Here is a 121,966-nt window from a genome sequence, read left to right as displayed (position 1 = left end):
ACTCAATGCTGGAGTTGGTAGTTGCTACTTTATCTGTGCATGATTCCAAAAATCACTCATGTGGAATGTGTGTGTTCTTATATTTTGTTTTCTTACCTCAGTAAAAAAAGGGGATGAAGAAAAATCAGAATACAGATGTTAATTTAGGAATGAAGCTGAAAAAAAAAACCCAATAAATCTTACTAAGGAAAGACATGTCAGCGTGGAACAGTGATTATAAACTTTAAATTTAAAAAAAGCATACCACAGGGAACTACTGAAAATGTCTTTCCTGTAAAGATGCTAAAAGCTGAACACCATGCTACTGTGGGATGCGATCTACCACTTGAGCAGACAAATGCAGTTGAATAAAAATCTAGAAAGCTAAATAGCAGAAACTTTGATTGCTCAGTAAGCAGTTGTGGGAACTGTATACACTGCTTAGTAAAACATGCTGAATTGATACTTTAGCAGCAGAAGTTAAAAACATCATAATTGTTCCTTCTGATTTCAAACCATATTTGTAAAGGGGGAGGTAAAAAAACCTTCTTGTTCATGAAGATGTTTTCCCTTGTCCTCCCATCCCATCCTCATTTTACATTATTCCAGATGCTCCTGTGTTCACCTTTTTGCTGAAGATGTATAGCCAACTGACACATCTCTGTTATAGAACTAAATTTTGACACAGAAGAAAAAAGACTTAGCTAAAGGTGGTAGGCCTTTGACTTTCTGGACTATAATGACGCACCACATAAATGCAAGTTGCTGAATGGATAGATTGATTAAAAATGGAATTAACTATGGCATTTTAAAATGCCTAACTTCTGGCTGTGGCTCAGCCTCTTCTCAAAGAGCTGCACCATGTGGAGAATTGAGGCTGTTGCAGATTATAAATGTCATCCTCCCAAATAAAGCTATAAAGAAGTGGGGTTTTATATCTGCAAGTTTTGGCTTCAGGTGACAGTCACCTATAGACAGTTGTACTCAGGTCATAAGGTCAGCTTTCCTTCTGATTCCAAGATTGCTAAACTTGGCTAAGTGTTGCTCTCTTCTACTGCTGCAGTTCTGCCTTTCAATAGGCTATAATAGAAGGGACAAGCTTGATTGTTATTTTCTTTTTCTCCTAAAATATTTTTATTTTTAAAATAAGGAACTGGATAGATGAATAATTAAATGGTGGGATAATATCTGACTTGAATTCCTTTTGCATACTGCTGTGATTCATATGTAAAACCCAGTTATTACAGTTTAAGCAGTTTTCTCTCTTGAAGGGAGGAGGTGTTAAGGAACAGTGGAATGTGGGAACTCAGTACATCACTCCGGATGTCCAGAGCTACCGAGACAACCCTTGGGGGGCTCGGAGGCCCTGGAATGTTGCCAAAAGTACCTGGTGGCTTGACTTTGATCCTTTTAAAGAAATGACACCTGAAGATGAGGAGATGAGAGAATTTCATGTCTGAATGGTGAGGGGATGTTATTCACTTGTTAGAACTTAAGTTAGAATGCACTGTACAGGGGGGTTTTATGTATTGTACAGGGGGGTCTAGAATTCTGTACATGGATCAGGAGTCCCAAGATGGAGGAATTTGGGCGTGCCCTGTCCTTCTTCTTTCTTCTCCTTGGCATCCATGTTCAGGATGATGTTGGCATGTGTGGATTGGTTCATAGAAAGAGTACACTTGCCAACAAGGGTAGAAAGTATTGGGAAGTAAAGGTAAATATCGAATACGTAATTTTCATTATAAAAGAGACAACCGCCTCGTGGGCGGGGGAGAGTGCCTTTGGCTGTCTTGCTGGTCAGACCTCGGCTGGACAGACAGAAAATCTTTGTAGATAAGAAATAATAAACTCGACTGAAGACCGAAAGCAAGAGTCCAGACTCCTTCCTCGAGAGCGCGGCCTACCCAGAACCACTTTTTCCCGTGCTGGGGCAGAGACAAGCAACAGCCGACCCCGGCAGAACAGCTCTATCTCAGTGATTCAGCAAGGAAAAATGATGTAATGCCTCTTGTGCTGCTGGTGGCTGTGCCTCCTCAAAAGATATGTAAAGATGGTGAAAAATTTAAATATGAAGCAACCCTATAGCAATTTTATCCAAATTTGGCATATTTCCAATGTATGGGCTAAGAAATTACTAAATGTCTTCCTAATTTTTCCTTATGTTTTACATTTGGTAACATAGTCACTGAGGTGATTTAAAATCTGGAGTAATCCACCTGCTTGGTCTTTTAGGAGCAGGAGTGTCTGGAATTCCTGCTATAAACCTCTGGGTAAGTTTAGATGCAACACTAATTGCTGCATTGGCTTCTCCATGTGATGGATACAGTCTTTAGAGGGAAACAATACATCTTTCGGGTCCTTCAAAAATGCTTCAAGAAATGATAGCACAGTACAAAGAAGCCCTGGTTGGAATTACAGGTAATATGGTATTTTATTGTCTAGATCATTAATTCCGCTACTCTAAGTTACACAAAACTATCCTAGAAAATTGCTGAGAGTGCAGTTTTTTAAGGGCTTGCATAGGGCACATGTCTAGGAGTCAGGATGTGCTGGCGAGCCTGCACTTGGGAGTTTATCTCCTCTGGGAGAGGTATTTATTTATCTATTAGATACATGGTAAAAACACTCTGCTACTTAGGGCCATTTATAATGTCCATGTTCCAACACTGAGACTAAATGCTGAATATACTAAATGCTTACTAACTCAGTGGCTCTCTCCATCTACCCAGCCCTCACGGGATTGCTATTCTAGGCTCTGGGGTGAGGTCACCACACAGTATTGCTGATGTGGTACAGTCCTGTGCCTTCAGCTGAAACTTAGTAGATGGAGCTTTCCTTAGGAATTCTTAACTTGTGATGATGATCCACATCTGGTGGATGTGGTTTTGCTACCTCTCCTACCACTAAAAGTAAAGAGGAGTCTGACATCCTTCATGGAAGGGCCATTCCTCTTTTTTTTAAATGGGCCCAAGTTGCCATGGAACTGAGTGAAACACCTCATGTTCTTGCTCCCTGCCTGAAAAACCCGGGGAAGACTGCAGAGGATCGTTTCATTCACAGAGCAGAAAAGTAATCTTCTTTTCCCCTGAAAGATTAGACCTGTTGTGAGTCATTAAATTCAGAACTACAGAACCCACACAGAAAACATAGGAAGTGTCAGGCAGCTGTGTTAGAAGCAGCTCTCAGCCTGCTCTACCCATGCAATAACCATGTTTTTTTTCAATATTGCTATGCTATATTCACCATGGCATCAAAGATGGTGTGGCAGGCCCTACAATAAATCCCCCCATTCTTACCCATATGCTATACCTGAGAGCCAGATGACTGTGAGCTGCTCAGACCCAACAAGCTGTTTATCCAGTCATTTGAGAGAGAAGGGAAAGCAATGCCAATGCTGAACTCTAGAGAATCCACCTAAAATTTTAAGTTAACTGCCTATCATTGTTCCCTACTGATGCACAGCTTTTCCTGGGCTCCCAAAGCCACACTGCTCACAATACGTAAGTTGAGAGAACCTATTTTTATTGTACAGAACAGGGAGGTAGAAGCTTTGCACTAATTGCAAACCAGGACTTAGAATCATCAGAGGAGCTATGACCAGCTCCTGCATAAGGCTTACATAAGTGGTGAGTCATGCAGTCTTACAAAAGAATAGGGAGAGAGGCTTTCATTATGTTGTTTGCCTAATCAGAAATATGAAAATAAAAGAACACAGCACTCAGTGGGTTACGTTTGGCTAACTGTAGGCTGAAATTTCTGCAGTTGCACTACGATAGAGACATTTCATTGTTTGTAGTCCCAGCTTATATTAAACAGAGAGGATTTTTTTCATAAATCTTTGCCTCTGGGGCAGAGTTAAGATTCTTTGGGAACCCTAGCTATGTGTTCCCAGACATTAATGTCTGGAAGCAGCACCATGAGAGTAAAAATGAAGGTATATGCCTAGAGAGGATACTGGGAGTAAATGAAGAGACCCAAGGGCAGGGTAGGGTTTGTGAGGATAAGAATGTGAAGAAGCAGTGAAGTGGAAGCAAAGATTTTTTCATTGACTGAAGAAGAGTGTAGTGATGATTTCTGCTGTCTTACTGGTCTTTTTCCAAGCTCTTAGGCAGGTAGCTGAATGGGTAGTATTTTATCCAGCACTGTTGTTAGACATGAGCTCAGATATCTGCAGCTCTTTCAAGACAACTGGAGAATTTTGAGGATCAAAGTTGGCTGAAGCTTTTTGTGCAGCAACAGTGCTCTTTACACTGGTCTGATTAACCCATCACTGCTTCTCATTTTCCTTCACTAGTCTTTTGCACTCCATGGGGCAAAAATTCGGGACTGTGTGGAGCTGTGGCCTCTTTCTCCCCACCTTATTCTCCCATAGATCCACCTGGTTGCTCAGTGCAAACCCTGTCTAACGTCGTGTGGCTAAGCAGAGGAGTCAGTAGACATTTTATCTGCCCCACAAAATACCTCCCAATACTTTCCTGCCTGGAAAGAGAACACAGCGCAATGTGGCACAAGAAGAACAGGCGCTGCTGCAGGAAACATCAGGAAGGTCTATTCGCTCCTCTGTAAATTGTCTTGAAAAGACTGCCTTGAAAAGGAGACTGTGCAGGATCCTTAGGGCTGCGGTTGGTTCGTTTGGGTTGCTTTTCCGTTTTAGTATTTAGTATAGGGTGTGGAATCCCTTTCATCAACCAGTGGATGGGAAAAAAAGCAAATTATTGAAAGCTAGTTGACTCTGGGAAATAAGCCTTAAAATAGCTCGTCAGAATGTGTATTCCTGCCCCGGTCCCTGAATACTTCGAAGCCGGGCTGTTCTTGCCGCACTGCACTAGCAGAACCCCGGACTCTGTCCTTAAAGCCTCCTCTCCTTGGGCAGCTGTAGGGCCGGAGTTTGAGCCTGGGGAACGGCAGCGTCCGTCCTGCAGCCCGGCCAAGCCTCGGCACCGGGGCCGCACCAGCGGCGATGCCGTGGGACGGGAAAGGGCCGGGGATCCCGGGCATTCCGGAGCCTGTGGGACGGGAAAGGGCCGGGGATCCCGGGCATTCCGGAGCCTGTGGGACGGGAAAGGGCCGGGGATCCCGGGCATTCCGGAGCCTGTGGGACGCAATGTGCCGGGGATCCCGGGCTTGCCGGAGGCAGGGAAGTACAGAAGCTCACGCCCAGGTCCCGGTATACTTTTTATGGCTGCGGCAACGACGGGAAATATCACCTGGGCTCAACAATCTCCAAATCAGCCTTTTTCGGCTGAAAAAAAAAAAAAAAAGCCGGTCGGTTGAAAGGACAGGTGTTTCGCAAGTGCCGTGTTCTCCGCTGACACCTGGCCCTTTCCCCGGCAGCCCGAGCCCCGAGGCCGCTCCGATGCCAACGAGCGCACGGCGATGCCCCATTGAGCCCTTAAGCGCCGCTGATGGCCCGGGCGCGGCGCGGCCTCCCCTGCCCGGGGCCTTTGGCCCTCGGGGCCGCTCGCCCTGAGCGGGGCTCGGCGCTCCCGCCCGGCCGCGCCCAGCCGGGCCGGGCCGGGCCCGCGGAAGGGCCGCTGCCGCCTCACGCAGCGCGGTCACGGCCGCGGGGCGCCCGAGGCGGCCCGGCCGAGCCCGCGCCGCCGTCCATGGCGACCCGCCCGCCGTGGCTGTGGCCGTGGCTGTGGCTGTGCCTGGCCGGGCTGCTGAGCCTGCGGGCGGCCCACGCCCTGCCCCTGCTCCCCGACCCGCAGGACGCGGTGCTGGCCGCGGCCTTGCAGCGCCTGCGGGAGGTCTTCGACATCGAGGAGCTGCCGCCCGACGTGCTGCCCCGCAAGAAGCCGCCCCAGTTCATGGTGGATCTCTTCAACAAGGTGGCCGACGCCAACGGCATCACCCGCGCCCCGGGGCTGCTGCAGGGAGACGTGGTGCGCAGCTTCGAGGACCGAGGTGGGCGCGGGCGGCGGGGCCGAGCCCGCGGGGAGTCCCCGCGCGGGCGGGTCAGGCCCGGCGGGGCCCGGCCGTGCTCCTAAAGAAGGGTCTTTTACAGTTCACGTGGACCACCACCACTTCTACTTCGACATCAGCGCGGTGGAGAAGGGCGAGCAGATGCTGAAAGCCGAGTTCAGGGTCTTCAAGCTTAAGGGGACGCATCGGTCCAGAAGGTCCGACACAAAACACTTCTGCAAAGTAAGTGGGGAAATAGTTAAACACTTAATTCTGCTGTCTTTGTTATTAATACTGAAAACAAGGAGTGCAACTACGTGTCACACAAACCTGCTTTGTTGTTATTTTTGTTTTGTCATCCTCACTTTTTCTTTGCCTCCATCATGCAAAGAAGTAATGTGAAGTTTTGACTTTGGCTTTACACTGACCTGTGTGCTATGACAGTGAGCTTTCCCTAAAAATACTAATGTCACACCTATCCCAAATATACTTTTCTGGGACTTGAGAAGTTTCGAAATTCGAATTGAAATTGGTCTGCTGGAGCTGTTCCGAAAAATAGTACTAGCAGTCAGGGATTCATGGGAAAACAAGGCGGGTAAGGAGATTGAGTGTATGTATTCCTCTGGCAAAGGGCAGAATTGGACTTTTTGCAGACCTGAAGCAAAATATGTGGAGGAACTGAAGACTTTGACGGTATCAGGTGTTCAAAACAGGATAGGGATGGTTAGGATAATTTTCTATAGCATCTGTATCTGGTATCCTGCCTCTGAACACATCTAGAAGTAGATGTGTGTAGCAATAACTGTTTTTCTGTTAAACTGTCCCAAATCTACTTTTTACCTCTTTTAGAATGACGGTAGTTATACAGCTGTGAAGTAGCAGAAACCTGCATAACCTTCATCCTCCTAGTTTTCTGTAAGAACAATCAAATAAATTTCTTCTTGGTTTTGTTGTACATTGCTGTTATTTAGGTGGAAGTGTATGAGCTTTTGGAGAGTGAAAATAAGCCACAGAAAAAACATCTCATTGCATCAAGACTGTTGTCCCTCCACACGGAAGGCTGGGAAGTCTTCAATGTCACACAGACAGTAAGCAAAGTCTGACTGAATTTTTTTCTTAAACTTTTGAGATTACACCTTACAACTCCAGCATTGCCATTAAGCTGGGTTTTGAGGTCAGTTCAAACAGAAGGACAGCAGCAGAGGGAGAAGCTTTCTCTCTACCCTTAAAAGTACACCTGGTGCTACCTGAATTAAAGAAGTGTTTATGAGCTGCTCGGAGCACAAAGCATGGTGAGAACTGAGTAACCCAAACCTAGTCGATTAAGAGACGTCAGACCAAGTACTGATTAAAACCTGGTGTTAGTCGTTGGACTGCCAAAGCAATTGGCATTGGTTTCCTACTAAGAGTAGGTTTTAGTTTCTCCTTTTTATTCTGGTAGCATTTCTGCAGAGCAGTATTGTTTCAACGTTGTGTTTCCGGAGTTTATCTTGGTTGGATTGCCGGTCATTCAACTTCCCCCACAGACTTCTGTGTTTGTGAGCTTCAAGATCGGTTTTGTGACAGTAGGTGAATGCCTTTCCGTAGCAAAAGAACCCACACGTGCTTTAAAGCTGTTCTCTGGGACAGTGTTTTTCCTTGCCTAAGCTTTATGAGCAGACTGAACAGCGTGCTTGGATGATTGGTTGAGTTCCATCTTAAGTCATGATATTCTTGCTAGAGAATGACCTGGCCTAATCGATCAGTGTGCAATTACAACAATTAGATAAGTAAATTTGTTTGATTGTGAATTTCTTCAAATGCCATGTTTTTTAGATTTACATAAATCTTAACGGTATGAAAAGTCTGGAGAGTTAATATTACTGTGTTCAGATTGCTATGAAAAATAAATTTCTGCTGAAAGTCAGAGAGAGCTTATTTTAATATTAAAAGGTGTTGAGTGTACACTCAAGTGTTCACTGGTAAATTCTCTGAAATTAATTATCTTTCTGTAAATGTAGCTTTGGGGAATGCATATGCTATTTTGTATTTTTAAGTGTTGAATTACTGGTTTAAATATTCAAGTCAATGGAGTCTCAGCTATGCAGTTATCTCACTTCTGTTATAATATATGTCCTTATGCTCTCATAGCTTGTTGCCTATTCTCTTTTCCTAATAGAAACATTGCTTAATTATAATGCTGTAATTAGAATATTGCAACAATATTTTTTTCTTTTCCCTATCGTCACCAGGTTTCCAAGTGGGTTGGAAACAAGAGCTCCAACCATGGCTTTTGGATAACTGCAACACATGTTTCCAAGAATGGAATGGAACACGACATGGTTACATTTGCCAAGAGCCAGGGCACTTTGCAGGAGAGCAGAAATGCTCTCCTTGTTCTCTTCACGAACAGCAACAAGCGGAGGTCTCACAGCTTTGTACCCTTTGCTACAAGTAAGTGCACTTTTAGAATATGAATTGCCCGTTCATCTTCTGTCACCTCCTGCTACCTCATGTAGACCTAACCTCATTTATTTACTTGCAGTAATGAAGAGGTTTGAAGTTCAGCTTTGTCAGTGATCGAAATTAGATTGGATAGTTCTAGTAGGTCACCAGCATCCTAAATTTCCCCTCCCCTCACAAAAGCTATGTGTACCATATTAATCCTAAGGAGAATCTGGTTTATTTAGCTTGTAAAGGAGTGGGAGTTATGTTGTTTAAGTACTGCTTGTATTATTTTTGTGGTGGTGAAATTTGCATTAAAATTGTATGTTAGGTTTATACTGAAAAAAATCTCAGTCACCTGGAATGCTGTGTCAAAATTCTGGTAAAGTATCTGTAAGTAGAGTCATTACATGTGATTTTAACAGTGAAAGAGATTGTTAAACAAGCAATTTGAACTTCTCTGTCCTTGGCTTGGTTTTTAAGCACCTACTTAACTTCAGTGGCTAATTAGCATTGTGACTAAAGGCTGCTTTCATCAAAGACAACGCCCTCGTGCCTTAAAATACAAAACAGTGTCTTACATCTCCCACTGGCCTTAGTGTAAAATCAGCTAAGGCTGGATTTTAGGGCCTGATAAATGCAAAGAGCTTGAAGGAGGGGCAAAATCATGCTGTTCTGGCTTTCCAGGCTTTTCTGGTCAACGGTTGTATATTTGCATATTAGAAGCTAGGTGCGACAATATTAAGAAGTAGGTGATGAAATTGATTAGAAATAAAATTTTAAAATTAAAAATTAGACCGGTCTGTTTATTTTTGTTTTCCAAATAAAAATGAATAGTGAAATCCTAGATCTAGTTTAATGAGCATCAAGCTCTGCATGGGATACTGCGTCAGGATTGAGAAATTTCTTAACAAAGTAACTCTCTAGACCTGCCCGTTGTTAGTGGTCAGAGACCACAGATTGTTCTACATATCAGGAAGCTCCAGCTTGTGTATATGGATCTCCATGGATCCCAGGGCTTCTCAGAAGGTACTTTAAGAAAGCATCCTATTGTCAGTACACTTCACTTCTTAGCAGTGTTCTGTAAACCTGGTGGTGGTTTTTTCTCGGATCAAAAATTTGAAAAAAAAATATTTTTTACAATGTTACTTTGCACATTACCAGGTTTCTGCACATTCTGCTTTGCAAGTGTATGGGTATAGTCCCTGGGAGAATACTGGAGAGAAAAAGACTGTGATCTCCACCCTCTGTTAGCACTGCCCAGAATAATGTGTGTTGTAGGAGTGGCTGTATGGAGACGGTAAATACCATTCTGGCTAGATTCAGCCCTGAAGAGGAATTGTGGAGTTCAGAATATGTGGCAGATCATTGCGGTTTTTTTTCTATTTCTGCTGGATTGGGGCTTTTCCAGGATACAAGATTTGACAGATTTGGAAGCATGGCTGAAATAGCAATTGAATACACACCCCTTCTGGTACATTCACAGGTTAGGTGCTGTTTTGAAATCTGCTCTGAAGACTTCAATGTAGATTTACTTAATAGACTATCACATAGAATACTGTACTTTGTAAATGAACTTTGTTTGTGAAATATTAACATACAGCTTCCTTTCAGAATCAGAAACAAACCTCCCTGCCAAATCTGATGCTTCACGTGTTTCTCATGATGCTGCTGTCATGGAGAGCAGCAGTGCCAGCATGAGCAGGAGACCCCGAGCTGCCGCAGCCGCTGCTGCCAGAAGCCCCCTAGCAGCATGTCACCGAAGGGAGCTCTATGTAGACTTCCATGCCATTGGCTGGTCAGGATGGATTATTCACCCAGATGGATACAATGCATATTATTGCAGAGGATCCTGCATCTTCCCTTTGGGGGGAAGTCTAAACGCAACAAACCATGCTACAGTTCAGTCCATTGTTTATACAATGAAATTGTCTCAGGATGTCAGCATGCCCTGCTGTGTGCCAGATGAATTGCAGTCCCTCAATCTTCTCTACTTTGATGACAAACTGAATGCTGTCCTTAAACATTATAAAGACATGGTGGCAACAAGCTGTGGTTGTCATTAGCAAGACTTTCTTTCTCTGCAGCTGTGTGCACCTGGATTCAGTTCCTCATTTGACACTGGAAATACCAAAGGAGATGGCATTTCAATTTACAGGGCAGGAGAGACAGAAACTGGTCTGTGCTTCAAATCCTTCTCCTCTCACCATGACTGTGGAAAGGTGGCTGGCTTATGAAGAGCTGCGGACTTCAAGACCTCCATGGAGAGCTCTTTGAGTGCCTGTACACCAAGGAAAGTATTAAAATCAGGACCTTGCTTTGTGAAGGAATTGAAACACCTTAAGTTGGCTGTTCAAATTAAGGTCTTGTTCTGTGTACCAAGGCTTAGACTTTCTAGTGATTTAACAAGCATGGCATCCTGCCTCAATCCAGGATGGGATGCAGGTGTCAGTAGCACAGCCCTAATCAGTTCTGGATGCATGATCCAGTGGGGATGTGCAGTCCTACTTTGAGCTTTCAGGGTAAGTATTTGCCCAGAGCTAATTTCAGAGGTTTCTAACACTTGCAGATCATGCATTACCAGGAAATGGACTTCTTCCCCTGAGCTTTATGCAGCTCTACCAAATACAGAAAACTCCTCATAAGTCCCCATGGGACTTGCTAGCCAGTCTGAAGGAGCCCATGGATCAGTATTCATCTGGGAATCAGCATACTTGACTTGTAACTCAGGGCTGCAACTCTATGGTGAGGCAGTGCCTGTCCCTGTAATGGCTGTCAGGGTGTGTGGCACCAGAGACTGCCTCTGTGTATTTGCTCTGCTGTGGGACCCTAAGCTTGGGTCAGAATCCTCATGGTTTAGCAAGAAGAAAAAAAACCATGAAGCTTTGGAGGTCCATGAGGATGTGCTAGATGCTGGCCTGGTCTGGTGTCTGAGGCGAGTTTTGAATGTATGTGCTGATTCCCTTCCCTTCTTTAAAGAACAGGTTTGGATGGGGCCCCTTGAGATCGTTCAGTCTTGCTACATTTTCATGCAGGTAACCAGCCCATTGTCCTTGCTCAGTCAATTCATGGAGGTGTATCTTAAGCCTGGTGGTTTCTTGTTTCCATTAACTCTTGAAGGAGGCTGACCTCTCACAGAATGTGGCATCTCCCATGGCCAAAAAACTTCATGGAGAATTTTTTTACTCCAAAGAGACTAAAAAAAAAGTTATATTTTTCTTTCTGTAAATACTGATGTCTATAATAAATGTATTTTATTTAAAACCCAAACGCTTGGGGTATATTAAATTAATCTGTAATATAAAATGCTAATTTTAAAATAAATGTAATGTAACTGTAAAATAAATGTAATTGGTATGGTTTGTGTGTTGTATTTGAATCTTTCCTAGAGTCGTGAATCAAATAATTTTCCAGAAGAGAGGGCATTCCCAACAGCTTCAGCGGGTACTGTATCAAGTCCTCTGTGTCAAGGAGTATAACAGATAAAGAGGATAGACATGTTTCCCTTCAGGGAAGTTATTCCAGTAGTTATTCCTCAAGTGAAAGTGTTTTGATCTTGATATATGATCTTGGTATGTGCTTGCCCCGCTAAAATGGAATGTAATTCTGGTAGCAGGGTGGTTCTAACTGCTGCATCAGCCACACCCAGCCATGGGATTCAGTGCCATTGCCAAAGGGACCTTAGGGAAGGGAAGCATAGAGGGCCATAAAGGCTCTCCCTTTAACTGTTTTATTTTCCAGGCTGCTCTTATGCACTTTTCCCTTTTCACTGCAGAAGTACCTGCAGTGTTTTAACGCTGTAGGAACCACACCTTGGGAGTGGCAAGATGCATCTACAGTGAGAGTCTGGGCCAGGTTGTTTCTGAATGGTGACTTCAGCAGATGTTTTATCTTTGCTTCTTGTGGTAGAGGCCCTAAGAACTGAAGCCAGAAGTTTTTACTGGCAGCATTTGGAGTGGATTGGCAGAGCCAGGATCTGTGTCCAGCATTGCATCTTCTGTCCATGCACAACAAATGCTTCCAGCACCATCAGCTGTATATCAGCTTCATCCTTCTCTGCTCAACCCAGAGAACTGCCCACTGTTTTTCTAGGACATCTTAATGTGTTTCTTCTTGTTTCAGATGCCAGGAAAAAAAATCTACTAAAAAGCAAGTCTCATTAATAAATAAATGATGGGCACATTGAATATTATCTAACATAGTGCTGCCCTACAATAGGTGAAATATGCACAGGCAAGCTAGGAGCACTAGGTAGTTTTGCACACATTAAATTATTTTTTTTCTGCACCACTCAACTTAGTCTTATTATGCCCCATTAAACCCTGATAATTAAAACAAAATATATTGGAATTGTTTATCCTGGACTTTGTAAGGAAATGAGGTTCATAATAATGCCAAGGGAAAGAATTTACACTACACCACAACTTGTAATTAGAATAACAATTAAGCACAAGTAGGCTCTTTCTTTTTGATGCATTTTTTTGTTTTGTTTTGCTTTAAAATAAAGATGCATTTTCTTCTCATTCATTAACTGAAGCATGTATAAATTCCAAAATAAGAAGAAAATCTTACTCATTGGTAGAACTGAAGGGTTATGCTCAGCCCCATGACAAAACATTTGGTCCAGATTTGGAACTAGAGTGGTCCAGGCATGTGAGATATGTGCAGTCACACTCTGCTCCTTAAGGTGGGGAGAGCACTAAGCCTTGTCCTGACAAGTTGGCAGTGGGGTCTCAGTATGTCCTGGGGGAGAGCCAACCCTAAAGAGCACAAATTCACAGGAGTTGTCTGTTTGTAGGAATGCTTGTTTTAAGGGATTTCTGTGGTCCTCCTTTCACAAGGTATAGGTGATGGGCAGGTGCTTCTTGGCACTGAAGCAGGGGAAAGGATATCCTGGGGGTGTCTGGGACAGTTAAGGCAGAAGGGATGGGCTTGAGGAATTGATCGGAGGTGGTTTCCTTTTTTGGGGGGGGTGGTGGGCACAGGGAGGGGGTGAGCTGGGGAGGAAGAGAAGAGAAAATATCTATGTGCCTGCTCTGAGGAAGCTGGAGCACAGCGGTGCTGTAAACTCTTTTTCCATCCACTCTGCAGGCTTGAAAATGCTCTTTGGTATGAGGCAATCTTTTAGGAATGCTCGGTGTTTCTTCCAGACTGCCAAGGGTAATTGCTACGGTTCCTGTTCTTCGTGTAGGAAATGGGGCAATTATTTGAAAGAGGTATGGAGGATAGTATTTATTCATAGTCCTGGAGCTTGTTTCCGGGAAAGAGGAGTGACTGAGTGTCTATGGTAAATTCCAGGGCTTTCCCACAGATACCAAACCCTCCAGACTATTACCAATCCCTTTCAGATTGCACATGCAAATGCGTGTATACATGTGGATTCATTCTTATGTACACCCACGTGTACTTGCATTCACGTTCAGAGGCAGCTTCGCTCCTGGTTCATCCCAAAGGATGGTGCAATTTACCCAGAATTGGGATGGAGAGCTTGGGCTAATGTGAGAACATTGCCACATCCAGACCGTGCATTTCAATGGCTTTGTGTAAAAATATGTCACACCTGGGCCACTTCTCTGCTGGCCTGGAGTGCAGCTCACCTCCAAGGAGAGTAGTTAGTGGGTGTGAATTTGCCTTACCTTCGGTGAATGAGACAATTGTACATTAAAGCAACTAGTAAAATGTTTTCTTTCTTCCTATTGGGTTTATTGCTAGAAGCTATTCACAGAATAAGGAGGACTGCTAACTTTCTGTTGTCACAGAGCCTGTGCAGTTTTAGATTCTTGCATATACTAACTGCCCTTATTCAGAGCTAGATCATGGCCTGCCTTATCGTGGAAAACAAAAGTTGCGGATTTTCCCTGAGAAAATGACCTGATCTAAACTTCAACTGAAATCAGGATTTGGTGATGCTGTAAATTCAGGCCTTGTGACACAATGCCATATTATGGCATAAACCCCACTATGCTGGTTCAGATCTGCTCACAGAAACCTTGCTTGATTAACCATCAGGTTATATGGTATTGTCAGGCAGCACAAAACTGGTATGTATATTTAAAAATCTGTGCAGGCTTTCTACTGTGATTCACATTGTAATCAACTCTTCATCTGCATCATATTTTCTGCTAAATGCACTGAGCCAGTGTTTGTGACCAAACAACTGTGTCCTAAAAAGCCATAGACTCAAAGACCTTCCCTTGGAATTCTTTATTCACAACTCTTAGTTAGAAGACTTGTTTTATCTGTGAAGGAGCACCTTTGTATGATATCTTCACTAAAAACCCAGATAATCCCCCTGAAAACATGTGTTGTTTTGCCTCATCCTGGCACAGACCCCACCTGTGCTAAGCATAGGTTTGGTAAAGGCAAAGTTCCAGGCAGAGAGTGGCTGATACTGAGGAAGTCTGGCAGACTAATCTTGTGTGCCACTAGAGGTGTCACAAGGTACCTTCTTGTTTTCCATTTAGAGGGAAGGCAAGAGTGAATTATGGGCTGTTCACAGGCCAGCTCTGAAGGGAAACATACAGCACTAAGAGAACTATATAGAGGGCAGTGGTGAAGGTCTGTGTGTACCTACATGAAGCTTTTTGCGACCTGGGCTGAATGAGTATAACACTTGCCAGGACATAAACAAGAAAAGAAATAATGGGATCAGGCCTGGCATACTGAATGACTTCTCAGTGGTATGTAATTTAAGCTAATATCCCTTTCTGTCTCTTGCACTTCCTTTGCTATGTCATGATATTTCTACCCAATTCAATTGATTGCTTAGCCCTTGTCTAGGTTCTGATGAGAGACTTTCCTTTCTGATGTTCCTTTATCCAATGGTCATGTAATTTCTGTTAACAGCAGCTCTCAAATTAGAAGAAAATATATACCAGTATATGCACACCAATATATGAAGTCTCCATTAAAGGCAGAGGGAAGAGAGAGAAGGAAAGCTTACTATAAATGGGACCAGGAATGTAGAAGTTCAATTACCAGAATTCATTTTCTTTGTACACATTAAACCTGTTGTAGCTGCTGTAACAAGCACATGAAGTTGGGTCTAATTGCTGCTTTCCAGCTTGACCTAATTGATGTTCTGATTTGCAGTCACCTTACCTCTATGAGTCCATGTTTCATTACATTTTACCCTTGCTCCTGAAATTCTAAAATTCCCATGGGGAAAAACAGACTACAGCAATCCAGAGCTTTTGTGTATGAACTGACAATCCTTTCTCCCCTGTAAATTTCTTCATCTACCCAAGAACAGTGGAAATACAGTAGGTTGACAAAGAGGTTTATTAGTTACCCCCAAATACTCCTTATTTAGGCAGGCATAACTACCTATAACTCACTGGGATTTTAAGTAAAACTCTGTATGAAACTGCAGTGATATAAAAGCTTAGAGATAATTTCATAACCTAATTGGAGTGTTTATATTACAGGACTGTGCAAGTCTCAGTCCCTGCCCATAATTGCAAAGAAAGAGTTCTCTGATGAAGAATGTGTCAGTATTTTCCATGGAAAATTATTTAAAGAAAAGCTTTTGAAATATGAAAACCTCATGGTTTTAGCTTTAAATAAGCATTTCAGTCATCATTAAAAAAAAAAACAAAAAACTCTCATGTCTCCTGCAGCTTTGATTTCAAACACGTCACATTCTTCATTAAAGCAATCATTGTTAAAACAGAGGGACATAAAGCAACATAGGATTTATTCCTTCATTAAACTGATGATCCGTATATGAAGCCAATTAACATTATGAGTCTGGTGAACATCAAGTGTAAAGAGGTTACAGAAAATTAAAAGCAGTCACCTTGGTCTTTAGATAAAGAAAGAACACTTTTACATTATAAATTATAAGAGTGTCCAAGCGGGACAAATCGGCAAATTTGGTTAATTGGAAAATACATTTTACTGCACATGAATTAGGGTAAAATAACCTTTTAGCTGCTAGCCTTTTTCTGTGGTCAGGTATTGAGAATCACGGGAAAAGAAGCATTCGGACATGGAGAAGCAGGAGAGCCATTTAATCAGACTGAGCTGTTCTTTGAGTTTTACGAATGATCCCCTCAAAGCTGAGTGTTTCCAAGGAAAGCATCCATTCAGTGATTTTGCTCAGCAGTTCAGCCCTAGGCTTTGTTTTCATGGGTGAAATGTAAGAAGAGGTGTGTTTGTGTGTGCAGCACAGGAACAGTTCAGCTCTTAGACAGACACAATCAGCAAAGTGTCTATCCTGAATTATACTTATTTGGACTTTTTCTTGCAGACCTAATAACTAATATTGATGTCACAGTAGTCACAGTAATAATAATAGTAATGAAAATTAAGTTTACGAAGGAGACTTTAAGAACTTTACATTAAAAGGTAATTTTTTCCCCTGAGATATTGTAGCTCTGTATGCTATTTCATTCTTGGTTTTAGTGCTTGCCTTTGGTAGCTAGATCAGAGGAACTAGACATGATCCCAAACAACCTACTGCATATTTTTTCCACTGTAGTCCCAGATTGGCAGGAAAGCGGCTGCAGCAGGGGGACAGGAGGGACGGATGAGCAGCTCCGCGGGCAGCCCTTCCCCGGGCGGGCCGGGGCGCGGAGCTGCGGGCGCTCTCCGTGGTGCTGAAGCGCCGCCGCCCCGGGGCTCCGTCCGCCCGAGAGCAGCACCCAGGACTCCCCAGCGCTAACTTTTAATTATGTCAGCCCCGCGCTTCGAGCATTAAAATTAAACAGACACCGAGCTGGCGAGGGGTGGGGGATTATATATTGCTTAGTTATCTCCTTGTTTTGCAGCTGCTGGTCCTTGGGAGAAAGTTGAGTCTCGACCGGCTCAGGGTTCTTTTGCTTCTATTTAAAAAGCAGCGACTTGGAGCACTTCCCCGCGCTCCATTCCGCCTTCTCCCCCTCCTGCAATACGCTGAACTTGCAGGCTTCAAACTGCTGGGGAGAGTGAGTCTTGGAGCCAAAACAGCAATGCAGCCCCCTGACTAGAGCAAGGCCTGAGAGCATCATAATGAAGTTATTATTATTTTATTAGGGGTTCTTATGATAAAACACTATCTCACTCATCTCTTCCCGACGTCAGAGAAAAAGGAAAAGGCACATCTGTCTCTGTGCAAAGGGATTCTACAGTACCGGCCCTGTGCGGATTTTAAAGCTCAAGAGGGGGAGACAGGCAGGAGAGATGCAGGCAGCACCTCTGGGTTATGGCCTTTTTCTTAATGTTACTTGACCTAAAGCTTGTGCTACTATTTTATCGAGTGCAGTCAAATTCGGAGCATTGGTCTTTGATCTTGCATGGTGCTGTAAAAGCCATCTCAATTCATAGTATACTTTACTGCTCAGAGACTTGCCTGGATGGTGTGCAAACGACTGTTGTCAAACAAAGATATTCCTAAAAGTGTGTGTATAGACATGTAAACATATATAAAACACCTGAAGACAGCCTTCTGTATCTGTTACTACTGTTCTAAAATTATAAGTGAATGGATAAGATAGAATCAGATCAAATCAATTTGTATCTCAAGTAAAATTAATTTTTGCCTTGCTTTGCTAAAATAATGTTTCACAGAATGGAAACATAACTCCAACTAGAATATACATTAGGGGAATTTCCACATCTATGCCTAATGTAAAAGACAGAACAGGTGATATTTCTAAGGCTTATTAGTGTTTATTTAATGAGATCATATGTACAGAATCAACTTTCCAAAGGCATCATCTCTTCAATATCACTATTTCTGCACCTGTATTGCCTGTATCCATCTCCTTTGCTCTGGTATGAATGTTCTGTCTTTAAACTCCCATCAGATCTAAGAGAGCCTGTGTAGATTTGCTCGCCCTTCCTGCACAGAACATTACAATCTTTATAAAATATTAAATTTGTGTAGTCTGCCGGAGAAGCAATTGTTCCAAAATAAAATCAGCAGTCTAGACGAAACATAGACACCAGAACTTATCAACAGTTGTCTGACTTACATCTTCTGATGCATCTTGAGTGGGTCATAATACCAACTTTATTTTCAGTGGTGCATAAATTAATTACACGCATTTAATAACCAAAATATCATTATATTCCCCCTTTAATATCATAAAGGCTTTACGCCAGGGAAGCACTTAATGTGCAGGGGGCCATAACAGGCTATTATCCTTGTGTAATGCTATTACAGAACCAATTATGCGCCATTATACTTGCTTTTTTTGCAGTTTATGTGATTTGATCCAATCCCGCGTCCCTGACTTGAAAATTTCATCTGGGTACTTTAAAGTCTAATTTTCACCCGGGCTGAGGCAAGGGCCATCTCTCTCCGCTGAGCCTATGTCTCGGATGCATTTTAAAAGTAATTGCGAAGGGTCCCGCCGCATATCATTTGCAGACGGGAAGCGAGCATAAATCCAGAGACCCCTCGCTGCGAACAAAATCAAACTTTGCCGTGGTACGATCGCTTGGAAAGGCGAGGCGTGTGCAGAGCGGCCCCCCAAAACCCATCCGGCGGCAATTAGGCGGCGCTCCGGCAGCGCGGGGCGGCGGGGCCCCCCCGGCCCGCACCCCGGGGCACCCCGGGACGGGGGGGACGCGCGGGGGGCTGCGAGCCCCGGAGCGCCAGCGCTCGGAAAATAATGGGATTGTGTCGCTGCCGTTCACATTCCTGGCGTTTGCTGAGAAATTACGGTTTTTTCTTTTCATCCTCTCCACCCCCCCCGCTCTGCGCACCACGTGGGCCATTTGTAGGGCCCAATAGACCTATCCAAGTTACTCACTGTAGACAGCGCTGGAAATAATCAGATTAAGGCCAATTATGCGTGAGATTATAAAGGCAAGTGCTGAGAGGCAGAGCATGCTGTAGACAGATATAAAGACATCTGGCCACTTCCAGAACTCCACAGAGCCCTTCTGTCTCTGCAGCCAACAACTCACAGCGCCTTATTCTAAAGCAAAACACCCCCAAATCTTACCGGTGATTTTTACTTCTGTACGGTTTAGGTATGGATTACTATACTTATTTACCTTCTGGATTTTTTGTTTGTTTGTTTGTTTGTTTTTAGTACGACTGCATATAAATTTGAGTTGCTGCTTGGGGTTTTTTTCTTTGCTGAGGACATTGGCTCCCAGCGTGTTGGATGCTTTAAAAAGAAGGCAGCTTTTAGGCTTTATTGCTGTTTAATTTAGGCAGAATAATTTAGCTTTTCTTTTAAGCAGTTCAATCTTACGTAGAAACATTTTTTTTTCTTTATGTAACTATTTGGCTCCATAATGGAATATTTGAGATAGATAGATCGATAGATATAGAGATAGATAGATAGATAGATAGATAGATAGATAGATATAGAGATGGATGGACAGATATAGAGATGGATGGATGAATAAATAGAAGAAAAAGAGAGGCACAATCTGCTACTCCGGGCAGGAAAAAAAAACCGCAAACAAACAAAGTTTTGCTGATTCTGATTACTGTACGCCAAGCACGGAGTTTTCTGCCTTTGGCTTTTTTAATTCGTTGCACAGGTTCAGACGCTACTTTCTCTTCTTCCTCTGGGATGGGCTTGAGTGTTATCAACGGGTTTCTTCAGGTGTTTTCTTCTGGCTCTTCACCTATTCTGTTCTTTCCCTCAGTGTCTGCAGGAGCAGCCCGGCGGTGGGTCGCGGTGCCCGAGCCGGGGGCTGGTGCCGGTCCGGCGGAGCGGGGGCTGCGCGGGAGCCCCGCGCCCCGCGGGCTGGCCCCGGGCCCGGCCGCCGTCGGGCTCGCAGCTGCGGGCAGCGGGAGCGCACCCGGCCGCAGGGCCATGTTCTACTTCCACTGCCCCCCGCAGCTAGAAGGTGAGTGCTGTCGCACGGAGGTGTGTAAGTGCAGGAGCTGAACTCCGAGGTGTCTGGGGGCGGGGGGTGCGCTGGGGACGGAAGGAGAAACTGCGACCGAACTTGCGCCACGACTGTCGCGGACAAATGCGTGCTGGGATAAGATGCAAATTTATAGAAAGACAACTAAACAGCATCCTTTTCCTTAAGAAAATACAACTCTCTCCCCCTCCCCCTCCTAGCTTTCCCCTCTTGTCACTGGAAGGAAAGAAGGATTGCATGACTTTTTTTTTTTTTTTTTTTTAATTTGATTCCTGCTGGAAAGGACTTGGTTTTACACCCCCACCCCCGTCATTTTGCCACCTGCCTCCCCTCTGTGGATAGCGATCCCGCAGTTGAGCCTCAGGCTAAGAGAGAGATGCTTTTCTCCCCTCCCAGCACAGATGTTGGTGTCATGGCTGTAATCGGGACACTTTCAGGACGTGGTCACGCCTCCTCCCTCCAGCCAAAGGGACCGCATAAATCTTTAATGCTATTTTGCAAACATTCTGTGAGAGGATGGGGAAAAATGAGGTACAACAGAAGGGAAAAAAAAAAGGGTGAAAATAAACACTTGGGAGGATGCTTTTCTTTGTGTTATTGGTTAGAGACTTTTTAATTTTTATTATTATTATGGTTGTTGTTGATTTCCTTTCTAAAAATGGACAGTCTTTAAGATTTCCCCGTGTCACCTCCTCAGATGCTCAGGGCCCTCTGCCCCGCTCCCTCCGGCCGCTGCTCGTGGAGCGCGGAGCATCCCCGGGGCCGCGGCCGCGCCGGGGCTGTCCCGCCGTGCCGAGCTCTGCCGGCGCCCCGCGGCTGCACGGCGGGGAAAGCCACCCTGCCCCGTGAAATCCCCCGGCCCGGCCAGCCCGCTCCTGGCACGGGCATCCCCGGCGGGAAGGGGCTTTCCCTGCGGCGGCGCTGGCAGGAAGAAGTGGTCCAGCGGTTTTATTCCACTTCGGGGAGGGTCAGCCCCTCTTTAAGCACGGCTTCCCAGGATCTGCGGACCCAAGCCGGTCTGGGCATCCCGGCTGGAATATTCACTCCCCGAAGTTTTCTCCAGGCAGGACAGGGCAGGCGGATTGGGCAGGACAGTGCGAGGGTCCCTCCCGCCAGGGCCACCGAACTGTGAGGCGGCTTTGTTCGCTTGTTTTTGGCAGAGAGCTTTGGAAACGTGTTCTTGTTTTTGCTTGTTTGTTTGTCTGTTTGCTGTATGTTTGTTTCTCCGGAGGCAGCGTGGGGCCGGTGCCTGTGTTTGGCGGCCCGAGACGGGAGCGGCCCCGCAGGCTGCAGCCTCCCCCGGCGCTGTCCGGGCCGGCCCCTCGCTCTCCCGGCTTGGGCAGCGGCGGGGCCGGGGGAACGGGCGATCTGTCCTGCCAAAGGGTGAAAACAGCGCTGGGCATCACCAGCAAAAAATTAAAAAATTATATGTAACTCCGTCCAAACCCCTCCACCCACCCATCACCAAATCAAAGAAGCAAAACCCAAAATCTGTTTGGCCAGCGCTTGGGCAGCCGGGAGGCCTGGTGCCACAGGGAAGAGACAGCTTTCTGGGGGTCACTGGGACAGTATTCTGTTCATTTTGTTCTCTGATGAGCCTCTCCCAGGCCCATGCGGTGTGAGGTCTGTTCGAGGAGAGGGCTTGGGGCTGTGTTTATCCTCCAAATGATGGTGCAAGATGAGCAGGGAGCTCCAGCCCACGTACCCCAGAGCACTCCAGGGGCAGGTCTGCAAGTGGGGTCACGGGGACACTCAGCAACACTTCTGGGGGTTCGGGTATTTTTCTGTTCTGTGAGAGTTTATTTTGATTTGGTTTTGTTTGCTCATTTGTGGGTTTTGGTTTGGAGTTATTTTAGTTTTCTTTTCTTTTTTTTTTTTTTTGTTTGGGGTTGATTTTTTTTTTGTTGTTGTTGTTTTAGTTTTTGCTTTGGTTCAAGTTTTTTGGTCTGTTTTGTTTTGTTTGTGGTTTTTTTAGCCTGTTTTGTCAGCAAACAGAAAGGGAGTGACACGTTTCAAGATGGGCTCGCAGGGATGATGTGTGACTGGGGGGAGCCACAAGGCCGGGATCCGCTCCATGGGACGTCGTTCGCATCCCGGTGGCCCAAATGCTCTCTCCAGACCTGGGTCTGGGGACAAACCCCCGGTGCCCCAGCCGGGCCCTCAGGGAAGGTCAGGGTGGCCTCCACCAGCCCCGCTGCCGACTCCCGGTGCTCAGCCGTGGCCGAGCGCCCGTGCTGGGCTGACCGAGCGCCGCGCCCGCGCTCTCCTCCAGAAGCCAGGGCGAGCGGTTCTGCCGCCCCTCCGGGGTGCCTGGAGAGCAGGAACCTGCCAGCGGCCCCCTGCCCCTCGTCCGGGCAGGGGCCTCTGCGGGCTCCCTCGGCAGATGGGCAGGGCTTCTGCCAGCTCCGTCCAGCCTATGTCAAAGCTTCGTCTCCACGTCCTTTTAAAACACAAACGGCCCGAAAAATGCTCTTTCGCGGGCCGGGGGGCGCAGAAGCCCCCGGTGCCCGCACCATCCCCGGCCCCCGGAGCTGGGGCAGCGCTGCTGCCCGAGCGGCTCCGTGCCCGGCCCGGTGCCCCGGGCACAGCGGCCCCTAACGCGGCTCTCGGCCCGCAGGCGCTGCCCCCTTCGGAGGTCACTCCGCCGGCGACTTCGACGACGGGTTCCTGCGAAGGAAGCAGCGCCGCAACCGCACCACCTTCACTTTGCAGCAGGTAGGAGCCGCTTCTCTCTGCCCCTGGCCTCTGCACGCCCTACTTGCCTGCACCACGCTTGCTCCCTGCCTGCCCCATGCCTGCTCCCTGCCAGCTCCCAGCCTCCTTCCCGCACGCCCCGCACCGTGCCAGCCCATCCTGCCTGCCCCGCTGCCTCGGTGGCCCCGTTTTCCTCATCCATGCCTGGCAGACACCCCCGTGGGGCAGCCAGATCCCTCACAGATCTCTGCTCTCCTTCCCTCCATCAGCTCGAGGCCCTGGAAGCCGTTTTTGCTCAAACCCACTACCCCGATGTGTTCACTCGGGAAGAGCTGGCTCTGAAAATCAACCTCACGGAGGCCAGGGTGCAGGTAAACATCCTGGGGAATTACTTAACTTGGATATTCAAGCTAGCGAACTTTTTTTTAAATCTTTTTTTTTTTATTTGACATCATGACTGCAGAGTGCACATTTGGCCAAAGAACGCAAATGAAGACGATCTGTCATTTTCATGATGCACTTTAATAACATCAACATAATGTGGAATATTAGATTAGGTTGATTAATCGGTCATTCATAATTAACTAGTGATAATGTTCTACACTAATTTGTCCGCGTCTCCAAGGTACTAAATTACATCAATGCACATCCATTTCCTTGCTTTTGGAGGGGGGGCGTGGTGCAGAGAAAAGAGCTGAGACGTGATTCTCCAAAGCAACTATGACCACTGTTGAGCAGTGGGGTTAGCCAACTGCAGGGAGTCCAGCTGCCAGGAAGACAGTTTCTGCACCTCTTCAACTTTTCTCCCTTTTGCCTTCCTTCTAAACACTTAATTTAGGCAGATAAAGAGCCTGCAGAGCAACTCCCACACCTTTAATATGATCCAATAAATACCATTGGCCTTGATTACTCTTTCCACACCTACACTTTTCCAGCCCTAACTTTCTTCCTTCTCCTTACCTTTTTCCTTTCCTTTTATTTTTTTTTCTTTTTCCATGTGTTTGTTTTTCCATATCCAGTCCATATGTATGTGTACATGCTCTGCTAAGAGAAGCAGTCCTGCAGTCATCAGGGATGGATCCCTGTAACTGTTCAGGCATCCACCACAGAGTTGCAAACCATTTTTTGAACACGATTATGCATTCATTTTTATTTATGGGGCTTTTCTGCGTGCTGTTCTTCTATTTTTTTTTATTTAGGTGCTTGGGGTTAAGACTATGCAAAGATCTAATTGTAAGAAATATAATAGCTTGCCTTTTGTTCCCTAGGGTCATGTTAGTATCTCTTAAAACCCAATGGCTGAAGAGAGATAATGGAATTCACCACAGTAAATTGGGGATTGTAAACAAATTATTTCTCCTATAATCAGATTATGTGATCCTGATTATTAAATCTGAACATGAATCATTGGTCATATGCGGGCAAATTAAACTGATTATTATTTGGAAATGAAAATCTTCTTTTACCACTGCATTGTAGGTACTGGCTTAAAAAAATAATAAAAAATGCCATTTTGGCTATTGGTGCCTAAAGACTGAACTGCAAATTGAGATAAATGGGACAATTATTGAGCATTCAGAAGTGGAAGATCATAACTTCTTCCTGAAAGGTGCAAGGGTGAGATAGGGGTGGTGACAATTAGATTGCTGAGGACTGGTGTTTAGCCTTGTTGTTGGCTATTATGCAAACAGACAATAGATGCAAGCATTTGTTTAGCCTGCTTTCATGCAGGGACATGGGGAAACACAGAGGATGGGAGATATGTTTACATTATACCCCTTGCTCATTCAAATATGATTAATGCGCTATAAAGCAGAGTCTTAATCGAAGATGATGTTGTCAAACAATAACTAAATAGGGAAATAAACGACTTCATCATGCTCTTTCCTCAGAAGCAGGCGAACTGTCAGTGCAAAGTCATTAAAATATGATAATGAAAAATAGCTCAATTAAATATTGTTATAGCTGTGACCTTCATTCAATTAAGACACAAGAAAGTGTCTGCATTTTGCTTTGCATTTAACTGCTCTAAATTTAGAATATAGATAAAATCATTATTCAATGTTTGCTGATACATGCAATTAAAAGGCAGCTAACTAAAATGGAATTGGAGAAGGAGAAGAATAATAATAACAACAATCTCGCCTATACTTGAATTCATGTATTAAAATGTGGATTTCCTGACCTCAAGAGAGGCTTGGCATTTGCCACCTCAAACATTGTGCTTTCAGCATATTAGCTCCAAGGTTAATAGAAAAAAAAGTTTTTAGACTAATAGCTAAAAAAATCAAGAATATGAATATTTGCTTTGCATATGGGGAAATAAAAGGTTTGCAAAGTGGTGCTCTATTCTGAATTCATAGCGTGGCCTGAGGTGGGGGCAGTTGCACAACAACATTATTAAACTGCACAATGATGTTCCAAAATCAGTACCTATCTGCTTTTGAGTCCTCTGAAAGCAGACTGGCCATGAGAGGAAGGGCAGTCAGTGTCAGCCCTCTCCAGAAAATGGGCTGGATTAGATGGCCAAATCCACACCTTTTCACTTCTGACCTCTCTGATTCTAGCAGCAGCTGATTTAAAAACTTACATATGTTTTCATCAGAGTGCTTAGATATGTATTTAACCCTATTTTTTTTTTTTGTTGTGACATGCCTTTTGAATGTCTTTAGACATTTCTGGTTCATTTTCCAGATGCAGAAATATTACAGATACAGATGTCATCTCAAGACTCAACTAGAATAGCAATGGGGATATAAAATGAGAGGAAGATTTAGCCAAGCTAGTAAATGACAAATTTCACTAGAGTAACAATTTACAATCTCCTTGCTTCACATTTGGCTAAACATGGATTTCACCTACGCTTCCTCTCCTTCTCCAGGTGTGGTTCCAAAATCGAAGGGCCAAATGGAGAAAAACAGAGAGGGGTGCTTCTGACCAAGAGGGCTCTAAGGAAACCATGGCTGAGGTGGCACCTCCTGCGAGGAATTTAAATTCGCCTTCTCCAACAGACCAAACCAGGAATAAAAAAGAGGGTCTGGAGATCCAGCAGAGGTAAGAGTAGTACCTGATATCAGCTGCCTACCTGTCTGTGGGGCAAGAATGCCTCGTATGTGTGTATGTGCATACGGATTTGCTGCTATGCCTTGACCTACAGGTATAATCTTAAGAAAATGAAGTATTTCTTGTGCAATCCACTGTTCCCTGTATAGATGCTGAGGAGCTGGTGGCTGTGGGAGACTGATGTTGTCCAGCCTGGGTCACATTTATTTGTGTGCTGAGACACCAATGTGTTTGAGTGCATGCACAAATGGAATCAGCTGGTTCTGGTTTTGTAAGGAATTTGTCTTCTTTTCTCCACCAGCCTGAGCCGAGCAGTGGGTCCTACAGGACCTTTCTTCCCTTCCTGCCTGCCGGGGTCTCTTCTCAACACAGCCACCTATGCACAAGCTTTATCCCATGTCGCCTCTCTAAAAGGTAAATTACTTTACTTGGGAGTCAGCTCAAAGAGAATCCCTTTCAACCTAAGTGGCATGGTTCCACTGGCCTCTGTGAGGAAAACTTTGGGAAATGGCAGACCCCTCTTTCTCGTTAGATGGGTACTATTTGCACTGATTGATGATGCACATACCAAAGTGAGTCTCCCGTTGTATCTTGTAGCATCATTTGTGGCAAAACTCCTTCATTTTACTCTGACAGCTACTTTTTGTGAGGTCAGGCTTTCTCTGAAGGAATAAGACAGGTAGGGTTTGCTCCTTTAGAGTTTTTGTTGCATATGCTTTTTTTTAAGAGTTAAATTTATTCTAATAAATTAGTTATATACATCCTTTTGCATTATGTAGTACCTGGCACCATTACTGATGCCTCATCCGCTCTTTGCATGTGGTTTCCATTGCAGAGCATCTCTGCACAATCCAGACCTTTCTCTTCTTGGACAGTAGGTCCCCTTTGAGAACTTGAATAAAGCATGTTCCTGGGGACAGGGGAGGGTACAAAGTAATTCCTCATTACCTGGGACCCTGGCTTCAGGAAGGGTACATCCCGTGTCTATATACTTTTGGTTTCCAGCAGCAGTATGCAACTTTTAAAAATAAATCACCTACTCATCCATTAGCTGTTCTTAGTCTAACAATTTATAAGACTAAGAGTGTAAGCAGGATGAATTCAATTTATAGATTTATAGGATGCAAAGCCTCATAGCAGTGCCAAGCAGAAAGAGGCACATGCATTTACTCTGTGTCCCAATGTGCTGCAAGAACTTGTGAGGAAAGTTTCTCAGTTAAAGACATCCCACTATAAAGAAAAATGTCCTAATACATCTCACTGTATTCTCTGGCATACCTCATGCTCCTTGTATTTCCAGTTAAATCAGCCAAGGTACATTCCTGGAGCAAATGTTTGGAACTCCTGAGTTGTGTGTTAAGTGCAGTGTCCTGCTCCCTGCACCCCCTTCCCTCCTGTCCTTCAAAAAAAGCTGAAGCCAGAAACACCACACAGTTACTGCTCTTTTGGTAGGTGTGAGACCTGGAATTTTGAATCAAGAAAGAATACATGGACGTGACCTGTACCCTAAAACTTATGGGCTTTTTGTCATCTGTAGGTGGGCAGCAGCTGTTGATCTCTGCCCTATGAAGTCTTGGGGTTGTGAATTTTGACTTTTTCCATTGGGTAGGAACAGCCTCTCTAGAGTAGTTAAGCTGAAATTTTTCAGGTAAAAAAAATTGTTAATTGATAACTGTAGTCCCAGACAGATTGAAAAGTGTGGAAATAGGGCTGTGTTCAGTGAATAATTTATATGAAAGTAAAGGAGGTTTTTTCCTTAAAGTTTATGACGAAACACTTAAAATTAAATGCATCAATATTTGTTCTCACTTGTTTAATGATTAAACATAGTTAAATTGTAAGAAAAAAATTACCCAAATAAACAAAGCTAAGCAAAATTTAAAAAAATTAAACACTTTTTTTTGTGAGGGGTTGGTATTTTTAGCTGGTTGGTTTTTTTTTCTTTGTTTGGGATTGGATTTTTTTATCATTGCTTTTGTTTGTTTATTTTTAGTTTTATTTATTTGGAAGACTTCCTGATACTCTTTTCTTTGATTGTACAGCTTAGGCAATAAATTGAGAAACTAATAATTTGCTCTTTTTTGCTTGATTGAAGTTTTACAACCTAGGGGCAGAAAAAGTTACATTCCTGAATCTTTTGTAGATATTAAATAGTTGGTTGCCAGACTAAGAGACAGTATCTCTGAAAAAACTGGCCCAAATGTGAATGGAGATTTTTTTATTTATACAATTTGTATAGGAATGGTCGGCTATCAGATGCCTGCATATTATCTTGGTGAATGTTGTCAGTTATACATGCAGTTCATTCCTGAAATGTCTGCTTTATATTTCTTGCCCGGCACTAGAAATCTCCAGGTACATGCAAGAGAACTGGGATAAAGTATCGTATTTGATTTTATGTAATGCAGTTACAGATTTGTGCATCGTGTAGCCACCTACCAGGAGCTGTGTGTGCCTGTCAGGGGATTGTTACCCTGGCAAGGGACTGATAGTCTGAGCTGCTGCTTTGAGGGGAGCTCTTTTCCTTCTGCTGCCAGCTCTGCTGCTAGGTCTTAGTAATGTCAAAATCTGCCTTTGGTGTTAAGGGGGAAGAACTTATCATTATATAAGGGACCAAATCTAATATATATACAAGCAGAGAATTATTGTAACATCTTTCTTGTGGCATTGATCTATGGAATAGTGTGTCCTCCTTCCGTGGCTCATCTCCGCAGGTTCCTCTTTCCCCATTTCTTCAAGAGTAATTCACTTGGGCTGGGGTAGGGCTGTGCACAGCAGTCACTGAGTTTTGGTCCTGTTAAGTGGTGACCAGGGCAATCTCTAGATCTTCTGAGTGGACCAAAGGTATCACATGCCTAATGCACAGTTTGCTTTTCTTTGGCATGGAAACTCCAGGTAAATGAAATTTTGTTTCATCCAAACCAGTGCATTTGAGAGCACAACCAAACTCATGTGTCAGTATGGAGGAAAAGATAATGGTTGGGAGAAGGAAGGAAAGGACAGGGAGAGACACAGTGTTCACAGAACCTTAATGTGACTGTCTTTGTCATATGCTCGTTCAGTTTGTTTGACTCTCCCTTTTCATTTCTGTCTGAGACAGGACCTGTGTGCATGTGGGCAATAGTATATGTCCTTTTACATCTTAACTAAGGGACCTAAGCCTCTCACTTGAAAATCTAGTTGCATTTTGCTGCAGAAATGATGCCAGAACCCTGCCGCAGTCAGTCTGGAGGCATAGAACTTTATGTCACACAAATCCATAAAACTCAGGACAAGGCATAAAATTATGAGCTGCTTGTTTTGTTGGATTGTTTAAATAAGGGAAAACTCAGCAAGTAGAAAGGTTTGCCAAAATTTTGCAAGTTTTATTGAAGAGTGAAATGACTGAGAGGTCTTCCCAGTATTTGTCTTGTGCCAGCTTGAAACTCTGTGCTTTTGAAAGAAAAATAATTGCTCCAGAATCAAAGCATTATTTCACTATGGAAGGATGTATGACCCTGCTTTCTTCTATGCAAATGTCGAACTAAATGCAGCTCCTCTATGTGGATCTTGTAAACAGATATACATTCCCACCACTGGGAGAACAATCCTGGCCAGTAAAGGGATTCACATTCTTCAGTACAGCCATAAGAGCTGCCTGCAAAAAAAATGAGCACTCTCAGCACATCAGGTTCTACTAGGAAGTGTAGGTTGTTTTCCTATTCTTTTGAGGAGACAAGATATGTTTTGTTGGACTTGTGAGACAACACTTTGCTGGTGTCAGTGAATAATATTTGACTGATGCTTTAGGAGACAAAATCAATACAGTGAATAGAAGTAATGATGGTGATGTAAGTAATTAATAATTATTTTATGCTCTCAGGGACCATTTTCATTTTGTCATCTGAGAGTTCTTCATCTTTAGTAAAATATCCCAATACTTCTCTTTCTCTGACATTGCTTGTCTTGAGACCCAGGTTTCCAAAGCACGTAAAGCGCTTAGGCCACAAGGTTCTGGGATCTAATTTGTAGTGTGAGGATGTAATAGCTGAGGGTGAAGTTGGTCTACAAGAGATAGGAAATCTTGAGACAGTCTGGGGCAGGGACTAAGACTGCAACTTTGCTTTTAGAAAGACTGTGAAGTGCTTGTTAGGCACTCTGGACTCCCCATGTGCCATTTCTAGGATATGGGGATGTTGTTGGAGCATGAGACCAGGTCTGCTCTGATGAATGAGAATAAAGCTATTTTCTCTAAGCACTATGCCCCATGAACTCTGCTGTCTCTGAAACTGAGATTTTTTTCCATTAAAGTGAGGATATTGGCATCACAGGATGTTCTGTTAATAAAATGGGCTGGCTATACTATGCAAAGAAAACTGTTATTCAGAATATAGGCTTTTCCAGAGAAGAGTATATTATCACTGGACAGTTTTTCTCTGTTTCTATCAAATATTTGCTGTTCAGTAATATAACAGACCCTTTCCTGTCTCCTGTCTCTCTGAAGTTTAGCACATTGGAGGCTGTACTCAATAGCAAACATCTGTTAACTACTGTATCATCTGCCTATGTACTATTCTGTCAGGAAATACAATTCCTCATTTGAAAAATTAGCACAACATCATAATTTCTGGGGTATACAGTGTTTCCTACTTCAGGGGTTTAGTACTTCACCACTGGCCATAATGAGGAAAAAAGTTGACTCACAGAGATGAAATTTGTGATGTTCATTACTCTGAAATTGCCCTGATTTGACAACTGTGCTACTTCATTGCGGTGACTTCGACAGCTCCATGATCTTCTAAGATGAAACACTTACTGTAAGCCAGGCATCTGCAGTCCATTTAGTAGATTTAATTGCAGACCTCAAAGATGAAGGGAAAATACTTGTTTTATTTATGGGCTGTATAACTATAGAGTCATCTGGAGAAGCTAGTGTTCTGTGCAGAGAGAGACCTCAAAGTACCTTCTTAATGGATGACAGCATGAATGCAATTCATTAATGCAGAAGATGTTATTAATGGGTGTAAACAAGAATCTCCGTTTTTCAGCGGATATGTTCCACCATTCTGGTGGCTGAGGCCAAGAGTGTGTCTGTTACGTTCCGCTGAAATTTCCCCAGACCCATGATGAGTGAAGTGTATGAGGAGGGAAATCATTACGCTAGCCAGGGAATTACTTTCATAATTCACCCACAGCTCTTCTCTGTGCAAGTTATAGCTCGGTTGGTTTTCACGGCACCCCCACACCACTGAGGGAGAAGCACGATTGTATTACGCACATCCAAATGGGCATTGCAGGCCACTGTTGATTAGGCTCTTTTATGGTTTGCTGCTGCTGTGGTTGCTGTTCATAATAGGGAGGCTTAATTGCAGTATCCAGGAAAAAACCCTAAAACATAACTAGAACTGCCAGTCCATTACATTTCAATTTCTATTACGGAAAGATGGAGGGAATTTGCTCAGTTCCGTTGGGCAATTCCCATTGTCAACACTATGAAGGAAGTGTTCAAGACCTAACTCACCCTTGAACTGGTGTTCACTGAACTGAAGCTCCACTGTTTACTGTAAGACTGGGGAATGGGAATAAAATACTTCAGTGTCATTCTTGATTATAGGTTTACTGACTTTTCTGATGTAACACAGCCAATATATTAAGCGGGTTTGTTTGGCATTTTTCTTAGTTTATCTGCCACTCTGACTTCAGAGAATCTAATACATTTCTTTTGTTTGCTGCAGATGCAAACACATTGAGAAAATGATTTTGATTCCCATATTACAGGTCCCCAGCTCTAGCACTGCCCTACCTCACAGGCAGAGATTTTTGGTCTTTTTCACAAATAGTAGGAAATACCCAGGTACTTGGAGCCCTAAGAGCATGGGTAGGAACTTCGTGCTGTCTTGTTCCTCCAGGACAAATCTTGATTAGGTTAGTGGACCTCAGCTGGGCAGGGGGGTCCTGTTGATGATGTTGCCAAGCTGACAGTACTCAAAGGACAGGTTCTGTTCTCCCAGCTTTTTTGTGTGCTTTGCTGCCAGCCTTCCTGCCCTAACAGGCAAGTCCTGGCTTCTGATTTTTTTTTTTTTTTGAGAGTACTATTGGCACAAATAAAGGAGTATGAAATCCTCCAGTTCCAGTGTTGAGTTATTTCAACAAAAAGGATCCTGATGATAGAACATCTGATCCAGATCATCAGCTCTTTGTTTTTTCCACTGGGCATAGAGGAGTCACAGACAAGGAGATGTGAAATTATAATGTTTGGATCCTGCTGTTGCCTCTGAAGTGCTCTTCCAGCCTCTGGGCAGCACAGGGTACCTTCCACATTTAACCAGCTTCTCAGTAGAAGTAATTCCAGCAGCCTTGAGGCTACCCCAAATTAAACTGGGAATATCTGATGTTTCTCCATTTCAGGATTGAGTTAATGCCTTTCTTGTTCTGAACTTCCTGATTCAGAGCTCAAGAAGATTTGGATAAAGCCACTTTTATGTTTCCTACTTTTGACTTTTAGGCTTTAATTGACAGAATGTTGGTGTCATCTGTGAAGTGCAAGAGGGAGCTCCCATTGAATCAGTGCTGGTAATCAACACTATGAACTTGAGATTGTTGTTGACCTTCTAATCCTTATGAAAGGGATTAGAGCTGAAGAAAACCAATGTGACTATTATGAGAAGATAACAATAATTAAATCAAACATAATATTTTATCTGAAAACTAAATATCATGCATTGATATATGAGGGTTTTAAATGGGATTTTTTCTTTCCTTCCCTCCATGTCAGGTTGTAATTCAGCTGTCCATATCAAATGCTGATATGCACAAATATTGAAAGAGGAAAAGAATGTGGACTTTGCCTTTTGGAAAGACTACCTATTAAATTCTTTAAGCCCTTGACTTGAAACACAAAAAGCATATTTAAAAATTTATATTGATATTTATGTATCAGCATGTGCCCCACTCCTATCCCTCTCTTCCCACCTTAAACTGAACCATGGAATTGCACAAAACAGTCTGCAACGAAAAGTGTAGATCAAATATTGTTACAATTTAAATGTGCTGTTGGCAGAGACAAGACAAAACTAATTTAATTTTTCCTGTCAGTCTCTGTAGTAGATCAATTAAACTGCCAAGTGGATCAAATATTTCAGACTGTATTTATTACATTAAGTATTTATGTTCAGGCTGGGCATTTAAAGTATGATCTCATATAGGAATAGAAGGAGGTTCAGATCAATCCAGCAGAATTTGTTGTAAGTTAATGGAAATCTAATTGTGTATTTTAATTTTGTGTACAGAAGGCAGTAAGTTCCTGAAAGAAAGCAAACGGTACTGTGTCCATATTGCAGCAGCTTGATACAAATCCTATTAAACTTAGCTCAGATTGTCATAGGTGTTGGTGGGGGCTGCATCAAGATCTAGGGCTGATGGCTGAACCCTCACTGATTTTGATGGGAGCTGGATGCCTGAAGTCCTCTGAAGATTTGAAATAAGTGGGAAAAATTCCTTCATTTCCTACTGTGGGCTCAGGGCTACTGCGATAATATATTAAAAAATACTGCTGCTCTTTCTTGGCCATTGTCACTTTCCTGGAGATTTTGGGCTGACGGATGGGAAGGTCACAAGGTCCAAGGAGACCTTGGACTCCTGAGTGTCTCATTGTTGGCCTTGGCTTTGTGCTGGCAAAGTCCAGTGCATTCCACTGGACTTATTATCTGCTGATTCAGATAATTGTAAGGTAGAGTCAACCTTCTTTACAACATAGATTAAAAAGGAACAGGGCTTAATCCTTTTCTCCTCTATTCTAGATGGACCCTGGAGCAAATGATGCTTTTTACTTCACTTTTTTTTCTTTATGTTTGAGCTGTTTGCAAGTATTTTAACCTCAGTGGAAATGAAAGGAATGGTTTATGGGTGAATTATTGCTAGAGATAACTTTGTTTCCACCACAGGTAACTGCACCCTCAGGTTGCAGAGCCACTAGGTAATATCAGGGCAAATTATTAAGCAAAGATTATAGGCTGGTACTGAATACTGATAAATATTTTATTCCCCTAACAATGGAATGAAAATTATTCTTAGGGGATGGAGCCGATTCCTGCTTTTTTGAACAGGGGAAGACTGCTTTTCACTTCTCCCCACCTCTCACTAAACAATGTCTGTGCCCAGTTCTGCATTAGGCACTGCAGGCCAGCCCTCCTCTCAGCCTGGGAGCTGAACAGCTGAGTTTGAAAGCCTCATTCAGTTTGTGTTAGAAAGCAGCAGTGCAAAGGCAGTTGATGCTCCTGCAGACCTCCCGGCTCCCCCATGAGCAGAACCTGAAGATAGTGGGACTTGGTGCAAAAAACCTGCTGCAAACTGCAGGGACTCTGAAGAGCCTCTCCTCCGTCTTGTTAAAACAGTGGCTGTCATTCAACAGGGCAAAAAATTACTTTATGTGCATGGCTGGTGGTGGCAAAACCTGCAAATCGTGTTACTGGGTAGATTTATTACAAACCCTCTTTCTGACCTGCTCAAAACAGCCACAGAATTCAAGACTGAGCTTTTTAGAGCTAAAAGCAAAAGAAGCAGAGGATTTTAGTCAAGTGCTGAAACTTGCTTGTGCTTAAATGCCTGGACCCATGGAAAAGTTGGTCTACTGATCAATATGCTTTATCAGAGAAGAGGTTCTTTCCATTTATATTAATAAGCTGTCCTTTGTAGATGCTATTTTTTTCAAATGCAAGGAATAATTTTTCCTGAATGTTACTGGCAACCACAAATCTCTGACAATTGCTGCGGAGAAGTCTTGCCAACATCTTAAAAACAAACAACTCTCTGCCTTCATTCCTAGCAGATGGGTGCTGACCCGTTGCTACCAAGAACAGAAGTGTATAACTCTGTAGGTTATTAGTTCCATCACTTAGTCATGAGCCATTTAACTCAAATATTAACTGCAGAAATTAAAGCAAGTCCTTGGCTTGGAAAGATCAGGGGAAGATACTGCATCATGTCAGGATGTGTGTGGCTGGGCTGTTTCTTGTGGAAAGATAGCATGTCAGCAAAAGACAGGCTTTTGCCAGGGGTGTACATGAGGATGTGGAGTTGGTGTGGCCTCTAAGACCCCTGGAAATATGTTGACTAATGGTATCTGGTTTTTTAACCAGAGAGGAAATTAAAGAAGTAGCTCAGCCATCCCACCTTGCCTCCCCATTCTACTCCTCTGTTACATTCGCCATCATTCAACAGATGCCTCTAAGCTGGGTACCAGTGTGGCCTTTTGGATGGACTGCAAGTCCTGTCCAGTGATCAACCTACACTTCCAGGTGTGCTTGTTTGGGAACTGGCTCCAGCATTATTCAGGAGTAACCAGGGGAAGAGCCTTAGGAAGGCAGCTGGTGGAGTGAGGACTGCTTCTGTTGGTGGGTTGCATGGAAGATTTTGGCTTCAAGAGAGGTTAATCACTTCATCCATGCTGCAGTGTTTTCTTGCCTGCTTGGAACAGCCTGTCTCAAATGACAGGGTAGAGATGCTCTGATCCATCTCTCCTGATGGGACTCTAAAGTTGTATCACAGCAGCAACTTTAGGTAGCTTTGGCTCACTTCTGAGGCTGTTCTCTTTGAGGTGCCACCCTGAAGCAGCACAGACACTGGATGGGTAAAGGTAGAACGGACTCGTGCAAGTAGACATGATGCCAGTAGTTGTCAGGTGCCTGGCCAAGGGAAAGTATCTCGTTTTACAGTGAGATAGGAGAAGGTCATCATAACAAGTGGAATATTTTCACCTTTCTCTCTGCTACAATCTTTCAGGCACAGATAAGTGATAGAACCCCTACACTCACTCACCAAACGCTGCTGCCTACATTGATCAGGCTCAGTGTGCAGGTGGAGGGCAGGGGACATCCCCAGCATGGGGCTGATGGCAGCCACAGAACAGCAGCTTGATATGAGATGAGGGAATGGGCTGAGCCTTGCTTATGAGGAAATCTCATGTGTGATCTGAACTTCACTGCTCCCTTCTGTCTCTATTTCCCTCTTGCGCTCTGTTTGTCACCCTGGATGACTCACAGTGTAGATCCTTCTCACAGAAGGATCAGCAGAACAGGATATGGGTTTTCTAGCCCCAGTGATCCAGAGGACACCTGTGTACTCACTAAAGGCCAATGTACCCACTAAAGGTCCACCCCGTTTCTGTCCTCTTCAGACTCACTATGAAGGGAACAGACGCTTTCCATGACCTTCCCCAGCAGTGACAATGCCTTCTCTCCTTCCTCCCCAGGGAGCCCGCTGTGCTCGTGCTGCGTTCCAGACCCCATGGGCCTCTCCTTCCTGCCCACCTACGGCTGCCAAAGCAACCGCACGGCCAGCGTGGCCGCGCTGCGCATGAAGGCGCGCGAGCACTCGGAGGCTGTGCTGCAGTCTGCCAACCTCCTGCCCGCCGCCAGCAGCAGCCCCACGCCTCCTGCCAAGCCCGGCCCTGAGGGCAGCCAGGACAAGCAGCCCTCTGCAGCCAAGGAGCACATGGAAGGCGAGAAGAGCGTATGAAACAGGAGTGGTGCTGGCCCCTGGGCTCGGGGCGGTGACCTGCCACCGGCGCCCTGCCGTGGGGTGAACTGCAGTGTGGCTGTGCCCAGTGGGACATCATGGAGCCACCAGGGACCCGCAGAGCTGAGTGGCCTCCTTGGCTGCCTTTCATGCACCCTTGCTTTTCTTGTGTCGCTGTAGGTTCATTTCCCTGGTTTATCAGCACTATCTGTGTTTGGAAACATTGGTGAAACTGTTTTTATTCCCTCCTTGCCCCATACATCCCAGGGACACTGAAAGGCCCGGGATCCTGGCTTGCTCCTGCACATCTCGACTTCCCATCCTATGTGAAATGGATGGTTGGAAGCAGCACATCACTTCCAGATGTGAGTTCTGGGGCAAGAGATGCACTCAGGCACCAGTTACTCCACCGCTCACAGCAGAGGGAAGGAATAACCAGGTATATCCCAATTTGGCCTGCTGTTTTCTGAAGGCACTTGACTCCCAGGCCTTTCCAGGCAATCCAGGTGTAAGAGAAGCAGAAAATAGAACAAAAATCTTCATAATTTTTTTCTTCTTTTTTCTTTTCTCTGAAAGTGAAACTTCTCATGCAGTAGATTACTGGAAAATTGCTAAGATGAGTTTACTTGTGACTGAAATCCTTGCACTAGCCTCTGTGTGAACATTAGTGTTTTATTCTTGCCATTCCCTGCATTAGACATGAAAGACCCATGACTTCAGAGTGGAATTCACAGCTTCCAACAGTAATGCTGGTATTTAATGGAGAGTGAATTGTCTCTAGACCTGAACAAAGCTGGGGGTATTTTGACATCACTGTCTTGGAAAAAGAGACGGGAAGACAAAAATAATCCTTAATTTCAAGACTGCAAATATGTTTTTCTGTGTATTATGCTTAATAAGGAGGAAATAAAGCTTGGAAGGATATTCTTGTATGCTATTCGAATTTACACTATTCCATTTACTGAGAGCTTGTTGTAATGAATCTAGATATGAAAAGATACTAATTATTAGTATCTAATAATTAAGATTAGTATCTAATTAGTATCTAATTAGATTGGGAACAGTGCAAAGGAGAAATTGATGCCTTAGTAAATTTAGTCTTATCTCTCACCCAAACCTCCCCAAAGCAAAGCAGACTTAGATCTGAAGAACAGTCATTTTAATCTCACTTTTTTTTCCCATGGGAACTGCATGTGAAGAATTAAACTTAGTGACATGGACTTGAATTTTCCAGGTGCCATTTGCGGATTCCTTAGTGTCCACAGGTGTCCCTGGAGAGCAGGCTGAAACCACTTTTCTGAAATTTTATCAAGTAACATGGAGGCTAGTGGAAGGATTTCTGTCACCTCTGAACCTTTTCATTGTTCTGTGGACCTCCTGAAATGTGCTGAGCCTTTACACAGGGTTTGTTTGGCTGTTCACAGGATCCAGTTTTGGGGATGTGCTTGGAAAGGCATTTCTGAGTAAGGTTGGCCGCAGAATTTTGTCTCCTCCATGTAAATGACTTCAGCCCATGAATTTCACAGGACCTGGGACTTCTCTGGGGCTCACAGGACCCTTTCATACTGCCCAGTGCACACCCTCCTTTCCATGAGGCATGGCTGGATGTCAGCACCCACTCAAAGGGTGGGAGCCCTGGTGCTCGTGGGGTCTCTTGGCAGCACCCAGCACCCCACTGTGGGGGAGCCAAGGGTACCAGGCACCCCCAGGGTGGAGTTTGTGTCTTCTGGCCACAAGCCAGCAGAGAGGGCATTGCTGGGTCAGTCCTTCAGTCAGAGAACAAAAAAAAATTCAGGCAGGGCCCACATGCATCAAATGGAGTAATTTTATTTTACTTCTGCCACATAGTGTGTTTCTTTTGGGGGTTCTTAACTGTCCTAATGCAAGGAGGGGAGCATACAGTAGCCTGTGGTCTGCTTTTGTACTTCATCTTCAGGAGCTGCTCTGCTGAACTGTGGGTGGAGGTGGCTTCTCTGGCTGCAAGTCATGGCTTAGTTTAACAACAGCAACAACCCTTTTCTTCCACCGAAATAAAAGAGATTGCTGTGTGCTTGGTTGTGGGGTGTGGTTGCAGAAGAGAGAATCATTGTTTTCTTACTGATATTCCCAATCATAATTTTTTTTCTCCCTCCTAAAAAAAGACTAAAGAAAATATTCCAGTCCAAAGAGGCAGGCCCAACTTTGTTCCAACATAATTACCTTGCATTCAGTTGAACTTCAGCCCTTCTGTACACTAACTCTTCAATCTAATTGTTTGATTAAACTCGTATTTCCTCCAGAAAGGTACATAAATAAGTGAATTGTTGAGCAAATTAAGAATACTTAACAGCATTGCATCTGAAAAGTAGTTACGCTGATTAAATTTTCTGTCCTTGAGGATTTTCAGGAAATTACTTTTGATCGTCAATAACACAATTAAGTAAACTACACGCACATTAGCATGAATAATTGATAAGAAATTATGTATTACCACGAAGCACTGATTTAATAATTCATGATGCGACACTCTAGTGACTGTGCAAAACTGGATAACATCGACAAGTCTGCCTGATGTTGCTGGAAATGCTGCAAATACAAACAAGTCCACAGTTTTGTTGTACAATAAAGGAAAGTATCTGATGCATGCTGTAGTTTCTGTTTGTTTAATACTTGAATAAATTTAGAAAGAAGACCCTGAAAAGCTCCTGTACTGTTTTCATTTGGATCAATTTCTCTGTGCAAGCACCTTTCACATTGATGACTGCCCAGTTCTGCTCAGACCACAGTAATGTTGCAGTGAGGGAGGCTCTCCCATGTACAGCTCTAACCTGCTGTATGTCTCAGAACTTGCAAAATTAGGGGGCTCAAAACTTTACAAAGCCTTCTGGTAAGGAGCAAAACAGCATTAGACCCCCTTAAGCCTGAGCACTTCAGTGTCTCATGTGTCTGTGATTATAATTCAGCAGGATTTTGTGGGTAATTGCTCTAAGTCCGCCAAAAATGAGGTTGATTTTTGTGTTTTGAGTGTGCACAATGCCGTGTTAAACCCTAGGCCAATTTTCTCACAATTCTTGCAGTTTGCTGAGGGGAGGCAGATGAATATTCGTGTTCTCAGCACATTGGAGCAACCAGGACATGGTGAGCCACCTCTTCCTCTAAGCCTTTGATCTGAGACCTGGCTGCTGGGGGCAGTGCATCCCAAGAGAGCTTGCTTGAAGTCACTCAGCAATAGCACAAGGGCAAGAGCAAAACTCCAGAGATCTGTGTCTCAGTCATGCTTGTTTCTAGCCACCAGACCCTGCTCCCTTCCAGATGGACTGCCCACTGCAGATGAGCCACCTGCCTGCTTTCTGTGCTGTCATATATCAGGGCTATGCCACTTAAACCACTCTAATGGCCATTTCAGTAGCTCTGATTAAGTCTGCCATTTAAAAGTTTATAACTCAGCTATAAAAAGTCACTCAGGCTGAACCCCAGCTTGAGAGGCCCAAGCCCAAGGGGATGATTTACATGAGAGCTATTCCAAAACTAGCCTGCATGGCATTTTTTTGGTTGTGTGAAGGAAAATTGGAAGCCAAAGGTTTAAGGGATGAATGCAAGGTAAATAAATTTTGTTTGACAGCATTGTCACTGGATCCTATGAAATAATTTTCTCTGAATTTCTGTACTAGCATGAGCTATGCATAACATGGATGATTACCATGACAACGTTTCTTGCTTGGGTTTGGCAAAGGGTCTCCAGTCCTGGGCTCCTTTCTGAAGAAATCACAGACACCCACAACACCCAGGTCCCCCCTCATGCCCTACCTTCCCTGCATCCTCATTTATGGCTCTGTGGAAAGTCCATGGTCCTGCCTGCAGCCCTGGTGCTGACTCTGACTCTCCACTTGTGCCACCACCATGCTGCAGGTCCTGCTGCTCCAGGGGCCAGCCTGGCACTGGGGAGGCTTTGGCAGGGCCATCCAGGAGCCCCTGCTCAGGACAAGTGTGGGGTGACCACAACACCTTGGGCTGGGTGTTGTTAATGGGCGTTGCTGCAAAGTGCCACACCGTGGGGCTTCTTTATTAGGCTGCCTGCCATTCTCTCAGCTCTCCATGCTTGTTACCTCTTACACATCTAATTAAGTCTCCTTATGCCTATGTACATTATAACAGGAAACGTGGAGCTGTGTTTTCACTTTTGCTCAGTTATGCTTTAGGCTAGTCCTTCCTACACTGCATGCTGGATAGTAATGAGATTGTTGGTCTAATTGGCTCTTTATTAGGAGTATTATTTACAACAATGCTGAAGGCCATGTACATGCAGATCTTGGTTTACCATTAAACTCTTCCCTCTTGCAGTCAATGCCCTCGTCTCTGTTCCCCACAGACTGTTGCCCTTGGTGAATTTGGGATGACCTCTCCACTTCCCAGAGGAGTCCCCCATGCCAGGTCACGGCCAGGGGTAAAAGCCTGCTGGAAGTCTGCACTTCTGCTGTGCATCAAGCTTTCTCCTTCCCTGCAGCAGAAAGAAGGCAGCACAATGTGGGAGGAAGTCATTTGCTGCCGGGTGGACCACAGGGGAGCAGGGGATGGAGATGAAATGCTTGTGGTGTGCTGCTGTGGCACATTCTCCCTCTAAGAGAGCTCTGCTCGATAAAGATGCTGTTGTGCTTGGCTGGCGGTGCGGCGGGAGCAGTGTGTGAAGCAGGGGAAGTGAGATGCCCTGGATTGATACCCGAGCCTTGAGCACATAACTCAGACCTCGCCACTGAAGAGTTTGACACCCCTCTCTGAGATCACAGTGCGGCCTGAGGGTGGGGGGGTGGCACCACCACAACGCCATAAATAAAAGTGTAATAGAGTACAATAAACAATGCTTCATTCTTTCCAGTTAAAAACTTCCTTTGCAATGTAGTAAAATATTGACTTTGGGTGGCCATATTACCACAAAATAAGATCTTTTCCTGATAAATACCAAAGAAGCATTTAACAGTCCTGGCTTGTGAAAATGTGAATTTCATTGTCCTGTAGCACATCTAGCCTTAGTTGAAAGTGATGTGTTGACAATATTTTAATAATCCAGTCACTGTGGCTTTGTTGTCTGCCATAGGTTGTCTGCCACAAGTAGGTGCTGATCTGCTGTTTCACCAGTCTGAGCATCATATTTTGGAGTTGTGAGATGTTTCTTGTGGCAAACAGTAATAGTTAAATCTCACCAGGATTTAAAATATTGGCTTGCATAATTCTTCTACTATTTAATTTCGACGGCTTCTTCCGTACAGTGTTTTTACAATGTAACATCCATAATATGAAACAGAGAAGGCAAAAACCACCACCGATTGTGTCATTTTACCAAGAAGAGTTTTCACATGCAGAGCAACAAAAGGCAGCTTCTAGAACTCTGTTCTGGTGGGCCCAGAAGTTACTGAAGCTGCTTCTGGTCTCAGACAGTGCAGCTAAATAACTCTACAGTGTCCTAGTGCATCTGAGATTGTGACAGCTATTTGTACAGGGAAAATATCCACTCCTCTGGGCTGGTCTAATGGCAGGGTGGCTGCTACTATCCTGCTTTCTAAGTCCCAGCACAAACCAGAGTAATGTGACATGTTGTAGTGTTAATGTTGTGTAGAGGAGGACACCTGCAATATGTCATCCTTCATGTCTTACTCACCCATCTTCTGCCCTAACAATGGCCTGAACACATGCTGAGAAGTGCCTTCAGCCCAGTCTGGGAGATGTCTGACAGTGTGCTAGGAAAATGCACTCTGAGAGCAGCCATCAGAAGGCAGGCCAGACACAGCCAGCCTGAGACACTGCTCCTTGGGACTGGTCAAGGCCAGGAGAAAATTTCATTTTTAATTAAACTGTGTTTGCTTTGTCAGCCAAACTGGTTTACCTTTCAGTTCTTCTGTTTCAGAATTCTTTTTTATTAAACTCCAGCATTCAGTATTGGCCCTAGAGACTAACACTTGCTATAGTGGCAAATTTATTAGGGCTCCCCTAGGCACAAATAGGCCAAGTTTTTTATTATGTGCACACAGCTTCTTTACACCCGCACTGTACATGAGGCAATGTGTTAAATAAGATCCAAAGCCCATTAAATGAAGAAGCCCATCTCTGCAAAGAAGACTCCCCAGGAACCTAAACTCTGCCTGTTATATCCCAGCTGGCTCACCCTCGCTCCATCGTGCTGGCTGAAGCCATCAGGTTTTGGCAGATGCTTGAGAACCAAGATGCTGGTGTGATCACCAGCCTTGGCAGAGCAAGGGATAGGAGCATCCCTGGGAGTTGTTACTTTTTATTAGAAATATTTTCGTAGCAGCGCACAAGAAATTGGCTGCTGGCAGGGAAGGAAGATGTACAGGAGAAAAGAGCTGATCCTATTTCTCCTCTGAACCATTACTTTAGAGCTAAACCCATCTGGGACTGAGCCAGAGGTTCTCCAGGGAGGATTTGACAATCACCATCCGACAAGGGTCAGAAAGGAAGTTTCAAAATCACTCTCAGAAAGCCAAATACTTGAATACTTCTCCTGTGGGTCTGAACCTGGGAGCAATCCAGATTGATGCTGCTGCTTATTCAGATAAATAACACAGACAACAAGCAGCCAGACATCCTGTGTGTGTGTGTTTGTGTGTGTGTGTGTTTGAGCATGCACATTCAAACCACAGCTTCCTCTCTCTTTTGGTGGAGTTCCCCTCCACCGGGCTCAGGAGCAGGTGAGTCAGCTTCATGCACCCCACAGAGCCCTTTCTCTGTCAGTGAAGCCCAGGACTCAGGGCACAAGGTTTCATCCCTATCTCCACTATGAGGCTGTGGGTGGAGCTCACAACCTGGCTCTAAGCTGGAAGGAAAGGAAGGGGGAGAATTTCTTGCTCAGTAGTTTTTTACTAGCGGACCCTTTGCACTGGGGAGCAGTGAGCTTCTGTGCAGACATTCTGAAGGGAGATATTTCTTGCTTAGAGGTGCCCTCTTTTAGTAATCGAATGACTCTCCACAGCCTGAGAGGTGACTTGTCCCTTCACTGATGGCTCACAAGACATCTGGGACCCCTCAGTGTCACCCTGCTTCTCAGTGCCACATTGGGTTGTCTGCATCACATCATCACAGAGATGAGTAGCAGTATGTTCTGATGCAAGTGGTACTGTTTGTCCCACAAAGGGGTCACTAGGTCTTGGCTGAAATTCTCTTTTGAAGTGGCTGGTTGGTTGGATTAATTTTTTTTTTTTATAATGTCATAGGTCTGCTGCTCTGTACAAACATCAAGTGTCTACAGAGCTGTTGAGGTTGAGAAGCCTTTTGTCTATAGGAAACTCTGAAAATGTTCAAATTCCTAGCCAGTTCAGATGAAATCAAACTTTTAAGAAAATAATCCACTGAGTTAAGAGTCATGCTTTTTCACCAACTCAATGAATCACATACATATTACAATTTAGTGACACTGGTACTCTTCTGTCATTCAATTCACAGTTTGCCAGACACTGTGAAAGCAGAAGAGGAGGGAATAAATTACAGTCTTTGTTATTAATTAGATTTTAGAACTACATTACTGAGCCAGAAAAGTACCAGGGTACTGGAAACACCTTATTCCTGCTGCCATTGCATGGGAAGGCAATTCAACCTGGATTCCATACTCTCTGTCTCTGGGAATTACATGTACCCAACCAAAATAGCTCCTGCATGTAAAGGTGGAAATATCTGGCCCACAATTTAACAAGGCCCTTAGCACCTGCCACAAGGGAGAATTGCATTGCCCAGATGCTACTTTTGTAAATGATGACATCATTTAAGCACGTTGCTTTCGCTTCATCCTTTCTGCCTGCCCTCTCTCAGGGACCCTCTCTCTTCCTGAGCTCAGCTCCTCACATTTCTATCAGCAGGAGGGAACATTTTGGGCTTGCTACAGGCAGATTGGGAAATACTTGTGCTGGCAGAGCTGGCAATAAGCAGCAAGGAGCACAAAGTCTTCTAAACAGCCCAGCATGTTATGGAGGATGATGTCTGTGTGTGCTCTGTTAGCTAACAGCATGTACACAGCAATGTGAGCATTAATTTGGGGGAATTAGGAATGAGTGAGGGTTTAGTTTGATTCAGGCTGGATTAAGGATTAGCCATAATAAAAACACACACAAATTGGGATCGTGGGGTTTTATCTGTGGTCTCTGAGCATCACAGGCTTCCTCCTGCTCAGCCCAATCATATGCGACCGTGCTGACAATGCTGTTCCAGCAAATGCCTGTAGTACAGATGCAGTCACACATATAAACCCTTTGTTTTACCCCCAGCTCAGCTTTATTTACAGGATGAAGGGTATTTACCTGCTGAAGGAGCCCTTCAGGTGCAGTGTGAACGTACCATTGCCCTTATGTTAGTGCCACTCTCACAACCACTGGAAGCTTTCCAAGGACCAGACTGTTGTTTGGGATTTTCAGATGAGAAACATAAAAATTGACAAGTGTAAGCCACGTGGCTGGTGTCCTGCTGAGCCTGATCAGATAACCTCTCAGTATACCCCAGGGATGCAGATATTGCACACCATTAAACATGCCTCGGATGGCCAGAAGGATATAAATCTACAAGCAGGTTCCTCTCCCGCTGGAGAGCACAGCCAGCCCGCAGCGGGAATATCCCCCTGCGGTGTTAATAGGAGATTGCCGGCGGGGAGCTGCTCACACTCTGGCAGCTGCACCCAGAGCCACCGACAGCCCAGCACAAGAGGGAGCTCCGCTGCGCTCATCGTGACACCAGAGCTAGGAGCACTTGTCTGTGACTGCATCAGAGACTGCTCCCCTCACATAGCCATTTTGGAGACAGTAATATCTCTTCTTCATTCCAAAATGCATAAAAAACCCCTAAACCACCACTATTAACAGCAAAACAAACAAATAAACCAACCAACTAAAACCCCCCCAAAAAGGTCAAATCAATATTCAGCTCAACAAACTCCAAAGAAATAAACCAAAAAAACATTTTGTGATATTTGAAACCCTTTTCTTTACCTTCAAATTCATAATACATGTTTTTAAATTAATTATTTCTTTAAAAAGTACTTTCAGTTTAAAAGAAAAGGAACAGGACTGTTTACTTAGATATCCATGTAAGCAAACCAGGACTTCTCAATAATTTTTGAGAAAATTTCCCATCTGGGAAGACAGCAGATGAAAAAAAATTAATACTCTAAATATGTAGGTTTTTTACCAGCAATTTCAGCGCTGCCAAAGTAGTGGTTTTTTCAGCAAAGAAGGTGTTTTACCGGAAAATTCCTGCTAAGATGCAGTCATGTGGTTTGGCTGTGTCAGTAGGTTTTTGGTCCAGTACTCCAGGTGGTATTTGATCCTGCTTGGTTTATGTTAGGGCTCATCTGGTTGCTAAGGAAAGGAGTTTATGGCAGCAGGATCAGTGCTAGGGCCAGTTCTGCTGCTGGGCTGAACTGTTGGGGCTGACCCCGTTGCCAGGACGAGTGTTTGTGTCTGGGGCTGATAATGCAGGGGGTTCAGGAAGGGGACACAGTAAGCAGAAGGGCATTTTCCATACCCCTTTCCAGTCCCACCTGGCCCCAGACTCATCAACTGCATCACCTTTAGCAAGAGGGGACAAGGTGTGGGTGACCACCCTGCCTCCAGCAGAGATGGAGGTGTGGGGGCATCCCAGGTACAGCCCTAGTCCTGGCATGAATGTGGAAAGAGCAAACATTCATCTCCCTGGGATAGTGGAACATGGGAATCCCAGGGAAAAATGGAGCTCCCTGGTGTAGCTGCAAGTAATGGGATGTGCACAGACAAGTGGGAGCTGGAAAGGACATTGAGGGCACTGTTTAGACCATGTCCAGACCCTTCAGAAGGACATGAAGGCTGTATCTATAAGTTTATATAGACATACCTAGATGCATCTCTACACAGGTATGGGTGCACTATCGACAATAACATTGTGTAAAGTGATAGGAAATTCTGTTTTCATCCTTTTTCTAACTTTTCCTTTTAGAAATTTCAAATAGCATGGACAATTTTGGCACGGAATAATTCTGGAATATTTTCACTCACATTGCTTGGAAAGGGATGCAGTCTCAGGGCACCTGTTCCAGGCTGTCAGTGCTCACCAGCAGAAACTGATTCTGCCAACAGACTTTCAGGAATCTCAGGGCAAGCAAAGGGAGTTTCTCTTGGACCAGATCCAGTTCTCATCCCCTGCAGCTTATCAGTGTTAGGAATAGAAAGATCAATGTTTATCTCAGACTCTGTCATCTCTGCCCTGTTGAAGTAAGAATGGTCCTGAGGAAGGCCACCTTAGCTCACCTGAAATGCTTCATGTTGGTGACATCACTGACAATGCTGGCACAGCAATAATTCCATTTTTGTGTGCTCTGAATGCTGCCATTCCCCATGCCAGCTTTAAGCAAGCAAAAGGACAGTTGTGACAAGATGAGGCTCTGAATGTCAGGGGCCAGGAGTGTGAACACTCCGGGGAGCTCCATGACAAGGGAGCCCAAGCCAGCACAGGGAAGAATCTGCCTCTCAGGCACCTTCCTTTGACAAGCACTGGCTTTGCAAAGTGCAGCTCCTGCTTTGAACATTTTTTACTTTTTGCCAGAGTCCCACTTTTTTCCATTGCTAGAAGGATTTCAAAGATTGTCCCTGCTTCTCACAGAGTCTTCCCTTCTCTCCTTCTTTCAAAATACCCCAGGCCTCAATTTATTCAGTATGGACTGGGACACAGGAAAGTGCTTATCTTTTACCACTGCAAGCTGCTTCCCCCAAGGCTTGAGTTAAATCTGCTTTAATAAAAACACAGAGCTTTAGTCAGTTGGGAGAGAAATGATTTCTCTTTTGCACTATTGGAATGCTGCTTTCTAAGTATGTTCAGTAGCATATTAGAAGCAAGTCTCTAATTGGCCATATAGTACCAAAGATCTGACTATCTAATGTGAGAAATCAACATCATGAAAACTTTGAGAATATCAAAAAGAAGCAAGGGAAGACCACAGGTCATTTTCAACCATTCCCTATCCATTTAAACCCCATAATTACAACATTATATTTAGTATCAGGGGACAGTGTTAAATGTGAGATCATCATAAGACCAGAATAATCATCCTAAACCCAAAATAAATTAATCACTGACCTCTGCTGTAATAATGAGGATTTCACAAAAAAACCCCAAACACATTGAAATCCAATTTACTCAAGTGTTCCATGTTCTTTATCTCCTATAAGGCTCTGAAGCAGAGTTTCTTTAATAAAAATGACTGATGTACACCAGTTGCTCCAAATTACACATTTATATGTATTCACTAGAGCCCATGTAACCCATCATGTGCAATATCACCAGCTTCTGATGCTGTTTTTCAGTGAGAGAAGGGATCAAACTTAGAGTTTTTATTTACACAGAAATGAAACAGAGCATATCCTCCAAATACAGATGTGCAAACCTGTCAATGTATTTCTGGTAAAAACATAACCAGCCAGCTATTCTCTTTATGGCCTGTTATATTCATATTACAGTAGCACTTCCACTATCAGCAAGGGCTTCTTGGCTACTCAGGGATCAAAGCAGAGCAAACCCAAATAAAATTGCCAGTCTGGACAAGGACTGAGCTAAAATCACTCTGAGAAGAGTCTCTGCTGTGTTTTATAACACAACATACAATAGGAGAAAATAAGGAGAAATGTGAAAAAAGACAAGTTACACACCTGGTAACTTCCCCCAGGTGGATGGGACACAGGGAGTACAAAAGCCCTGATGTCTTCTGGGTGGTGGCAAGAAGGTGATCATCTCCCAGTGCTTTTGGACTGGGTGCTGGCACCATATCTCCATGGTCCTCTGGCCAGACAGAACAATGCCCTTACATAACAGGGAGGGTGGGAATGATGGCAGGAGTTGTGGGCCAAAGGTGCTTCTGCTCAGTGTCCTGCTTCCTTTCTTTAGGAAGGGGAAGAAGGGGGATGAAGCCCTGCATCCAGTCATCTCCTAGATCTTTTAATTGTGTACCACACACACACACACACACACACACACACACTTCTTTGTTCTCAACTTTCTCTGCCAACACAAGTGGACATCGAATTACAATGACACATAATTACAATGAAAAAGCTAGCTAGAAGTCATTCCAGTATTATAAAACAAGTCCCATTTATTTTGTTTAATAAATAATTACTTATTTGCAAATACAGTTGCATTGGTGGAACATATATCTTCTTGGACAGATGACTTAGGAAGGCACTGAACTCCCAAGGAGAAGCTGACAAAAATCCATTCATTTAGGCCATTTCACTTAAACTCAGCTCTCTAAAACAAATCCAGCATTTTCCATGAGGAAATTCAAGCCCCTGGGACAGAGCCATGGCTGTGGGATGGCAGTCCAAGTCTGCCATGTGACAGCTGGACTGTTGGCATTGCAGTCACCCCACAAGCAGAAGGAGATTCAGAGGGAGGCAGTTCTGGCCCTAGAAACAAAGACTAGCTAAGTCAGGTTTGGCCTCAGTCACACCTGCCAAGGAAGAATCACCACTGTAAAGGAGCCTCCGGGCACCAAGAAATGCAACATGCACCAAGGCCACGCACAGGAGAAGGAAACAGTGAAGGCAATGGCCCCTGTTGCCTTCAGCCTGCTGTGCTTCCGTGCATACCAAGAGCCTGCTGTGTTCTTCAGTCCTACCACAGCCTGCTGGCAAGGCAGAATTTGGCTTGGCTTGCCTCCACACCTCTTTAACCTACAACTTAGTGTCACTGTCACAAAACACTGCTTTCCTACAACTGCTTTCTGGACTATTGCACGTTTCCCATAGCACCCCTCCCCCCAAAAAAGGGTCAATTTACAGCTCTCCTTCTGCCTAGTACTGACCTCTTTTCAGAGGTGTTTCCCACAACAGCAATGGAAAACATCCCCCCAACAAACATGAACACAACAGAGCAAGGAACTTAAAGTATTTGTTATTTGAAAAAGTGTCATTTGTCTTCCTTTAGCACACTAACATTTTGTGTTCACCATCACAGGCATTACTGCTTTCTTATACTGATGTGCAAATGGCAGTTTTACAGGTATATTACATATATATATGGGGTTTTTTACATGGATGCATGGGTATGTTTGTTCACACACATTCACACAGCCTAGCAAGAAGGTGGCCAGCAGCATGGGCTCGGCCAGAGACAGGTTTGCTGATGGGTTCCTGCTCAATACCAGGCTAGGACCTGGAGCAATACTTTTATAATATCATTTATGCCCTGTGGCAAAGTGCAGAAAGCTTTGGGTACAAGACAAAAACTACTTTCTTATCTACTCTCAAAACTCCCCCGTTTATTTAATTTCAAGAATCGTAGAATCATTAAGGTTGGAAAAGACCTCTAAAATCATTGTGACCAACAGCTACCTTAGCACCAAGTGTTCACCACACCTTTTGAACACTTCCAAGGATGGTGATTCCAGTACTTCCTGGGCAGCTTATTCCAGTGACTGAGCACCCTTACAGTGAAGAAATGTTTGCTAATGTCCAATCTAAACCTCCATGAAATTACCTCTCAGGTAATTTCATCAGGTGCTATCACTTGTTATCTTGGAGAAGACCCTCACCTTGCTACAACAATTTACCTGCTTATTCTCCAGGTCAAAACCCCCTCTGGGAGCTGTTCAGAGACACAGCTCACTGTGAATGCAGCTCCCTGAAGCTAGCAGAAAGGGCTGATGGAAATGAAGAAGTCCTACTTGAAATGTATTTGGTATCCAAGTTAGGACTGGCTCCTCTTTAAATGCCCATGTTGCAGTTCACCTTAACAGCAGAGGGAAAAATTCACCCAGCTTTCCTCACATACCTGGAAGCAGTATAATGGAGCATCCTGTTCTCCACAATAAGAGTTTTAGGAGGCCCTTGACAAAAGGGTTCAAAAGGGTGCATGTCTACAAAATAAATGACAGTTAAAGAGACTTTTAAAAGAAGTAAAAGGGGCTTTTAAAAATACAGGTATACATTTTTGTCATCAACTTACCATTAGTTTTTTAATCTGTGCACAGACACTTCATATCCATAGTCTTCCCTTGGAAAGGAAGCTTTCTCTGAGAGCCTACTTCTCAACTTGTGGCCGTTAAGGGCATTAAAATTTGTAATACCACACACCCACACACACACACACACACCAAAAAAAGGCTTGTGCATTCTGATAGGCTTTAAGATTTCATAGGTTTTGTCTAAATGCACCATGGAAAGCTCTAATGGATCAATTTATCTATATTTTAACACGTGGATGAGATGCTCTCTATACTGGATAGACATTATGCTGTATAGAGTGACAGCACCAGAGAAGTGTAACATGAATAGCACCATCAGTTTACAAAATATCGGTGACTAAAAAAATATTTATAGTAAGAGCCACTTCCCTTAATTTTACAACTGGAAAAGGAATTCTTGTTCTTGAAACACTCTTGATTTTCAGTTTTTTTAAAAAAAACTTTCTTTCAAAATGAGCCCTTTTTCAGGGGAGACTGCATTTGCCGAGTTCCAAGTCAAGGTTCATTTAAATTTTAATGTTTTCAGAACAGGATCACAGGATAATTCAGGCTGCAAAAGATCTCAGGAGATCTCTGGGTGAGCCTCCTGGTCAAGGAGGGTCAGCTCTGAGGACACCCCAGGTTGTTCAGAGCTTTATTCAGTCAGGTGTTGAAAACTTTCTGGGGTGGAAAACTGAACAATAAATGTTTATTCAAATATGGGCATTTGACTGAACATGGTTAAAACTCAAACATACCAGTACAAGCTTCTTCATTTCCAACCCACACCTCTGCTGCAATCAAACCTACCAAATCACAAAATGTGTAATAGGTGAAATCCACCACAGAAAATCATTAAAGGCTAAATCCAAACCCCACTGTGATCAGTGAAGTGATGCCCTTAGTGTTTGCCTAAGAGAAATGCCTCAGTAAGAGGCACTGATGAAAGGAACTGTCTGGTGGGACCAGGACAGGCTGTGAACACATGGCTCCTGTCAGGGATGGAGGAAGGCTGACAGCTGAATTCAGGTAAAGGAAGAGAAAAATCACAGAGTGGGTCTGTGTCCCAAAAGAGGCTTCAGTCCTGGGAAATTTTCTGAAGGAAAACTCCGTCATAAATAATAACACTGGGAGAGTGGAGCAGTGGCTGGGTCCTGTCTCCACATTGTATTCATTAACAAAAGGCCTGATTCATCCCTTTTTTTTCAGGAAATCAAGAGCTGCTTCACTGAAAAAAATCCTGTGAAAATTGCCCAAGATGTGAATCAGGCTGAAAGTCACTGGCATAGTTCTTCCTTAGAGCTTCTGCACTTCAGTTATAAGTGGGGAACACAGTATGAAAATGAGACAGAAAAAACGAAGCCAATAATCCAAATACAGATATTTACAAGCAGGTACCATACATTCAATTTTTCCATCTTTTCAGCTAGGTTTCCTCATTAACTATGATGATAAAAAAGAGCCTATGCAAGGATGAGTGATATTTTCATACAGATTTTCAGAAAAGTGATAATTCAAAGAAGTACTTTTTTAGAAATTAGTACTTTGGATGTTCTGAATATGTTGTTTGTTTGTTTGTATTAAATCACAGAATTCACAAGATCAAACTTAGGTACATTTTTCAGGTTTTAAAAGTTATTCCATGTTTCAGTGGGAGCCTGAAAACAAAACAAAACACATTTCAATTACAATAGCTAAGAACTTCTTGTCCTAACAAACAATTAAATACTGTTGTGGGATTTAATTCAACCTCGCTCCTCAACAAAATATTTCAGGCCAAGTATCAAGATAACCTGAAGTTTTAAGTTGCATTAAAAATAAACCCTGACTCTGGGGGAACCTATTTGGATGTTATTAAGAATTGTAAAGAATTCAGCAGCATGTCAGTGTGCACTGCAGGAGCATATGGGAAATCTAGAGCAGCTGCAACTGTATTCTGGTTGTTTAAAAGGTTTTTTTTTGGACATGGCTGTTGTACCGTGCATCCAGCATACAATCTTCTTGTCAATGGCATCAGGGCAATCAAAGTGTGCAAAAAATTAATCTTGCATATGTGGCATATTTGTAGCCACAGCCTTTCTACCTGTCAATAGAGTTCAAAGGCAGTGAGTGAGGAAAGTTCAGTAGATACAGCATCAGTTCTAGGTCTCATAGGATGCATAGGATGGTCTCACAGGTTTTATTTAGTGTCATGTATCATGCAACACATCTGGGCAATAGGACACTTGCTTTGGCTATCCCAGCCTTCTTAATGACAAAGCAGCAGCAGCAGCAAGCAGTGGTTTTACATTGTCAAATGTATTTATCTAGCTGGCATTGCCCCTTCATCTCACTGATAATTTGGTGCTTACTCAATTTCTCTTTTCTTCAGAGTGGTCATTACCTTGCATCTTTCAACACATACAGCTTTCTTTTGTTTTCCCACCCAAACCACAATGAGATTCAGACAAAGTATTGTACAAATATCAAATCTGCATGTGCTTTTGTGTGCATGTGTCTGTCCAAACAGTTCTTAAAAACACTAGCTGGCATGTTCTGTAACTTCAGTTTTCAAGATACTCCTTCAGCAGCAAAATCATCTAAATTAGTGAGTGTGACAATAGGTTGGGTTGGGCTCACATCCTTTCCTAAGGGAACCTGAGTTTCTCCAGCATCGTGATGGTAGGAGTAGGAGACTGATTCAGTGTCTGGTGGAGTGTCCATAGACTCAGTGTATCTGTAGTCCTGCTGGCCATCTTCAGGTAGTTCAGGTGGTTCTGGTGCAGCAGGCACCGACCAGGCAGGTTCAGAGAGCTGAGAAGGGGATTTCAGCACAGCGACCGACGAGGCTGGTAAAGGCAGCACTCTGGGGTAGGAGGCATAGGGAGAATTCTTCATTTCTGAAGAGGTGGACTGGTGTAAGTTCTGTTCCAAGGAAGGGACTGAGACTTGAATATATTTGCCTGTTTCTGGGTCATAAAATGTCTTTACATTAACTTCGGCTGGTAAATCAACCACGTAGTATTGACCAGAGTCAGGGTCCTGGAGGAGTTTCCGCTGGGTTGAGGAGGGTGAAGAGCTTGCTGCTGGTGCTAGTCTAGATTTCCCAGGAGTAAATGTTGGGTGAAGGGGAGGATGAAGGGGAGAATACATTAAGGGTGAAGCAGACGCTGTTGTCTCTCCAGAATGAGTAGGCTTTCTCCCTACAGCATCTGCATGCTCAGTCTGATGGTTTTTCTGCTGCTCTTGCACTTTTTTCCTCTTGTTTGCCAGCTTTTTGGCCCGACGCAGAGCCTTTTCTGTTTTTGGTGGCACAGTGGGTGGCTTGCCTGCTGGTCTTCCACCAAGTCCCCTGGGCTCCAGTCTCCCATCTCCCCCTGTGACATCCAAAAGTAGATTCCTTTGTGCAGAATTGATTATCTCCTCCGCAGGCATATAAGCTTGCCTCTCTAGTGCCATGTTCAACAAGGCAGGATTTGTAACATCTTCTGTTTCTCTAAGGCCAGAAGTAGTTGGTTTATCTGACAATGAACTGGCAGCAAGAGAGTGCATTGTGCTTCCTGACCTGGGGCTTGTAACAGCAGAGCATGAAAGATTGTCTAACAAAGGTGCACCTTCTGTATGCAGGATATCCTCCAAAGTGTCATTGGATACAGAAGAACATGTGTGGTCCTCTAACATGGAGCCAGTCACAGGGGAAATTGTCTGCCTAGTGATTATCTTTTTTGCACAAGAGCCCCCTTTGCGGTTAGACAAATGATGATTCTTAAAGTAATTTGTCTTTCTTTCTGCAGGATAGCTGGGGTTGTTTTGTGCTTGGTCATTTTCCAGTCCTATAATTGGCTGTGCTAAGCTATGTCTTGCTTTTGTAGGTATCTTTTTACTTCTACAGACACTTTCCTCATCCATTTTCCCAAATTTATTTAACAACACACAAATCTTTTCATCTTCTTCCGTCAGTTTTCCAAATGAAAAGCTCTCTGTATTTTCCAGAAGACTGGGATCCAGTGTTACTGAAGTAGATCCAGGCTCACTGGCTTCTTTTTCTCTGTCAGTTGCTCCATCTCTCACGTTCTGCTGCCCTCTGTGTCTTGATGCCCACCAGCCAACCTCCTGGGCGTGCAACATGTTTCTGTGCTGCTTGTAAACTGCTGGGGACATAAACTTACGTTCCATTTCCTTATAACTGCTGCTCACTGTATCATCCAGGGAAAATGACCGGAGTAGGGGCAGCTTGACAGCCCTTATTACCTGAGGCGACCTGAATGTGTTATCTTTAATCATAAACAGACTGGGTTTGGTTGAACTTGAAGACGATGGTGTTTGTGGTTCCTCAGATCTGGTGATGGACGTGTCTCTTATATTGTCAGATGCAGAATTTGTGCTGTTGGCCTCTTCCCTTTTCTCTCTCCCTAGTTTCTCTTCCATCAAGCTCTTCTGCTCATTCCCAGTAACACTTCCCTCCCTCCTCTCTGCTGCATCAGTACCAGGGCTGATACAAGCACAATATTGCAGTTCATCTTCCCCAACCTCCTTCCCTCTCTCCTTGTGTCTTTTCTTACTTCCTGAACCCGTTTCACTGTCAGTCCTCTGGCTCTCTTGGAGGAACGTCTGCTCCATCAGGGGCACTGGCAGAAATGGCTCTTCCTGAAGTGGCTGCTCCACTGTGGAGACGAAGGACTGCTCTGAGGAACTAGTGCTTCTTTTGCCTCGTGCTTCATGGCCAGGTACCACAATGTTGGTTTGGGTGCCACTGTAAGGCTCATCTTCTTCTGGTGAGAGTTGATTTAGGAGTGTTTTGAAGGCAAAATTTTCATTCTGAATAGCAGCTTGTCTTTCATTTTCCTCACCCTGCACATTGTGATTTTGCATGGGCTGCCCAGCTACATTGTCTCTACTGAATGGTTTCTGTGCTCTATACTGCTGATGTTTTCCTAAGTCAGGTTCATTTGATTCATGTCTGAATGAGAGGAAATGTTCATTATCCCCCGTGTTTTTAACCAAATCTTGGTGTTTTGAATTGTCTTGTTTCATGCTGTCTCCAGTTTGGTAAAATGGAAGGTCTTCTGTTGCTTGGGGTGAACTCAGATAATTGCCTGTGAAGTGTCCAGTTAAATTGGTTTTATTGTCATTTTCATGAGCACTGCTAGACAATACATAAGCTATATCACTCAATTCATCTTTCTCTGTAATATTCTTCTCACTTTTGTCATGAGAAATTGAGAACGAGGCATCCATTTTTGTACTCTCCTGCGAATTTTCCCTTGTTTTATTTTTCTCCTCCAAGGCCCTTAACAGGGGAGAAGGGGTATAAATGCTTTTAACACGTTTGCGCACATCCTTTAAGTTAAATAACAGACTCGATGCTGTCAACCTGCAACTATCCCAAGACCTGTAATCATCTAAAGTGCTCTCCTCCTGGTCTCTTGAGGCCGTGCTCTCTGTGGGAGGAGGTGTCAGTGGGATCAGCTCCCTTTCAGCTGTGTCCACCTCCTGTTTCGGTGGAATGACAGGTGTTAGGAGTTTGGTGATGTTGAAAGAGGGACTGATGGATCCAGGGGAGTTTGCCTGTTTAGCCAGAGGAGTCACATGCAGACCAGGGTCAGCACCAGTTGCCTTTTCAGACAATGAGGTCCTGTGGCTGTCTGTGACCTTCTCCTTTGCAGCCTGTCTCTTCCCTGCTGCCCTTTCTGTAGCCCTCTGTCTCCTCCAGGGTGGACAGGTATTGCCCAGCTGGGCGCTGTGGGATTCCTCCTCAGTTAAGGTGGCCTGGGGTTTTGGAGGAGGTGGATTGGGTGTCCCAAACCTGAGTGAGGGTGAAACTGTCCTATAGGACACAGACTGGGGTGACACAGAGGCTTGGGACAAGGCAGTGGGGGAGAGTCGAGCTGGCACTGGGGGTGGTGGCACAGGAGGGGCTTCAGGGCTGGGGGGTGTTGGGGGATGGCTGGGCCGGGCTGGGGGTGGGAGAGGAAGTGCTGGAGGGGCAGGGGGTGGCCGAGGGGGACCCAGGTGTACATGGTTCCTAGGGGGAGGTGTGGGAGGGAAAGCAACAGGAAATGTGGTTTCTGAAGGGAAAGGACCCTGAGGTACAACTCGGAGAGAGAAAGAAGCTTCTTGTAGAGTTGGCTTCATCTGAAAATCTTTCTCTTTCTTCTTAGCAACAGTGGTCAGGGCAGGTGACAATTTATGTTCACCTGTGTGGGATCCTTTAACAAATGGTGATTCTTCCCGGTATGCAAGACCCTCCTTTTCCATTTTTATGTCAACGAATTCCTCCTTTTCTGTCATTTTTTTATGATGAACATTCCATGATTCAAAAGCACTATTCTCACTGTGAAGAAAACTACCTTTTTTTGCTGGCTCACTGACTTTCAAGTTTCTGGTTTTTAAGGCCTTCTTAGAAGAATGGGAAAAATTTGACTTGGCGACTTTTGACATCTCAATCAGCACAGGATAATAACCATCAGAGTCCCCATAACTCAGGTCTATTTTATTAGGTCTTCTCTGTGGCTCATGTTTGCCACTGAGGCAGTGGCTACCTTGACTAGCCTCAGAAAATTCAGAAGGTTCCTTGTGGATGCTTAAAATGTCTGTATCATCCCAGGAAGCAGTATCATTGCCATGATTTATTTTGTATTTTTGAAAGTTATTCTTAATGGGCTGCTTATTTGTTATCAGAGGACTTCCTGACCCTTGGTCTGCAGTCTTATCAAATGTCTTGATCAATGAGGACACTTTTGAAACATGCTTATTGTTTCTTGGACCAGGGACTGGCAAGCTCAATTTCCTTTCCATGGCAAAGGTGTTGTTTTTAGCAATCATCTTCTCCTCCGAAGCACACTTAGGTAACTGCTGGAATGTAGAAGCCCATATTGTATGTTCATTGTTTTTTGCTGTTAGCTTGTCACATACATTGCCTTTCTTGATGTCATGGTTTAACGTCCCTGAGTGAATTTTAGCAGACAACTGGAGGGCAAAGTCAGGTGAAATGGAAAGTTCTGGTTCATTGTAAGGGTCTTCAAGTTCTGCTACACACAAACTTTTGAAAGCCCGAGCTGTGAGGCTGCTCACTTCTCTGTCTGCATCATCCAGGAGACTCCCAATACTTGAGGAGTCACTGTGTCCTTCTGTGTGTTTCTTATTTCCCTGCATTGTTCATGAGAGTCATGGGTGAAGTATCCAAAGGATTAGTTTCAGATGTTGAATAGGCAGGTGACTTTGTGAGGCAGATCCAGCTGCTTGTAATTCACAAGCACAAAGTCTTTCTTCCAGATGGTGCTGCTGCACATTGACTCATCTTACAGAATAGCTGAAGGAAACTTTCTTCTCTGTAAAGCCAAAAATTATAAATTACCATTTTTCTATATTAACACTATTAGACAGAGAGCATTTTCCAGATGTATCAGTCACTGACTAATTTTGTGATGCTAGCAACACAATGAACAACATAAAAACCACTGTCATTTTGATCAAGTCATGTCACTCATGGTAGATAGTTTAATTTCTGGAAAGAGCCATTAAAAAAGGTGTTTGTACCTCATATTTTTATTTGAGCTCCTAAACAAGGTCATAAGAAACAAATTTCAAGCACTTCCCTTTCTGTACCTCCAACCATAAACACTTCCAAGTGCTGTGCATCCATTTAGAAAAAAAAAAAAGTTAGCCATTTTTGGTCAGGAAGAATCAGCAACAAAAGTTGCTTTAAAAAAGTTGTCACTGAGAACATCATTGCACACTAAGTCCAAAATGAAAAAAAAAAGTTGATAAAACTTAATTGTCACTGCTTTGTCATGATAATTGCCATGAACACAACCCTTGTTTGAGAAAACAGAGTGGCACCACAGGTAAAAAGGATTACTGTGCATGTTCCAGACAAATAGTGCTGGAGTACAATTTAGTCACCCACAGTTGGGTTGTGTTGGTCTGTTGGACTGAAGAGGCTGCTAACATCAGCTTAGCCAGCAGAAGGCAGGAGTGCCTCGGGGACTGTAGCAGACCCTCTACACTAGCACAGGGAACATTTGATTTCAGTTCCAGTGCTACTGGGAGCTAAAGGTAACCCATTCAACACAATTACAAGATACCTCAGACTGATTATGACACACAGTCAGGGACTACAGTGCTGAGGTTTTTGTGTATCTCCTGTCTGAACACAGGATGGGGGAATCTTTTAATTGAACAAGTAAAAGTAAAATAGAACCTTTGGCTGTACTTGAAATCTTTATACTAAAACTCTTCACAGCTTCTCTGTAAATCCTTCAGATGATTATTCTCACATTAGAGGACTTGAACAGAGTTTTGACTAACTGCAGGGAGACTCAGTTTAAAAGCATACTTCAGAACTGGCTAAAACTCTTTAACTAAAGTCTGGTTGGTATCTCCATTTCCTCCTTAGAATGGCATTACGAACTTGTGAGGAGCTGAAACACCACAGTTCACATCTAAAGTGACTTCTATACAAGTAGAAGATCATCTCAAGCTTGAATCCACTGGTTCACCTTGTATAACTGAACAATGAAATTCAGATCTAGATTCCAGCCTCTCCAGATGTCCAAATCCCTGATTCCACCTTGGTCCATCTCAGTGAGACTCTTGGAAAGGACCTTTTTTCTCTCTGATGAACAGTGCTGGTCAAATTATCAAAGGTAAGAGGAACAGAAGTTAATCAGTTAAATTACTCTGGCTCAGTTGTTTCTTCAAATGAAAACACTCCTCACCTTCCTTTTCTATTTAAAAGAATCTCAGCCAACCTATTTTTAGACTCCAAGTATCATAGTGAATTTAGATCCTATCCTTCCAGCCATGCAATTCCAATGACTTATGCTCAACTACAATAGATTTACACCAGAAATAAAATGAGCCTAACAGAGCTTCTCCATCTTACTTTGTACAAAGAATTTCAAACATGAGTTTCCCACCCCTCACAGACATACATCTTTGTGCATAATGCAGCAAGAAAAAAGAGAAGACAAATGAAAGGCCACCCTGCTCCTGGTTTTGATTCTTAACTGTAATATAAATGAGAAATACAAGTACATACCTCCCTTATAATTTTGCTTCTTGTTTTTAGAACTCACTCTCATACTTGTATTTGACTTCTTTTCTGACCATCTTTAGTGAGGAGGTAGAAATAGTCCAGTGATGTAGATTCTACAGAAGTAGTGTCCCAGGACGTTTCTGACCTTCAGCATTTTTTTGATCCTAAGTGAACTCTGCAATTTGAAAACAAAGATATTTCTTTGCATGATGTGAGGATTGCTTTGTTCATTTGTTCACTCCCATTTTACAACCATTTTAGGGCTGATTTACAGGATTTTCTACAAAAAGAGACAGCTGTCCATCCCAGAGTGACAATAACCAAATACCTGTAGGGTTTGATAGCTTGTGCAGTGCAGTCAGGCTCCTAGTAAACAAGTGTCACAATCTCCAGCACACTCTGGTAGCCCCAGCAAAGACTGGCAGCTGAGTGAGCAATGATTTCCTGGCATTCTGCCCTTTGTAAAGTCTGGGTGATGACTCCAGGCTAAAAAGAAGAATTCTTCCCTGCTGTGCCACCCTTTCAGAGGGACTGAAAGGAAAATATATGCCCCGACTCCACCTGTATATGGCTTTCTACTGTCAACAAATACAGACGTCAATCTGGTAGACTTGGAACTAAAGCAGCTGAGGTTTGAAAGTCCTTGGTTTTCAGTCCCTGTGGGCAGCTGGCATGGTAAGGGGCAGTAAACAAAACACCTTTTTACTTCCATGCATGAACCAGAGGCTGGAGATGCTAAAGGAAAGCTCAGCCATGGTGAACATGAATTGCTGCCATACTTCTGCTGTGGAAACCCCCAAGGTTAGGGCCAGTTTGCCTAATCTTTGCAAAAATACATTGATTTCCTACAAGCAGAACTGTCTGGCCCTGAGGTAATGCAGATAGCACAGTCTTCTCAAAGGAAACTTTTGAGTCAGCTCATGATATTCAAAACCTACTGGCAAAAGTGTCAATCACCCACTGTGATTGTGTCCTGCACCTCACCTGGAATGGCAGTTGTGTGTTTAGGGATAAGCTTATACTAATCACAGCTTTTTGTTGTCTAAGATGTGTGGGTAAAAAAAAAGTTAAACTAAAGGAAAAAGCAAGCAAACAACAGTGTTACATCTGGTTACAGCCCGATGTAAAAGGTATCCTCGCTCCAGAGATGTGCAGTCAGTTTTCTCTTTGCTCAGAGGTTAAATTACAATTTTACTGCTTCTGTGGTACTCGTAACTGTGCAAAGCCAACACAGACATGGGAGATGGTGATTAAGTTCTGTCTCCCTCATTAACAGGGCTGCTGAGTACATTCCAGTAGCACAATGTTTATCACTACTTAGTGGTGGTGGAGCCTGAACTAAGAGGAATCTTGGCTTTCAGATCTCATGGACAGAGATTTGGAGAAATATATTGTCCCTTGTAAACTGAGAACTTTTGCTGGAAAGTGAGTAGAGTAACCTTAAGCATGGAGATCATGATGTAATCTCAGCAATTATTTTCCTAGATGGAGTCACAGTTACAAAAACAAGCTGGCGCCACTGATGAAGGAAAGAATAGTGACTGCCACTGTCTCTGAAACCCTTGTGACAATCCCTGTCTTGCCTGGGCACAATACGGGTGCTTGTAAAGTATAATGTTTCAAGCTGGAAAAGCTGTATCTGCACCATGTGTTCAAGGTGCAGACCATTACCGGGACTGGATGGAAACACCAGCATTGTACTGCTGTAGCTATTCCTTGTATAAATATGATAACAACTTCTTAGGCAAAGAAGCTGTTCCTGACTGGTTTAATAACTTGGTAAAGTCCCATTTCTTTACCTTTTTGGACAAATATGGCCACTAACAAGCAAGGCGCTGCATTTCAGCTTAGGTCATGATTCAGCTAGTGCAAACATTTAAGGATGTCTGAATTTAGTCTATGTTAAAGAAAAAGGAAGGCGATGCTGGGCACCTGAAACCACTTGGAATTGCTGAGAAATGAGTGAGGTGTTAGCGGTAGGCATCATCTGATACAAGCTACTGAAAAAGTTTGCACAAAAACAGATTTCAAGCAGTTCAATCGAGAAACCAACTTCCCCTCTCTTTTAAATAGGAGGCTTTTTTCAGTGTATCTCTTAAGTGCCTGGCAAGTTGTGATGAGGAGGTTAAATTACAGATACTATTCCTGGCCTGGCACAGACTGAATGTCAGCCTTTTTTTTTCACTAGACAGGAGCTGGGTAAACCAGCAAACTTGGCTGGAGCGTATGACATCACTGCTGCTGCAATATATAAAGGGCCAGTTGGTTCCCCCACCCCCCTGGGCTGGTATTTGGCTGAAGGGTTATGCCATGAGACATCACACTGGCATTTTGGCAGCTCCCTCTGGGAGTTGCACAGCAGTCTGAAGTCAGCAGCACTTCATTACCCATGAGAAGGAGAAGGAAAGATTTTTTTTTTTTAATCTTTGTGAGCTGTATTCTTCATCTGGCACTCTCTCTGTGGCATCCATCCACGGCTCCAGCTCAAAACTCAGAACCCTGTGGTGACTGCTGGCTGGCGTTTATTCAGCAGCATGCTCCACTTCCACACATGCTGCTTTAAGTTTCCAGGGGCTCATAATGACAATGAATAGTTAATGCTCCTTGCCATGGGAAATAGGAGAATCCCTAATGAACTGATCACTTTTTTGCATAGGTTCATATTTGTTCATGGCACACACAGGACTTCATTATCAGATGAGAGCTCTGGATGGAAAAAGGTCTCCTCAGCTTTGTGTCATCAAGTTGAGACAGTGCTCCCAGCCGATGGCAGCTCTTCCCTAGCCCGAGTAGGGCTGGCTCAGTGAGGTCCCTTGGACATTGCTGGAAAATCCTGCATGGCAGCAGTGATCAGCACATGAATGAGGACGGAGTGTGCTGCTGCTGGCCAATGATCACAGCACTGATGGATTCATTGCTCATTTAGGAAAACAAACAAAAAGGTGTCAGGGAATTAACATGTGGACCCGGGGAGGATCACAACACCCTCAACAAGCAGGGGAGCTGACTCCAAGAGAGGCAATGATGCTCAAGCCATATTTCCCTGAACTGTTAAGAAAGGCAATTTCTAAATTGAGAGGGACATAACATTAAATCTGTTAGCACAAACTTCTGTTTCCCTCATCCAACAAGATCACTTTCACCAATTCTTTGTAGTCACAAAGGGAAACCAAAGCGAATTCTCTTGCTTGGGGAAAGGGGAACAGCTTTACTCAAATACAAATACCCACCACAGCAGATGGAAGATGAAGAAGTGGATCTCTACAGCTTAGGCTGAAAATCCCAAAGACTGGCAGAAGTGAGTAGCATAGAACAAGGTGACCTCAGCTATTCCAGCATCAGGTCTTTGATCATACACTGGCAAGCAAGGCAAAGAAACCGTGTGTCTGAACCGAACCAGTGCAGGAAACTGGGTCCTCTCCCCTTGAGGGTTTGGCCTGGCAATTATGCCTCGAACGGCTTGTTCTGGGCCAGAGAAGAGGAGAGACTGTTCTTGACTTTGGGCCAGCTTCTGTTCTCGCTTACACCGGTATAAATCTAGAGTCATTTTACAGACGTCAGTAGAACAACTGAGAACAGAATTGGTGGCTGAATGGATCTACTTCCTCAGCCAACACTGGTGCACTGTCCAGAAGCTACATATGCAACTGTAACCACAGTAAAGTGAAATTAATCTGCAAAGAGCCAAACCTCACCCCCATGAGTTATTCAGACCAACATGCAAAGGAAAGGGGTTAGAACCAATACCACATTGTTATGCCACCAAATAGTGCCCTCTGGAGAATTCTGATTTTCTAACCTGTATTGCTCATCACTGAAAATAGTACATATGGGATAAAATAATGTTGCTCTTTTCTGCAATATTCACTAGAATACATAGACCTAAGAGTGGTGGGGCAGGCATGGTGTAGTTCCAGACTGCACCAGCAGAGCTGGCTGCCAAACTGAATTGTCGTCGTGTGGACAATATTAACTTTTGGAAATGTTTGTGTGTGTGTTAGGGGAAGTTGTTCTCACTTAGATAGGTTTTGGCATTTCATATGGAATAAAGATTCTGAAGAGAAATTAAATTGGGAATTTCAAAATTTCTTTTAGAACTAAAAACCTTTTAAAAAAATTTTAGATTATTTCACCATTTTCAGTGAAAAAAGGCTATGAGAAATAATATGTATATATACTATAATAGCTATAATAGTATGTTATTAGTGTTCTTAAAGCAAAGAGGGTGTGTGCTATTTAGCATTAACTGAAATCTTTCATTTTATTTTCGATGTCAAACAATACTCTGATGGTACTGCAACAGAGAGTGTGATCTTGTTTTGAAATTTCCCTAAGTAAATATTTTAAATTATAAAGCCCATAAATTTTGAATTATCTTTCTAGGGGAAATGTCATTAAAATGAATATGATTGTGTTTTTATTTGTTTAATCAAACCTCTTCTCATTTTTTTTTCTGAAAAAAAGAACTGAAGTCTTTTTCTTCCAGTGAGCTCTACTGAAGCTACTTAATTTGTTCCAATGGAAGCTGGAACCAGGTGATCATCAGTTCAAGGAAGGTCAGTGTAGGCTGGTGGAAGTATGAACACAAGGAAGAAATGTACCTAGTTAATGACGGTGTGTTCTGTATCCTGCTGTGTCCTTTCCTCAAAGGAGGTGAACCTCTTGCAGCCCCAGCTGAAATGCTTACCTTTCCAGCTCAGACCACAAAGCTTCAAACACTGGAAGATGAAGACCTCACATGAAGAAAAATGGGAGGAACAGAGACTGCAAGTGTCTCTACCTTTCCCTTTCTGGTTCAGTGGCAAAGACCCAACAGTTATTTCCAGCCGGTCTCCAGACTGCCTTTCCCAATGTCCTCCAAATGCCCCATCCTGCCAACAGGCCTGTTAGGTCTGGAAGAAGGAGATGTCTCTCAGAAAGGGTTGTATCTGGACTGAGGTTTTCTTGCAACTGCTGTTCATCCTTTCCATCTCCTGATTCACTGCCTTTGAAGAGCCAGTAGCATGCAGACGTGACAGGGGAAGTCAAAGGCACAGAGCACATGACTGACATGGGCCAAGGGCAGGTACAGAGCACATGACTGACACAGGCCAAGGGCAGGTACAGCACCTGACAAACAGCATGAGTCCATGAGAAACACAAGGCAGAAGGGATGGTGCCCCTCCTATGACCTGCAGTCAGCACAGACAAGTGACATTTAAGCAACTGAACCCAAACAGTGGGTTTCTTGGCATTAAATGTCTGCCTGGAAAAGGCCACTGTCTGTAACTAGGTCAGTCACTGTACACCAAGATATTTATACAGCTCCCCAGCAATATGGTGCATGAACACCTCGTGGCTATTTATCTTTGCAAACTCTCCCACTGTGAGCAGGATCTGTGTCTCATCTACAGGTCAGCAGCTAAGGCCCAGCTTCAAGTGGCTGATTTGCCCAAGATCAAAGAGGGCATTTGTGGCAGGGCAGGGAACCAAATCTGTGTTTTCTGAATGGCACAAGAAGAGCTTAATCTTTCTCAGGTAAGGCAAAAATATGTCTTTCCACCTCTCTTCATAACTTTAATCTCTGTGAGCCTACCCCACCCCCCTTGCAACTGAGTATGGTGCTGTAGCTTGGCATTACATTGCATAGTGAAATTCAACCAGATTTGGAGGAGACTGCAAAGATCTCTGCTTCATCTCAGGTGCTTGATACCTATATCTTACTAAGATTGTTAAAAGTCAAGGCTTCCTCACTAGCTGGTGGTGACAGCTGACATTACAATGGTGTGGTCCCCTCACTGAGCACTGGAAGGTTTTTGGCTGATGAGACAGGTATTCATCTCTTTCCATTCTCAAGAAAGGGTTAGATGATGAAGGCTTCTGAGTTTTCCTTTCCTGAATAGGAGAAAGGAGATTTTCCCACAGCAGAGGGAAAGCTGTGAAGCATCACAGCACTGCAATGGCTAGAGGTGGAAGATGACAAAGGGGGAAGGGAAAAAAAAATAAAAAATGTATTTTTATAATTATATATTTATAATTTAATAATATATAAAAATAAAATGTGATCAAGAAAACAAATATAATGTTTTGGATGCCTTGTAATCAGGAGCAGTCCCAATCAGACAGTCCCAACCAGACAGTCCCAATCTCTGTCATGGGAAAATTGTAACCATATCAGCAAGTATGCTAGACACAAATGGGAGACAGGTGTATTCTCCTCTGTGACCTACACGAGGAAATCTGCAGCCAGCAACAAGACATGCCTCACTTCTCTTTCCAGGCTGGGGAATCTGAAACCATCCCCCACTTACACTGCTCTCTGCTCATCAGCCCCAACACACTGATACCATCAGCATTGTCAAGTTTACACTTAAACCATGTAAGCTTCTTGACAAGGAGAGTCTGACCCACACCCACCGCACAGGATATAATCTCAGGAAATAACAGGCTTGCAGAAAAAAAGGATTATTCTTTGAGAACTGGTAGTCTCATCTACTGTTTTTCTTTATAACTTCTGGATATTTTCAAGATTTGGACAAAGACTTTGCTGAATCTGTTTTCATTTAATAAGATAATTTAAAATGTTTGTATGTGCTAGGTTCAAAATTGTTCCAACTTCTAAGCAGCTTTCTCACCCACTGAATTCCACAGGATTTACAGACAGGCAATATACCAAAATACCACAGACAAAAAGGTGTAGGTATCAGAGGTGGGGAGAAAGTGGAGTTTTCAAAATATTCTGGCTCAGGTTGCAGGAACAGAGCTATTTCTTACTTACACCTTGCTGTAGCTTTCAAATGCAGCCAAAAGAGCTCTGCTCCTGAGCACGCAGTGTGGCAGGGAGGGTGATACTCCATGCATGCCAGAGCACATGACCCAAGCACACAGCCATCCCTTCACATAACATCTCTCCTCCAATGACAAGCTGCTCCTCAACCATTTGTGATTATAACAGAGCCATTCCAGCTGAAGGACAAAAGCTGTCACTTGTCTCCTGTCTGCTATCTGGAGCATGGCCATGGGACAGCTACACACCTATGGGAGGCCTCGGGGAGGGCAGGGGAGAGCCCCCTCACCCTTGCCCCAGGTATCTCTTGAGGCCATACTACATTCCTCCTTTTGAGGAGCAAAAGCCAGGAGAAAAATCCCACCCTGAACAAGATGACAGTTCCTTCAGCTCTCTCTTTCTGCATTGTGCACAGGAGTTGTTTTGGTTTTGCCCTGGGAAATGCAGACTCCCTATTCATAGACTGATTAATTGTTATGATTTAACGGTGTGTCCCCAGGCAAATCCCTCATTCTTTCACAGTTAATGCACTTGCTTTGGTGTTTCTTGTGGTTATTCTGTAAAGTATAAATGCAAAAGACAGAAAAGGAAGCATCAAGAATTTTAAGGAGAATCCACACTTGTTCCCCAAGAGATAGACCCTGATGACTCTGATAGAGTCAGTCCCTCAGCAACTTCAGTGATGCTGTCAGCATGGGGCTTCCCAGACCCTCTGAAGAAGCCTGCAGACAAACAATGGCATCAGCCTAGTCAGCCTGCCGCTGACACCAGTTGCTTCTCTTTCCTATCCCTTCTCAATTCTCCACACACCACAGAGGTGGCAAATCTAGCTACTTGTCTGTGGCTTCATTCAGTTTGCAAGCCTGGTCAAAGACTAATTTCTCAGTTTTGGAGAGACAGACCAAGTCCTAATATCACTACTTCAAAGCAGGTCGGTCACAATAAAGAGTCTCAGTGAACAATATAATGATAAGGGATGCTGCCCCACTGCTCCAGCACAAACTCTGACACAGCTTGCAGGGGTCAGCTCCCTCTGAGTATGATGTTGTTATTGCACCAGCACCCTGGGCAGTCCTGGGCACTTATCCCAATTTCTGCACAATGAAGATCTGTGCTTTGAAATATGCAAAGGATAGAGACAGGGACATATGAAATACACCTCAACAAAACAAAAGCCACCAGAAGAGTGCAACATTTTACATGGGTCTATAATGAAGCAGACAGGCAAGCCTTGAGGTATGACAGCTTATGTCTGATCCAGGTAAAGTTGATAGACAGAGGCACATCTGAGACTGAGGAGCTGTAGGAGCTGTAAACTGCCAGAGACTGCTGTTTGCTGACTTTGCACGTTAAGGTGTAGCCAGATGTTAACCACATACATTTCTTTGAGAGACTTCCAAAAATTGCAAGTGGAAAGTATTAATTAGGTGGTCTTTATGTACCTCACTGTCATAGCCTTCTCATAGTCCCCAAAACAGCCTTTGACACAGTGTGTAGGTAACAGGGAAAGCATCCTTGAAACTAATGGGATGTGGCTATGTGAGAGGCTGAAAATAAAGATGCATCCCTATTTGACATTCTTGGCTCATAAGAAGATGGGTCTGACTGCTAACAGATGATTTAGATTAATCATTACTAGCTACTGCCTTCTTGTATATCATTATTTGCAAGCACAGGTGCTGGATGATAAAGAAACCTAGAAGTATAACTAAATATCTGCCTTCTATTCCTGTCCAAAGAGGATCATTTGGCAGGGAAACCCAAGGGTAACTTCTAGGTAAGGGTTGTCCTCTTACAGCTTCAATGCTGCCTTAATTTCTCTGAGACTGCTAAAGGACAGGGGTCTTGGTGGCAGTCTCTTCCACCACACACACTTGAAAGCCATAAAAACGTGGCAAGCAGCAAGAGAGTCATAACACACCAAGCTCAGCACACATATACACAAATATACATATATATACATATATATACACACACAAATTCAGATATGTGTAAGTAATCATTGATCCACCCAAAAGCATATGCAGGCTTGATTGAAGAGGAACAACCTTATCTCAAGGATAAAGTTCCCCTCTGAGTAAAGACATGCAGCTCCCACTGTGGTCCTTTCCCCACACACCTGTCAGCTGGCTCACAGCTGATCCCAAAATGCAACACACCCTCAAGCAGTGCACAGTTACCTCTAAGAGCAATGAGCTCACCCTCTGCTCGGAGCCCCCAAAGCTCTGTGTGTCCTGGCACCCCAGGTGTAGGCAGGCCTGCAGCTAAAAACCACTTGCAGAATTTGCCTCTGCCAGCAATTTTCGCTGTGTGTAACTCAGCTGGACTAAAGAAAGACTGGTACAGATGAGTGGAATTTTCTCTCAGCATGGCTTATAGGGTTAGTTGACTTTGTTTCTGGTCTTGGATTTAAAATTAAAAGTTTTGTGGACCTTTTCCACAACTCTGGCAATGCAAGTACAGGTAAGACAAGCATTTCAGAGAAGTAGGTAGGAATAAGAGGCTACAGAGCAAAATTGCTGTGTGCCTTTGGCTTGCAGTGCAGGGATGCAATTACACCTGCAAACCTCCACCCAGCTGCAGCCCTCAAGTTACAGCTGTTTCGGTAACTAAGCTGAGAATGTGTACATAAATACCTTCCTAATGACAAGCGTGGAAGATGGAGAATTGGAGCTGGGGCTCCAGTGCACTGGCAATCTTTTACGACTTCATGTTTGTCACAGACCTCATCCTTCAAGCATTTAACTGAGGACATTTGCTTTTTAAGTGGTCAGTTCTTTGAAGAACTGAAGGAAGAGAGCCACAGACTTTAATCCTGTCCAGAAAGCTTATTTGTCCTTCTTATCTCTTGTCTCTTCTCCTTCTCCCCTGCCTCCCTGCCAGAAACGGCAGAGGACTAGAGAGGAACGCCCTAGGTGGTACTGCACAAATCCAGTGTGAACCAGTCACTCTGCTCTGCTGCTGTAAAACTTTTCCCTATTCAGATTCAATCAGATTACTAGTTTACAAGCTATTTTAAAAAACATAAGCAGTTTGGCTTTGCAAGCTCATTTTAATAATTTCTGTTCTTTTTTTTGTTACTGAGTCCTGCAGCTAGACTAATAAAATGCAGTTCCTTAGGATAGCAGACTAAGAAGCCCTGCAAAAACTGGAGTAAGAAAAACTTATGCCATTTAAGAAATCTTCCCAATTAAAAGTGGATACAAGTCATAGTTACAGTCATTTATAATGGCCTCTTGGCACTGCATAGGTATTTGAACTATCTTACTTTTTCAGGCTCTCTAACATGGTAATTACTTTTTATAAAATAATTAAATTATTCTATTCCTATTTGTCCTAAAAAAAGAAACTTCCAACAGCCTTCTAAACCCTATAAAAATCACTAAAGTTTTAAAAAGTAGCTTATCTATAGGAGTAATCACCTGAAAAATAAAACCAATGTATATTTCCTTAAAGTTGTTTACAGCACAATGCACAAAAATTAAATGGAGCTTCATATACATTTAATATTCTTTTAAAAAGATTACACCTATTTGCAAAATAATTACATGTCATAAACAGTATTCACTGCAAACAAATCTATGTGTATGTCTCTTTCCACACACAACTTTCAGAGACAATCCTGCACTTCTCTGAGGAAAAAAAAAAAAGCTGGACAAAATGAAAGGACTGAAGAAAAGATTTAAATTATGTTTGATTTCTCATATCTGATCAATCACATTACTGATGCTTGAATGCACACACGTTCACACACTCAGAAACCACCATTCTTCACCATTTCCCTGTTTTAAAACATCCAGATACTTCCCCCTTACCTTCTGTGCTCCAGCTTCCTGATAGGGACAATGCAGGGCTGTGCTTTCTTCCCTTAAGTCAAAGCCCCAGCACATTTTAGAGCAGCCTGCTTGCTATTAGCAGTTCCCATTACTTATGTGTGTCGGACTCTTCCTCTGAACATGGTTATTTTAATAAAAACAAAGACTGAAAAATAAACAAAAACAATAAAAGTGGAGGAGCTAACCCTTGAATCCTCGCAGACCTGCCCAGCCAGGTGAAGTGAAACGAGCCAGGAATCCGAAGTTAGTAAAATGTATTTAAATAGTTATAAGGCAAGGGGAAACCAAGCGGAGATCATGGTGGGGAAGAGGCAAACATACGTATTGGAATAACCACGCGGTGTCGAGTAACAGACAGATGAAACAAACAGTCATCAGCTATTTTTACATCCACATTGGCCATTGGTAATTCTTCAGAGATAACTAATACAGACAGCAATGCTGGGCCATGGGCTCGCTGCTGCCAGTGACTCAAACCTTAGGGCACTGCAGTTTTGTACCTACAGGTGGGAGGCAAAGTGTTTATTAGGGTCACCACTAAAAATACTGCGTACATATGCACACGAGTAACACATTGCTGTCCTGTGGGTGCTTCTTCATAAATAGCTCATTTCATCATCAATGCTGGACACATGTAGCCAGTGTTCTTGGACTTCTTGGAGTAAGGACCTCTTCCACTGTCCCTCCAAAGCAAACAAGATCAGCCATCCTGCTGGAAGGCACATGCCAGCATTGGGTTTCATTTGGCGCACTGCAATAGGATGTTGGATAATGGCAGAAATATGCCATGAAGTCAACAAGCTACATTTCTGTACTGCAGATCTGAACAATGGATGGCATCCTGTGCCATGATGAGTGCACACAGCTTTTACTGGAGTAGTGGGATTCTCCTGGGGTTCAGCATCATGTTGGACTTGAACCACAGCCTACAGCAAAAGGGAGAGCAGGATCTCCTGTGATTACTGCCCAACTCCTCTTCCATGGCAGAGCAGGACTCCACATGAGCCCAGCGGTCATTCACACATTAAAAAGACTTGCTAATTACATTACACTGCCTTACACTAATTACATTGCTATAGCACCAGCAAGTTTCTACAGCCTGAGAATCTCCAAGCACCAGGACACTTGTGATGAACTAACATTCCCTGAGATCCAAGAGCAGCCCAGGGTTACCTCTCCTCAGAGGGACAGTGACCTGCCTTCTCCAAAGCAGCCTTCAGCTTTGAGTTCTCAACCTGAGGAAGGTGTATTTTTCACCTTAAATTCCAGCAGGAAGATTTTGCAAAAATGACTCTCCTGAAGTCCTGGTCAGGGTTTTTGGTGCTCAAGTATTTTTAACTCATCCCAAACTGAACGCTGGTCTTGCCAAACATCAGGGCACTTCTAAGTGCTAAGTTCTGGCCTGGAGCTACAGAGGTCCAGCAGCTCCCCATGCTCTGCACCTGTAACAGCACTTATGCACAAAGGTCTGGTGTATCATCAGTCATGGCACCTATGGACTGAGACATAGGAGAGAACTGGTGCACACTGAAAAAAAGGTTTGGGATTACAAGAGACAGTGGAAAAAGTAGTTTTCAGGAACCCACTGCTACTAATGTTGGCAAAACTGTCTGTATGTTTGTCTGTCTCTTCCACAGATTTCTAAAGAGGGGAGGAATGTATTTCTGGAATACTTGTGCTAAAAATAAACCCATCTCTGCTGTCTATGAAGAGAGGCAGGTATAGTCCTGCTTTCTGTAAGCCCTGAACTTGTGAACTGCTGAGAGGCTGAATCACAGCTAGAAAGATCCCTGTGGAAATGGTAACTGCTAATGCAGGAAGGTTGGCTGATTGTTTGGAAAATCCAAAACAGGCCTCTCACATGAAAGCAACTGGGGTTAACAATATTTATCAGGATAAATGTGGTTCACAGACTCCAGCTTTGAAAGGACTCAAATCTTGGGATAGGCATTAAGCTTATTCAAATACTGTAGTAGTAAATATTTGCTAATTCAGTGTTCAGATGAGACTCTGGGATCAGATGGGCTGTCATTAAAATAAAACTACTTCTGGGGAAAATTACTGAATAACACACAGGAAACACAACCCAGTGGCACTTAGATGTTGTTATCCCATTCCCAGGAAATTTAAAAACCAGAAATCCCTGCTGCTTTCTTTCAGTGAGTGTCAAGCAATAACAGATCACACTGAACTTTTTCAGACGGCAGTTTGGACTGAAATTTTAAACTTGTATGAAAAGAGTATGCAATTTGCACAAATATGTCAATGGAAAATGTATGTATGTTTGTGTGCATAATGAACTCCATCTTTCACACACACACTTGAAACCTTGTGTGCTTGGCAATGCTGAGAATTCTGACAAGAGAGCCTTATGCAAGAGCAGTAGCTTTCAGCCTTTTCTGATTTGTATCCCATCCCAATGCTTTCTCTTGGGAAATAAATGGAGTTCTGCCCTACTGACAGAGAGAGGGTTTTTTCCTTTGTTACCTTAGCTGCAAATCCCAGAGAAGCAGTATGCAGACCCCAAGGGGTCAATGCACCAATCACATGCAAAAAGTCCCTGGTACATGGAAACCAAAGAGTGGAACTGATTATAAACAGAAATGAAAACATCACTCTGGACTAGGAAAACTCAAGCATCAAACTGTTTTGGTTGTAGAAATTAAATGTTTTATAATTCTCAAGGCATTAACAAGCAAGGGGTCTGTGTAGGAACCCATGAGAGCAATAGGACTATATTGAATTTTCAGTTGTTTGCTTACAGCACTTTTTGTCCAGCAGAGCAACACAGATTCAGTTCTTACCTGGCAGCCACAGATTGAATGATTTATTGACTATTATCACAGTGTGTGGAATAACTTCATGTCTGGACACTGGACAAGGAGAGTAGGTGAGTGTAGAACATTGGCTGGACAGAGCAGCCTCTGGGTCCCATCAGCTGAACAAAAGCAGTGAAGCAGTGAATTACTGATAGAGGTATTTTCTCTCCCAAGGGGGAACAAGATGGAGAGTGCATTTTCTGCTCAGCTCCCCCTCCTAGCTGGCACAGGCTGTGCTGCATGTGGCATCAGGGGAAATGGCAGGTCATGTTCCTCTCTGTCTGTTCCCAGCCCCTTACACATCCTGGTTTGAACCAGATTCTGTCCTGACAAACCCAGCTAAGAAGATGTATGTGAGGACATAAAGATCCCCAGTACCTGAGAACCATTGGCAGTTCTTTGGCCTGCTTCCTTGGGGACATTTCTCCACCTTTCTGGAAGAGCTGCTTATGCCTTCATGCAGAATTTGTGCAATGAGACAGGACTACTCCTTAGGGTTCAAACCTTGCCAGAAGATAAAGTTCATTGGTCCCAACCCTAGGGACTCCTAGTATTCTTACAAGGAGAGAACTTTTTAAAGCCATTGCATATCTTTCCTATTTGTCCTTATTGAAGCTTTGAATGAAGCCTAGCAAAGTAAAAAGTCTCTGCAAAAGGAAACTCTGGAAGAAATCTGAAAAGGATTCAAGAAAAAGAAATATTTCCTTAATTTCATCTCTCATAATTTTATAATATGGTGTTTAATAAAATAAAATGTCAAAATTATTTTCATCCTGCCCTCAGAAAGTAGTAAAAAATATTATTTCCTAAAAAAAAAATTGCTATGTTTCTTCACTGAAATGAGATTTCTTATGAAACCAACAAACTTTCCAACATTTTGACTCTGACTGCATTTATGATCACTGGCAGACATTGGTTCCACCATCTTTTTATCCATCTGTGAATAAGACCTTAAATGCAATTTTAAAATAATTTCTGATCTCCTGATCTCCTCTCCCTGCTGCTGAGCCATCAATAGCACCCAGACTCAGCTGACTCAGAAAGAACTTGTCTGGATTCCAGCCTGGAACACTCATCCTCACCCTCTGTGAAGTGCCCGACCATGGCACCAGCCTGGGGCTCAGCATCTCTCTTTTGGCCTTTGGGGACAGAATATAGACTAGAAGGACTCTAAAAACACATCCTCAGGGACACTTTTGGCAAGGATGCCAGTCACAACCTCATCCTGCATATTTCCCCCAAATCAAACTGGCATTTCAGTCAGGAGCTGTCACGTTTTGCCAGCACCACAGCCACCTCACTACAGTGATCACACCTGAGGAACCCCAGAAAGATGCTTTGCATAACTGCTTCAATATTAAACACTCTGCCAAAAGTGGAAGACAAATGTGGCAATAAAGAAACTAACTGCAGAGAATGTTAAAGAGCAGAAGATGGCTAAATTATTCTACAAATAAAGATTAAACTTGCAAAGCACTCTTCTACCTGAGCCCATTTTCCAAAGTGTTTGCACTACCTAAAATAGCCAAAAAACATGCTAAGCACCTACCTGCCTTCTGGGCATTGATTTTTCTTGAAATCTTTGCCTTCTCATGAGGAAATGTTAGCAAAAGCTGACAGCACCTTGCAATTTGCAGGAGAGGTTCAGCCTGTGCCAGGACATGCAATAAAGCAGTCTTTCTTAAACTAAAGTTTAAGAAATGGGCACACTTGTGGCATATCAGATGTGGGAAAAAATACCAGTAAATAGTCGGAGTGATCTAAAATTAGTTCTCATTAAAAACATTATGTAGAAGCCAACGACATTTAAAGATGCTCAGCCAAATGCATTAGGTAATTTATAAACATAGCTATAATCCATCTAATTTAAGAAAAGGTTGGAAGAATGTGGGGTCACTGGCCTAGTGTAAATATTTCCCATTTACAAATTGCAAAGCAAAAACCAGAGACCACAGGCTAATTAAAATAGCTGGCCAAACAATGATGGGAACCTTAAGGGGCTATTTTTAGGGGATCGTATGAGAGCCCAGGCAGCCAGAAGTCCAGTCAATCCAGAGGTGCCACATGGCTGCTCTCAGTCCTTTGCACTCTCTCACCTCACCCCAGACAAGATGAACCAGACCATGATATTTGTTTCAGCCCCACACACCTCCATCCAGATTTCATGCAGTATTTTGCACTTCACACAACACACTGGATGAATTGCCATGGAAGTTTCCACAGAATCATCATCCTTATCCTGTCCCAGGTTCCTACACAGCTGAAAGATGGGGTTTGGGCAGTGAGAGCAGGATTGACTCCCCCCAGGTGCTGGGAAATGACAAGGGGAAGTTGTGGTATGCTGCACTGCAAGAGGAAGTTGTGTTATGCTGAAGTTCAGCTGGTACTGCAGAGGTACTGTGGTACAAATGTGTGTTTATCTCTGGGAGAAGAGAGGTGAAGAGAGGTGAAGAAAGAAAAGATAAAACATCAAAACTTGTTATAGTCTAATGAGTTGCCTGAATTAAATGGGTTTTCATTTTCTGGTTTGTAGAATACACTTTCTGTGGGCCAAGAAGAAGAAGAAAGGCAGAAGAAAATAATTTTATAGTACAATTTATTCCTCAGAAGTAAATGAAGCATCAAAACATGTCTGCATTATCTCAAAAACTCAAGAGTCCTGCAAAATGGGTTCACAAGATATTGGGGTGCAAAATATTTCCCTGCATGGTTTTGTACTGGAGCACCAGAGGACAGTGAAGGGCAAGTCAGCTGCTTTAGGAGAAAGGTTTCAGCCTAGGTGTGAATCAGACAGGGAAGAAATTTAAATTTGCACTTCCTCCTTCTCAAACCAACTTTCTTCCTAGTTCAGAATGCTTCTCAGGAGACGATTATTGGAAACCACAAAGGTTTTGAAAAATATTAAATTTTTGCATGTCTTGACAGAAAAACATGTACCAGGAGAATGCAAGGCACAGCAAACACAGTTCCTGACCTTCCTAACCTAACCTGCTTCCAGTCCACAAGCAGATCAGAGCATACCCCTTAACTGCAGAAGCAACACAGTTGTTTGCAACTCTCATTCCAGTAATCAGAATAATTATAATACTGTCTCTCCAAAATGATATGACTTTAAGTCACATTTAAGAAAAGTAAGCAGTCTAAAATCAGCATTCAGTAAACCAGAAAGCACTAGAAAGAGAACAAGAAGCTCATGCCCATCTTTTCAGAAAAAGCCAATGTGTAATTGTTCAAGGTTTTGCTGAATGTCAGGAATGGAAGATTAACAAGGAGTGAGATTATCAGCATTAGCAGGAGGAATTCACGCAAACACAGCAAGGCCAAGAACAGCTGAAAACCTGGCCTGAAAGATAGCAAATGTGCTTCTCTGCAGAACAGTGCTGAATAGTGACTGAGAAGAAAGAAGCCAAATGAGGAACAGAAAAGCAACCCCTGCAGAAAAGCAAGGAAACAGAAACAGGGCACTCAGAGACAAACTCCTCGGTGCTGCTGCACTGCAGGAATTGTCCCAGCTCCTCCATGTGGAGCACACCTGGGCTGGCTGACACTGCCCAGGACCACCTGAGAGGTCCATGGCAAAACCTGCCCAGGGAACTGGGTGAACTGGGAGGCTAGGGATGGATTTTCATTCTTTCCCTGCAGCTGAACTTGGAGAATGGAGTCAGTGATCTGAGTAGATAGGAAGATGCATTCAGAGAACACCCTAAGAATTCCCCTAGGCCTAAAAACTATGTCATAACCTGTTAATGATGATTAATTAGATGAGTCCCAGGTAATCAGAGACTATTCCTAGCAGTAAAGTGATTTCTGGGACTGAAAGTCACCACACAAAATGTACTAAAGTGGCTGGTATCAATAAACTGACAAAGGCAAACAAAACAATTCTTTACTCTCATTCTGTTAAGGAAAAGGCCTGTGGTTTGAATTATGATCATATAAACCACTGCCTTCAGGCATTTTTTAAATGTTCCTAGTCTGCTAAATTCATTAGAAAATTCACACTGTCAAATATTAGAATAAAAATATAAAGGGGATAAAGAGATAAATACTGCCATTTCAAAAAAGTCACAACTGATTTCCTTTAAACCTTACAAAAGTGTTTTAGATAAAATAAGATAAACATAAAACAATAATGAAATTATTACTGGTGAAAATTCTAATGCGACAAACAGGTACATGATTAATTATCTTCCTTCAGAGATTAGGGACTCTTCTCTTAGGAGCAAAACAAAACATGTTCACAAAACCAAGGCTTCTAGCTGATCCATAATGACACTCATACAGATATTGTCCTTGATTTCAGAAGTGTTTACACTCAACACAGAGCAGACTGAAGCGTTTAAGCACTGCAAGCTCAAACTGAATTTCCATTGCAGTCTTTTAGTTAGTGACAGAAAGTATTGCTGCTTCAAAACACAGCAGCAATTCCTACATCCAATATTCCCACATCCATTCAGAAAATGACTGCATATGCAGGCAGGCCTGCCTGTCTCCACTGGCAACACTTTTAACAGTGCCCGTGTCATTTGGGATCGCAACTCCCTCGGATTTCAATATTCCAGTCCCATTGAAGGACAGCAACCTCTCACACATTTCAAAGTGGTGCACAAAACCTGGATATTTTGGAAATTGATGTTTACTGCAGAAGCAGCCTGGCATATGCAGCTGAGCCAGCTCTAATCAACCATTAGAAACCATTCCACAGACATGAGTGGGAGCTGAAAATGCTCTGCTTGCTTATTGCTTCAGACAGAGTTTGTGCTGTCCTTGCAGGAGGGATGCTATTGAGACCTTGGATAGTCTTTTTCCAGCTTAGTTGAGCATGACAAGCATAAAACATCTACACTGAAAATAAAACATCTCTACCCTTTCTGAAAGACTATAGATTTTTAGGAAAACAACTGAAGACAAAATACAAAACTTCCATGCTAGTAATGCAGGATCAGAAGAAAGCAAGGAATGGGTGTTGTGCATCAAAATGCATAAAAATGGAACACCCTTTTAAAAGAATATTTTTATATTGTTCAGCATTAGATGCCTTGATGAATGGTTAATTCCAGTGTTCTGATTCACATTTTCCTTTGCACCTTTCACAGCTTTACCATTTACTTGGACATCCATGTAAAAAAACTAAAGTCAGGACATTTCATAGTTCCTTCAAAAATCATTTGTAGACTCACTGCTCCTACAAAATACTTCCAATATAATCACACTGTCCTTTTATTTACTATTTGAGCTGCATTAGTTTGTGAAGTCCATGAGATTTTTATAATACTCATTCAGTATGTATGGTTTCCACTGTGGCTGGTACCAGAGTGAGCAAAGACCTAACCTTGCAATTAGAGATGATCTGTAAATCCAGGCCTATGTACCCACGGTCCTGTTGCTTAAGACAAAACATCCCTGTCAATCCCACTGTCAATTTGAACAAAATCACCCTGTAAATACATAGAGATTCATATAAAATGCTTGCATTGGTATTCTTTCCAGATGTCACCTTTAAACACCTACAATATGCTTTGTAGGCACGCCCTTGGTCAAGTTTGCACTGGGAACTTATGAAAAAGCCATCTTTCTCCTCTTCTGGCATTATGGGCTATTCAATAGTTTATGCTGAGTGCTACATGGAAAAAACCTCCAAGGGAGGATTTTTACTAGCACATTCTACCTTCTGCAAATTGCTGTGGTAAGATTGTAATACCTTTGTGCTTTTTTTCTAACTGTTGGTCATATTTTAAAACTGCCTATTGCTCTTGAGTCTAGAGCTGCATAAACAAAACCAATAATAATTAATAAGTTTTGCAATTATCTTCTGCCAAAAGAAATCTCAGCTTCAGCTTCAACTGGATACATTCATATGTCTTAAGTTGTCTAGTGTTGCTATGCACTAACTGTTGGTATGTTCCATCCCAAATGTGGCTCTTTGGGAAATTTGGAAGCTCTATAAATAGAAGATATTATTTATTATTATTGTGAGGGCACAGGAATGCACCAATTCACCCTCAGGGGACAAAGACACTTAAGAACATTTGTTTCAGTGTTGGATGCAGAAATAGTTTGCAATGTGAGGCAGAGAACAGCTCTAGTGCCAAATGTCCTGTATGCGCAAGAAGGAGAGATCAGTGTACAAAATCCATCACACCCACTGCTCACCTTTTACAAGTTTAAACTGATCTTGGCTCCTTTCCTCATCCTTTCCTGGATGTTAGCAGACACCTCTGGGATGACTGACATGCCCTTCTTCCTCTAAGGGAGAATCACAAGCTCAGGACAGCGGGCAGACAAGAGAGGAAGCCTTCCTGAGTGGCTTAGCCCAGGCACCAAGTGCTGAGACAGCTGGAGAGAGGTGGCAGGATTTTGGCCCTAGAAAGGGGATAGAAACCCAGCAATGACTGAGATGCCCTGGGCAAGGAAACACAAATGAAATACACACTAGAGGAGATTCAAAGGGAGCAGGGATAAATGAGAAAATCCTAAAACTTAGAAAAATAATAAAGGGAAAACTAGGAGCAGCAGTACAAACAAAGTCATTGTTTTTCCTCTAAAATTTGCAGGTCTGGTCCTATATTTGTATATTAATTGCGAATTTTCCAGCAAGAAATATGAGCAGATTAAGATTGCATAGGATCAAATCAAAAGCACCTAAAAAAATTAAGTATTCTCCTCTAAGTGACTTCCTTCCAACCTTCCAACGTAAAGCATGCTGAGCTGTCACCCTGCTGGAGAAGCCCCATGCACAGCCCTGTCCTGCCTATGGTGCTGGGCATGCACCACACCCTGACCAGCCTTTGTCCTAAGACCTGCGTGTCATTCCTGACCTATGCAATGCATCAGAATTTCAGAGTTAGGTTGGAAAGAGGGAAAAAGGTGGTAAACACTGAAACTGTCAAATTTGAGCGAGACAGGGTGCCAGCCCCCACCATTTACAAGTTCATATATGCCAAGCAGGTTGTATTTTATTTCATAATCAGTCAGGAAACAGAATTTCACCCAGAAAGAAGAGCTAAAGAGACACATACCCTGTTGTCTGCAGAGAGGAATCTGCCTGTACCTAGGCTGTCCTTCCCCTGCCGTGGCTGGGACAGTGTGAGATGGGCTGGAGCGAGCCAGGGGTGCTGAGTGGTGCTGGCAGTGACACCCCAGGGCTGACACCAAGCCCACCTCCCCTTGCCACAGGCTGCCAGCACTATGGGTGCTGCATCGTGACCTCACAGCTCCCCTAACACAATTAAGTGTCTAAAGGGCCTTCTGGGCAGAGCCCCTGCTGCTGACAGCAGTGGTGAGCAAACACTGCCTTTGCCTAAAAAGACACGCGCTCTTTTCCAATTAAATGAGTCTTGAAGTCTGTTTCCTTTCACTGTTTATTTGACAGCCCTGTGAAAAGTGCATGTGCTCAGCTCTCAGTGTGCTGAGCACAAGGACTGGAGGACATGGCAGAGAATGGCCATGGTTTGACCCCACTTCAGCAGCTCTCTGCCTGGAAGCAGTGAGAGGAGTGAGTAGTTATAGTTCAACTCTTCTTCACTGAGTGAAAAATTCACCTTAACTTTACCTCATTCTTCTTCAGAAGAAGTCCAGCAAAGGGTTAGGGTGATGCAATCTGCCTCTGCCCAGCCCCTGGCAAAGACAATACCAACCAAACACTCTTTTGCCTGTGCCAAGAGTCAGGGAGCTCAAGGATCAAGTGAAGGCTCAAACAACAGCACTGGAGCTGATGTTCCTTCTGATGGAAGAAAATACTCTACATTTCTCTACACTTCTACACCCTTGACTTTCTTTAATCTGCTCTTACAACTGATTTGAAGTGACAGCAATCACCATAGACTATTCAGAATGGATTCATGTGGGGCACAATACTATTCTTGGTCCCTTTCCCAGTCTTCTGTCTGTCTGCCTTTCTAACTGCTGAGCATGAAGCAGATGTTTTGGAGGCATGAGTGTAGCTCACTAGCATGGAGACACACATCCCAGAGCCAACACAGCAACACTGTGCTTGAGAAAAACACTTTGAAAAATCCTGCTCCTTATAGCTCTCTGCCAAGACAGCTCTCCAGGCTGCCCCAGGAGTGTGTGCTACATCCACAGCAGAGCCAAGGTCTCAGTAATTCCTGATGCTGTGTGTAGAATACACCATTCAGCTTAGCTTCTCCTTAACTACTCCCATTCTTTGTACCTGATATTAATCCTAGCAACCACCTTGGTTTCCTAACAAAACCCTGGTTATCTCCCAGTTTTTGCCTGGTTTTTGCCAAAACCCCACAGAGGGGGAAATCCTGAATTTGTACCCATTAATTACACTGCATTCAGTGTAAACTGTACCACTGATGCAGGATGAGTCCTAGAGGTGCCTAAACACAGGGATGATGGAAGAAGTCAGATGAGAAAAGGTACCTGCAGCCTAGGCTGGCACTGGTAAGTCAAGGCTTTATGCCACAGTCATACAAGGTACAGTTTCACACTTTGATGATGCAGCTCAGAGGTACAAACTAAACTGATGGGGCATTTCTAGGACCACATCTTAGTATTTGTAGAATTATGAAGGTATGGATTAGATTGCACTGAACTGAACTCATCCCACTGAATTCCTTTCTGTTGGCTGCTGCTGGGTTTTGGGTTAGCCAGCCAGGACAGATGACATACAAGTCATTAAGGGCTGAGGTGCCTCCTTACCAAGTGGATTTTGCAGTGTGCTGTACTGGGAGGTGTGATGCAGAGACCTCAGCCTGGCACTGAGCACCCTCCCTGGGCATTGGAAGGTGTCCCAAGCACAGCAGTGCTTGCAGTGCTGCTCAGGGGGAATTGTGCTGTGTCCCAGGGGTCACAGCAGCTCAGGTGTCTGCACTACAGAGACACAATGCTGACTGCTGGAATACCACAGGCTGGACACACCTAAGCCTGCAGACACATCATGGCAAGACACCTGAGAAAACCTTTTGCTAGAAGTTCTTGCATATCTGTCATGCTGTTAATAATTTTATCCCAAGCATTATCTCTTTGCCTTGAAGTCAGAAATGCCTTCCCTTGTGGAGTTAATTCACAATCTTAACAACACTAGAAGGCAGGTTTTTGTGGTCAAATATATTGCCACATTAATAATTTCAGAATATTACATGAAGCACAAAAAGAAAAGAAGTGAATAAATTAACAGAAGAAGCTTGCATGGCTCACTAGAGAATTAAAGTGCCATTTTATTACACACACCTCAGAGTTAAAGTTTTAATTTTCTTTTAAAAGATCTCAATATATAACTTTCATCCTCCATATTCAAAAACACTTAGAGAGGATGATTTGTTCTTTTGCTGTAATCCACAGGACAAATGAAGCTATAGTCAAGTGATCCTGACCAAATCTCTGCAATTTCCCTGTGATAACAGAATTGTTCTTGTTTTTTGTACTCATTATTGCTCTAATAAGGAACTTTTCTCCAAGGATCCTGATGTTCTTTAAATAAAAATGAATCAGTCTTTCCCAATCCCTTGTGAACTGCTCTGCAGTCTTGTTTTACAAACAGATTAAAAAGAAGGACACCGACTTATTTCCTCAGGAACTGACTTTGAAACAGTTCCTAGTTAGTCATTTGGCTCAGGTCAAACCTCTAGCTCTAAGTTGGAGGCAGTTCCAAGAATTATTCCCAGTGCCCTGCTTGGGACAAGCCTCCCTGTCCAGATGCATGGCTGCATACATTCTTACAGTACAGACACAGCAAGAACTGCCACTTGTGGGTTTCACTTGCTCTGCTGAGCCGGCACTGAGGAGCTTTTAAAAGTGGAAAGGCATTCAGAGGCATCTTTTTCTTTTACAAGCTGCAGACATTTGCCTCTTAGCGAAGAAGGTCATCAACCAGGCACAGAGATCTCTGTGAATATCACTGCAGCAGTTTCCAAATGGCTCCTGGATGCAGCAGCTCTCCTCACTGCCTTATATTGCAGACCAGCAGAGTTATATTTGGAGACAGATATCGGGATTATGTTCCCAAGAGCCTCTGATAGAGTAAGTTCAGAGTGTGTTGCCATGATGGACATGCACACATGTGCCCTAGCAGAGTAGAGGTCAGCCATCATTCATGAATATGTGGAGACCACTTACAGTCCAGTTACAGCATATGCTAGTAACACGTGTTCCCCACACACCCTGTTTTCTCCTCAGTAAGCTGCTATATTTTTAATGTCTCCATTAGCTTTTGGAACAACTGACAGCTTTAAGCTTTTCCCTGCAGTGAGCTCCAATGTGGAAACATGCAGCTTTCAATCACAAGACAAATGGCTCAAGATTTTAAGAGGAGATTCCAATTCCAGAATAGGAAGCCTGCCCAGCCAACCCTCCACCTTTAATATAATTATTCTTTATTCATGACCAACCACAAATACACCTGGTTCCTGCAGTACTGTTTGTCTTCAGAAATGCTCTTACTGAAATTGCAGGTGAGTATCTGTGATTCTCTCTTTAGTGTGCTTGTACCTAAGGCAGGGTTCCTGGCCCTCCTGCTTCTATGGAGAGACAGAAGATTCAGCATTTAATGCAGCAACACAAACTTATGCCCAAAACATATAAATTTTATGTTTGTTTCAGCAAAAGAAATTATTCTTTCATTTAAAGGGAGAAAAGTGCCATTAAATGGTTTCTACATAAGGCTGTCAGTCCTCAGTGCCTCTCAAAACCATGAGTTATGTTCACAGCTGCTAAAGAAAAAATGGCAAGCAAACAGAAATTCTATAAAGCATCTGCTCTCCTGAAGCCTTGTCTCTTCAAGAGATGTTGTCAGCCCCACCAGCAATGAAAGTGTTTGGTATGAGATAAAATGATGTTTCTCTAAGTGCCATGTGATTTAGTCTAGGAGCAGTAAATTAACCAGGCTCTTAATTTAAACATCACTGAAACATATACATTTTGCTATCAAAAGTTGGCTCAGTTTTAGCGGAAATCTCCAGATATGGAGAGGCATGAAGTTGTCTCTTCTCAGGTGGTTCAGTTTTGCAGAGATACAAAGAGTAGAAAGAGGTAAAATCACACTTCTGTCACTGAAGGAAGCATTCTTTGAACTCTGAGCTTTCTTGCTACCAACTTTTTCATTATTTCTATGGCTTAGAAAGAAGAAGGTGCTGCCAAGATTCCATGTCAGTCCTTCAGAGAGTCTAGTCTTCTCTAGCATCCTTCAACAGGAAGATACCCAGATTATCTACAGTCCAATTTATTTAAGCCTTCACAAGTCACAAGTGAGCCCAGGAGGTGAAACACACCAGAAGGTAACAAAAGGACTCTCCTCTAAATCTTCGCTCTTGGGGGTTTCAGAGGGAAATGTGAAATGCATCTAGTCCATTGTGATAGGAGAAGACTTTGAGGTAAGCAGTCTTCAGACCTACACTGGGAAGGGCAGGGTGTGCCCTTCTCCTGAGGGGCAAATAAAGAGAGAAAGCAGGCATTTCTAGAGAAGACTGACAGTTTAGACATTTCTTCTCTAATACTAAGGAGTTCAAGAGAGATTTTATGTATGCTCAAAGGAAAAAAAAATCTTTGTAAATGCTGACAGACTGTAAATAAATGAATGAAATATTAATCATCGTTTCCATCAAACTCTAGGAGAAATCTATCTTTGCATTATTTGGATAAGGCTTTGTCACTAGTTCAGCCTTGCCAATTTTAGATATTATTAGAGTTTTATAGCAGGTCTGAAATTCTGTGCCAGTGAGACTGTGATTTTAATGCATATTAATGGCAGAAATGGGGGAGGGGAAAGGAAGTTGGTGTGATTCCCTTATAGAGTACAATACTAAATAAGAAGATTCCAGCTGTGCAACAGGAAAGTTAAAATGGTTTGTTTGGATCATTAATATTGCAATGAAAACTAATTAAACCTAGAGCTACAAGGAGGAGCTCATTAGAGATTTGAATAGAGGCAGCATAACACTCAGCAGCCTCCAGTTTTAGCAGTTTCTTTTATCACACCAAGTGGGATAGCAAGAGCTCGCTGAAGAGACGAGGATAGTCTGAAGAGTCAAGGGGATATGGAGCCCAGTCCATGGGATCAACTGCAAGAGTACCTGATTGCTACAGGGCTTCTTTGGAAAATGCTGCACGAGCTTTGTAGCTCTGTAGAATGAGCCAAGACCTTTTATTGGCTCTCTGCTCAGACTAACATTGCTGTTATGCTATATCTCTGTCCCCTTGTCTGACCTGACATCTGAAACTTCATCTAAAATTTCCTTAGCCTAAGAGCCCTCAAATATGCTTTACAAAATATACCCACTCATTTAGCATCAGTCCCTACATGCCCACCCCCAGACGTGGCACTTCACAGTCTGTAGTTTAAGCCTGACTCTCACTTTTGCATTTCCTTTCTCCTTTAACATGTCATGCCACTTTTGCTGTGGCCAAAGGTGTCCCTGCCCCTCTTCTGTGGCCATCAGCATCCTCCTACAGCTATTTAAATCTTCTCACTTCTGATGCTGTCATTCCCTCCCTCCCCCATGGCCTCCCTACATCCCTACCCCCTCAAATCCTGCTCCCAGCTTTAGACAGAAGCCAGGGACTATACGAACCCCTTCCACGGACATCTGTCTCAGAAGTGAATAATGATCAGACCGGGCTTCCTTAGGTCTTGCATCCTTGCAAATTCAAGTAAATACTGAAGCCCCAACTTAGCTGTTAATTATCCACGGTAAGTGCTGGTAAAAGTGCTTGTATTTCACTCCAGTAGAGGCTGCCAGGGTGGAGGAATCACCTGCTAATGCTGATCATAAAGGACTTAATGGGGGAGAGTCCTGAAAGAAAACAGACACCTTGTAATTTTACTGATGTTGTCTAAACCTTGCTGGATTGGGGTCCTACTGATGACTTGAGAAGTTTAGAAATCCTTCAGTCACAGAGAAAACAGAATCAGATACTAAAGCAGTTACACACTAAACCGTACACATGTAACTCAGATTAGAATTTTTCATACATGATTTAGACAATCAAATGCCAAAGGGACATGATATGTGAGGCACTGGAACTGGTGAGGCACAGCAAGAAGCCGCCCAGAGAAGCTGGGCTACCCCACCCCTGCAAGTGTTCAGGGCTGGTTTGGGCCCTGAGGAACATGATCTAGGGCCCCTGCCCATGACAGAGAGGTTGAAACTAGATGTTCTCTAAGGTTCTTTTCAACCCAAACCATTCTATGATGCTAGCAAATTAACCCCTGCCTCCCTTAATCAAAGTGTCAGACCATGTGAACATGTGGATCACTGAAAAATCTTCCAAGTCAGAAATTTCCCAGCACTACAGCAGGTGCTTACTCAGGTTCTTCTCAGTTTTATCCTACTTTGGGCATCAGGGAAATAAATTTTGAACAAAACCTTCTGCTGCATCTACATTCACTGCTAGGTGATAGTACAGCCAAAGGACTGGACTAGAAAAGGCAAAAGCTCAAAAAAGTAGAAACCAGACAATCAATACTGAGGATCCCAAGAGATGAGAATGGATCCAAGCAAGTCAAGAGGACATCAGTTCCAGCCCAGCCTGCATTTCCAGACAGGTGTTATCAAGGCATGACTTCCTTAGATAGCCAAGGAGAAGAAAATGGAAAAATGCTGTAAAAGTAAAAATTAATCATTGGACATGAAAAATGTCCAGAGGCATTGGACATGTCTTGACATTGGAGATGTCTAGGCAAACCCAGAGCCGTGAGCTGTAGGCAGAAACAGCCCCACAGGCTGCAGCAGTGGCACCACTGCAAAGACCACTCTCCCTGGCATCCCAGTAGTGAATGGTGGCATTTAAGGGTACTCATCACCAGAAAGGGATGGTTTTGATTTTCTGCAGGCCAAAACAGGGACATGTAGATGCAATCTCTTCATCACTCCTCATCCTGCAAACCTTGCTTAGCTGAACCCATAAAGAGACTTGGTGTACGTAGGCCAGGCTCAGGTGCCAGCAAGCCCACAGAGAAAATAAGAGCCCAAGAGGGGCAGAAGTGCACTTCAGATTTCCCTTGAACACAGGAGTCCCAGCCTAAGCTATATCCATGTACACTGAACAGATTTATACAAACCCTGCAAAATTCACACCAGGAGATCGGGGTAATTTAGGTGTGCTGTTTCCATCTCTTCCCTCGGGGAGAAATAGATGAGTTTGTCATGATGTCACTTGTTCCTCTTTATAGCAATCCTGAGAACCTACATTCCACTTACTATTTTACCCTTCCTGATGTTCCCCCATCAACCAAAGCCCTCAACAGCACGGTTTTGGAATGACAAATATCTTCACAGGCTTGAGTGACTGCAGTAACCTCACATTCCCTTTCCTGGTGCAGCTTGCATATCACAAATACACATAGTTCGAAGTCAGCCCTTGAATACTTCACATGCTGGTTCTGCTGCTTCCCCCTGTGGCATCAACACCTTTAAGCAACCCCATGTTGCCCCTGGCCTGGTTCATCTGATATGCTTTAGACTGATAAACAAGGACAGTGAGAAACAAAAGGGAAGGAAATAAAGAAACTTGTTATGGCCGAGGTCTTGATTTCTGCAAGGCAATGAAGACCACATTTATATAAGCTGACAGTTAGCAATCACCTCACATTTGTTGTCCACCACCTAAAGCTTTTAAGGATATCTTCAAATTAATTTAATTCACTAAGGGCTGTGTGTGAGGGGAAGCAGAGGTGCAGGAGTCTGCAAGCTCAATAGAGATAGACAGTGCAAGGGAGTGGCATCTACCAGAACTTGCGGTGCTGCAAGGATTCACTGAGAAAGGCAGTGCTGTTTCAGATCCTCCCATAAGATTAATTTGGACTGTGATGCAGGCAGACCCTAGTACACAGTAAAAGCTGAATGCCTTGGCTGTCACTTGATCAGGCATAGTGATGATTTTACTAGCAAAGTGCCTTTGCACTGAGATGCTGTTTCTGCTAACTGCCTATCATTAACACTACCTCTATAGGAAAGACTTCAGGCCTCATCCATCAGAAAGATAAAATAAGCTAGATCCTATAAGTTTCTAATATTCCAATGGTCTTAAACCATAATATAGGTACTTAAATTCCTGCTGAAGGAGTTAAAACAGGTTTTTGATCCCTATATCTATATATAAAGGATTAAAAAAAGAAGGGAGGTAACATATTTAACTCTCTTACTTCAGCTATCTAAATTTGAATTTTACTGCCATTCTTCCTTGTCTATAAACATCTTTCCACTCACTTTGGCAGGAACAGCCCTACCATGTACAGATGAGATTTCTGAACGCCTCTGTCAGAGGCTGAAAGCTTTCAGCTTTCCACAGAACTGTGCACGTGAGCAAAAGGACTGTTTCCACAGGCAGATAATGTAATTTATTTTGGGGAATCTGCATGGAAATGAATGCTGAATGGTTGTTTAACTTTAACCTGGTGTTTATGAAGATGTCTAATGACTTTTAGTTCTTTTAAATGTAAAAAAGGAAAAACTCACATTTCTAATCCCGAAGAAGGGATTAGCTTGTTTATGCCTCTTGTATTCCATTAAAGATGCAACATTTGCTTTATGTCAAGAGAAGTCCCAGCTCCTTTAATGCCTTGTGTAAGTGCAAATATTAGCTGGCACCAAAATGGGGTGCAGTTAGGTCTAATGTCATGTCACCAGTATTGCTCATATTATAAAGAAAGTGGCAATTCCTTTGAATGGGAGCTGTATGTTCAAGTAACTCTGCTCTATGTACATTCCAAATTGGCTTCTGACAACAGAATTTCAAAAACAAAGTTCAACATGTTTGTATATGCAAGGAATAATATAAATGAGCTGTGGGAGCCCAGTTGTGCACTGTTGACTTGCAGTCTGACAGCAAAAACTTCCTTATCACTGAAACAAACACACACACCCACCCCCAAAACCGCAAGTTGAACATTTCTACCCAAAAACTAACCAGGCTTTCTCGTGGAAGTTACGTATTTCACATTTCATGCCCCCTCTTTTGATGGTTGAACTGACTAGCAAAAGAAAAAAAAATCCCTAGATACATCAAATTTTTGCTGTGCCAGTGCAATGGATCATTCTGTTCTCCAGTTACAGCACATCATGAGAATGCAATTCAGCGGGTGACCCAGCCAAGAGGGGGTAACAGGGACATGAACTACCTGAATTACCACTCCTATGGAGCACTGAATCTACATTTTCACAAAAAACAGCTGGTGTTTTTCAGGAGTTCATTCCTCATAAAGATGCTCAATCTTTCCAGTCTTACAGCATATTTTCTTTTGAAGATTTAGTCTGCTGAAAATCCTATTTTACACCTGGAACAGGAAAGACAAAAAAAGTTTCTTCTACTCCACTACCTTTGTTCTTTAGTAGATCATTTAGAGGAAACTCACCATGGTTTTCTTTTAATAAAATCCAACATGCCTATACAGAATACAGATGGACAGGAGATGCAAGAATATTGGATGGAAATTGGACATACTTTACCCTTTCCTCTTGCTCTGACTGCAGTTTGCTCCTCCTCCACACACTCCACCTTCAGAGAGTAAGCACCTAGCCGTTTTCAGAGGTTGCTTAGGAGCTTTCTAAGTTATCATCATACACGTCAAAGGTATTTTGAGACACAGCTGAGTGTATCAGAATATGCAACAATGACAAAGCCAGGCTGCCTGGCATGTTTTGTTCATGCCGTATGAATTCCTACATAGGAAAAATTCCAGCAGTGCTGCCTCAGTAAAGGAACTTTATCAACAAACACCCCTCCAGTGCCTGAGATAACAAGAGCACCAGACAATATCATCCAGTGAAGACTGGAGCCCTTCATTTAGGGTCACCCAGTCCAAAACTCTCTGCTCAGAGAGCCAAACTCTCCCACAATGACTTCTTTCATGAGCTTTGTGGGATTGTTTCTTCCTCCTGCAGTATCCCAGTTCCTCTGGCATTTTTACAAATACTACAGTATCTCCACTGGGACTTACAGTGCTTCAGAGAATATACAACCTATGGAAAAATCTCCTCCTCCAGTTGCTCACTGAGATTTCAGCAATGACACAAATGATGTAGAGACTACTTCAGCACTGTCTTTCCTGACGTACACAAGAGATTTGAGTACATGTGCCAAGGCTTTTTTCTTTGCCGCCTCACACTTCTCTGAGTTGGTAACAGAGTCGAGCTAGAGTGTCCCTCAAGTAAAATCCAGAAAACAAGTTTTTAAAATGTACCAACATCTCTGTAACATAACACAATACTTTACATGGAAAAGGAAAGAGAGATGGAGGGGAATAAAAAAGGAACAAGACAGGAATGCCGAATGGTTTCCCACAGTATTCCTTAACAGCAAGGGAGGAAAGCATTAAATAACTGGTGCAGGCGTGTTTCCCTTTGTTAACACACCCGACATCTGTGATTCTGCTGCTTGCTGCCATGTGGAATCCCTTCCAGTTGTCCCAGCAGCTCAGAGTCCTGACAGAGGGGGTGATGGAGAAAATAGCAAAGGAAGAGCAGCTGTGAGTTTTCAAGCATAGTTTCCATTTGTTCTGGATGCCCACAGCAAAAGCACCTTGGTTTTTTGGCAGTAGCCAGCCTGAACATGTTTTCTTCAATTTGTTCCATGATGTGACATGACGTGTTAATGGAAGGCAGCATATCCACACAACCAGGCTGCCTGAGGTTGTCTAATCACCATGGTATCCATCAAGCAAAGTGTACAAAATCTTTCAGTCTTTTTCAATTGGACTCAAGATTTATTTGGCCACACTCTGAAAGCATATATTTGAGCCTGAGGATTGGATCTGTGTGATGATGAGATCTCATCAAGAACTGTTAATGAAGCAAAGGAAACAGCCCCTTGCATCAGATCAAGGAACTGTTTCACTCCTGTCCAGCTGAAGTGGCCAACACAGAGGATGTTAGAATCCTGTCAACAGGATGTTGACATGAGTCAGTCAGCAATGTTTGCATGGGTCAGTCTGTAACAGAATATTCTGCTTATATAGGGTGTTTCTTTTTGATTTTTCACTTTTGGACAGCATCCCATTGCACTGGACCTACTACTTTCTTTTCAAATAGGTTAGCTTGTTGTTATTGAGAGAGCTTTTATATAATTGTTTGTCTGATTTGTCCTGCTGAAATTCTTCATTTCACAACATTTGTTTTTTTTCATTTTTTAAGAGAATCTCTTTTTTGAACCCACAACTACCATGGCACCCCATGCTATCATAAGCTGTTGCCCTGGTCTTTGCTGCATGATTTCAGTGCCATCTGAGTCCATTTTTTGCCCATAGAATGAATTCCACAGAGAATCAAAGTTGGCCAGGACAGATTTCTTTTGAACCTCAGATGGAATAGAAGGAACAGCATTTTAGTGTCTCTAATTACAGCCACCATGACAGTTCATATGTGTAGCAATAAAAATAACCATAAACCTACCTAATCATTAAACTAAAGCAAACAGCTCCTCTCTGTATCATCATACACAGGTACTGGAGCTGCTAATAAACCAGGAAGAGCACTGAGGCACTGGAGTAGCATCTTTCCTATCTCCACAGTTTCTTAAACAACTTTAGAGGCGTATTTTTATTAAGTATATGAAAGGCAGATGATCTTAAACCTCAAAAAGAGTCTGTATAATAATTGTGTGCTCTTCTAATGCTCTCCAAAGACCTATTCAGAGTCCGTTCTGAAAGACAATAATATATCAAGAACTTCTGCAAACTTCCTCCTAATGAACACATGCCAATTTGAGACCAAGAATTCTGGCCTCGGAGGACAAAATAACCACTGCACTTAGTCTCTGGGTGTTTTGCTACTTTATTTCAGAGTGATTCAAAATCTAATTAAATTTCTAAACTCTAATGAAATTACAGAAGAAAAATCATTTAGGATTATATTATATACAATTACTCACAGCTGAAAATTACAGTTAGCCTCTTTCACCAAGATAGGGTCTCCTGAGAAATCCTTGTTATTCATATAACGTATAAATCTGACATTACTCCCACTATTTACAGGTCGAAGGTAAAAGCAGAATTAATTAAACATATATATCCTGCCCACTGGCTGGATGGTGAAGAACAGAGGGAAGGCTGATAATGATGACGGTGCTTGAAACCACATTTCCCAATTTGGTCAAGAATCAGAATAAACCTATTACAAAGCAGGATTATGTTAAGTCTGTCTTATTCTGGTCAGTGGTTTTCCTTGCTGGAGGTATGCTGTGAACAAGAACAGTGAAGTTTACACAGTCAGCTGTGTGCAGTCACCTAGCTAAGCTCTTTGAACCATTCATGGAAAAGCAGCAGTGGAATAAAGCAAATATCTTTAGAGATTTCACCCAAATACTCAGATGCTTTGTTCCTCCTCTGAAATATTGAAACTACTTGAGACTGCTGATTTGGGCCATCAGAAGCAATAAAAACTGACCAAAGCAAAATAAAGCAAAACCACCCCCAAATAAAAAAATCCAACCACCAAACCCCAGAACAAAACAAGCAAGCTGACATTCCTGTTATCACTTCTAGAAGAGGTTTTCAGGAACCTTGAAGCACGGGATCATTTGCAGATGAAACATGAGGTACAAAAACACTGGAAGTTTCTTACAAGGATCTTGATCTTTCCCACCCAGCTGGTGCAGAGATTTTTGTTTGCTTGGTTTTGGTGTTTCTGATCCCATAGAGAACCAGGAGCAGAGGAAGAGCAAAAATGAACTGTTCACGCACACGCACACACACACACACACACACACACGTGTGTGTGCACACCAACACTACAGGTCAAAGCAGTAACAAATACTCTCTATGACATCTGCCACACTCAGTCAGTTGTACCAATGCTTCACACAGCAAAATAAGACAGGGACATCAAGACATTTTTCTTAGAAGTTACTCTCTAGGAACTGTTATGCAATAGTTTAGCAGCCATAGTATGCTGATTTTCTACTCCTGAAAAAGCTGATTATGAAAAGGGAAATATTCAAAATAGTGCTCTGCTGAAAATATGATAGCATTCAAGTTGAGTTCATAAGAAAGCTAGCAATACTGAAAGAGAACGCTTCAGAAAACTTCTTCTAAGACAGAAAATCCACTTGGTTATCCACAGATTTAGAAGATTTCAGCAGAAACAAATTCTCTGTGGTAGGACATTTCCAATATGCAAAAATAACTGTTAATGTTTAAAGGTCTCTTAGAGAGCAAAACAGTTGAACTAGACTGTACTGAACTAGGCTGTCCACCTTCTCCACAAAACACTTTCAAGTTTGTTTATGTATTGAGCTTAAACCCAAAAAAGGGAAATTCTGTTTGCAAATCTAACTACTCAGGATGTGACTGTAGTTTCTCAATAATCATGTGACCTGCTTTAGGTTGTTTTTTTTTTCAGACACTGCAGAAGAGCAAAATTCATGAAAACTTCGGTGAAAACACTCTGTTGTCACAACTTCATAATGACCTTACTAACAAGCTGGATATCAGCACCAACAGCATTTCTTCTCTTACGTAAGTGATCTAACTTGTTTTCCATTCTTTCTGAGGACTTTTATTCCTGAGCTTGATGGGCTTATTTATTCCCCAGCTAAATTGTCTATATCTTGTGTAAAACTTTGTTTCTTGGAGAAAAATTATTTGTTGGGCCAGAGGGGTTTTGCTGAGTTTTCTAGCTCACATTTCCTATTCTGGGTGTAAAGGGCTCAGCTGTGCACAATCCAGAAGACACAGTGAAGTTAAATGCCTGCAGCTTTGCAGATGAGATGTGCACCTGCTGAGCACTTTGTTTAGCACTTTGTTTCCTACTCCCTGTCCAGGAAACAGGACTTCAGCAGAGTTTGAGGGAAAACTGACCTGCAAGCTGCTTTTGGACTCTGCGACTCTCCCTCACTGAACTCTCAGAGTCCTTACTGAACTCTCAGAGTCCCGACTCATGTTGCTTCTAATGCTCCCTGCTGGCCCAAAGCAGGGCTTTCTCACAACCTGTTCCTTACTTCATTCTTACTCATCTCCACTTTGTGAGGGAAGAAGTGGGGCTCATGGCTGGGAAGCCTCAGCAGGGGTCACATGAACACTGGGACAGTGTGGTTTAACGGGGAGGGGGGAGCTGGCAGCAGTTCCATGGGCTACTGCCGTCCCTGGACGTTTGGTAAGGGGGCAGGCACCACCCTCTGGTGGTAAAAGTCTCAGCTTTTAATGAGCTCCTCCTATGCTACCCTGCTTCATGCAGACATTCACAGAAAATCACCATCTACACTTGGGGAGTCCCACAGGAGCAGTTTGCCCCACCTCGGACATGCAGACCAGTCATTCCCGCTTGCATGCCTTGGATCTCCTCTCCTCCTCACCTTCTGCAAAGCGGTCCGCAGATCTGCAGCAGTGCTCTACCCTGCCTCTGCAGTTCCCAGAGATTTGCTTCCTTTCCTACTTGCTGCCTCAATTATAAATGGCGTGAACTCCTGGCTGCTGCAAAGCCACAGGACTAGCCATTATCTGTTGAAATGAGGAGAAATATGAGTTGTTGGAAGAAGGGAAAAAAGCCACGTGGAAACAGGAGGTAACAAGCAAAGGGACTAAGGCAAATGCTGTGTACTTAGATGAGGCACACTGTATTGCTGTTTACCACTGTAGGTTATGGCTGGGAATGGTTTACAATACCTAATCCGGTGGGGAAATGGAGCTCTTCCTGCTCCCTGATTTTATGCCCAAATTGCATCCTGCACCATTTTCCTGGCTCTGGGCAGGGCACCGCGTGAGCAGAGCTGTGTCACAGCCCGGATGCAGCAGTGTGACACACAGGCTGCTCTCCGCTTGGCTCAGCTCTGTGTGCAGCAAGGTCTGGGCGGGGGGCTGACTCTGCCCAGAGTTACACCGAGATCACAGATGGAGGCTCCCAGCTCAGCGAGTTTATCTGCGGCTCCATCGCGGGCTCAGCAGCTCCACCTCGCAGAGGGTAACCACAGCGGCAGAGTGATGCTCTGTGTTACAGAGTGGTACTCTTACAGAGCAGTACTCTGTGCTGCAGAGCCATACTTCGTGTTACGGAGCGATGCTCTGTGTTGCAGAGCAATGCTCTGTGTTACAGAGCGGTACACTGTGTTATAGAGTGATGCTCTGTGTTACAGAGTAGTATTTCACATTACCGGGTGGTACCCCATGTTACAGAGTGGTACTCTGTGTTGTAGAGTGATACTTCATGTTACAGAATGATACTCTGTGTTGCAGAGCAATGCTCTGTGTTGCAGAGCAATGCTCTGTGTTGCAGAGCTGTACTCCATGCTGCAGAGCTGTACTCTGTGTTACAGAGCGGTACTCCGTGTTGCAGAGCAATGCTCTGTGTTGCAGAGCTGTACTCCAGAGTGTTTGCAGCCGGCAGGGAGACCTTCCCCACTGAGAGCCCTGCTCCAGCACAGCTCACCCAACTCGCTCCCCCGGCATGTTCTCTGTTCCTCTTTCTGCATGCCCCCACCTGCAAGCAGGGCCCATCCAGCCTGCGGCCTCGCCTGCCAGCAGCACACTCACCCAGATGTTCCCCCGCAGCTGGAGGCGCAGCCCGGGGTCTCAGCAGGCTCCTGGTGCTGCCAGAGCCGGGGGCACATCCCCAGCCTGCGCCAGCTGGGCACCGTGCCCGAGCCAGGACACAGCACAGGGCAAAGAGTACCGTCACCGGCTTCGAGGCTCTTTGAAAAATGATCCACAAGTCACTCAAGCCTGGGTATCAAATTCACCTGCTAGGCTCTTCCACACAGGAGCAAATACTCTGCAAGTCCAGAGGGTTTATTCAAGACGTGAGTGTTAGTCTAAACTCTCTAGAGAGTCAGAAACCCAGCACTGGGGCAAGAGCACTGCAGAATTTAAGCCATCATTTCTAACCCCCCCAAATGGGAAGTTTTTGTACATCCCCAAAAGATCTAAATTGCAGATAAGATCAAGATCAAACAGAAAAATGTGTATTTGAATTAGTTAGTCCACCTATTTCCACCTAAGAAAAAACTGAAACAGATAAAATCCACCTAACACTGTCTTTGAAAGCAAACAGTATTTAAGCAACATCCAGTAAATGATATTACACCTTAATTAAAAGCATATTGCAATAATGAATTGAAAATATTCTCTTTAGTCTTGTGGGTTTTCAGGAATTTCCCTCCCTTTTTAAAAAGAAACTAATAATTTAATCTCAATATATTAAACTGACCTGCATAAAATATTCCATGTAAAATATTATTTCTGCCATAAAACACATAATCTGTCACTGGTTTAATTCCATTAGAAAGCATACATTAAGGTCTATGTAGTATGATCATTAGGATAATAAAAGTAATACAATATCACTTTTATTGTGCTTGAATTTAAAACATTTTTCATATGAGCACAAAGAATAATTAAGGGGATGGAAGAAAGGTGTTTTTTTAAAATTTATAATGAAATAAAATCACAGGCGAGAGCAAAAGGACTACCTTTTAATATGGAAAAAACCAGAAGCTATGCTTTTTGTGCCCACTGTGTAGCCTTATAGCTTTTTGTTCTCTTTAAATTTCCTTATCTTTATAACTTTGATTTTGGTCATTTAGTATAGCCAGTATAAGCATAGATTCTCTACTCCTTACAACTCCACTTCTGAGTGTCATGGAGGTTTTGGAGAAACTCATGTACAAAAATAAGTTTCCAGACATTTTCATTATGTAGAAAAGTTTGAAAAAAAAATACTTTCAGCTCTGAATTATAGTTCCCAAAATATATTTGCTTTAAAACTCAAGATTTTTTTAAGCTTTTCTCCAGATTTTTGAAGATTGACATTTAATTTATTAAAAATTTGGAATAGAAATGTGATTAAGACCAGGAAATAAAAAAAATCTGTTGTAAGCCACCCAGTATGTCAGTTTTTTTTGGCATAACCCTGGAAGCCCCAGGGCCCACACTCAGCTCAAGAGTTTTAGCAGTCTGAAAAGCAGACAGAAGATTATTTCTGTAAAGACATCAAAATGCCTTGTTTTGGAATGTGAGGACTATGCTTCAAGCTTAAAATTAGTCATGTTTCTAGCATTCATTATATTGGACAACAAATGAAAGTACAGACCCTAAAACCTCAAGAAAATAAAATTCTTTCTCCACAGAAAGTGGAGGGGAGGAGCTGGGATTTAAAATGTTGTGTCCAACATTAGGACAGTAGCAGTAGGAAAACTGAGTGCATTTAAGACACTGAAATTCTACTTGGGTTTCAGCCAGACAATACTCCCTCCCAATGCCCTGCCACGGTGGGGAATGCCAATGAGAAGGTGATGGTGGGTGCAAAGCAGCCGTGTCCCCACCAGGTGCCCCTTGTACTGTCACCCCATCCAAAGAGCAGTGACTTTGTGCCGAGCCTGAAGCACGTGCAGGAGGCAGGAGCTGAGCAGCACACAGGTTTAGAGTGCAGGAGTCATACCTGCCTTTAAAGCCTTCTCATGGGCCAGCACCTCATGCAGCTGCACATCAGTTGCATCCTTTGGAGCTACTTGAAAAGGCCTTGGTGGAAATATCTTTGCACTGAAAAAACATTTGAGTGTATGTTTTTAACAATTTCCTATAATAACCAAGCAACATTAAAACTAAACATGACCTCTCCTTTTTCTCTCTCTTTTTTTTTTTTTTAAACATGTTGATTTTGATTTTTTTCCTAAAGTATGTGGGAATGAATTGTTTTCTTCAAAGCCACTCCATTCTGAGGGGCTGCACACTCAGCATCACGCACCATGGCTCAGTGGCTTTATGGAGCAGGGAAGAGCCAGGAGGTCTCCTTTTAATGAACAGGGAACTTGGTGTAAAACTCTCTGGAAAGGCTTGTTTCCAGCCCACAAAATTTGCTTGCAAGAGGAAAAGACTCTTCTCTGCCAGCAATAAATCACACTCTGAAGACTGGAACTCCAGGCAGGATTGGGATTCATGGGAAAAGGGGTGTTGGGCTATGCCATATCCTCACTTACTAGCGTGTTTTATTAGCTTTAGTGCATCTGTAATCTTTTCCTTGATTTATAGCAGCTTCTCTTGTATACAGCTCTCTGACTTGCAGTGACAGAACCATGGAATGGAACAGTGCTAAGGCAACGTAATATTTTCGAATTGTATTTTCTCTTGTGGTCAAAAACTGGCACAGTGTGGCCACATTTCTAGAATGCCCTCATTAACTTGACTGATAACATTTCACTACTGCAGAAAGCCTCAGACTCTATCCTAGGATTTATTAGAATCAGCTGTCCCCTTGGAAAAAGCCAGAAATTACATTCTGCTCAATGTCCTAACAGGCTAAAATATTTCCATTCCAGATTTTTGGAGAGCAAAGGTACATGCTTCTGGAAACCCAGAGGAGGAAATAGGTGAGTTCATGGTGGGATTTGCACTTCCAGACAGGAAGCTGGAGGCAAAATAACAAAACTCAATGTCCTTAGAAGATTTCTTATACTTTTTAGGTGTAGAAGATAAACACTGTGAGTTTGGAGTTGCCTATGCTGCAGAGTCCTGTCATGTGACTGACATTTTAAATGATGTGTATGAGGACAGAGCATGGGACTCAGATCCTGAACACAGGCACCCCCTGCCTGACACACAACCCTTATGTACACACAGTGATGCCAAGTCCCAGCACATAGTTTACACTTTCAAATTCCCCTTCCTCCCAGCAAAGACTTACAGAGGCAGAACAGCTGGGCAAGGCAGGAGCCGAGGGCCTGGGAGGTGGATATGTGCATGTGCATATCTGGAAGCAGCAATAGCAGTTTGGAAGGATAAAGACTGGCAAAGGAGTGTGGATGGGGGATTTTGCTTTTGGGTTAAAGTAAAGCCCTGGCTCTAAAACTCAGCTGAGACCTGCACACACCAAAAGCTGAAGTTGCTCATTGTCATAAAACACCCTCAAGCCCCTTAGCCACAGGTTCACATGGCTCCATTGTACACAGGGATTTTAAAGAAACAGACTCAGACTCTTATCAGCCACCTACTCTGGCTCAGGAGTTTTTTTTTTTAGGGATGTGTTACATCTGAAATGCAAAGAATGTATTTATTATTTAAAGGTGTAAACTCACTGAGTTGTTTTCACTATTTGCAGATTACACATATGTTATTATAGGAGTTACTCTGGGAGCAGTTCTAGCAATCGGTTTTGTAGCAGTTATACTCTGCATGATCAAAGCTAAAATGAATGACAGTGACTTTGGAGGTAAGAAAAAAATGCTCCTGATCCCTTTTTCCATAGATCTAGATCCCCTCATCTTCTGATACAGCAGATCTGAGCTTCAGTGTTAGAATTGTGTACATACAACAGCTCTGGTTTTCCTGTAAAAAACTATTTTAAAAGTGTCTGAATTGCTGGACTGCCTAGAACTGCAGACTTACATTTCACTATAACCAAGTCTACTCTTTAGCCTCAAAGTTGTTTCTCATGATACCCTGGGGATATGCTGCAACCACACTCAAACCAGGCAAAGTATTAACTAAGACACAGCTCTAAGGAAATTGTCATGAGATATTCCAGCTGGAAGAATCAAGAAGGGCTTTAGGAAAGTTGCATGACACAACTAATATCAAAGAGTTTTGCCTCAGAAAGGATGGCTGGATCTTTACCATGTAAAGATCTATATAACTATGTACTCCTTGTTGCCTCCTCACAAATTCTGTGGAGGCCTATCACCACTCTGTGCCTTATTTCTCAACTAATCACATTTTCCTCTTCTCACTTTAGATTCAGATGGCAAAATGGATAGAAGGTAAGAGTCATTGTGTTTTCTGTTATGCACAGCTTCTAATTTCTCTCTCTCGTTATGCATGGTGCTTCCCCACGTTGGAATGATTGCATATAATGCACATGTTAAGCCTCTAGAGGACTGGGATATCTAGTGACTCTGCATGGAAAAAGGAATTTTCTTCTAACAGCTTTTTAACATTTTCTGAAATACACGAGAAAAACCAGCAGACTTTTTTTTTTTTTTTCAGAAAAAAACAGAGATTCTTTTTAAAATGAAAATCCTTCAAACACGTGCAATGAAGCTTATCTTTTATTTGTGTGTTTGTACCATGCATAATAACAGCAAACTCTGGGTAAATGGTTTCATCTAAGGTTACTGTGTCTGCATCTCAGTTCTGAAAACTCCTTTCACTCTGGGCTCTTACAAGTCAGGGTCATGCAGCGATCATTCCTGCCGGGAGGGATGCCTCTTTGCCCCCCACCTTCCTCCCCCTTACCCAGAAACAGTAAGGCCAGTTTAGGGTTTGAGCACCTGACCATTCACCAGCAGGAGAGCAGTGCCAGCCTTCTTAGGCAATGGGCACTCTGCATCTCCCCCAAGGACAGGCAGTGGGGAAGGGATGAACAGGAGCACAGACTCTGGACTGCAAGCTCTGTTGGCTCATGATAACCTACAGATGTGGACACTTTTTTTATGTCCTTTTGAGACATTTTATAAGTGACTAAAAAACCCCCAAACATCAATTAAGGAGCATTCTCATCAAGGGAAGACAACAGCTGTACTCTGCAATCTCAGAAATTAAATTTGGCCTCTCTCAGAGAGCTGGGTAGAAGAATGTCCCCACCACAGCCATTCCTCATAAAGAGAGCACAGCATGTGTGAACACTGAATTAAAGACCAAAGCAAGGACAGCCTTGGCAGCAGCAGCTTCAATGTTTTGTGTGCCTGACAGAGAAGCCCCCAGCCCTGCAGCACGTGTTCTTTTCCCAGGGACACTCCTTCCATGTAACTGGCACAAAATGTTTAATTTTTTAGTAACACACCATTCTCTGACAAGACTCAGGCAATTCCTGTGCATTAACCTGAAATAGATTAGGACTATGAGAAGGTCAGAAGAACAAACATAGAATACCTGGAAACTTTATGATGTTTTCAGGACAGTGTAGACAGAGCAAAGAATGGGAAAGTCATGAGAAAGAGCTAAGCCAGAACAGAAAAGCCAGAGACCAGAGTCAAGAGAAAAGAGAATAAAGGGATGAGAGGGACAAAGACAAGAAGAAGCACAGAAGGCAGTGGTAGATTTACTGCCTGGGTGAAGTGCAGACAGGATGATCTATGAACTGTTCCACACTGGACTTCTCTAGCTCTCTTTGCTGTTTATTATGTGTCGTATTTTCCTTCAGAGACAGTCTGAACATTTATTACATCATCCTCTGATCTTTCTAGGGGAAGTGGCTGACTTTGTGGTGGCAGCAAAATTTAACATCTTTAATGGTGACCTTACACTGACCTCTTTGATGTTTCCTTATCCCAGTCTACAGGAATTTGCTAAAAGGTAGAGTGAAATTTCCAGTTTCATGACAAAATTCTGGTCTTAAGGCTGGAAGTGTGACACAATGCAGAAACATTTTGCCTTAGAGTCACTGACACTGACCAGTAAGAGAAACTCTAATTCCACTCTAATATTTTGGAGCAAAACTATTTATGTTAAAGATGACACTTTTATGGCTAAGTAGAAAAAAACTTAGAAATCCACTCTCACTTCTTAATCAGCGTACTTTTCAATTCTGCTGTGGTAATCAGTAATTTACTAGCAAATCTTTGTTCTCATTTACTTCAGGCCATCTATGTATTACTCTCTGGTAGGTCATGATTCTATAACGTTGGTAATAATCTATGCAAACAGAATAGCCTTCTACTGGTTTTGAGGAAACCTCTGGCAGTAAAAATACTACCAGAGCTATATAAACATTTAAAAATGTCCCTAATAAACAAATACTTAGTAGGATTTATTTAGGTTGCCAGAGACACATATGATAATTAGTCTAAGTTGATTTTACCTACTTGCTTCAGTTCCCTAGGGAATTCTAATTCATGGAATTTTTAGACCAATGGCTAGTCCTAGAAAATACTCTGATAAAGTGAAGTCTATTATCTGAAATCATATGATTTATTACAACCAACCATATAGCCATCCTGAATCCCTCAGAGAAAGGCAACCTGAAACCTTCAGTTTTAAGACACCATCCCTTTAGGACTGGAGAGGAGAACTGGCAAATCTTCTGCAAACAACTTCATTTTCTGCTTGACCAGGGTTGATTTTTAATGCTTGTTCAGGAAAAAAATACTAAATGCAACTGATAGAACTCTCCACCAAATTCACCTTCAGCCAAATTTTGTTTTAAATTTTACATCATTATTCCTACAAATGCCACCAGCCACTCAATATTTCCCTAGCTGGGAAATACTCCGAGTGGGCATCACCCAGCACTGCACTTCCATAGCCAATGGAGCTGCTCAGCCTCATACCAGCTGAAGGTCTTGATGCAGATAATCATCCTTTGTGTCACAACCCCAATTAGCTGGTACTGAACCTAACTGACCCCTTCCAAGAACAGATTTTTCACTAAAATCAGGAAGTATTCAGATGTATCCCCCTTGATAATTTCCAAAATACTTAAAACACAAGTGTTTCAATACCCATGTGACACTGACAGCTCATTGTGAAATAATTAACAGAATTTACCACTTTATTTAGTCAGGTACATAACATTAAGATTTAAACAATCAATTCACAATGGGTTGCCCTTAAACTCAATGGGATATTTACTAACACTTGAGAAGAAAAAGGCTTGAGGCAAGATTCTGTCAGCCAACAAAACAGCAATTTATATGTCAACTGACAATTATTTAACGTCCTCTTTTTTAATTAATAGCTCACGTCAGTATCAAATGCCATCTTGGTGTAAGCTTGGTAAATTATAATGCCTAAAAATTTCATGCAAGTTTAATGTATTCATAAAAATGTCTGGGCACATTTAATGCTGGCAATATTTTGAGTTAACTACAGTGCATGTCAGCCAGATTTATTTTGACAGGAGACAAAGAGAGAGACATACAGAGACAAGGAGAAGGGTGGAGAGACAGAGAATATTTACTAAAAAGGAAAAGGTACATATTTTAAACCTACTGCAAATGAATCTGTTGTCAACAGATCGTGGGCAACAGCACACACAAAATTCCCCATTCACTGGGTTCTACAGGACTCCATGTAAATCATTCAGTAGAAAATTAGGTTCTAAATGCAATACACAAGTTCTTCTGATGTTTTATGGAAGAGAGGAGGAGCGTGGGAGGTACTTGCCAAGCGTATTGGTTATTTTCTTTTCCTATCCAAAGCCTCATCTAAATATTCTCTTATATTTTCCCTCCTGACTTCTAAGGGACCAACTTCTCTCTCCTTTGCTAGACTACGCTTGAGAAACAGGATACTTTTGAGAATTGTAGCATTCTTTAGGTCAATGGAGCAGGTCTTGGAATGTAACTGCAATTTGGAAGTCTCTAATACATTCGAAAATTCTCCAAAAAGAGTGCCACACATTGCATAGGGGGTGGAATTGTCGCTTTGAAAATATAAACATCACAGATTGATGGCATGGAAAAGACTGTTTGGGCAATTGTATGCAGGTTTCAATGCTGAACTGCAGTTTCTTCCAACTACCAGAACTGTGGCAGCCTAAACTTCTGAACCAGGAGTCTTTGTCATGTTCAGGTCTGTAGCCTGACAGGCAGGGACAGTGAACAAGATCTGATCTAAAAATATCATATCCTTCAAACAGGTTTAAAGTCAGATATAAAGACAAACATCTTGGTTTGGAGATGAGAAGAATTCTTTTTGATCCAAACTTGGTCTGTAACACTGTGAATTGCACAATGCATTGTTTAACAAACAGGAAGGCAAAACCACATGAGTCCCTGAAAATGAGAGACATAGTCTGTCTAGTCACTGGAGTCTGAGCTCACAAATAAATTTACCTGGAGATCTAGTTTTGATGCTAGAGTAGCTATTTGAAAAAGCCACATATGGGAGTCTTTTGGAAAATGGTCCCAAAAATCTACAAACCAAAATCCCTAAGTAAATACAAATTGAAAAACAAAAGAGACTTTGGCCACATCTGAGAGTGTCACTGGAAGAGTGGTGCACAAGGGAAAAGGGTCAATATGGAGAGCACAGGTTTCCCAGGGTGCTGGGCACTGAAATGCATTGCAGCCCCTCAGATACTGTGCCAGCTATTCACAGGCAACACCGTAAGTTCAGCCCACAGCCCAGCAGCAAGTTGCCTGCATCTATCCTTACTCTCCTAAAACAAACCTGTTTTTTCTTTTCCTCTCCCAGGAATATTTTAAACTATGCAGTCAGTTTGATCTTCTTGGATCTGCAGCAGACCAGTCATGTAGATTCAGCAGAATCTTTGACACCTCTGTGTGAATGGATTCTCTAAATATCCCTCAGTGATGCTCTAAGCTGTTCTTTCACTTGCCACTCCTGGTTTCCCAAGCAGACCTTCACAAGGTCTTTCATTCTGACAAAAGAATATTCTACATACTATTCAACCATCACATCAACAAAGTTTTCAGAAGTTGCCACTGGTTTACACAGAAGGAAAAACAGAGTGAGCAATGATACTTCTTCAGCGATCCAAATAAGCCTTGCAAAATCAGACACAAATTATTCCTGTGAGGTCTGTTTTGACTACAGAGCCTCTCTTCACATTGCCACCATGGGCTAAAACCAGTAGTGGACTGTCATGAGGATGGGAGTGGAAGACAGCTTGGAGGGCTCCAGTCCTCTTAGGCAGGAGAACATTTGCACTTCACTGGGCAGACACCACCTGCACAAGATGAGTGTGGCTCTGTTGGTACACCAGAACAGGCTCAATTCTCTGCTTAGCACTGAAGGGATTAGTGGGTGATTGATAGGCTGAAGGCTGCAGTCACTGCTTTAGGTTTCCTCAGCATACATCCAGGGAATTGAGTTTAATGGAAAATATTTAAAGCTTCACAAATTACATAATAATGTATGCTATTGCAAATAAATTTAAGGATGAGTAGGAATGATCTAAACAACTCCAAGTGTGTGCAAATGTTAAAAAATGGGCAAATAATCTCAGTAGAAATGGCTGTCTCAACTCCTTGTACATATACATGTGCATAAACAAAATGTCAATATCCATTCTGTGTTGAGGCAATAATCACCAGTGACTAGAGTAATAAACTGTTTTTTCTTCCTACTTCTGCCACTGCCCTGTGTAGCTGAACTTGTTCTTCTGAACAACCTTGGACAAGTCCCTGGCTCAGGTTACCCTTTCCATAAAATGAAATTAATCTTTTTATCACACACTTCAAAATCAAGGACATTAAGCTTTGCACTATGCTGGGGACAGCAGGCTTTAAAAAGCAGCAGTAAGACATTCTGTAGGCTCTCAGCTCCCTTAGCACCATTCCTGGATTGAGGACATACAGACACAAACAGCCCCTGAAAGACAGTTTACATATATATATATATATATATATATATATATATATATATATATATATACACACATATATTTATACATACACACATATGTATGGCACAAACTTCTAGGGTGAGATTAATTCATTAAACCCATTTCAATGATACAGCATACCTCACTGATGCCAGCTATGAGCCTGATGGGCAGAGCCACACTTCTGGCTATTTTTTGCTCCTCTGGCCACCCTCCACATTCCCTGGGAGGGCTCCTGGCCCAGGGTGCCTGTCCTCCTCTTGGATCTGGGGACTGCCTTTGTGGCTGACCTTTTCACAGCTGCCAAACAGGGAAGAATCCTTACTCCTTCCTAGCCCTCTGCACAACTGTTTGAGGCTAGTCTTGAATAGCTCTAAAGAATTAGATTGTAAGAGTTGGTGCCAAACCTGCTGAGTCAGGAGAATGCTTTCCTGGTAATATTCAGACACCTGTCAGAGGCAATTCCTTCCACAGCCATCGTGGTCGCTGCTGGCAAAGCAGCTGGTGCAAGTGATTCCAGCACTGAACGAGTAATTCTACCCTTCCCTAGAGCTGCTGCAAGTCTGGATACAAAAAAAAAAAGGCAAAATATTTCTGGAAGAGTACCCTCTTCACCCCTGTCAGCAGGCACCCAGGGTAACTCAAATATTAGATGCCACTGAGCAAAGAGCCTCCTGCTCCCTGGCAGCACCAGTCTGCCAAAGAAACTGAGTAGCTTTGTGTTGCCTAGGGCTTGTCAGAGAAGTGACAACATGGGATTAGCTAGGAATGAAAGCTGCTATGATAGCTAAAGGACAGCTTAAAACCAACACAAACCAAGGCCTCTAGACACAAGAGACTCAAGAGTGACACAGGTGTTAAGAACAGCATGGAATTAGAGCTCCTGCATATTCCAGCTCACAGGTTTTTGTGTATCATATTTAATTTCTGCACACAAGTTCACATTAGACTCATGAAAAAAGTATCACTGATTTCAGATCCTAGGAACTTTTGTCAGTGCCATCTCAAAAAATAAGATTACTTACAGATCCTTTTTAAGATCATGTGTACAGTCTATCACATAAGTTTATTTCACTTTTCTGATCTTTTACTGTCCAAGTGTTCTGCCTTGAACAATCTGTACTTAGTATTAGCACAGCTGTTTGTTTTTCTCCTGATTGTTGCTTATAATCATCCACGCTCCACATCCCATGTATACTTTACAGCCTGGTGTCAGAGAACAAACAGCAAGCTGAAAGAAATCAAAGAGTACCACAAAGTGATGCTGACTTCTACTGCAAATGCTTAGGGATCCGTGGTGTACTTCTCAGCAGCTCACAGAAGTTTATGGGCTTAAAGGCTTTCCATATGGATTTAAATGGGGTTTAAAGACACTTTGCAGAGGCTCACAGAGTCAATGGAAAATTTGCATGGTCTTCTAAAGGAAAAACAGTGCCTGAAAAGTAATTAGATTTTTGTGTGTGTTTCTGTGTGTGCATTAAAACAGCACCTGGCCGACTTCCAAGTCTTATTTACTACACAGACATTGAAATGCTTGAGCTGGCACAGGAGAGTTGGAAGCTGAGGATAAGAAGAATAACTAACTCTGTAGGCAGAAATGGACATTTTAAAGCGTTTGTGAATGAGCTTCCATGACTCTCTGGAGGAGAGCAAAGGATGTCCCATGTCTAGAGAAAGGCCTGCTTCACCTCTCCCCTTCCCAGCACAGCTGTATGTTCTGCCCAGGCAGTCACCCTTCTCTACTGTCTCAGGGACCTGTCCCTGCCAAAAGTCAATGTGGTAGAACATAAAAATCATATTCAGAGCTATCAGGATACTCAAGGATGTTTGGCACAAGGGAAGTGGTAAAATATTACAACTGAGGTGCCAGGGAAGGCTGGATTGTCCTGGCTTGCAGGAACTGGCATTGTCAAAAATGGGAAGATTGCCTGAGAGCACCAGCGAGACAGCCACTTTCTTGGGGTAACTTACGGATTGCATTGGGCTACATGGAGAAGAGCATTGGCATCCCAACCAATGTCTTCTTTTCTCTTTTTATATGCAGAGAATTGAGTTAGGATTAGACCACTTAGGCAATCACTTAGGAACTGCCCTTCCTAGCAGCTCCTGCCAGCTTCTTCTCCTGTGACACAGGCAGAGAACCTTATCCAATTGCTGATTCACCTCAGTTAGCTCATATCACTTTGCACTGGCCTGTTCTGCATTAATCTGTTGTTAGAAGTGGGGAAAATACTGTATTTTTAAAACTGGCTACAGATCCAGACAGAAATTTGTGTAGCATTTCACAGGCTAAAGTCTGTTATTTTTGGTGAAGAAATTTTTGACAAGTTCATAAGCACAGCCTACATCAGGTCCCTGGTTATATTTTGAAAGGCCTCTCCTTTCTGGGAAAGAGCTGCCACAAACTAACAAGCTGAAAAATATTATTGCATAACTGTTACCTCTTGGGTAATGTCCGAGCTGTGTCACTAAAAGAAATTCCTTGTGTTTGCAAAATGCCAGAGCAGCACAGGTAAAGAGGGCTGAGACAAGCCCCAGGTACCTCCAGTGTGGTCACCAGGCAAGTAGGCAGGTCCAGGTGAGCCTTTGTCCCTGCATTCCAGCAGACACCTCCCCTGGCTGCCCTGGAAGCTCCCAAGGGCTGGGCAAAGCAGGCAGATGGGAACTGAGCTGTGACTGTGCTGCAGGACAGTGCAGGCACTGCTCCCTTACAGAGCTGTGCTGACACCCCAGCCCCAAACCAGAGAAAGAAACAAGGGAGGAAAAGCAGCAGAACAGAAGAAATGCCTCTGATTCCAGCCTATGTCTCACCATATGGTCTCCATGGACTGTATGCCCAGGTCAGACTGGAAGGATGAGAATCAGAATTCTTACAGACACTAACAGAGCAGTGAATGTCAAGAAAATTTTGGCAGAGCTTTCTTAAAGACACAAGTGACAAAATTTCTCTCAAAGAAGGAAAAAAGGCTGAGGCAAATTATGTGAGGCATTGTCCCTGCCCACCAGATCTCGTGTGACATTTTTCTTTAGCAAAGACACCAGAAAATGCTGAAGTAGTATTGCAGGAATGGGTCTACCATAAAGTTCATTTCCCTGTGGAGTCGTCAGATTTAATAAAAACAAGTCAAGGGCTGCAAGACAAGATCGTGTTCCCAAGCACTGACACTAGATGGAGCAAAACCGAATAAAAGATTTAGAGCAGTGAAGAAAAGACAAAAAAGTTCCCGCATTTCCGCAACTTTAATGTGTTACATATTTGAATTCTCACCTTTGATTATGGCTCTGAAAGTCATCATTAATAGCTCACTCTCTACACTTTGCAGGTCAAACACGGGATCAAGCCAAAACAGGTATGTTCTGGGGGAAGGGGGTGCTGGTGGCACAGGGAGGTGGAGTGACAGTACTGGGCAGACCCAAAATAGGAGGGGCACATCCACCTAGGGAGAGGTGACACAGCAGCAAAGGCTGTGGGGTTACCCTGAGCCCCTCCTGACAGCCCGGATCTGCTGGGCACTGTGCATGGGCTAAGCAGGGAATTTAACTATGCTGTCCCACACCTTCCCAGGGGTTTACCTGGACTTCCCTGGCATAGGGCCCAGGCACATTGCAGGGCTGGCTGCCCTGTGCAGCTGCCCCACAGCAGCAGGCACTCCAGGTAATAAACTCCTGGGAAGATGCAGCCACAAAAGGGATCCAGGAGCTGCTCAGCTGCTCCCCACTCTGTGAAAAGGCAATAGTGGGAACACCCCACATGACAACAGCCCAGTGTCTGCAATGCAGGGAGCCCTGGGATGCTACCCAAAAATGCATGGCTGGCTGCTAGTGGATTCCTACCTGGCAGAGACACCTGGAAGTCACCACAACAGCCACAAGCATACATTTGTTCTGTTAATTCACTTAGGAAAAACAGATGCCTCCAAAGATACAAAGAAACATCTAGTAAAAGAAAAGTTAAGTGAAAGGAACTTCATGAATGTAACTCCAGCACCTCGATTAATAATTCTCTAGAATTCCTGTGATTTTTATCTGAGTATCTCCCAGCTCAGCTTTTTCAATGATGTTTTACCTGGGATAATCCAGGTAAAACCAAAGCCAGAGAGTTATTGTTAACCTGCAATTTTTCCTTCTTTTCACAGATGACAACAATGCAATAAGAAACCAAAGTACAAGAGATCAATAACCCTTTTGCAATCAACAGTTACCTGGTCGGAGGATCAATAGAAGTTTCTTGTGCACAGGCAGGAATCTTACCAATACCAATCCTTTTCTTTGTTCTTGAGTTGAAAGGCTGATTGACTGTTTACAGGAAGAGCTTATAGTGCAGCTAACTTCAATCACCTGCACCCAAAAGGCCTGCAATCCCCCTCAGCATGTCTAGGAAGGAGATGTGTGAGGAAAATAAAATAGATGAGCTCTGTTCACTAATAGATCCTCTTTATTCTGTGATAAGTATATGATTGATTTCTAAAGTCAGTTAAATACCAGGTAATCAGAAAGGTGGTGATATAATTCAGCAGCAGGATTCATGGTCACACCCATATTTCAAGATAAGTAAATAATTATTTCAGCAACTTGGAAAATCATTCGAGGCTAGAACAAAATAAGACTTCTCATTTATTTCAGGAAATACATGTTTTGTGTTAGTAAGAAAACATTTCATTAATTTAAAGTTTAAATTTTTAGATCTAGAACTGATGTCTTTTATAGGTGTTAGTGATGATTTCAACAATTTAAAATTAATTATGACCATTTAAAATTAAAAATTCCTTTTTGAAATAATGTTTTTCATGTTCTGTTGACACTTCATGTCAACACTGCACAAACAAGCTAATCTGTTATTTCCATAATTTCTCTATCCCTATTTTTTTAGTATAAAACAATGCATTAAGTTCAATCAGAATTTGTGAATAATTTCAGTTTTCCAGCACTTCATTCTTGTTCTAGCCTTATATGTTCTGGTGGACTCGATTATCTCAAAACTGCTTTGCCTGGCTCCAATTACAAGCTTCTTACAATGGGAGTGTTGAGAAGAAAAATTAGAGCTTTGTTTCAGAACAATGAGAGTAGTTTAAACAATTTAAAATAATTAAAAATAATTTAAACCCAAAACACTTCCCAACTTTTACCAACACTTTGAGTTGGTGGCTTTGGTCTCAGTTCAGAAACTAATGCTGTAGATTATATTCTGTTTAATCCTCTTCCCTTAAGAATGCTGTACATAACATATTGTCATCACAAGGTGCAAGAAAACAGGGAGATTTTTGTTATTTCAACCCAGGCTTTTCTTTCACCTTGTGAAGACAGGGCAGCCAGTGCCACCTGTGGGAGCTTTGGGAACTCTTGGCCAGTATCCTCTGCTATTCCTAGCTTCTCTCAGGAAACCGAGCATAACTTCAAGGCTTGGTAGCCTCAGGTACATGCCCAACTTAATTAAGTTATATCCCAATATTTCACAGGCAGACCTTTATGTTGTAGCATTACAGGATGACTCCAAGCAGGATGTTACATTATTTTATTGCAACTTACCATTATCCAGATCCAAAGACCACAACCTGTAAATAAATAGGATCTTCATAACCTTTTAGCTCAAGCCAATGTCTATAGACATGTGGGCTTTTTCAAATCTCTCACCTTACGTACATTTTTAAGGTTCACTTTTATACCTGTTTATGCTCTCAGTGTGGCAGATCATAATGAAAATAATAAAAAGTTATTTCCAGCTCTCCACTAATATAAGATATTTAATTCAACTAAAAAAAAAAAGGAGCAATTGTAAGACTGAGGTCCAACCTAGAAATTCTGTGTGTTATTAAGAAATATGACTCAGAAAAATCATGGAGCCCAGGGCCTCCTATCCAGTTACCAACTTTCAAATCAGGTAGAGCTGATGTGCTGGATCAGGGACTTAGAGAAAACATGCTTTTAGAGCATAAGAACAGATCTATCAGAATTTTGTTTTTATAAAGGATAAGCTACTGTATTACTTGTAACTAACTGAAGGGATTTCAATGTGGGCATTTTTTGGCTTTCACAAAGCAGGCCATTTGTCAAATATGCAAATGTAACTGGATAGTAATTTTTCTGCACATTTTGAACAACAAAATGTACAATTTATTTTGAGAAAAGAATGATATATTGGAATACTTTCCCTGGTTTCCTAGGTGTCTGTTACCCATTTCAGTAACACTGCAGTTCATTAGCAGCATTTGCTAACAGATAAACTAAAGCAGTAATGTGATACTTGTAAGTAATTTTGTGTACATGTGTAAGTGAATAAAGCATCTTGTAAGGTATCTGCTAATGGATTTGCTTCCTGTAGTATCATTTTAATTAAGACTTGGAACAGAAGAGAGAGCATGTGGTCAGGGAGGAAAGCTATCACCTTCCCTTATTTGTGTGAACAAATGTTTCAGTACACATCATTTCAGTACACTATGGGAAATAAAGATGAAAATAAACAAGAAATGTTAAGTTACAAGCAGTAGAGGAGAAAGGCCTGGAGAATTGAAGTTGGTAATCTTGATTAGGCAAATGTGCTGGGGTGGTGAATAGATTACAATTTTTCAAAACCTTTTGGTGTGTGTCTTGGCTCCTTGGGGATGGGAGAAGGATGAGCAGTACTGAGACAAGGCAGCTGGGCACAAGGGACCCTCAGAGCTACTGCTTCTGCTGTCACAGAGAGGTTTGGGCACACTTACACGGGGCTGCAGTCTTTTGCCAGCTCAGGGAGTTGCTGTTTTGCCCATTCCTACAGGCAGCTTTAGCAGCACCACTTGGAGCATCAACAGCTCCCAAATTCGGGCCAAACTGCACAGCAGTGCTTGGTAATAATCCGTGAAGGAAAACTAATGAAAAAGGAACATCTGGGAGGCATTCAGTCAAAAGACTGAACAAAAGACACTATAAGTTAGCTCCACGAATTCTTGGTCAAGGATTCAGCCCAGGCAGTCAACATCCAGCAGAACAGGCACTGTTCTGCACCCACCTGCACGTCCAGCACAGGTTATCCTGTCCATGCTCAGCACCCCGTGCTCTCCCTGAGCCCATGGGCATTCCCTGAATGGTGACAGTGGGAAGCTCTTTGCAGTCATGGTTTGGACACATGCCCCAGTGTGTCATGCTGGACCTCAGTCCCTTCACAGCAGATGCCCAGCAACAAAGGGATGCTGGTGAATGGAGTTATTCAGGAGAGCAGACAGTTGTAGGCACAAGAAGTGAGCTAAGAGGTGCAGGCACAGCATGCATTTCTAAAGAGATAACGACACAGCATTGGCTTTAATTACAATGCAAGAGCCACAGCAACAGTGAGATCATTCAAGTCAATTCCTTCTGCCAGCTGCAACAGTGCAAATCAAAACTAACTGCAGGAGTCACACAGCTTGGTGAGGCCCTTGTTCACATGATAATAAATCAGGCAAAAATCCACTGGACTCAGTACAGCTGCATGGGTAATAAAAAGGTGCTTGTGGGTGGAGTCCTGGAAATCAGACCCCAATGATATAAATCCACTCTAAAAAGTATGAGGAAGAGGAGACTCTGATTCAGCTCCTCCCAAACAGAAAGGATGACAAATGTCAGTGGTCAAAACATTTGCAATATGATTTTTTTTTTGGCTTCTCTCGTGCCTGTAAATGAAAACTCAGATCATTTTAGTCAGGAATATTTTTTCTGTTTCTCACAAGTGCACTTAAATAAAAAAGATTATTAGAATTCTTTGACTCACCAAGCAAATATGGGAAAACACAAGCAAAGAAAGTACCTAACTGGCAGACCTGATAAAGAAAGAATGTTTATACTATACAAATAGGATCTATAGAGGCTTCAAACTTCTCAAAATTGCTCTCATTACACCCAGAGAATATTACAATAGTCAGCCTAGGTCTGACAGAGGTCCATCTTCTCTGACAGCCTCTTCACCCCAGCAAACATCTAGATGAATCCTAAGAGCATGTGCCAATGATCTTCTAAAGACCCTACTATCCTACAGCAAACTTCTGCTCAGTGTCACTAAGGCAAAAGTGTTGAATTGATTGTTTTCTGGTGTATTTTTCTTCCATTGTCAGAAGTGGTTAATTCCATAGATACTACATAGTTACACATAAAAAAAATCACAAAGGCCTTTGCCCTCCCTATCAGCACATCAATGAATGTGTAGCAATTTTCATGCTAACACATCATGAAAGCAATTCACATAGTCCTAAGAAGGCATGTTCACTTTTAACGAAGATGGGAAGTGGGACATGGAGCAGCCCAAGTGCTGCAGCAAAGGCCAGTGCAGGATCAGCAGAGCAAAAAATACAGTTTTCCAAGCTCAACATGGTGAGCTACCTAGTAGACCATCACTCTCCTTTACTGCTGCCTCCAACAAAAATGCTGCTTTTGGAATGGTTAGGTGTTAAGTATTTCACCTTATTGAATATATATGGTTTCGATTCTTGTATTTCTGGCTTTAATTCCTAGACAAACTTTGTGTTTTCACTGACAGCTGCACCAAAGGGAGCCTCAGAAAAGTCAGTGACATTACACTGGGCTTGAACACTGTGTGAGCTAATAACAAGCCCAAATGCATTGTAAGCAAAGTGTCACAGTGCACACATTTTGTCTTCTGCATCCAAAAGCATGTCTCGTGTTTCCTGCCCCACGCCCCCTCTCTCCATGCCACAACCCACAGGCTGCTTGCAGGATGCAAATGGGTTCATTTGCACCCCTCACACCACTGCTGATGGGGATCTGTCCTGATGCAGACAAGCCACAAGCCTTTCCTTTACAGATCAGATCCTAGGCAGCACTATCAGAAATCTTCCTCAGTCAATGGGCAATTAAAATAATTACCTTTAATCGTATTCTTCAATTACTCCACAGTACTGAGGGAGGACTCGGAGGGCTGGGACCAGATGGAAGCATATTCTGTTGTGATTAAAACTGACTGAAATGCTCCAATGAATATAAACCACTGACTATTCACCTGTTTTGGGAACACCCCCTGTATATTTTAAGCTGCTTCATATTTAAACTCATTAGAGTGACACCAGGGAAGAAACAGAAATTTGTGCTGAGTGCCCAAGGGCTCCTGAAGAGACGCCTTTGAAGGAGCTGCTACCTTGAAATGCATGCAAAACACAAAGTAGCTACTCAGAAGAAAAGGCCACTGTGTGCTCCTTGCTGTCAAAGGGATGCAGTCCCAAAATAGAGCTGGAATGACTCTGAGGTACCTCAGAAGGTCCTGGTGAGAGATGACTGGATGTGTGTGGTATGGGACTGTGGACAGTGGTAGGTTCACTGGGGATGCCTGGGAAATTGCTTTTTCTTATAAGGCAACTGATGACACAAAGGACAACTAAATATGAGAGAGAACCAACTGATGTTGGGAAGGGGTAAAAAGTGATTGCAGAGGAAAAGGCAGAACATGTGAATTTATACTTGCATAAAGTCACTGTTTTAGCAGTCAGAACAACAGGAAAAAATAGTGGTGTCAACAGTCATTATTTAATTTGGGAGTTTTGCACTATCTGATATTCTATTTGAGACACTAAATCTTCAAGTCGTATGGCTGTGGCAACACCCCCTACAATTTTAAGTATACCTTACTTTTGAGCATGTTAATAAATAATACAGATCATAACATTTTCCAAATAATGTTAATGAGATAAATCTAGTTCCTGTTACAGCACGATTTACATGTACAAGATAGTGCAAATGGAAAATTGTTCTCAAACCATGTGATGTAACATTAACATAACCAATAAACTTTTGATTCAGATGCAACAACTGCCAGATTTTTCAAGCAAGATGATGAAGCCATAACAGGACCTTCTGTGTAAGACATAAATGCCTTCCTACCATGACTAAAGGAAAATTAGAAATACATCTCATGTTGTTGACTATTCAGTAGAAACCATTCATTGACTTAAAAGCAGGTGTTTTTCCAGGCATCCTTCTTGGGAAGGTGATGTTATTGATCAGAATTGGGCTGAGGCTTTGAGCATGTCATGGAAAGGAGCAAAAGGAGGCTGTGAGAGCAGCAAGGCTCACCTCCAGCAGCAGCAGCAGCAGCGAGACCATACAAGGTCAGGGTGAATCCAGAAGTGGTACCTAGACCTGAACCAAATAACAGCTGCTAGTTTTCTGCTCCCAAGCCTTCCTACCATTATCTATTATCTTCTCCTGCATAATTTGTCATAATCTCTGACTCGTAAGGCCAATTAATCATGCTTCAGAAAAATGAGATTTCTCACAAGGAGATTATCTGTCTCTGACAAACAAGAGATAATTCAATTAGCTTCCTTTTCTAAACATTTAGTAACTGGTTTTGGTAAATTAGTCCTTTTCATAATTTAGCTATAATTTAGGAAGATTTAATATGTCATTAGGCACACCAAATTCTGTGTTATTATAACATTATGGCTGAGATTTTAATTGCCCCAGAGTCAAGAACTGTATACATAAATGGTTTGATTCCCACATGGAAACAGCTGATAGGAAATACATAGAGCTCCACAGAAATTCTGCTTAAAATCCCTTCTTTTAGATAAACACATGCTTAAGGACCCTGGAGAATAGGAGGCTTTCTCTGACTTGGGTAAGGACTCCAAGAATTCAGTGTAAAAGACAAATATTCACACATTTATTTGCAGAATTTCTACACACTACAGAACTTTAAGGTTGTAACTTGGATTTAACCCTCTTCACAGTTCTCAAAGTTCTTACTTCCCATCCTGCAATTTCCTGGGAAAATCCCAATATCTAACAGTAGTACCCAATTGTGGCCTGTTTGATGAGAATTTCTTCTCTTTCATTCTGGAAACAGGCCTTTTAGTCCTTTCGGACATTGCCAATTGATACTAATGTAATGGCATTAAAGAAGTCGATGCAACTACATACTGAGAGTAAAAATCAGCATCTTTTGTGCTGGGGGAAAAACAAGAGAAAATCAAAGCAATTGAGTTGTGTGGATGTTAAAAGGCGTAAGTGGAGAAGCAGATTTCAAAGCAATGTTAATTGCTCTACCCTAGCAGGGTCAGCCAGGCTTTGCCTGAGCTGAAAGTGAAGAGCCAGTTAAAGCAGATTGATCCCCACGCACTGCTGGCTGCAGCCCAGCCATTCCTGACTGGTCCTGCAACAGCTGAACTCAGGGTATTTCCCAGTGTGCTGAGTAGTAACCTGCCCATGGCAGATCTTTCAGAGCTCGTGTTTGACTATATGGATCCACCAAAAATGCTAAGATTTGGAGAATCTCTTCTTTCAGAGAATTTTGGAGCTCAGCCCAAGGCAGCCTACTGCCACCATTTGAACAGATTTGCCAATTTCTATCAGAAGTTGATAAAGGAGCAGAAGCCTCCAAGACATTTACGTTCCAGCACACTTCATGAAGGCAAGCAGCTAGAAAAAGAGGACACAAACCCATGTGTTTCAAGCTTTTTCCCAGACTGGGGCCTTCTCTAGATCTCTCCTTGGAGGTTACCTGATGCCTACTAAGATCTATGGCCTTACTTAGCAAACATCAACCAAGCACATAACCAAACATGTTGAGAAGCCGACTTCATTAGTTTTGTTTCTTTCTCTCCCAAGACAAATCTGCTTACACTGGAAACACACATCTCTCAGCAGGAGTAGTAGGGAAATGGCCACAACTTACACCAAGGCACTTCAGCCCATCAGACTGGCACATGCCAACTCTGTGGTAAACCACATTGATGAAAACACCAAGGTGGTTATCACTGACCTTTTTCTCACAGCATTTCTGATTCTCAGCTGGAATGACTGGTACCCATTTACAGCCAAGCTGACCAAGAAAAGCCTAAAAGCAGCACAATCTGATTCTCTACCTGGCTTGAAAACACTCATTGCTGTCATGACAAGGGAGCTTATACCTCTGTCAAAATGCCATGTGTTGTAACCACTCTGCCATCCTACTTTCATTTAGAGAAAAATAAGGATTTTCCTCAATTTTATTTTAGGGTTAAGATACTGTAGGGCTTATTAGAAGTCATGCTGTTCACTAGTTTAAAACCCTAAATTCATATTTGAATATTAAATTGTATAAAACTGAGGCTTTTTCATGAGTTATTTCATGTGGTAACAGGAGGCATGATTCTGCACTCAGCTGTACACCAGTAAAGACTGGAGTAACTTGATGGAATTACTGCAGGAAAGACTAGTACAGACAGAAGGAAACTTCAGCCCATGTATTTTTTAATTTAAAATATTCCTATATTTAACTACAGTTCCAAACTCAATGCTTATTACTATTAAGGGATCTATTAGGCAAGGATTGCTCTGGACAAAGCCCAGCTGACCTCAGCGGGAATTTTGCCCAAGTAAACTTCCCATTGGAGTATGCAATACTATTTGTATGCTCACAATCATAAGCATTAGCAGAGACCAGACCCACATCTGAAAACTGTTTCATTAGCTCTCAAAGGTGACATTACCAACAGAGGTGAAGCTTTAAAAACTATTGGGACAGATTCCCTCTGCGCCTTTTTGGCCTGCGTGGTGTCCATTAACACTCTGCAAGCAGCTGAGATGAATTCACAGCCCTGGGCTGCAGGCTGCATTAAACTCTTTTAATTTTCCTCCTCCACAATGCCATTGCAGGGCATAAAAGTGAGGGGTGGAAAGGTAAACGTCCCGGGGAAATGCGCTCACAGCATGTGTGCAGCTGTGCCTTTAAAAACTGCTGTATGAGACGTGTAGAAGGAAATGCTCAGTTCGATGGTGCTCCATGCAGAACAATGCTGACACATTCAGATATCATTTACAGCCTGTCAGGCTCTCAGACTTGGCCTTAGCTCAGGACAAAGTACAGTATCAGGGAGAATCAAACTCTTCTGCAGGAATGAATAGTGGAGTGGGTAAACTCCCTCCTAGTGAAAAAAAAAAAACCCTCAGAGAAGACATGCACAGTTTCTGCAGCTACAATGAATGCTATCAGAAGGATACTGGGCAGAAAGTCAGTTTATTTCTGATAAAAGTTGGTTCTCAGACCCTTGAAGTTTTATTAGTTTTCAACTAAGACAGCCAAGAGTCTCACAATGAAAATGGATTGCAGAACCTTAAGGAGGACTGCATTCTGTGCATAAATGGAGCAAGACTGTTTTAATGCAGGGGGAATGGAAAGTATTAGAGGAGTCTGCAACAGATCTAAGACTTAAAAGATGAACATTTTTTGTTTCTGGAGTGGGGAGGAAGGGGGTTGGGGGAGCATGGTAGTTGACTAACCCTGATAAGAGTAGAGTTCATCACAGGCGTGAAGACACACATGCACAGAGAAGCCAAAGAGAGGATCATGGAAGACTCAGAAATAAATTCTGGCAAAACATCTGGAATCTGACAAGCAAAGGAAGTCACCCAGACTTAGCTGAAGCTTACAGAGAGCAGGCTGCTCTGATACTGTGGCCATGATAGCACGCAAATACACCATAAGCAAAGATACAAAGACAGGACCTGTTCATGGCAGAGTACAAAACAACAGTACGTGACTTGGCACACAAGCCAAAACCATGCCCAGAGCCTAAAACTGTATTAGAGCTGTAACTCATGATGAGATTGGCAAGTTCAGTGATGACAACACCAACACTGCTGCTTCTGGAGATGTCTGGACATCATGGCTACAAAACATGATTTGGCTGCAACTGGGGCTGCTCAAGAATATTGTGTCTTCCAAGATTTAGTGAAGAAGAAAAATCTTATATCTGATCTTAACATTCTGAGTCTGGTCAAGACAATGCACTTATTAGAGAAGGAGTGACCAAAACAACTAAAAAAAGGCTTTAGTGACACTTTTGGGAAATTGGATGCTATCAAAGAAGGCTGAGCAGTGCTGAAAGGACACAATTGCTCCAACTCACAGGCTCCCAGGAAAGCTACTCTTGTAAAGAGAAGGCAAGCTTAGACACATTTGTCTGGGAAGGCAGGGAAGAAATATCAGTCCAGTTGTTGAACATTTGTTCTGGTTACTCAAAGGGGCATAACTGACAGTTCACGGCAAGCCAGGATGTCCCTGATGACAAATACTGATATGAGCAAAATCAAAGTACAACTCAGGGTATTATAGTTTTTAAATTTAAATTAGAAATCTGCTTTTGCACATTTTATTAATCCAGAAAATGTGCAGCCTTTAAAAATGGAAATATCACTGCTAGAAAGAACTACAGATGCTAATAATTAGTGACACATGACTCACATTTCATTGTAAAGCAGATGTGTGTATTAATCCAATTATAACGACTAATATAACATAGGCCTTTGACATACATATGTGAGCATAATGTTTTCTGTGAGTCAGTGCTTTAAATATGGTTTTGATTTTGTTTACTTTCCTAAGTTCAGTGTCAGAGAAGGAACGTAAATTTGTTACAGGCCAACAGATCAAAAGAAGCAGAGAAAGTCTCTGGGTATTATCGGAAACCCGTGTTTTGACAGTAGGCATTTCAACGGGTGAGTGGAATGTTATGATCTCCAGCTTCACTCAAATTACTTCTTTTTAATGATAATACTTCCTTACTCTGAGGCTATACCACAAACAATTATGGAACATTTTGGAGCCTGTATTGTGTGCTATTACTTTTAAAAGATAGCATCCTGCTTCCTTTTTTTCCCTATAATCTTTTTTTTTTTTCCTTCAGAGCAATGTTCAAATACACTCCTTTTTGGAAAATTACTTGCCTATGCCGTGGCTCATATTGTGGCCATTTAGCACTGTTGTCATTCACTGTCTGGCTAGCTTTTCAGTCAGAGCGTTGACTACCTGTGCACTGAGGAGTCTGAATAACAAGAATAAATAAATCAGAGTTCAAGAGCAGAATCGGCAGCAGACATTCAACAAGACACTACAAGGTACAACATACCTTATTTGCCAGTCAAGCAGAATTTAGATGCTCTCACACACCCATCTGATTTAACTTTAGAGGTTTCCTAGATTCAAACACAGACTTCCCTTAAAGATCAGCACGGTGTCTGTTGTGAGTCCCAGAGAAGGAGGTGAGCTCTCCTCCTTCCCATTTGTGTCTCTCCAAAGCCACTCAGGCACACACAAACCTTGTAGCCTGGTGAAGTCAGCCTCAGGTGTGGAACACCCTTCAGCAGTCACTCCCCAGCCTTCGCTCAGGGTCTGCTGTGGATACATTCTGATAGAACTGCAGCTCCAAAAAACTGCACTGTTTTTCTAGATATTCACAAACCCATGAAAAGAACTCGGTCACTGCTTACTGACACTCCTCATCAACAATCCCCATCAGAAACTTCCACTGCTATTATTAATAACTTTTGACAGACTTTAACCATCAGAATAGAAATAGTCTACGCATAGGCTCTCCACAAAGAGAATTGTTTTTTCAAACTGTGCAAATATTAGTATTCTCTTTAAAACAAACAAACCAACCAACCCACCACCAGATCTTTGCCAATATCTGACTTAACATCAACACAGTACACTTTTAATACCTTCATGGGTGACAAAAATAATTTTTCATTTTTCCAGGGTACAATCCTGAGTTCAAAGCTGCCTACCCCAAGCCACAGAGAATCATTCACACAGGTTTTCTGTCATTTAGGAAGTGCAGAGGAAAAGCCCTCTTAGTGTTATGCAGAGGAATTTGACGGATGCTCACTTGTAATTCTGCCCACGTCCCAGCTGCCCTGCACAGACTATTGTTCCATGTAGCCATGGAGCCAGCAAATCAGACCAGACACAGTCAAAAGGGATCTGGCTGCTACTTCACCACATCAAAATCACTAGTTTTGAATGGGTCAGGACCTCTCCTCTTCCATCAAACAATGCAAATAATTTGGTGCCTTTCAAAGTCCTGCTGTTTAATCAGTATCTTCTTCCTGATTTAGGAGACAAACTGTCTATTGCCTTCTCATGTAAGGAGAGGAATGCAGGAAAAAAAATCAGATTCTTTTTTTTTAATAGGCAGTGCATATATGAGAGCTTATTTGAAGCAACTTCTCAGACAGAAGAAATACAAGCTGATTTGTTGATATGACATCTTTTCCGTGTGGCCACAACAATGCTAAGAAAAATATCTATTTTTGGTTAAGGGATGCGTCCAAACTTATGGTATGGGCAGCATGTGAGATTGGCTTCTTTCTCTGCAAAGAATCTTTTAACAAGTGGCACCTGAACATCTGTACTTTGAAAAAGACCAGATAACATATTCCTTTTGCTCCTTATTTTTACCTTTAAAGGAAAGAAGACGAAGAACACAATATTCAGTACCTGACAGCTACACAAAAGAGAGAGAGGCCTTTAATGTGCTACAGCATCTGCCTGTTTTTCACTTAGATGCAGTACTGAAGGAACATATGTCCTCATCTACAACATGAAAGACATTCTATTCTAAAATACTCAGTATTTGAAGGACATGAAACAAATATTTTGTTTATTCAAAGCTGGGGCAAAAATTCTTCAGAGAGATCATCTTAGAAACACAAGTGAGGTAACTTTAAGCAGTTCACAGACCTACTGGATATTTGGATAAATACTTTTCCATTATTTCACTGCTCAGCAGGAAACACAACCACTTGTCTCATCCATAAGTCCTCCTGGAGCTTAGAGGTCAAAGTTTGACCACTACTCAAACCTATATGGCACACAAAATTTGATTGAAGTTCCCTGATTAAGCTATCTCTGATAAAGATTTTTTACTGGAAGAATTCCTTAAGAAACAGTAGGCTTTTACTTCTGTTTTTAAGTGTAAAGAATCTGTTTTAAAATTAGCAGCCGCCGAAGTGTAGCGACACCATTCCTGACAACACAGCAAAAGTGCAGCACATCTTCCAGGGACATTCCTGAGGTTAGCGAAGAATTCCCTGCTTTTCTGACAACAAACTGTGCTGCGAGTATGTGCATGGGTATTTTGTTTTCAGCTTGGAATGTTTTAAAAAACTCAAAACTCAGGAGTCATAGAGTCACAATTTATTATCCAAATAAGAAATTTGGTCAAGGATTTATTATCCTTAAGAAAAGCAGAAACAGAAGAAACTCTTGGTGGACATGGTAGAAAATGGAAATCAGAGGGCAAGATTCTATCTA

The 121,966-nt window shown here is 42.9% G+C and overlaps 3 protein-coding genes and 1 long non-coding RNA gene across 12 annotated transcripts; 3 read left to right on the top strand and 1 right to left on the bottom strand.

Annotated features, from left to right (window-relative positions):
* The first annotated feature begins 5,775 nt into the window (after positions 1 to 5,775).
* LOC135305867 (bone morphogenetic protein 7-like) lies at positions 5,776 to 11,636 on the top strand. Its single transcript, XM_064429483.1, has 5 exons — positions 5,776 to 5,886; positions 5,987 to 6,126; positions 6,855 to 6,971; positions 8,115 to 8,316; positions 9,922 to 11,636. Exons 1-5 carry the CDS (start codon positions 5,790 to 5,792, stop codon positions 10,371 to 10,373), a joined length of 1,008 nt encoding a protein of 335 aa, XP_064285553.1. The 5' UTR covers positions 5,776 to 5,789; the 3' UTR covers positions 10,374 to 11,636.
* Positions 11,637 to 20,069: 8,433 nt separating this feature from the next.
* On the top strand, positions 20,070 to 36,375 carry DRGX (dorsal root ganglia homeobox). Its single transcript, XM_064429482.1, has 6 exons — positions 20,070 to 20,103; positions 22,742 to 22,839; positions 23,088 to 23,189; positions 25,700 to 25,872; positions 26,183 to 26,295; positions 36,110 to 36,375. The coding sequence occupies exons 1-6, from the start codon at positions 20,070 to 20,072 to the stop codon at positions 36,373 to 36,375; spliced, it is 786 nt and encodes a 261-aa protein (XP_064285552.1).
* Positions 36,376 to 48,068: 11,693 nt separating this feature from the next.
* C8H10orf71 (chromosome 8 C10orf71 homolog) lies at positions 48,069 to 120,490 on the bottom strand. 9 transcript variants are annotated; one of them, XM_064430765.1, is made up of 5 exons: positions 79,777 to 79,914; positions 78,911 to 79,120; positions 59,340 to 59,511; positions 58,798 to 58,926; positions 48,069 to 57,627 (listed from the first exon to the last, which is right to left on the bottom strand). In XM_064430765.1, the coding sequence occupies exon 5, from the start codon at positions 57,449 to 57,451 to the stop codon at positions 52,868 to 52,870; it is 4,584 nt and encodes a 1,527-aa protein (XP_064286835.1). In that variant the 5' UTR covers positions 57,452 to 57,627; positions 58,798 to 58,926; positions 59,340 to 59,511; positions 78,911 to 79,120; positions 79,777 to 79,914; the 3' UTR covers positions 48,069 to 52,867. The 9 variants fall into 9 exon arrangements, with proteins under 9 accessions (XP_064286835.1, XP_064286836.1, XP_064286833.1 ...); XM_064430766.1 differs by lacking the exons at positions 58,798 to 58,926; positions 79,777 to 79,914 and adding an exon at positions 120,373 to 120,472; XM_064430763.1 differs by lacking the exon at positions 58,798 to 58,926.
* LOC135306567 (uncharacterized) lies at positions 55,873 to 63,025 on the top strand. Its single transcript, XR_010367356.1, has 3 exons — positions 55,873 to 56,018; positions 58,695 to 58,944; positions 61,993 to 63,025. It is a non-coding gene; the product is annotated as an uncharacterized LOC135306567 (long non-coding RNA).
* Positions 120,491 to 121,966: the final 1,476 nt, after the last annotated feature.

Source organism: Passer domesticus, chromosome 8 (genome assembly GCF_036417665.1).
Source record: "Passer domesticus isolate bPasDom1 chromosome 8, bPasDom1.hap1, whole genome shotgun sequence".
Taxonomy (NCBI): Eukaryota; Metazoa; Chordata; class Aves; order Passeriformes; family Passeridae; genus Passer; species Passer domesticus.
This window is presented reverse-complemented; position numbering and strand designations above follow the sequence as displayed.

Coding starts and splice junctions, on each gene's coding strand:
- LOC135305867 (XM_064429483.1), top strand. CDS start 5,790: ATGGTGGATCTCTTCAACAAGGTGGCCGACGCCAACGGCATCACCCGC. Junction 5,887..5,986: donor GCGCAGCTTCGAGGACCGAG/GTGGGCGCGGGC, acceptor GGTCTTTTACAG/TTCACGTGGACCACCACCAC. Junction 6,127..6,854: donor ACACAAAACACTTCTGCAAA/GTAAGTGGGGAA, acceptor GCTGTTATTTAG/GTGGAAGTGTATGAGCTTTT.
- DRGX (XM_064429482.1), top strand. CDS start 20,070: ATGTTCTACTTCCACTGCCCCCCGCAGCTAGAAG. Junction 23,190..25,699: donor TCACGGAGGCCAGGGTGCAG/GTAAACATCCTG, acceptor CTCCTTCTCCAG/GTGTGGTTCCAAAATCGAAG. Junction 25,873..26,182: donor GGTCTGGAGATCCAGCAGAG/GTAAGAGTAGTA, acceptor TTTCTCCACCAG/CCTGAGCCGAGCAGTGGGTC.
- C8H10orf71 (XM_064430768.1), bottom strand. CDS start 57,451: ATGCAGGGAAATAAGAAACACACAGAAGGACACAGTGACTCCTCAAGT.